Consider the following 123,315-nt stretch of genomic DNA (forward strand, 5'->3'; position numbering starts at 1 on the left):
TCTTTATTGGGTTTAAACCCAAGTTTAGTTTACAAAGGTCATCTGGTCATGTTAGGAAGGGTAGACAGCTTCAAAGGAGAGGACTTTAGATATCGCTGCTCTGTGTGTGCTAAGTCATGAAATTAGGACTGGAAATCTTATGTTTTGCTCAGCATTTTATCCCAGGGAAGTAGTAACATAACATTGAGCCGAAAATGTAATCACACCAAAGAAGAATTACAGACACATTTTGTTTTAGAGTTAGTATTTATTTGTATGGGTACAAATACAGTGTATTCGACAAAACCTAAACCAGGTTTCAGAACAGAGAACAAAGTATATTTAATTGTTATATCTGGGAGCACTTGATTTTTTTAACCCAAAGAAAAGCACATTAATATGCAAGGTTAATTTGTACGTTATGATATTGCTGGGCAGTATTGAATCTGAAGTTACACAATAAGCAGTTTAAACTTCTATAATTTAAGAATAGCGCTTCATTTTCCGTCGACAGATATCCAAAAAATGATCTTAGTCCATACATAGTCCAATCTTTTTCTTCTTTTTTTAGACGTCTGAGCTCAGAATGATTACTTCTCCCTGATTCAGTCATATAATACTCATTGCAGCATCAAACAGCTGATGTTCAAGACTGCTGAAATATTTTTCTAATGAATAGTGTGAGCTCTTAATTGGGTTTCGCACTACTTTGATTTATTTTTTCTGCTGGACAGTATTTTAGTGTTAAACAGTTAAAACATTAATTACCTGCTAGATTGCAGTTATATTCTATTAAGCAGAAAGTTGTTTATTTTGTCTTGTTTGTTTGTTTGTTGGTTGTTGTGTGATCACACATGGGCAATAATGATGAATGAAGTCGTTCATTTGTTGTGAATCAATGCATTTGAATTTTTTCTTGAATGCATTGGTTAAAAGATGCAGTGTACTTCATCACCATATAATTTATTTAACAACATTTTTGTTGTATTTATTATTTTAATAAAAAAAAAGATTTTTTTATTGTCATTTGACACATGTGACACTTGATAATCTTGGTAGTTCTGTAGTAATTGGCTAACTGCTATATTTTGAGCTTTTTTTCCTACCAAGATGATTTTTTGTTATGGACTTTATTACTCGTACTCTTAAAAAATGCGATTTTTTTTTTTAACTCATGGGACCATTTCCTCCATGTTTTTCCTCATTATTTATCAACCAAGCTGAAAGCTGCACCTTTAGCAACTATGGACACTTCCTTTCTCGTTATTGAGCCACATAATGCCAGATTATTTAAGCAAAAAATCATTTGTTTTTTTTATTTTAATATCTTACCACTTAAAAAAAAAAAAAAAAAAAAAACGACCTTACAAAAAATCTAAATGATAATCAATCAATCCTCCTAATTAAAAGCCAGCATAAAATGGGAATGATCAAATATCAACTGTCATATATTTTATAATTAAAAACAGCAGGGCTCTATAGTTATATAGTATATCTGGATCCCAAATTGTGACTGGACCAAATTTGATTTGAGTGTTTCTTTTAAATGTTATCTTAAAAATAAAACAGCAATAATGGAATTTGAAAGTTCTAATTCGGGGGATTTTTTTAATTTAACATGAAAATGAAGCCATTGCACTCGCAATTGCAACTCTCCTTTGACGATGGCATTATATAAATGTGTCGACTCACTACAGCGCAGCAGCTTGTGATGGATGTTGCTAAGCTCCATTAACACTATGCTTTTTCTTCATTTGCGCCTATAGAATTTACAAGGGAACCGTTAAGTGTCAAACTAGTTCTTATCTCATATTACTTGTGTATCTGCTAGCTTTGTTTCGTGTTCTTTATTTATTTAAATTTTCAATGCGTTTTTCAGGAGCAATGTTGTGTTTTGCTATTTTTTCTTCTTCTTTCTCCTGTTCACTTTTGACATTACTCAGATGGAATGAGGAAATGTGCAATACAAAAACAGGCATCTCATTAGTTAAGAACCATAGTATTTGGAAAAAAAAATTAGTTTTTACTTTTCATGACAATTTTATGTCACCTAATGCCTGGTTTTGTCCCATAGTGTTTAAAAAAAAAAAATCCTCCGAGTCAAAAAAGTGCCGGAGCGTGCCGCTCAATATGTGTTCAAATATCCCCTAATAGATTGACACCTTCAGTCAACCGGCCAACCATGACTTGATTTCTGCATTCACACTCTTTACCCACTGAACCATCTTGCTTTAAGGGGTTTAGTGACCTCTCAGACCCATGGTGAATCAGTATGGAAATAATAGGGAAGCATGGGCATATCTTATTCTCAGAGGCATTTGTCAGTTCAGCCTGTCGAATCACAAATCTGAGATGGTGGGGCAAAACCATCAGCAGCCATATGAGCGTCGCACCACACACTGCCAACTGCTCGACATGTCTCTTTGACATCCGCCCCTACATTGCACCATTACCATGGCAAACCCGACTTCTCTATCCTAAATCCCCCGACAGCAAGGACTAGCATTGTCTGTTTCCTTTTTAAATTTTGCTTAGCCTACTAACAAGTTCATTTTTATTGCTTATATTTGCTTCTCTTTCTGTCTGAATTCATGAATATCCAAACTTTTACGCATTGGAACGCATGTACTGAGAGTTGTAACAAATTTCGCTTTAGTTAAAAATGAGGAGAGTTATAGAAGACTGTCTTGGAGTTTCTGGTCAAGAGAAAAAGAGAATTTTATGAGAGTTGAAATGTCTTTACATTTTTCTATTGAAACAGGCCCTCTCAGAAAGAGGCTTGCTATGGGTTTTGCTTAATGTTGTGTTTTCTGTTTTCCTTTTGTACGATCACATTAAGATATTAACGTTTTTCCGTTTTCATGGTTAACAGTTTATACGGGAGGATATATGGCATATATTTACAGGAATGTTCCAGGTTCTGCGACATGCTGTCGAAAATAATTTCGTAAAAACAGACGAAACATCTCATGAAAAAAACGTAACTATTTTATGAGGTGGCGATTTGATATGAATTTGGACGATGTTGTTTGCGCAAAAATGTAAAGATCAAAGTATAGCTTCGCCTTCCACGTTCCGCGCGACGTAATTATCGTTATCAGGAGGGTCCGCGTGCCGCCCAATTTTTGTGACCGCGTGGACTTGAGCAAAGTCCAACAAAGTTCGTCCAACAAAGTCCACTAGATAGTGTGTACGTGCCGAATGTGTCTTTCCGCACTCGCACACAAAGGAGTACACTTTGAAAGGCTTGCGCGCTTTAACTGTGTCGAAGCAGAACATGGAAAATTAAGTACAGCCGGGCCATACATTTTTTTAGAAATGTATGAAGGTCCACCGTCATGAATTTGTACTTTTCGAAGGTCCATGAATTTGTACAATGTGATTCATATGGAAACTTACGATATTTAGAAAAAGCGTGATGGTCCACTTCTAAACCTAACCATCATTGGGGCGTAAGAACCAGTACGAATGAGATAGTTCAAATAGTTACGAATTGCAATGAGAGTGTGTTGGTTAGCACACAAATACCTATACAATACTTTGTATTGAACCTGGAACATCCCATATGCTCCTGAATCGGAAGAGACAATTGTTACTTTAAGATAAGATATAGTTGGTGTATTTTTGTGTGTTTGTGTGGTGTATTCTGTGATGGTTTGTGTAAAGAAGTTTTTAAATGGTGGAAAGAGAAGGTGAATAGAGAGAATGTTTGTTTATGATGTTTGGTTAAAAGGGAATCCAGTCAGGTAAGGTTAGGCGTGATTAAACAGCTCTAATGGATTTGAAGAAGTGTTCGCCGTGGAAAGAAAAGCAAGGCTTTTTACGATAATTAGCACTTCAGAGCGCTTGCAGCAGCTCATTATGGTGTCACAGTGGAACTGCGTTGTCATAATAGCTATAGTGAGGCACTGTGTTCTAGAAACACACTAGTTATTTCTGTTGGAAAACTGACTGCTGCTTAATTCAAGTGAGCAGCCTTGTCTTTGAGGCCATTGTTTTCTCAAAACATAACTTGGAGTACACATGCTGAGGTTCAGAAACTCGCGAATGTATATCCACACACCAGCTTGCTGCTGCTGCAAACCTCTTTATAACAATTAAAAAGTTGCTGACAGAATGTTGCTGTAAAAGAATAGGGCTCCTTGTCTCCAGGAGGAGCAGGCTTACATGCGCGCTGTGAAATCATATTACCCGAGTGCTCGGTTAATTACAGATGCTTGGGAAGAGCGCCGTGAATACAAATGTCACACTGATTGTGGATGTCGAGCTGCCAGGGGGGTTGGATCAGATGGCGAGATAGATTGATCGTGTCTCTAATGGTTCACAGCATGTCGAGATGTATTAACATCATCAAGAGGAATCATTTGAGCTTCCCGTGTCAGCGAATGACTGGATTTACTGAGGCGTCCACGTGTTATGTTGGTGTAAAACAAAAAGATGTAAGAATGTACATGATCGATTGTGTCAGGGTGTTATTTACAGGGTATTACAATTGTGAGAAAAAGTCATGGATGGGTTTCTATTTTTGTAGCTCAAAATTATTTAATTGGCAATAATTACAGCAAATGATTCATTGATTTGGTAATTGCGAATGGAAATTCATTGGTTAAAATGGGTGGGAAGTACCTGCAATTAGTTAAATATTTCAGTATTAACAATAATCCAACTAACATTACATGATGTGACCTTACTTGGATAATAAGGAAGTAGGCCTATATTAGGCACGGATTAGGATGGAGAGAGATGTATGTGTGCACACTGTGATGCATGAAGTTTTTAAAGAGAGTTTGGTAGGTTTTTTTCTGAGTTAATTTGCATTTATGATCAGATGCATCAGTGTTTGGTGCGAGGCGACGGCGTTTGTGTTCCTTTTGATGCGAACAAGTGAAGAGAGGGAACGTGCTGCGGCAGTCTAATCTCTTGCTGTTTTCTGTCCCTGTCTCTGCTTGGCTGTCTGCACTAATTATCATTCCTCTTCTCTTAATTAACAGCAAAAAAAAAGCAAAAAATACAGCACATGAGGCAGAAGAGTGTTTTGATGAGTGTCACTTTCTCTGAAAGTTAAATTGATTGATTGCCTTCATCATGCATCCACTTAACATACTGCTGCCTGTGTGCAAGGGTTTCCCTTTTTCTTTTCAATATTATCTTATACATGTACAGCAGATTCTTGGACAGTCTTTGTAATCAAAGTACTCCTCAAGCAATTCTTCAAGCAAAGTTGAATTCTCGGATAGGAAGTGAAGATGCCTACATGAGATGCCACATTGTTTTTCTGTTACAGACCATTGGATGTAACGGATGTTTGGATGGATATTTGCCCTCATAAGATATATTAAAAAGTGTTCCCTTGGACATAATGAGAGAAAGCCTTGCATTGATATTATTCAGCGCTCAGCCAAATCTACATTTTGTATGCATTTCTTTTAAAGATCTAAAGGTCTGCATAGCTTTTAATTTTCAGCATTTTTGTTTTGTGATTTTTACTTTACGTTTTGTTTTTGTACCTTTTTATGTTTACATTGTATCTTGCATTGTCCTAACGGAAAACACAATAAAATGTATCCTCCTTGTTCTTAAATTTCACTGTCATGCTTTGATCTCCATTTAGCAGAGCACATTCATTCATTCAGAAAGGAAAAGAAAATGCTGTCATTGGAATAGCCATATAGCACTACTTATTATAGTATTTAAGCATAGTATGCATACTTCACACAATTTGCACATTTTCTGGTTGCATGACATGGCTACCCAAATGATGGAAAAATGTAGGCCTATACAACTGACACTGTGAAGTAGCAATATCCCACAATGCAAATGCACAATGCTTTACCTTCCATTTCCAGTGTGAATAACAGAAAGTAGCCAATTTGTAGTCATTTTTAACATTGCCAAAGATGTTTGAATAAAATGTTATTAAAAACAAACCATATATAACATTTCTCAGATGATAACTAACTACACATACATGAAGGGTCACGTGATAACATTGTTAAATGCTACCGTGCTACCATATTATTATGGATGAACAAATGTAAGTAGGCCTACATAGGCTATAAATACTGCACAGTAACTCACCTCCATGAATACACAGTAGGCCAATCATTTGATTGCAAGTGGCAACACAGTTTACTGTGTGGAATATTGTATCCCGGACCGGTAGATAGAGGATGAATTTGCGCTAGCAGTAGTCTTCGGTTTCGATTGCCAGGGAAAGTAAGACCTGATGTTTACCTTATAAATGTTTACCTTGAATGCAATTTAATTCGCTTTGGATAAAAGCCTCTGCTAAATACGTATGCTAATTGTAAATAAATTTATTATAATAAGACTTAATTAAAGTCAATAATTTGTATTAACATTATCGCAGAAAAACGCGTTGAACCGCGTGTGATATGACGTAACAATTTGTTGACATTTTGTTGGGCGGGAAGAAAATTTAATAACGGCAACGGTATCAAGCCGAGGCCTGTCTATCAACAAACAAAACTATGGATGTAACTCTGATATTCTGCAGATATTGCCTCGAGGGTACAGTAAGTAGCCTAAATGATGAGAGAATGTTCATTTCAGGTGATATTTCAGCATAAGAATAAATGTTTGACCTATAGGCTATACGATTTTAACATGAAAACAAAGCCTTTGATGTGTGTGAGACTGATGCACATGTGCCACAACAGAAGGACTGGTTAGGCACATATTGTTCTGTGCAGCTTTTGAGAAGAATTGCCAGTTGTATGTTTAGGCATTGTACTGGACCATAGAGTAATATTTGAAGACATGTGAAAATGAAAAAATATTTCTAATTGTTTGTAAACGCTGTCATAACCGTCACAGGAAGGATAATAGGTTTGATTAGGGAAATAAAGCATGATACACGTATTTTTGTCCATTAGGGGGCAGCCTTAACCATCTTGTCAAATGACTAAATCCAGATGGAAAAGAGTGTGTTCACTGTGGGTCTCAGAAACATGTAGCTACCCTTAACCATGAAGGAAGATCTTCATCCCCCTCTCAACTTGAGAGAAAATCATCAAAGAAACCTTTCATCCTTCGTCGGCACACCTCTGATCTCAGGCATATCAAGTAGGCCTACTCCTGTTACAATCCACCTTTAACGTCTGATTCAGGGTCAGGTTACCATCATGGTTCATACTGTATGTTTTCAGACTTTGATTCCTGGTCAGATTCTGAGAGTTAGTGATCACTTTATAGGAAGTCCAGTTGAAGCACCTGACATTGTTTTATATTATAGAACAGTGTAAAATGATATGCACTTGAAGATCAATTGATCAAGAGTGTCATAAATAATTAACTATATTTGAACATATTTGAACAAAGAGGGCACAGAATAGACACCACTCGCTGAAATGCATCTGCAAAGTTTATTGACAGTCATCTTTGACTCAGATAAAACAAAGCTTCATAAACTGATCACAGACATTAGGGAGAAAAAAAAAATTCAGACATGGGGTTTGAGTCCAAAATCGAATGCCACAGTAAGCCGAGCCATTTCTTGTGACTAAATCACTACTGACCTCATGGACTCTATGAATTAATGATTCATTTAACACAGCCCTTGAATGAACCATGGGAAAGGGGAATCTAACATTTTTTGATTCATTATTAGTTTGGTCCCACTGTTCACCAATGGGTAATGAGTGAACGAAACACACTGGCCATAAATGCCGAACAGGAAACAAGAAAAGCAATTCCGATATTTTCTTTAAAACGTATATAAGATAAAAAAAATATTTTTTTGTCATCAATATTGAAAAAATACTTGATCAGCATTATTTAAGGTTGGGGTGATAATTTATGCAATCCCTGATCCCATTTCTGGTTACTTCACAAAACATCAAACTTTATTTTTCTGAAACAAACAGAAAAATTGGCCAATGTGCGAATATGGCTGTTTTCATTATTTCTAGCTTTGATTTAACAAATGATTCTAAAAGAGGAAGGCTAAATAAGGTACATTTACCACAGATTCTGCAACAGACATCAGATTCAACACATCATACTCTAAATAAAGTACATTACAGGGTCGACAACAATCAAAAGCAAATCCAACAGTGGCGCGTCGGTAAGGACTGGATGTCCCTCTGTAGGTCCTCGGAAAAAACAAGGTGGGAGTAGCACAAATGGAAAATAAACAATCCCATTCTATAGCGATTTCATACAAGCATTAAATGATAGAAATGTTGTGTAAGATTAGTACACTTATTCAAACAGGATTAGCTTCATTTTGTCCAAATATCAACATAAAGATGATGTCCAAAAAAAACAAACAATTACAATCAAATTTTATAAAGTGACAAACACAAATATTGCCCTTATATTAACACCCTAAACTGTGCAAAAGACATCATTAGATAAAACTAGGGTGAAAGAAAAAAAAAATTGTGGGGGAATATTGATGATCTTATAAAGTGACTGAAATTGACAGAAAAAGTGCCAGGTTTGTTAAATAAAAACTTTGCTCAAGGTTTCCAAAAATCTTAACAAAAGATCTAATCAGAAATATTAGGCCTTCAGGATATTTTCAAAATTGGATCATTAAATTTCACCTTAAATAGACACCTCAGAACAAAATACATAGCCAATGAAATCATAAAACCTGATATCAAAGGAAGTGTACATAATCTTTAGTTTATCCTGCTCCCAACATAAAGTTGGTTCTGATTGTTTACTGCTAAGCCCCTGATTTGTGTACTGTTCAGTATAGCTCGAATACAAGAAAGCCAGCACAAAATTCAAGAAATACATTGCTCTATAAACCACAGAGGATTGACAAGCAAACTGTACAATCATAAACTTCGGTCCAATAATTCAAAAAGAGAGAAATCAAATAATAAAAACAAAGCGCTATAGAAACACCTCAGATACAGCTATTCTAATAGGTTCCTCTAATTAACATAAATTAACATTCAAAAGTGAATCACCACTTCAAACAATAGAGTAAAACTCTAAAGAGAATATCCTGTCGAGAGCGACAGGGTATTTTCTCGACACGGTGTTAGCATTGCCTGTAGGAGAGCTGGCTAATACTAATAGCAGCATGGATTTAAGCGCCAGCGGCACGATCGCTTTACACAAGCTAACTGGCTAGTTATGAACAATATTAACCTGCAGTCAATTGTAGATCACTGATATTTCTCTTGAGCTGCTTTAACATCCATACGTACACACAAATGCACATCATTGAGTCCTCTTTTGCTTTTTTGCCATAAATTCCAAAATGTGATCTGGAGTTCTAAAAAAAGGCTGTTCCAGCATTTAATGTGGATCGTGGGATAAGTGATGTTCATAGGAGATCTAGAACCAAACATGTTCACTGATGGAATATGACATCTTTCCTTACCAATCTTATTAAAAATGGTCGTGCCACATTTCGAAATTGTTCATTAACTCTTTCCCCGCCATTGATGGAATTTTCCATCATTTATTATGAGACGACGCTTCCCCGTCACTCACTGACTTCTCCGTCATTTATGAGATGACGGACGCTTCCCCGCCAGTGACGGAATTTTCCGTCATTTATGAGACAGCGCTTCCCTTGGAAAACCCAGACAACTTCCGGCAAATTTAGATTTGCTCTGAAAGCTAGTCTGGAAAAGAGCTCATTCAAGCCCATTTCCAATCCGTCGAAATCGAGGCACCAATCAGAAACGTTGGGGCGGGCTTTACACGATGACGACAGCGCTGGGATTTTGAAGCAGATTTTGTAGCCTACATTACAAAGATGGATGCCGCCGTCGAACATCACTCGTTCGAATCAGCTATCGCGTCTGTTTTAAGCGATTTGAGCGTTTCCTTTTTGTTAAAAACCAAGCAAAGAACAACACTCCGCTCTGCATACGTCATCTCCTTCATCGCTCTGATTGGTTGTAGCCTAGGTCTATCCGCGACGTCCGTTGGTGACGCCCCTATGGAAATGATTTGTCTATGACGCTTTGCCAGACCATAACTCAGTTACAACTGAGAATGGTCTGGTTTTAACCAGGCTACCCTTGCCATTGAAAACAGTCAAAAAAGGAGCAGAAACAAGTGATAAAAGCATTGCTTATGCACGTTGTAGTCGTGATTTTCTCAGCGTTTTGTTCAAAATGTTGCTTTTTTTAATGAAACTTACCCACATTCAAATGTTGATAAAAAAAAGAATGCATGAAGCTAGAATAAAACGTTTTTTTTTTTGTTTAGTCTTTTTTAAGCAGAGGCTCTGTTCTTTCTTTTGATATATTGCATATTCAGATACTCATCCAACAAAATATTCTGGGGGCCATGATTTTTTTTTAAAAATGATCAAAAACGTTGGCGACGGCTGGCAACTTAAAAAAAAAAAAAAAAAAAAAAAAATATTGGCGGGGAAAGAGTTAAGTAGTTTTGCATAAAGAAAATAAGCATATTATAAGACAATTACCCTTTTTTGCACATTTCACCCCGACTTTCATGACAATTGGGGTGAAATATGACAAGGACATTTTCTTGACATTCATTTATGCGGCTCTTCAGATATCAGGAGACATCAGGTTCAAAGTGAGATAAAATTCACCTCTCAGTGACAACCTTAGATGTCCTCCTGATTCCAAGAACATACCCACTCAACTATATCCTACAGCAGCAGGACTTTCTATAAATGAATTATCATTCAGTAACCTCAATAAGATTTTCAGACAGTTTGTAAAGGTTCAAATGAGAAGTCTGATGTCAAATGTTACTTTTAACACGAATGTGGCCTTGGAGGGCAAATCTTGATAATATTTTTGATCCTCCTTTTTTTGTTTTCTCAGCACCAGCAGGGACACTGAGCCAGCCTTATGGCTTTTCACCTGTTTTCCTAACATATTCCATTTGAATCAGTTATTTCATCAGTGGCCAGGGCTCACTATTATCCCCATACACACCGTTTCTGGCCTACAGTGGGGGGCTGGGAGAAATATGGATTAACTGTGCAAATCAAATATCCTCTGACCACAAATGACTCTTTCATTGGTTAATGCCTCACGGCTGTTTTCCTCCTTTCTAGATTTTGCTCTCCATGGCAACATTGCAATTGCTTTAGCAGAAAACCCAAAGCTTGCGTGTTCGGATCGACAGTCAAGAACAAGTTCACAGTAAATGAAGGTTTGATTAGGCCAACATGTTTTAGGGTCGTGAAGTGAGGTGCTCTATTTAAACCGCACTTCTCTGTGGCAATCACATTTCCCAGAACCGTTAGATGAATTAAAATATCCAATATTAGCCTTCTTTTGTCCAGAAATGAGTTGTTATATAACAATCTGCCACATGACTCATTGGTTAATCATTCCTGTGTATTGTTATAACAAATTATTTCTCTTTAATTACACCACAACGTCCTGCTTGTTGAACACACGCATAAGCAAAATTATAGCAGACCGTTAGCTGATTTTACCTGCTACCTACCAAAGCATCAGATTACATTACAAAACACATGATCAAATACTCATCAATGCACAAAGACCTCCAGATCAACTCACTTCAGAGCACATAATAAGGACAAGCTGTCGGTTACACAACTAGCATGAAATGTGAGGTATGAAAAAAAAGCACTGTACCTTTATATCTGTATTCCTATCTCTGTCTCAGCCCAGCACAGACAAAAATTGTGAAACACTGAGACATTTTTGTATGAATTTCATCAGTGAAAGTGCCTTAGCTGGTCTGACTAGCTCTGAGGACAGCAGAAGAAAAAAATAAGAGACTGTAACACTCTATTGAATATGATTCCAGCTTTTAAGGATGCTATGAATAAGATTTCTGCAGTCTATTATGGCTCACCAAGAGGGTAAAAGAAATGCGAGATGTGCATCCTTGAATATCTCCTGTATCACCTGAAATGTTCTGAATTCGATGAGATACTGCCCATGATTCTATGTCTTACATCAGTTGAAAAGCCAGATGCTACTGAGGATCAGCAGCATCACTGGTTACCATAGCAACAGAGACTTGAGCAATGAAATACAAAAGACCTTTGCGAATGGATGCCTGAGCCTTGAAGATTTGAGGGTTCAAAAGTCATCGCCGTGGGAACGGAGACCCATGCAGTGCCAGAGAAAGTCCCTGAACTGTGACACCAAACCTTTCTTGAAACAGATCTATTAGAGATCCTTAATGGCCCTTATGTGACTTGGGTTTGGGGCCCCCCTAAGTGCTCCGGTAGGTCTTTATAATGTCTTTGATAGCTCTCCTACAGATAGGACAGCTAGCGTTGGCCATTTTTTTGAGGCGGAGGCCACAGGTGTAGCAGAGACACATGTGTCCGCAGGCGTAGATGACGGTGTCCACTGTGTTTTCATAGCAGATAGAACACTCGTCCGGCCATGAGCCTGAGGCAGATGGGAAAGTGGGTGATTTGGGGAGACTGACGGGTGAGTTGGGTGTCGTTCCTGTGACAGAGAAAGACAGGAAAAAATGGATTACCATTTATACATTTTTAATTGTAGTAGTTGCTCCAGGAAATTAGTTAACATGAGCCTTTCAAGCCAAAAAAGGATGCAACTGTGTCATAAAAGTGCTCATATGAATATATATGTATGAGTATAATCAATGTCTTCTGCAGCTATAAGAAAGTTTGTGTGAAAAACAGATCAAAATACAATGCAATTTTTCACATATGCCAAAAATCTTATCAGTAGATAATAAAAATGTACAAATGTATTTTTCCAGGAAATCCTGAAATATGATAAACATGCAGACCTTCAGTGGAGCTGCAGAAGGCAGCAGAACAGCCGTGTTCATTTAAGATGGGCTCTGGGCTTCCACCACACAGGCCTGAGGGTGAGAGGGGCGAGGCAGAGGGAGAGCCAGGGCTGGACGGGTCAAGAGCATCGCCCAAGAAAGTGGAGCCTGAATATGCACAAAGTAGATACAAACAGGTGACAGACTTTTTAATATGACCCCTTTCAGTTCTACAAATAATGGATTCTGCACACAAGAATTTTTTTTTTATGACTTTCATGACAAACATTCCACACTTCACTCATTAGATCTTTCCCTGAAGCCCTAATTGTCGCAATCCTGTACTATTAAATATGATTGCAGACCTGTGCTTTCTGACTCCCAGATATTGTGTAAAACCAATTGGATCGGATATTGAACAATGTTGTGTAATATACATCACATAGTCAGTGAACATAGTTACCGCCTCAGACTGAGACACTTTTTTTTGGGTGCAAACCGTAGGAGACATTGAGCTGTGAAAATTATCAAGGGAGCTGGTATTGTAACTCTGTCACCCTCTTCGCAGAACTACATAGTACATACTGTACAGGTACTGTATTTGTGGATGTTATGGGGGTGTTTGTTTCACTAATCTCAGTACATTGTCCTGGCTGTTAGAGCCTCAGGACGGAATCTAAATCTGACACCATTAAAGATCATGCTGGCCTGAGATTCGTTAACAGATCCCGACACCCAGGGGACCAAAAAGGAAAGCCACCTCTCTTTAGCAAGAATTGTATCTAGCAGACCTAATCTATACAGCTTGAATAGAATATAACAGCAATTCTCTCACTGACTGAATCATTTGGAGCAGTTATTGACTTATTCACTGAACCGCAAATAAATTCAGCCCATTTACTGATTGGTTGTTCATATAACAAACGATACATATTAAATGTTTGGTATTAAATGGTATTTTAATATGAAGAAACATTCAAATCTGTTGATAAGGATTGTTTTAGAATATATGATTACATATGGTGTATATGACCATGCATATTTGAAGGCTGGTGGTCTGTTCTCATAGAATTATTAAAAGAATTATTAAGGAAACCCTTAATTGGAATCTGAATCGGAACCAGACTCCATTTCCATCCTTAATAATGGCCACGGTAAGATTTCAGGGCCTTTTAAAGTAGAGCTGAGACTGAATTAAATTGAACTGACCTAATTTCTAGTATGCTGGATCTTCTGATATATATATGTGTGTGTGTGCGTGTGTGTATATGAGAGGGAGAATTGGCTGAACTAAAATGCTATGCTGACCTAAAACCCATGAATATACTCTCTCTGAGGTTAGTCTATATATGCGTGTAGTGTGCATTTACTCTGGATGAGATCTATGACAGTATTAGAGTTAATAACATTAGGAGTCGGTGGGATTCCCCAAGGTTCTGTCTTGGGTCCGTTAGTGGTGTAAATTATACATGTGTGTTTTCTTTGCTCACGTGTTTGCATACAGTATGCAAGTCCTACAGTGTGATCCTCGATTAAGACGGAGTCAGGGTGAGGGGTTATATATGAGATGGGGTCCACAGAGCGTGATCCTTTGTGAGCCTGACATACCATTCCACCTTCCTGTCATTCCACACATAGATGCATCATAAATCCCCTTCACCAGGCCTCAGCAACTGGCCCTGGATCACAAGGGCCAGGCCTCTTCAAGCGCATCTCTACTAGATTAACAGAGACACAAGAACAGCTGAGTCTCTCTAACCTCCACCCGTAGAGGGAGAGACTTCAATAAAAACCTATTAGAGAAAGTCGGCCCTCTCTAAAGCCCTTTGCCATGTGTAAAATGAGCACTATGTGTCAACATGGCAGAAAGTCTTTTCTATCTTTTGAATACCAAAGAGGTACTGACTAAACCAGCTTGCGTGGTATAAACAGTCACATCATTCATCTGTCAAAGCTGTGAGCTGCCTATGTCTTCACATATGTCCTACATCAGGGGTCTCGAACTGAAATTACTGGTGGTGGCAGTGCACTGCATTCAGTATAGAAGTGGTTTGGTTGAGAAAAATGAACAGACGTTAATTAAATGTCACTTTTAGTCAGGTTCACACATTCACACTGATTTTAGAACAAGTATATTTCATATGTGTATACACTAACATTCAAAATTTGGGGATATATATAAATGCGTTAAGTGATCAATTAGCTAGCAGACATACCTTTGAATAACAGATAAACTGCAGATGGAGAGAGTCAAAAAGGAAACGTTTTTTTTTTCCATGTGTCTATTATATGCATGTGTTTGTGCATTTCATTTATTAGCACTAGATTTAATTACTGTGCTTGCAGGGCAGTGAAATCTAACAGAAGTAACCTGTATGCATACTTACAGTCACTATTCTCATGCTGAACTGCGATTGGTTCCTTGGTCTTCCTTGGATTTATTTGCATTCTGAATTGTGTGTAAATATATCTTAAAAATATATAAATGTATCTTTACAACACGGCTCTCTGGTATACTTGATTCTTCTTGATCAATAATAACATTAAGCATAGTTTTATAATAACCATTGTACTACTTTCAAATCTCTAGTATCCTTCCACTGGCTTGTTTTATTTTCCAATTACAGTCACTAATTGATGGCATTTTGTGAATCAAAATGATAATCTACTTGCAGATTAGTAATGCTAAATAGATTAATATTTGAATTCTCTTCAATTACACAGAACCAAATTCTAAAACCTAAGCTTACAGTACATAAAAAATATTCTTTTATAGCATCGCAAACTCTGGTATTTCTTTCATATTTCACGTCTTTTTATTCTATATTCCTTCTGCCGTTACTTTTGAATAAGCACAATGAGAGCACAACTAAATTGTTATTACAATGATGTTTTGAACCTTGAATCTTGAAAGAACAAAAAGATGTAAACGAGAGAAATGTTCTCAAATGAATGCTCTCAAATGAAGTGTGAATCGCCCACTCTCCTCTTCACTTTCTCATTTCTTTTCCTTCGCTGCATGATAATGAGAGGGGGTGAGTGCGTGTGTGCAGTGTGAAGGAGGGAGGGGAATGTGCTTCCAGCGACACAGACATCTTGGAAAGTGCATACAAAGCTAACGGAGGTCAAACCCCTCCCACTCATTCTCCTGTAATACTTCCTGTCTTTAGCATATACAGTACTTTGTTTAGTGTGTCAGTCACAGGTGTGTGGGTGAGACCTGGAGCACTGTCTGGTGTTCTGAAAGGTTACTGGATTGCTTCTGAATTGTTTATTTATCAACACCTAGCAACAGCACAGTTTTGTATTTAAAATTTAATAAAATATATTGGAACCCTCCTTGGGTTTAATAAGCTGAGATGCATAAGCAAAATCCTTACATTTCAGTGTGAAACTGTCTCACAACGCTGTTTTATGAGAGGACACAATCTGTAATAAAAGGACAGGACTTGATGTCATATTACCCAGCAAGAATTGTTTTGTGAAAAGTGGCATTCCACACCCGAATGTGAGTCTGCAGTCGCATTTTAAAACACATTCTAAGCCCCAATTTCAGTTGGACTAAATGGGTAATTTTTTTGGAATCTTTATGTAAAAGCTTTAGTCCAACTGAAATCATACCAGTTTGTTTTGTGTAGGGATGCACGATATGAAAATTTTGGCTGATACAGATAGCCGATAATTCTTTATATTGGAACGCCGTTAACCGATATATTGTCCGATAAATCTAAATCCAAATTTGTAAATAATTTTTGAGAGCCTGATTGCAAAACCAAAAGTCTCACCATAAGAAAACATGTCCCAAGCACACGTTTTTATGTAGCCTATATGACAGACTTGCATTTCCTTTTTTTGAAGTGATCCCAATCATGTTTCAAGCAATTCAAAACCATTGTGGCGAACAGTGTGCATCTGAAGTGTCTCAGCTGAAGGAAATAATCCAGGGGCGGACTGGCCATCTGGAGCACCGGGACTTTTCCCGGTGGGCCGTTGGCCAATGTGGGCCGGCCCGGTACACATATAAAAAATATATAAATAAAAAAAATGACGGAAATCATAATATTACATTTCTTTTCTCCGCAAATGGATGAGGGAATCGATCGCACGGGCGCGGCCGACAAGGAGTGTGTTTTGTGTGCATGCACGTGAGTGTATTGCCCTCCCTCCCTGTTTGGTCTACTCCATTGCGTATCTTGAAACACGCCCTCTTTTAACGTCCTGGAATCACACCACCAAGCCAACGCCGTCGATGAACTAGCGCAGAATCAGATGAAAGCCGACTGTAGCTGTGTCCCAATGTGAAGGCTGCGTCCTCCGAAGGCCGCATTTGAAGGCCGATTGGCCCATTTGAAGGCCGATTGCGTCACAGCGGCGCGACGAAGGCTGTCCCAATTCAAAGGCTGCATCTTCGAAGGACGCATTTGAAGGCCGATTGCGTCACCGCGGCGCAATGAAGGCTGTCCCAATTCAATTCCGCATCCTTCGAAGGCAAGGGGGTAATCCATCAGCCGGAAGTTGAAGCTGCCTCCGGGGGCCGCCATTGTAGCTGGCTATCACCTGCTGTTAGCATCCCATTGACTCCCATTCATTTTGGCGTCACTTTGACAGCGAATAACTTTAAATCTGAGGCGTCCAAAGACTCCATTTGTCCATTATTTATTTCTAAAGAAACACGACAATGTACAAAAAGCTCCATTACTTTGTATCTTACGTTATGGCCCCGTAGAAGCCATTCTTGTAAAAATAGGCTAACGATTGCGTCATAACCTCGGGACGCTCTGTCGCACAGTAGAGAAATGACCGTATAGACAGAAGTAGAAGCTCGTAGGCAATCGTTTACTGTCTATGAGGCAATCGGGTGGACATGGAGGCATAAAGTCAAGGGAGAAGCCCATAGATAGAGAGTTCATAAAAGCAACGGGACAAAATATTTCAACAACAGATTTGTTTCAGATTTCAATTCAGATTTGTCCCGGCACAGCTACTAAAAGGTCAGAACGGTTGCTCACGTGACAACTACGTCGTCAAGCTCAGTTTGAGCATGCGCAGAACGCTTGGCTATCAGGAAGTGAGTGCCCATGTTGGGCTTCAACTCTCTCCGTTGAAATCAACGGGGTCGCTGTGTCCATTTCTTTTACTGTCTATGTTCGAAGGCCGTATTCGAAGGCCGGTTGCGTCATCGCGGCACGACGAAGGCTACCCTGATTCAAAAGCGACGCCAAATGCACCCTTCGTTTCCCCGTGAAAGGAAGGATACATAAATGGACACTTAGCGGCCTATCCTACCCTGATCCTACCCTATAATTCATTGCGCGCCGGTGACGACAGCATTTTTGGTGCAGCATTTGGTGTGTAGCCTACAGTTCAAATTCAAATGTTGGTGTTCAACTATACCTTTTAAAACCGTTCATTTTTCGTTTTTCAATTACGGTTAAAAAATTAAAAACGAATGGATGCAAATTTACACAGACTATTAAACTAAAAATAGTTTAGTGATAGTTTTTTAGATTAAAGTCTTTGATTTTACTAGTATTTTGATTGACTATCAAACCTTTCTACAAATACATTATTTGAAATATTTAATAATATAAGGTAGCCTACTTTTGCGTCCATTTGTTTTTCTTTTTTTTAACCCATAATTGAAAAACTAAAAATGAAAGGTTGTTGTATTTTTAAAAGCCAAAGTTGAACACCAAAATTTGAACTGTAGGCTACACAAATGCTGCAAAAAAACACACAAAAAAACACACAAAAAAGCCCCTTTATTAAACATTTAAAATATTCACAAATTACTATGGGACAAATGTCGATTTTACTGGTTTTCTAAGGCCAGATTAGAACCTGGAAATGATATTTTTCCCCCAATGCTGAATGAGAAGAGCCATGTCTCTGGAACCATGATTTATAGGCTAATGATAATAAATGTGTCTGAATAAATAACGAGGCATTTTAATTGTTCGTTTAAAAGTGAACATTTCAAGCTTTAGGCAAGGTATATTTTGTTTCAGTTCATTTATGAGACGCGCTCCAGTTCACGGAGATCAGGAAAGAGCGACTGATTGTTTTATTTTATTTTACAAAAGCACAACGTTTTCTTGTTATGTGAGTTTGGACAAATAAAAGTAGTTGCGAATGACGTATTATTCTTTTCTGTATGACCAGAAATTATAGATGGGAAACTGTTGATGGGAAAATGCCATAGACAGTATAAGAAGTGGACAGAGCCATCTCATTGGAACTCAGTTGAGACAGTTGAAGCCCATTTTTAGCAATTTTTGAGCACTTCCGTTCCTGACGCGCAGACTCAAACCGACTCAAACTAAGCTTGATGACGTGAGCAACCTGTCTGACAGACGTTACTCTTCTAGTAGCTGTGCGTGAAAATTGCCAACGTTAATCTTGCAGAGACGGGGAACTTGAGCAAAGAGTTCTTTGGCGTGAGTGAGCAGGAGTAAGTATTCCGTTGCTTTTATGGACTCATTATCTATGGGCTTCTCCCTTGACGGGACGTCCCCCCGATTGCCTGCGAGCTTCTTCTCCTGTCTGTACGGTAATTTCTGTACAGCGCGACAGAGAGTCGAGTGGTTATGACGCAATCGTTAGCCTATTTTTACTAAATCTGTTTCTACGGGGCCATAATGTAACATAGAAGGTAATGGCGCCCTTTATACATTGTTGTGTTTCTTTAGAAATAAATAATGGACAAATGGAGTCTTTAAACGCCTCAGATGTAAAGTTATTCGCTGTCAAAGTGACGCCAAAATGAATGGGAGTCAATGGAAATGCTAACGCAAGTGAAGTTCTGCTACAACATGGCGGCACCCGGCCGGCTTCAACTTCCGGTCGATGGATTACCCCCTTGGAAAATGCAAGTGTTCGCTGCCGCGCCTCCGTGCCATGCAGTGCGTGCTCCACACTCCCACACACATTTGCGTCAAAATCTTGTGTTTATTTGTGATAATCTTAGCCCTGTATTATGACTGACATTTGACGAATTTCTTTGTTCCTTTTTTGGATAAAAGCGCCTTCTAAATATAGCCTAAATGTAGGCTAATAATAATATTATTATTATCATTTGCGTTGAGTTCACTGAAGACAGTAATATGTTAATCATAAAATAATTTATGAATGTTTTATTTTTATATAACCTAACCTTGTGTTTGTGTTATATATATTTTTTTATATGTGAAGTCTTTTTTTGCTTATTCTATTATATACTGAGCTTTTTCCTCCTAAAAAATTGACTTTAAAGACAAGTGGCCTAAATGTCGTTTAGAAAATTCATGTATTTAACATCCTCAGTAAAATATAAAACATAAAAATGACAATAGCCAATTCTGGCTCCATAGCTGTTTACTCAATTATAACAAATTAATGATCAGGACGGCAGCTCCATCTCGCACTGTTGCTTGGCGCCATGGAGCGGTAATCGGGAACACCTGGATGCGCAATTAGGAAATCCTATGAAGGCTACAAGGTGCGTCCTTCGAAGGACGAATATGCTGCATCCTTCGAAGTCCGCGGCCTTCGGAGGATGCAGCCTTCACATTGGGACACAGCTAGTGTTGTCGCCTCGCATCGCCGTGTCGCGGGAAAAAAGCTGCACTTGAACACACCGAGAGAACTACAGCCGACTGTTAGCTAGAATGCGCGTTCTGCGCCTGCGTGTAAATGAGACAACTGTCTATTTCTGGAGATACATTCGTCTATATGCGTCATTCAAAAAGAGAAACCGTCGCTGCCGGCTGCAGATACACACCGTAAACAAAGCAGTGCGTGCTTACCGTTCTGAATATCAATCCTGCAAAACACTTTCTTTATTCCACTCCTCTCATGTTAATATGTTAATATTCGCCAAGGAACACTCAGGTAATATGACGTAACATTAGAACAGCCTTCTATCTGTGCTGTTTTGACTTCTTTGCTCGCTGTTTTGCTATTATTCTCGTGCAGTGCACTGACTCCTTCACTAAGCTGAACAGCCAATCAGAGTTCCCTCTTTCACCGACATGTCGAATCGGCCGAAAAAAAGCCTACGAGGACCAATTTCAGCCGACGGTTAAAAAAAGCATTAGAGGTAGATGCTGTGAAATGCTTCAAAATTAACAGATTATACATTTGGCGGGAAGAGTAGCAGTTCAACAGGCTCTGATGGCTCTAGCTCCCCCTGACTAGCTGATATGCTGTCTTGATAGTTTTATATGTTGTGTGTCTTAATGTTCTTCTGTTTGTTTCCCTTTGGTTTTACAAATATGACCTAATATATGTTGTATTACTTACAAAAAATGTTTAAATAGCATTTATTTTTGTATTGTGTTATATTTTTATGCTATAAGTGGTGTTAAAAAATATTCTGCACATTAATGGGCCAATGTGTTATGATTTGGGATCATGTTATGACAATGTGGTGGGCTGCTGTGGGCCAGAAAGTCCAGGGCCACTTTTTGGTCCCAGTCCGCCCCTGAAATAATCCATAATCTTAATTAATTAATAATTAATAATATTAATTTTCTTAATGGGCCAATAATGATGACATTAAATATGAACATATATCGGCCGATACCGATATGGTGGCCGATATATTGTGCATCCCTAATTTTGTGGAAGTCGAACTAACACATCTAGATAATGCTTACCTAGAATCCTCAGCTGTGTGACAGCACCATGCAGTCCAAAGAACATCCAGAGTGGTCGTGAGTTGTCCACACACACCTGCATGCCAACATTGGTGCCATTATGACTCAGAATTACTTCCCCTTCCTGTGTGACCAGGAAGCCCAGTATATCGCCACTCTGCAAAGCAGTAGGCACCCTGCACACCGCCCAGAACTCCTTGCGGTCTACCAGTGCTTCAGGATTGTAAGGAAGGTCACTCGGGCGAAGCACTGCGGGGTCACATGATGTCACGCCATACGAAAGAGACCCAAAACGAGCAGGGCTGGACTTAATGACTTTGATGAAGATGGTTTCGCCAATTCGCAGCGGGCGATCCGTGAAGACCAGCGTGCGTTCTTCACGGTTGTGTTCGGATCGTGCCACGGTCTGTTCGTTAAGGGTTCTGATGTGGGCACCTCGAAGCTGGTGGAAACGTAGATCACATTCCAAGGTGTGAGGAAGCAGTGTCGACTGCTGGGAGTTCATGGAGTTTTGAGGAATGGGACAGGCAACGGGAGCGGGAGGGAGTCGAAGCCTGGCATCATCTTGTTGCAGGTTAAGATCACATAGACTGACGGACAGGCGGGAGGTGTCTACTTCACGTCGTAAAGAGGTGGATCCACGTACTGTGGTGAAGGATCGTGGGCGGAGAAGGTCTGGAGGGACGACTTCACTGTCTGTGGGACAGAGTTGAGATGCACAGATTAGCTAATTGTTTGATATAGTATTGCCTTATTTAATGGTTGAACCTAGATAATTGACAAACATTAGGCAATTAATCAGCTTGGATGATATCACCGTCTATCACTAAGGCTACGTTCACACTGCGAGCCTTATTGCTCAATTCCGATTTATTGCTCAGATCAGATTTTTTTTGTATAGCTGTTCACATTGTTGTTTTAAATGTGGCCAATATCAGATTCCAGTGCGAACAGATCATGGTCCTGGACTGACCCACATGCGTAAAAGAACCATACAAATATGGAAGTAAATATGGGGGACATTAAAGTATGCGATTACGTGTTTATTAATATTTTGATCTGTCGCCAAAGCTAGCGAATTAAAGCGCAGGCAATATAAAAAACAAACAAAGAGGAGGATGCGAAAAAAGCAGAGTTTTTGGTAACACTTTACAATAAGGTTTCATAAGTAAACATTTGTTAACTATATTAGATAACATGAACTAATAATGAACTGCACTTCTACAGCATTTATTGATCTTTGTTAATGTTAACTTCAGCCCTTACCAATACATTATTAAAATCAAAAGTTGTATTTGTTAACATTAGTTAATGCACTGTGAACTAACATGAACAACTGTTTTTGTATTAACTAATGTTAACAAAGATGAACAAATACAGTAATAAATGTATTGCTCACGGTTAGTCCATGTTAGTTAATACATTAACTAATATTAACAAATGAAACCTTATTGTAAAGTTTTACCGAGTTTTTAAACCTTTATGATACGATTCCTCATGTTTTGCTTGTATATAGAGCTGTCACTGTAATACTTATGAGTTCAGACACATCACTGTCCTTCCACTGACTACCTTTTGCAACTGTCTTGATAACGTCGGGTATGTCAAATCTTTGAAGTGACTCCCATAAGCGCAGAATTGTGACGGATGTTGCTCTAGAGTGATGAAAAAGTGGCATGCATTCTGATATGACTGTTCATACTGAGGTCGCATTGCAAAACATTTGACCTGTAACTGCAAGTTTATTGTTGTTCATCTTTACGTTTTTTTTTTTCTTTTACATTTTAATTAAGATTGTTAACTAAATTTAAATCATTTTAAGACGTATTGGGGCCCCCCTGGCTGTTTGCTGAGGCCCCCCTAGTGGCCCACAACCCGTCAAAATTCTGACATCCAAGAGTTTTGGATGGTTTTCAGGCAATTGTCAACTGGGAGAACATCTGGACAACCAACACCAGCTTGCCAAAACTATTGCCAAAAAAATGCATGCTACAAAGACTAGTAATACAACAAGAATTCAAAAATCGAACTTGAGTCCTAGTTACTGTTCACATCTCTGGACAGTTAGTGTACAAAGAGCTACAGTTGTTTCCAAAATGGCTACCAAGGAGTGTCTCTTTACATTCTTTACCATTTATACCGGTTACTTAACCGGCTACCAGGAATAGAACTTTATAGTAATGTTATAGTAGGCTAGCATAGTACAGCGATCACAACATGCCCTCTGCTCCTCACCCAACTGCCTAAAATAGCAAGAAATATGAATGAAATGCTGCGCTATGCAACATGCAATGCGTACACCAGATTTAATTCCCCATTCCTAGTAGCCTAAAATAGCATATTACAGTAGTTTAGAAGTAGGCTAGCTTAGCTTATCATAGCTCAGCACTCAAACAAGCTGAAGACTGTCGTGCCTCCTTTTGTAACAGATAGCCCCGCTGGAGTGTGCTCTGTATTTAGACCTCATCTGTGCAATCGAAGACAGTCAGACCCCAGACAAAAATATTAGCACTAAAATTGGCTGCCGGTGCTAATTAGCTTGTTAAAATTAGCCCTTTCTCCATAACATTGAGAACTTTTTTAAGAGAGGGAGAACATTATTTAACCTACTCAGTGAAATGTATTTCAAATGTATCTATGCATCAGCAATATTTTTATGAGGGCATTTTTTTTCCCCATAGGCGTATAACAATATCTTACATCTTTTACAAACATAGAGATGGTTACACAGAGAAGGAAGCGACTTGAAGATGAAAAGAAGGTGGAGGTCAAGAAGTGTGATAGAGGAAGATAAAAGGAAAGTGAGAGACCTTTCCTCCAGAGGGCCTCTCTCTCCTTCTGCCTATATTTCTCTTCCTGTGTCAGACTTTATATATCCACATTGACCCGCAGAGACTGTTGATTAGCTCCCGTCTCCGATAAACCCTCTTAGACACATTTACAGAGAGTGAGTGAGTGAGTGTGTGTGTGTGTGTGTGTGTGTGTGTGTGTGTGTGTGTGTGTGTGTGTGTGTGTGTGTGTGTGTGTGTGTGTGTGTGTGTGTGTGTGTGTGTGTGTGTGTGTGCGTGTGTGTGTGTCTCAGCAAACAAAAGCGAAAAATTATTCTTCAACCCCCCTATATTTAGCTTTATAAGGACGTAACTCGTTTCCATCAGGATGAAAGACGGAGAGTGGTTGACTTAGAGATTAATCCCTAATATGCAAGGCTACTGTACAAACAGAATGAAGTAATATCTGTGACACAATTGCTTTTCTTTCTGTCCTTCAGAATAAAAGTCAACAAAGCCTTATTAACATGACTTGGGGGATAAAAACGGATTGCAATATCATAAAAGCATTGAAATGCTTGTGTAGTACAGATAGGGTAAGTAAAGAATTTGTGTTGGTTAGGGTTTTTTGTCCTTTCATGTTAGCTATAACAGGGGTTTTCAAACTTTTTGTGTGTGTGGACCACTATTTGTAATCAAGAATTTTCGCGGACCACCTCATAATACACATAATAAAGTATGTCTACACACAGTCCTACCTGAATTAATCCACACCTCTAAATAGGCTTACTAGCACTAAAACTATGGTCATCACATCAGTACAACAGCTTGTTAAAAGAACGTTTACTACACACAACGGCTGCCGCATATTTAATTTATTTATTTACTCAAGCGCCCGAGGGCATAATCGGGTTCATTTCAGGGATGCAAACATGTATGGTCAAAAAAGAGAGAGGTAATCGAAGCCCTCGCCCCGCGGCAAATATCCAGATACTTACATTGCCGCCAACCCCTGCCACCCCTACATATAGTAAAATGAAATTCAAATAAAGTTGTCAAAAAAGGTTTTATAAAAAGATAAACCTCACATATTTCAGCCTTTAAATAATTTTTCACAAAAAAGGTTTTATAAAAAGATAAACCTCACATATTTCAGCCTTTAAATCATTTTTATAAAAAGAATGAGTCAAAAAAAGATAAATTACTTGCCATTTACATTGATGCACATTAGCAATCTTTTATTATTAAAAATAAAATTCGGTCCGATTTCCCGTGCTGTCTGTCGTTGCTATGCAACCATGCACTGCGCTCTCCACAACGACAAAGAAGTTTTAGTAGCTAATAGATTTACACCATCGAAAAACGCTTGCTGTAGCTCTGCTACAAGATTTATTTACGGAGAAGAGAAAAACACCCGTAGTGTTTGGGTGCAGCCGGTGCACCCCCATTGTTCATGTTGACTGAGCTTTCAATGTTTACGGAAAGGATGAAGCTGATTGGTTTGTTCTTGTCACATGAACGGCGGTGCGTTTGCGGCATTATGAAAAGTTGAGGTGTTTTCATCTCGCTGCGCCTGGAAAAAATTAGCGGGTCGCTTCAATTATGAGCGCGCTTGCCGTGCGCCTACATGAAATAACAAACTTGAGAGCGCAAACGACACGATATGTAGCCCTTGACGAGCTACCTCCAGTCCAATGAGGCCACGAGCTACTGATAGCTCGCGAGCGACGTGTTGGAGACCCCAAGTAAAAGATACAGCAAGAAACACTATGGTTCACACTTGCGCGCATACTGCTGTTCTGGCGAGCAGTGTTCTGATTTGCTTATTTCTTATTTACTTGTTTGGTGGAGGCAATCCAGAATTATTGTTGGTGAAATTATAATCAGACAAATATTTAATATAATTTCAAAATATTTGCCTCTGCCTCTTTTCTCTTCAGAGAACCTGTTGCTATCCACCGAAATAGGCCACTAGCCTATTTTAGTAATCACACAATAACTTGACAATTTAATTTAAATTTTATATCAATATAGGCCTACATATTCTTTTTACTTTTTTTATGGGAATTTCCTGGTAAAATGAAGGTAAAAAAATATTATTTTGTATTTTATTTTGCCTTTCCACGGACCACCTGCAGTACCCTCACGGACCACTAGTGGTCAGCGGACCACAGTTTGGGAACCACTGAGCTATAACATTAATGTTAACACATAGGTATTTTTTGTTGTTGTAAAGTATTAGGCCTGCCTCCATTTTCTGATCTTCCTATTAACAATATCTGACTTGGATATTTATGGAAATGTGTATTCTGTTTAGCAGCCCTCTGAATCCCATAATCAGCTCTCAAATCAATGACTCTCAGATATTACATCACTCTACGATAAATGAATCTGAGTACGTAGTCTTTGATTTGCACTCAGAAAATCTGCCTAGATGTTTTCAAATTCATTGAACTGCTGCATGAGGAGTCCCAACATATGACTTAATTTTCCTTATTGGTCCTTTAAAGACATTTTTCTGGGAGCTTCAAAGTGTCTTGGAAAGAAACAAGTGTGGTAGTCTGAGCTAATTAGTGAAATATTAAACACTCCAAAGGAGAGCATGGGGACGGCCCAGGGGCACTAACTTTAACACAACCACAAATTTATTAAAGTCATTTATGGGAACGAAGGGGAAAAAAAATCTCTGGAGATAATAAAGACATCATTAAAATGAGAGCTTCCTTGCCTCCTTTGAGTAAAAGTACATTTTACCAAATAACTAAAATGAAAATGATTTACTCGCCTCTATGTTGATCCAATTTTATAAGTCCTTTCTCCAGTAGATAGATATGTGTTTTGAAAAATGTTCAAGCTGCTCTTTCCCATTTAGCAAAAGTATATGGTAATCAAAAAGGCCTCTGCCGTAGCTCTCAAATCTTATTCCCGATTGCACATGTTCAAACTTGCCACATAAAGGAATGGCATTAATGACTGATAAACCACTTTTATGGTGCCTTTTTATCCACCAGGAAGCCTCACAACCCCTGGTAACTGTGTGCTTTCATTTTATGAAATTCAGTTTTGTCTGAAAAAATAACAACTTTTTTCGGGGGGGGGGGGGGGGGGTGATTGGCATGAGGGTGATTAAATGATGGCAGAATTTAATTTCTGGATGAACTAACACCTAAATGCATGGTTAAAATCCACATGCATCTGAACCCACCCAGTTGGATTGGGCAGAGAACCGGATAATGACATCACCGCAGGGGGTCTGGCTGGAGTGTGTCTCAGATCAGGTTCATCAGAGTAAAGCCATGCTGTAAACAGGATTAATCCAGGCTTCAGTGGCCAACCTCCCTAGTACTAACACAAACCTAACATCTAGTTTGAATAGACAGGACGCTTCTCTCTGGACAAATCAAATAAGAGGAAAAAAGAAGTGGACAGGGATACAAGCAATGAGCAAAAAAATTTATTGAATGCTTTTTTTATTCTTATGTTGTTCATCCCTGTCTCTCTCTCGCCATCTCATCCCTGTCTCTTCATGTTCCTATCTTTTTTTTCCCACCATAGCTGTTCTCAATCTTAGTGGGATCATACAGTACTATAATCAGATCTGTCTCAGGATTCTGACTGTTAACAGATGTGCAAAATAGACTAACAGAAAGGCAGTGATATAATCAGTTTCACAGTGACAAAGGCTAGATTCACACAGTCAGTGTTTGGGATTAATAATCATATTTACTAACATGCCACTTGAATTGTCTTGCTCACAGCAGCGGTTTGAATACAACATGGATTAATGATTAACTAAAGTCAAGCCCCTGTTCTGTTCTTATAATAGCAGTGAAAAAACGCCTGCAAACATATGACTCAGGTAAATATCAAAAATGATGTTCATACAAGTTTTACTTAAATTTGCAATATGCCACTTTAGTGTCTTTTTTCATTATAGTTTTCACTATATCAGTGTTAGATTTAGGCTATGTTTACACGGAAACGATCTGAAGAGAAAACGCAAAAGTGGTGTTGCGTTATCACTTTTTATTCTCCATTTAGACGAGCGTTATGGTTGGGAAATCCGCGTGCATATGGTGACGCAAAAGTGTGTGAAATTCGATGTAGTATGCACTCCAGGCGGCTAGGTGGCAATGTGAAGCACCGCCACACAACAACACCAATATCTTAGAATATTTTGTACAAATGCTGAAAAGACTCTTGTATGTTTTTCAGAGCTGCTAGGGCAACTTGAAGGTCCGACGTATGGAAATAATCTGACATGTTAGGTTGTTATTTTCCTGTACTGTCGCATGCCTGTGACGTAAACGCGTACGCGACGAGAGCCACCGTGAGCAGATTTGCGTTTTTACCGTTTAGACGGGAACGGTGGAGCGTTTTTAAGATTTCCACTCTGGAGGGTGGTTTCACTTTTTTGCGTTTTTAAGCCCCCAAAACGCCGTTTCCGTGTAAACGAAAGGCACATCCGATAAAATATTTTTACGTTTTCACCCGGAATCGTTCTCGTGTAAACGGGGCCTTATTTTGCTTTTATAGTTTTTTTTTTCAACGTTTTGTAGTTTGTTTAATTAGCTTTAATATTTTAGGACTACCAACGTTTATATGCCGTGAAATTAGTGTAAATGCTATCTATTGGCATGTTTAATGCAGGAAAGTTGTAAGGGTTTCAAGTTTTTAATCTATTTAATTTTACATAAGCACATAACATGGTCTATAGGACGCCGAGTTCTTGACTCAAGCTGTCAATATGGGTTTTATATAGCTGAGACACAAATTGTCTTTGTCAGTCATGACAGGACATCTGACAAAATTGGCTTAAATCTGTCTGCTCTGAACATTCACCAACAGACTCTTCAAAAGGAGGCGTCAGATGCCTGAAGGTTTGCCTACAGTTTCCATGTGATATTCTCCATTTTAGCGAACAAGTGAGTGTTAATTACTGAATGAACTTGCTGAGCCACTCCAAGGAAGCACAGACATCAACTCCAGGGTTTGTGCATGCTCTGACTGGGAAGCTTGAAGGAAATTGGGAATGGAAAAAGCGAGGGAGGGGCAAAGACAAGAGAGCGTTCGTGCCAAGATGTCTATGACCGGTGGCAGCTGCTGCCCCTCTAATTACCCTGCACCTGCTTGGCTGCCAATTGCCACATTTCCTTTGTCTCATTGGCAGCTTTCACACAACCCTATTCTGCAATTGGACTGGCTGAGACCAGCTTGTAATCGTGATGGGACGCAGCTGCGCTGACCGAAAGCGAATACCCATTTTGATTGTCCTTTTTTTATCTAAGGTGTTTTTTTTTTGTTTTTTTTTGCACCAGGCTCCAGCACCTGTTGGGCTAAAAACAAAAAAGCAGTGGAACATTAGCAGATGAGGCTTTTGATAAACAAAAGCAGCTCTTGGTTCAGTCAGAAAGATCCTGGGCGGGAATGTAATAGCCGAAAATGGAAGTGCACGTTCATTTTTCATTCATTTGCTGATTTATCTATTTCTATAGAAGTAGCTGTATAATTTTTGAGAATGTCATTTTCTCATTTTAAGGAAAGGAAATTTTTCGTTCTGTCTCACAAAGTTCATGATTGTATCCTAGTTTGTTAGACGTTCAACATGAACAACAAACTGGACGTGGGAAGAGAGCGTGGCGCCCGCAGGGCAGTGTGATGCTGGTGCATATGGCACATGTAAGTGTGTGTGTGTGTTTAAGAGAAACAGTAGGGGGAGACAGGAGAGGTTTCAGTGCAGCGTGTTGGCTCTATGCCATGCTTGGCTGTTGGGTCTCTTTGTTTGGAATAATGGCCACACAGGCAACACGTGGACCCATTGACAAATGATCTCTGGGTCACATAATCTCCTTCCCTGAGGTCATTTCACATTTTCTCTCTCTGAAACACACGTATATAGCCAAAAACAATCAGAAAGCCACAAAAGACCCTCCATGTGGCTCGTATCCAATTTTTAGTCAGGCCAATCATGGTTTCCTTGCCTCACATCACGACTGAAGTTAACATGGAATCCAAATGGACCCATTTTACTTTTACAATACACGTTCCTGGTCTTACTGTACACGATTGAATGGTGCAGCTTATTCTAAAGAAATACTAATTTTATCTTTTATTAAAATGTCAGCTATATTACAAATCCCACTTATTTTCACCCCCTCGCCTGAGGCTGGAAAATCACACTAACCACTTCAAACCACAAAAAGTAAATAAGACTAGGCTGTGGATTATGAACTCATTATATTATTATTTTCCATGTTTTGTTCAATTATTTGTTTTCCCCCCATCCCCCTACAGTAACGATGTTAACAGTCCAAGGCTTTTCTCAGTTGTACCACCGTGATTAATTAAACCCAGCAAATTGAAGGCATACTGAGATTTTGCACCAAGACTCTGACCCAGGAAATGTGAGACGGTCTGCGTAGACCTAAATATGTGGATGTTTATCTAGCAGTCTATAAACTGATGTTTGCCCATAACTCCCTCAAAGAGGCCCTGAAGTGCTCTGCCTATATATAAGACAGCCACACCTTATCTCAGTAGCACTGCCCATGTTTGGATGTCCCAAGGCCTTGGCATGAGAAAAATGAAGGAAAAGGGGAGTTCTAAGTTTGGAGAAGGGATATAAGGACACTTAACGGCAGGAAAAGGAAGGTGTTCTGTTTTTGGGATGGGTCACGCTACACTTTCCCGCCACCTTGAGCACTCTTCCCAAAGCTTCCTGTGTTGGTGTGAGCTCTTAAAAACACAATCTGACCTCATGACAAGCACTTCTTCTTTCTTTTTCCTTTGTGTACTCAAAACATAAAATACTGTCAAATAGCCAAATGGTACAACATCTGTTGTTCTAATTTCTTTAATTTGTTCCTCCCAACTTTGCAGCTGGCCAGCCAAACAAATGCAATTACTACTGTTAATAACCCTGCACAGAACAACCCATCAGTCTCACTAATTCACTCTTTCTGGCAGAATAGTGTAAATAGTCCATATTTAAGAAATTGTTTTTGGAGGATTATGTTTTCGGCATGGGACTTTCAATTAGAGATATTTAGCCTGGAATGACTGACCGTAGCCAAGTCAAACTTGCTTTCCTAGAGGAGAATATTTTTGATGAAGGAAAATGAGGAATCTTATTCCACTTTAATTAGATTTTCTTATAATATAATATTTTCTTTCGATAGATTGCTTGTACACTGGGAACACAAAGCCTTTAAGTTAAAGTGAAAATTCTGTCATTTACTCACGGTGATACCATCGTACCATTCATCTTTGAAACAAAGATATTTTTGATGAAATCTTAGAGATTTCTGTACTCTCCATTGACAGTTCAAGTTCATAAAGAGATCGTAAAACTAATCCATATGAATTGAGTGGTATAGACCACTCTGAACACGAAATTTTCTGAACACGATCGTTTTATACGCTGAACAGACTGAATTTAGGCTTTTATTCACATATGAACATTCATCAATGTACACATCAGTTATTATGAATGGAAGCTCAAGCATGTTTGCTTGATGTGTGAGAACCAATGAGGTTCATTCTCGTGTTACGGAGCACGTTTGAGCTTCCGCAAGAACCAATGAGGTTCATTCTCGTGTTACGGAGCACGTTTGAGCTTCCGCAAGAACCAATGAGGTTCATTCTCGTGTGTTACGAAGCACCTTTGAGCTTCCGCAAGAACCAATGAGGTTAATTCTCGTGTTACACAGCACGTTTGAGCTTCAGCAAGAACCAATGAGGTTCATTCTCGTGTTACGCAGCACGCTTGAGCTTCAGCAAGAACCAATGAGGTTCATTCTCGTGTGTTATGCAGCACGTTTGAGCTTCCGCAAGAACCAATGAGGGTAATTCTCGTGTTACACAGCACGTTTGAGCTTCAGCAAGAACCAATGAGGTTCATTCTCGTGTTACGCAGCACGCTTGAGCTTCAGCAAGAACCAATGAGGTTCATTCTCGTGTTACACAGCACGTTTGAGCTTCCGCAAGAACCAATGAGGTTCATTCTCGTGTTACACAGCACGTTTGAGCTTCCGTAATAACCAATGAGGTTCATTCTCGTGTTATGCAGCACGTTTGAGCTTCTGTAAGAACCAATGAGGTTCATTCTCGTGTGTTACCGAGCACGTTTGAGCTTCCGCAAGAACCAATGAGGTTCATTCTCGTGTTACGCAGCACGTTTGAGCTTCCGCAAGAACCAATGAGGTTCATTCTCGTGTTATGCAGCACGTTTGAGCTTCCGCAAGAACCAATGAGGTTCATTCTCGTGTGTTACGGAGCACGTTTGAGCTTCTGCAAGAACCAATGAGGTTCATTCTTGTGTGTTACGGAGCACGTTTGAGCTTCTGCAAGAACCAATGAGGTTCATTCTCGTGTGTTACACAGCACGTTTGAGCTTCCGCAAGAACCAATGAGGTTCATTCTCGTGTTACGGAGCACGTTTGAGCTTCCGCAAGAACCAATGAGGTTCATTCTTGTGTGTTACGGAGCACGTTTGAGCTTCTGCAAGAACCAATGAGGTTCATTCTCGTGTGTTACACAGCACGTTTGAGCTTCCGCAAGAACCAATGAGGTTCATTCTCGTGTTACGCAGCACGTTTGAGCTTCCGCAAGAACCAATGAGGTTCATTCTCGTGTGTTACGGAGCACGTTTGAGCTTCTGCAAGAACCAATGAGGTTCATTCTTGTGTGTTACGGAGCACGTTTGAGCTTCTGCAAGAACCAATGAGGTTCATTCTCGTGTGTTACACAGCACGTTTGAGCTTCCGCAAGAACCAATGAGGTTCATTCTCGTGTTACGGAGCACGTTTGAGCTTCCGCAAGAACCAATGAGGTTCATTCTCGTGTGTTACGGAGCACGTTTGAGCTTCCACAAGAACCAATGAGGTTCATTCTCGTGTGTTACGGAGCACGTTTGAGCTTCCGCAAGAACCAATGAGGTTCAGTCTCGTGTGTTACGGAGCACGTTTGAGCTTCCGCAAGAACCAATGAGGTTCATTCTCGTGTGTTACGGAGCACGTTTGAGCTTCCACAAGAACCAATGAGGTTCATTCTCGTGTTACGGAGCACGTTTGAGCTTCCACAAGAACCAATGAGGTTCATTCTCGTGTGTTACGGAGCACGTTTGAGCTTCCACAAGAACCAATGAGGTTCATTCTCGTGTGTTACGGAGCACGTTTGAGCTTCCGCAAGAACCAATGAGGTTCAGTCTCGTGTGTTACGGAGCACGTTTGAGCTTCCGCAAGAACCAATGAGGTTCATTCTCGTGTGTTACGGAGCATGTTTGAGCTTCCGCAAGAACCAATGAGGTTCATTCTCGTGTGTTACGAAGCACGTTTGAGCTTCCGCAAGAACCATTGAGGTTCATTCTCGTGTTACGGAGCACGTTTGAGCTTCCGCAAGAACCAATGAGGTTCATTCTCGTGTGTTACGGAGCACGTTTGAGCTTCCGCAAGAACCAATGAGGTTCATTCTCGTGTGTTACGGAGCACGTTTGAGCTTCCGCAAGAACCAATGAGGTTCATTCTCGTGTGTTACGGAGCACGTTTGAGCTTCCGCAAGAACCAATGAGGTTCATTCTCGTGTGTTACGGAGCACGTTTGAGCTTCCGCAAGAACCAATGAGGTTCATTCTCGTGTGTTATGCAGCACGTTTGAGCTTCTGCAAGAGGTTTGTTCTCGTGTTTCAAGCAGATTCGGTTGAGCTTCTGTTTATGTGTGCTGATCAATGTTTATAAATGTGAAATGTGAATACAAGCCTACATTCAATCAGTTATATCAAATAAAGCAACCGAGTCTCTTCAGAAAATGTGGACTAAACCGCTTAATTCATATGAATTGGTTGTATGATCTCTTTATGAACTTTTTGAAACGTCAAAGTGTCAGTTGCGTAGCTGACAATGGAGGGACAGAAATCACACAGATTTCATTATAAATACCTTTATTTGTGTTCCGAAGATAAAAATAAGTCTTACAGGTTTGGAATGACATGAGGATGATTAATGATAGAATTAAAAATTTTGGGTGAACACTGTGGGCTCTTCTGATTTTAGTCTTGTTAGTCACGTCTGAAATGTTCATTAGTTTTCATCAGGGTTTCAAGTTTCCATCCAAATCCATCAGGGTTTCGAGCATTAAATTCACATTTTTATCAGTACAAAACCTTGACATTTGAAGGTTTATCAGCTTTTTATATAGATGTATTGAAAGACACTGAAATTTGTATTTAGTTTATATATTTAATCATATTTCATAAGTTAACTTTTGTGGACCAGAGTGGAAGAACACTTTCCCAGAATGCATTACCTGCGTTGTGTTTGTTTGAATTGCAATTTCGTAAATTACTCTTCCTGTCTTTCCAATTCAAATTCCAACTCATGAATGTAAAGGGTGCAAATTCTGGCCTGCAAATTGGGAAACTGTATTTAGTACAAAGGTTTGTGCCACTATATGATTTTTTGGGGGGTGAATTGGTGCTTTCCAATAAGATGGTTTACCAGCATTTAGCCTGGCCAGCATATTTCAGGAGAGGGTAGCTGAGGGCTGGGTTATTTATTAAACAACATTCCAGCCTCATTGCATTTCCAAATGCCTCAGGGGATGATTTAATTTCACCATTATATTCTGGAACCCTGAAAACTACACCACACTAGCAAGGTTCAAGGTCCTGCAAGATTTTAATCACATGCTAGAAAGAATCCCGCAGAACTGTCATGGTATCACCTCCTAGCTGCGGATGCGATAAAGAGTGTTGAGGAGCGGATATTACAGGAGAAAAGGGAAGTTCAACAGACAGGAGATCACAGTGAGTGAGTGGTTGCCTCTAGTCTAAGGAATGAATGAGTATTTACGTGCAGGAGGCTGGTTTACTGCTCATAGCTATATTTTTCCCTGTCAAGAGTTTTATTAGTGACAGGGAGAATTTTAACACCTTTCAGAAGCAAGGATACAGTATATCAGTGTCACTGCCTATTTTAAAGTGACTGCAAAAGCCTTCTCTTAGGGGTAAAGGGTGTAATTTCTGCACCAATAGTGTCACAAAATAGAACAGCAAAAAGAATGTTTTCAAACAGGTTTCCCAAACACCCTGTCATTGGTTGGTTACACAGCCACGCCCAGAAATGCACACAATTGGTTGAGCCAATGTCGCTGTGTCAAGCTAGAAAGTAATTTAACCATAGGAAAATAAAATCATAACAATGCTGGTCTTAATTTGTACAGGCAAGTAAAAAATAGTCTTTGCAAATTACAGGCGAATTAAATCAAAAAAAATTTTTTTAAATAGTCTTTCTCAAGACTCAAGATTATGATACGTCATAAAATAATCATAGTGCTTTATGAGTTATGCTGGATTTATTAAATGTCAACTGTCCTAAAATGCATGTGTGGCAACCGTAGCATCAACTTCAGGCCATGATCAATGTACGTTTCAGCCATGCATGCTCATATACACCAGTATAATAGGCATGTTATTCAGTTGGACAGGTACCTGAAAGGATCTCAAGCCTTAGTGAAAGCTATGTCGTAAGAGTGTGTACAATCATCTGTATGTGTGTGTGTGTATGTTTCAAAGTCACAGGTGCATGAGAAAATTTCATCACGTACTTAGGCCTAAGGCACTTAAAACAGAAGAACGGCTGAAATTACAAGAAAGAATGTATGGCATCTGTTCCAAATGGGGCATAGAATGTTTTCAATTAATCTCGAAACCTCATTCTATAAATTATTCGCAAATGGTCATTCCATTCCCAATCAAAGCTGTATTTATCAAGCACAAGAACTGAGGGACAAATGAAAAAAAACAACAACATTTATTTAATGTTAACATGAAACTGCATTCAGAATAGTTTTTCTTCTGTAATGCGACATTTCTGAGTAAGTGAAGTGACGTGAAGGCCTGAATTTGTCCTCTGCTCTAAGAACAGCCATTCCCTGCAGCGCCAAGGGAGCGATTGGGGGTTAGGGGCCTTGCTCGACCATCAGGTTACAGGTCTGACTCTCTAACCGTTACATCTCCAACCATGTAGGACAGAATATTAAAGAAGAAAAATGTAAGTTGGAACTTTTATCCATTGGGATCTTCATTGAGAAAAGTGGGCGTTCTAGACCAAAATGAAGCTAGACCCCATTTTGAGTTTGCATATGATTGTGGAGGACTACCCCCTTCTGAAACAGCTGCCGTCAGCCACTTTTAGCCTTTTAACTGGGACGTGGAAGCTAAAGGTCAAGTTCACCCTCAAGAGCATTACAATAGTAATGCATTATTTGGTGATTGGCAACTAATTTATTGTTATTTGTTATTATTATTGACCTAACCTTCATTGCATTAATGTCATCCGGGATAAAATGATTATTTAGAAAGCCACCATTACAAACAAAAGTAACCTAATACAAAGGCTAAATCTTTATTGATTGATTGTGCACCAGTGGCTCGCAATAAGACCAAGCAAGTGTATTAAGAAAGTAAATGCTAAATAGGGTCAATTTGTGATTCTTCAGGCTTTGTGTACTGTCACAAGTTCTTCCTTCCTGCGTCCTGTAAATAAGGGCATTACATGTCAGCCCACAGGAAATTGAGACTCAAATGTGATTGTTTCAGTTCTGGCATCAGCACTCCAGGAGCAACGTTTGATGGAAATACAGGAAGAGCTCTTTTGATCTTGCTCTGCAGGCTCTACACACACTTACAAACCCTTCTGGGAAGAGAAAATGTGACGTACTGCTGTGAGGTAAAAAAGCGTGCTCCTTACATGGACAGTGCTGTTATCTGCTAATATAGCCGGCTAATAAATCAGTCAAACAGTCAAACCAAAATGTATTCAGACACTTTCAACATTTCTCACATTATCACAGTTTATTCGCTATAGTTTATAAAATGGTAATAAAATATGACAAGAACTCAAGAGTTATCAAATCACTGGTTTTGGCCATCCTTTTGTTACAAAATCAGCCTAAAAATGAATTAGGCTGAATAGCTGTCAGCTGTTAAATTTAAGTACACAATTAGATAATACTAATTTAGGTTAACCAATAACCAGGCAATGCTTAATTTTGTTCAGTCTGTGGTGTAAAAAGGTCACATTAGCAATTAAAGAAAAAACACTTAAGCCAAACATGGTCAGGTCAAAGTGTCCGAATCATTTTTGGTCCCATATTTTAATACATTTTACTAGTAGTCCACTGTATGAAGCATTTTTGGTCACAGTTTACTTTATTTTGCTATCCTCACTTACATAAATGAACTATATCGTCTGTAGTGTAGAACTATACTGTATGTCCTGCACTATATATACCCACTAGTAAAAAAAAAAATCAAAAATGAAATCTGGTGTCTGAATAATTTTTGGTTTGACTGTACATGCTTCTTTTGCATGCAGTGTGGAACAGGCTTACATGTACAGCATACACGCACACATTCTTTTGTTTCAGCGTGGCAGTAGACCGTCGAAGAACACAGGTTCAGCAGTGCATGTCAACACTGTCTTTGTGAGGCAAAGGTACAGATAATGTTACTCGCACACGTAACGAAACACATCCCACAACCGTGGACAGATAGCAGACAGAGAGGCTGCCGTCAATTGCCACAGTGCTCAATTAGGATAAATGGAGCTATCTCTGGTGTATGTGACCTGGTTCTATAATTAACCCTGGGGGATGACAGCATTAAAGCCTGCTGTATGTATGCGTGTGAGATGTGAATGTCTCGCCTCTTACCGCCAAACCTCCACTTCAAGCACAGACACCCATACACACAGCGGTACATCAAAGCATGGCGTATGGTATGTTCTGCTCATGACAATGTTGACTGTGATTATATACAGCAATACATCCAGACCGCTGGCTTCAAGTTTAAGCTCTCTGATTTACTGTGTGTTTGGAGCAAGAGCTATTCTTGATCACACACTTGCATAAACAGTAAAAAAAAAAATCATTTCTAAACTTTTCAAGACAACTTTATAGTTATTAGCACGTATTGTAAGTTCTAATTTACAATAACTCAATGCTTTACATAAGGGGAAAAAATGCTAATTTGAGGAAAATTTGAGGAAATTTGCACCCTAGTTCAGAGATGTAATGAACAATTAATTAATCCAGTTCACAAAACTGGTCTGAATGATTCGTTCAAAACTTTTTTTTCATGTTGGAGTTTCAGAGCAGCCAGTTTATTATCCCAAAATGTATCTTTTGTGTTTAACTAAAGTAAAAAAAGCACTTTTAAACTGATAAATTTAAGCTTAAATCTTTCCCCTCCATTGGTGAGATTTTTCCGTTTTTATGACCAACGTTTCCCCCCGCCATTGATGAGTTTTTCTGGCAATCCATTTTTTCACTGTTTTACGGTAGGGGGCGCTATAACGCATCATTGCTTACGCATATGAAAGCTATGTGATCATCAAACATTCAACAGAATATAAATCAAAACTGTTTAATGTTACTGAATGAAATGTCGATCCCACAAAGAGGAATACAGGACTGTACAAGCTTTGAGGGTGTAGATTAGTGGTGTAAAGTCCGATTCATTTCCGAGAACCGGCTCTTTCGGACAGTTCGTTTCAATGAACCGGTTAAAAAAACTATCCATCGATTCCTTACGTCATCACGCAATGATGTCACTAATCATTGCTTTTCTAACTACTCAGTGTCATGTCATATCAATGACATACAAATAAAGTCATACAATATGTGTCAACGTATATTGAAACATTCAAATGAAGTTATGCATATTAGTGATTATTGTTTTTCATTTCACTTAAGTTGATGGTGTTTGTGGTCAGTTTCATTCGCTGATCCTTCATGTCGAATATGACTGACCAATCATGGATATAAGTTTCCTAAACGTTTCGCACCTACAGAACACATTACAGACATTGATGCACAAACGCAGATATGCTCTACATGTCTATAGAAACAAATAAACTCCTTGCTTTAGCTTAACATTTAATCTTAAAATATAATCAGCATGCAAACCATAGAAAAATTCTGTTTTTTCACTTGTTTTAATAAAAAAAATGTAGGCCTATTTAATAAAATTTCATAAGAAAATTACATTTTGTTTGTTATTAAAGAAACTTACATTGCACATCAGGCGCATTCAAGTCCTCGGTAATACACACGCATGTGCGTAGTGTCAGCAACTCACTCGTTATCCACGGCAAACTTCGACAGTTGGTTGAACCGGCTCATTCGGTTCTTTTTGAGTCGGACGCACTACTTCGGCTGTGCGTCTAGCGTCATCAACCCAGAACTAATGTTCTATTCAGTTTTTTTCTATCAAGATCTTTAAAGGTGAACTAAGTAACTTTTTTACCCTAACCGAACAGCTTTAGAGTCATGTTTAGAGTAATGTTTATATTACTGATTTCGTGTTGAATGGTGGTCGTCTCGCACCCCCCTGGTGCCTGTGAGCCGCAAAACCACCCTTGCAACTTTGGGCCGGCCTCAGTGTTAGGAAGTATCGTGTGATATCAGGACTCGCGAGGTAACGAATTGCTTTACAGCAAAAAACAGATCTGATAAAATTCTGATAAAATGAGCATCAAACAGAAATAACGCGGCGCCTTATACCTCTGGTGTTCGAGGCGCACATACAATACAGACTGCCGACAGTTAAACAGGGCGCGCGCAGCTCTTAAAGGGGCCATACCTTATTTCCACTCGTTACAGCGTCCATCCTACTGAACAGGTACCGGTGTACAGGGGGAGGGGATCCGGCCGTGAGTGCGAGCCATCTCTGCGTGAGTGCTATTCGCGACAGTAAAAGTACTCCACAGCGACTCTAGGGGTCACTGTTTGACAAAAACGGAATTCCTACTTAGTGCTGCTTTAAGCGAGTTAACTCAAGCAGAATGGTTTGCATTGGAAGGAGACAGGCAACAGCCTTACACATGCGTGCACAGAATTGCTTGATTGGCACGTTTTCATAGACAAAGAGCCTTAAATGACAAGAATTTGGGAGGAAACTGGAGGAAATGGTTTCAAATTGTCAGTTCAAGTTTCTGGTTACAGTTCAATGTCTAATTTTTTAACGATGCACGTTGAGTTTTTCTCATTTAAAGATCAACCTAAAAACAAACTTTTAAAAACAGATGGTTGATGTACAGCATTTCGTTTCACACTCTTGTTAGAGCAGAACATTTAGACCTGTCCTTAAACTATGCGGACAGTTATTTTTCTCACCCAGCAGTTGCACTCCTCTGGTCAGACCGTAGACATCTATAAGGGCCCACAGTGGTTCTGTGGTCCGAACGCCGCTGAAGAACAGCATGGGGCTGGAATCGTTGATGCGATAAAATACTCTCCCTTTTTTATCCACCCAGAAGGAAATGAGGTTTCCTTCGTTTGCAAACTCTTCTGGAAGGGCCTTGGCCCAGAAGCCGCTCTGGGATACCAGGTCAGGGCAGGCATATTTGGGTAGACTGTCGGGGTTGATTCGAGACGGGTCTTTAGAAGTGAAGCCCAGGCGGAGAGCGCCACTCCAGCAGCACTGCTTTTTAGTTATCTAAAGACAGGAGAAAAAGGATCTGTTATCATTACGACATAAGACGGTGTTCTTTATGAGTAGAGTAGAGTAGAGTATGCATAGCATAGAAATGTTGATGAAAAATGTGCAAAGATTGTATCTTTAGGCATGCAGCAGCTTGTCACTGGGCCAGTACCTTTAAAGGGGAATCTTTGTAACCTAAAATGTTCGTAGTAGTACTTTAAGGGCCCATATTACTACACTAAGGTACTAATATGTACCTAATTTGTGTAGATATTAAGATACAGAGTTGTCCTTTTAATTTTTGAAGCTACTTTTAAAAAGGTGCAGTGTGCCACTAGCAGCACCAAAATTAATTTAGTTTCCCAAACACAAAATTCTTAATTCACTCTCTATTTAATCAAATTTTTGTTACATTTCGTTTGTGTTTTTTTCTTTTCTGTTGGCTAAAAAGGTTCCAGTTCTTTCTTTTAAAACCTTGTTAAACATGTGATTATTTTCAATTTAATTCCATCAAAGTTGGCTCTAGTATTTCCTTCTGTAGCAGTGCTGAAGGCCAAACAGGGGGCATGTTTTGTGATGGTCATAAATGGTTGAGCGTAGCGGACAATTCAGGGGATGTATGAGGCAGTCATGTGGTGTGTTTAGACTAGAGACGCTCTGTTTTATTTGATTTACAGTAACTCCAGGAATGAGCCCTACAAACAATTCAAGAACACAATGACTTATGTCACAGCGGCCCTACGTTGCTGAGAATACCAGTATTGAGAACTTGACTAATGAGTGAGTTTACACACAAAACCCTCTGTGTATGTTGGTAGAATAACTGGTTGGTCTAGATTGAGAGCGATAGTGTGGGATTGGAGTGTTTATTTTAGTTTTTACTGCATTGACATAGAAAGAGGGAACGTGCGCAACTTCTCTAGAGTGGTGCTTTTAAAAGTACAGTAAAGATAGAAAGACAAACAAAGAAAGACAGAAAAAGAAAACACTTGCAAGCAAAAAAAAAATCATGTGAAAGGTGAAGTGCATCTTTGCACCTCTAGTGGAAACAAACGGAATTGCACAAATGTTTTCAAACATATTTCCCTAAAGTATACTTTGTTTTTTACACATACGCTAGAGCAGTGTTCCTCAAATCCAGCCCTGGAGGGCCACTGTCCTGCAGTTTAAACCATGATCGAACTTGCCAACCTGCAATTTTCTAGTAACTCTGAAGACCTTGACCAGCTTGTTCAGGTGTGTTTGATTAGGGTTGGAACTAAATTCTGCAGGACAGTGGCCCACCGGACCGAATTTGAAGAACCGTGCACTAGGGTGCACTCGAATTTTGGCATCAGGATAATGCCTACAAATAATTGCTTTTCTTTCGGCTGATAATCTGTATTATAATTATATCCACTATAAATTGGTGCATCTCTATTTACGGGTTATTTAGGGCTGGGCAACGATTAATCACATCCAAAATAAAGTTTGTGTTTACATAATATAATAATAAATATATATAATAATAAATTATGTATAAATATATATACAGTATATACATTTCTTAAATATATACATTAGGGGTGTCACGATTCTCCAAATCCTCGATTCGATTAAATTTTCGATTCTACGGTCACGGTTCGATTCGATTCTCGATGATTTTTACATTTATTTTTTTAAAGCCGAAACCGGCCAATCAGGATGCTCTCTGTCTTACATGCGCTTCATGAGGCACACACGCAAGATCTCTCGCTCTCTCCCGTGCGCGCGCTATACGGTTTGGAGCACAGTTTTTTCTGTCTCGCATGCGCGATTGCGCGCTCTTGCTCGCTCGCTCACTCTAGATTCCGGGAGATTTTAACTAATTTGCGGGCATCAGGGAGCCGCTAACGCTATCAATATGCGGGAGACTCCAGGAACTTCCGCGAGACTTGGGATGTCTGCAAAGTAAACTGTGGCTTTTTTGAAGCGCGAACGTTGTCAACATAACTCACTGGAAATCCAAAAAACTTACACACCTGCGACTTCAATGAAAGAGGAGGGGGTTCAAGTTCTGTCGATGGGTCTCCTGCATCTGCAGTTGCCATGCTGTCTTTTGAATAGCTAAGTTAGAGAAGGTTGACCATAGACTCACAGCTTTTCAACACGCGTGTTTTTTTCCCGCTTGGCACGCCGACCGGACGTGACATGGGGGCGTGACAGCATCGACGATTCCATTTTTTTATTCGATCGATTCAACAAAAAAAAAAATTTCGATCGATTTCGATTTAAGATCGAAATCGTGACACCCTTAATATACATGCATACAGGGGCGTAGAATTTAGTAGGGACGCTAGGGACGTGTCCCTACCAATATCCAGTGACACTGATATATCCCGAGCAATATTTTCGATCAAAACTTTAAATATATTAAATATTTATGTCCCCGTCCCCACCAATTTCAAAATCAAACCTATGCCACTGCATGCATATGTGTGTATTTAAATATACAAAATAATTATACGCAGCACACACACACACACATGTATTATGTAAACACAAACTTTTATTTTGGATGCGATTAATCGTTGCCCAGCCCTAATTTTAACATAAAAAAATGATACCCTTTAAAAAAAGACAGATGAGATTTCTTTTTCTTTGCTGCAGCAGACACTTGGAAATGTTCACATACACCTTGTGTGTCGTCCACTTGAGTAATCCGGATCCACCATCCCCCTCAGACTATCCCACAGTTCCCAAATATTCAACTTGCCCTAGATTCATCTATCCTTGTTCTTACCTTTAAGCGGACCTGCTCATAAAGAGCAATGGGTCGGTTGCTGAACGTGATTGCGTTGCAGAAGCTGGCCTGGCGTTTGACGCTCCTCTGTGATAGATCCATGACTATCTGAGACCCTTTAGCATTGGGGTGGAAGAGAAGGGGGCTCATGGGGACACCTCCGCACGGATGCAAGGGTAAACAGCGCTTCGGTTTGTGGTGGCATCGGTGAGCTGTTGAGGGGAACGGACCACCTAGAGAGTCTAGAAGAGAGAAAGAAAGACGATTTATAAACCATGGTCTGTCAATACTGCAAAAAATACTGCAAATGATAAAAATACATAATGGTGTGAAAATAAGTCTTCTCTGTTTAGACCCCCAGCTCAAAATGACTAAAGCCTGGCCTTTACTTTCAAATCAATGAACCGCGTAAAATAGCATCAGCCCTTGCATGGTGAGATTTGTCTGACCCCATTTATGTACAGCATTTTTAGTTTTGTAGATAAATCTGATACATCTTCTTCCCAACAGGCTGCACTGAACTGCAAAATTTCAGTACTGAAGCATAAAGTGCTACAGTGTTTCCTACAGCATTTAATTATTGCAATTCGTTTACGAATTGGATATTATGTTGCACTGCAGATTTGTCTTTGCTTGTAGTCACGTAATGGAAAATTTAGTTATTATTATTGTCACCGTATTAATTCATAACATTTTTCTCACTCACAACTCAAATGTGTGTGCATGCATGCGAGTGTGTGCGTGTGTGTAAAGCTCCACTCCTGAATAGAGTTGCAGGAAACACAGGCATGCTCATTTGAGTCTTAAGTGCACATATACAACATGAATGATGAACAACGCACAAGCAAGGTCTGAACGCTATTTAATTATGCATCCATGTGGCGAAACAATAGAGGTTTTCTAGTCATTTTAAACTAGGCCTTCTATCTAAACTAGTAGAGCTATATCTCATTCTATCAATCTATCGTATTATCATTATAGCGTTCTATCTATCCATCTATCTATCTATCGTATAACCTTCAACACACTTCTTTCTTCTAGGCAAGGCAACTTTTTCTGACAAAATGTTAATATATATATATATATATATATATATATATATATATATATATATTTAAATTTTTAATTATGAAAAAATCGGTTTGAATAAATTATTAATTGACTCGCTCATAACTTCACTTAATGAATCAGCGTTTTTTAAAGGTGACCTATAATTCAAAATTGAATTTACCTTGGTATAGTCAAATAACAAGAGTTCAGTGCATGGACATGACATAGAGTGAATCTCAAACTGGACTGTTTTCGCGTTCTCATTTAATTCACGTTTATGAAAAACACCCCTGAAAAACGGCCGGTTCTCCACACAATACCGACTGTGACGCAATAGTCGGGATCATTAATATGTACGCCTCCAAATATTTGCATAATGCCAGCCCTCAATGCCAGGCGGAACTGCGCAGCCGAAGCATGGCAGTTGCTCAGTGTGGATGTACACATGAACACAAAAGTATTTTTTAGTTGCTTCATCTGAGCCTCTGAAGAAACAATGGGTTAATTTTATTTTCTCTGGAAATTTCCAAACATTTCACAGACTGTTTCCTCAACTTGGGCCAATACAGAGCTGGCCTCGGATCGAGCTACCAAGCAACACTTTCTGATGTGTAATTGTTCAAGTTCAGACAGGTAATCTTTCTCTCAAAATCGTTCAATACTGTTTATGCATCAGTAAGTCAAGCCAGTGACTAAAATATCAGCTTCACATCGTTTCTTTTAGTAGGATGAAAATAATCGTATTTAAATTGTGAACAAATTATATACAGAAAGCGATCAAAGAACAATCTTTCCACACAGCGCGAGTTTATCTGGACACTTGCCAAACTCGTTATGAAATCAATGACGCACGTTACTGCACAACGAAGCTCTTACTGTATTTACATCATCGTGTTTGCATTGGTGAAAGCATTAGAGAGTGCAGAAACTGCTTTGCAATGATAAGATCTTCATTCTCGCGATCAACACTGTCATCTGCTCAATGCTCATCACGGTAACATTTTATGTGATGGGAATAGATCTAAATACTTTAAAAACATCTCACGATTCGTTCATCTCCATAGCTGTTATAGTAAAAACGTATAATAGCAGTAGTAAAAGTATTCGGGAGAGAGTTTCACATGTAATGCGTAGCTATTTCATATGCAAGCATGTCAGCCAATCACAGCAGTGGCCGCGGTTACACTGAATCCCACAGCAGACACGCCCCTTCAAACAGAGTGTTCAAATCAGAGGCTAAAAGCAGGCTAGGAAAAATGCCATTTATTTCTAAATTATGATTATTTTTTATCTAAAAAACATACTAACATTATAAGGGTAACCCAGGAAACATTATAGAAAAATAAAAAAAAACATTCTAGGGCACCTTTAACAAATCTCTTGAAAGAATTATTCAATGACAAATAAATTTGTCGCCACCTACTGGTGTAATGATGTAATTAAGACAATCTTTATTTAAACCATCAAGTTATTTTCAAAAGATGATTTACTCTATTTTGATCGCTGCCATAGATATCAGTGTTTATATCTGAAGCATGAACTTTTATCCCAGTACTTCTGTGATAATTTGAATTATTGTAACACAGAAATAATGCACAGTTGGCACAATGTCGCATTTAGAGACATCCATGAGAGGTTCCAGCTTTATGGCTTTCCTATCTACATTCATTCATGTCCAACATTCACAGAGTTGGCAAGGGGTTCCTTTAACAAGATAACACACCCTCACAGGTCCGTAATGGCACGGTTGGAGGAGCGTCCAGTGATGACACCAGTCCTCTCAGCTATTGTGGCTCCCATGTAGAAACTGATAGTGGGCAATGACATGTTTCCTGAGCAATGCAGATAAGGCTACACTGGTCACCAGAGAAGAGAATATAGACTAGAAATGTTTGTCTATATCTGGCCATGTAAATAGCCTATGTAAACCATCATATGAGAAAACGTTAATTTGCTTTTCAGACTTTGTACGTTGCATACATGTGTCTGTAGTGTGTGTGTGTGTGTGGGCAGGTCTGTTTGCGGACGGACACTGTGTATAACACTCATAGTCTGAGCACACTGAAATGAATACATTAGCAAACACAAGAGCTGCAGCTGTCAGACAGAAAATGGAGGTTAAGTAGCAGCTCATGTTCCTTAGCAACGCTGCCATGGCGAGAGTTTCCGTTTTCTGCTGAGCTGAGTTCAGTGTGTGTGCTTTCGCTTCATCTGTACGGACACGGGAAGTTGGTCCCAGATCAGTGCAAAATCTCTCAAGGTTTAATCTGCAAAAAAAGTCCCCACTTTGGGTCTAGGTGGAAGACACGTTGCAGAACTAGTTAAGGTGCCGCGCCGTTAAATGTTCAGTCAACAACTGAGGTCCATTATTCCAAATAATTCAATTAAAAATGTATTTAAATGAACTTGAAATCAAAATGGGCCCCATTGTCGTTCTTAATGATGTTCCTGGTCTTATTGTGAATTATTCATTGCTGCACATTATTCCAAAGAAAAAAGATATAGGTATTGATTTAGCAAACTTATATCAAGTCTGGCTCCATTCTATAATGCAACACTGACTTTTTATGATTCATCAAATCCCAACCCACAATTTTCTCTGTTAAAAATGTGTTGTGAACAGCAATTCACATAGCCTTTAATACATTTCTGTTGTCATCCTAAATTTTATTACATAAGATGCACTTAAGTCATAAAAAGTAACCGGACATGCAGAAACACAAACACTCTTTGTAAGTAATAGAAGCCACCAGTGACATAGCCAACAACACACAAGCAGATTCCACCCTGGGCTACGGAACACATCATAATGCTGCTATTTCTATGGTAACCACATTCTTTTTTAAGGTAACCAATGGACAGAAGATGTTTCTTACATAAGTTTATTCCATAAAGAACAGCTTGGAGGGCCTGAATCAACACACTCGAGCATTTGAATAATCTAGGGCTTTCAAAAATAATGTTATTTTGTGTTTAACGCATCACAAATATATAACGCAATTAACAGCATTTTCTCCCTTCCAGAAGTAGCAATGCTATAATGTCTGCCCACATCCTTTGGTTAGTAGGGATGTAACGATTCACTCATCTCACGATGCGATACGATTCACGATACTGGATTCACGATACGATTTTCTCACGATTTTTTTTAACAAATGAGATTTAAGACAAAAGTGTCCCTTTCATTATTTCTCAGACAAAATGCTGCACATTTTTTTTTTCATTTAAAATATATTTGTCAAATAATAAAACTACATTAAAAAAATTCCCTTCAAGGTTATTTCAACTCAGTCTTTCTGTCTGTTTGGTCAAGAGGCTGGACACTTCTTCGCACACTATGTAAAAGACTGTGTAAAATTAGTACCAGATTGACAGGGGTTTTACATTGTAATAAAGGCAAGATTCTAATTTTGTTATAATTTGTATCATTACACAGTAAGAGTTAAAAAAAAACTCATTTAGAGAAAGAGATAGTAAAATAAATACAACACCTGCTTGCCACGGAAACACTGATGCACCTTGTGATCTCCGTGGCTCTCTCGCAATTGTCGTATTAATGACTTTTACATGAAAACGGAGGTGACTGGTGCTTCTCACGGTGGTGATTATTATTAGTCTACGGAAAGTCAAAATGCCGCCACACCTCCGATTTGAATGAGTCAACGTCAACATCTACGCTTGCCGTCGCCATGTCTACTGTTTGACGGCGTGTGCACACCGGTCTATGGCACACACTGGTGCGGCGCGAGCGGAGCAAACCGAGCGTTTTCAGTTCATTCCTATGGAAGTTGAGCTTGGCTCACACCATAGATATAAACACTAGATGTCGCCTTGGGGTTCTAAACATGCGTCAAAACCGCCGCCATCTTGGAACAGGGGTCTTATCATAGGAAGTAGCTAGATAACGCTGAATTCATGAATGATGCCGGACTTTTGTGCTGCGTATGGATGTTTACACGAACGAAATCTAAAAACCAGACATCAAGGGATTACATTTCACAAGATTGTGAAATTTTGTAAATTTTTTTAAATTTCTCTGGACTCTATAATAAATACATGTCTGACCGTTGGAACGAACCAAAACAACTAGAAAATCGCATTCATGACGATTTATGGTGATTTTATTTCCGTTAGACCTTTTCCTACATTGACGCTGATGAGGGGTTCCCCTGTTTCAAGATGGCGGCTCTATTGACGCATTCGTTCCAATGAACTGCCGTAGCCAAGGCGACATCTAGTGTTTATATCTATGGGCTCACACAATCAAGTTCCATGAATGAAGTGAAAACACTCGCTAGCTTCACGCCAGTGTGTGCTCGCTGCTATTGTGCCTGTAAAGCGAGGTTCACAACTTCACAGTAAGCTATACAGTAAACGTGTATCGCGATTCGTTTAACATTTCAACCCACTTGAATCGTCACACATTTTTATCGATTTTCAACCGGTTGCGAGTGAATCGTTACATCCCTATAGCTTGTTTTGCGTTGTCACTGCGTTGCCATGGCGCGAAATGCAAATGGAGGGCAGGAAGTGATTTGCTGTTTTTAGAAAGCACTATAACAAACTCAAAATGCCTATTTTTGCGTCGCTTATGGTTACTTAAATTGATCAAACCACGAGGAGTTTTTATCGTGTACCAAAAGTTGTTGTTCATAAGGGGGGGAAATGCAAGAAATTGACCGAAAAACTCCGGAAAAACGGCTTGCAAACCTACGTCTGCGGTCGGGAGGAGCCGATGGGAAAATGTCCGTGTGTGCAGTGATCACTTCGTCAAAGGTGAGTTAATACAACTTAAGTGGCTATGTTTGTGTAACGTGTAACGTTTACGAACTTTGTAAAGTCAAAGTATGTCTGTAAGACGAGGTAGTTGCTGATATCTACCGCCTCGATGGCAGGAAAATCTTTCAATTCAGTTGAAAATCGCTCCTCTTCATAACGTAAGGATCACGTCCAACATATGTTTGATTTTTTGTTTATATCTTTCTCTTGTAATAGCGTGTAAAGTAGTACAGTACGGACTTTCCTCCATCTCGTCCATTGCGCTCTTCACTCCCTGCCCTCCATCTGAATTTCGCGCGTCATCATAATCACGTGACTGAAACCCAGCTATTGGTTAGCGCTACATTTTAGCTTGGGGGGGGGGGATATTGTCTATCGGCCCAACCCTAATAGCTGTGTCCCAATTCAGAGGCTGCGTCCTTCGAAGGCTGATTGCATCACCGGTGCGCGACGAAAGCTGTCCCAAAACGAAGGCTCCTTCAAATATGGCCTCCAAATGCGTTTTTTGTTTCCCGTGCAATGATGGATACAACAGATGGATCCTTCACGGCCTTGCCTACCCCAGAATTCATTGCGTGCCAGTGACGACAGGATTTTTTTGAGAGAGAGAGAGAGAGAGAGAGAGAAATGTCCAAATTACACCTTTAAACGTAAGTATTGGGTTCAACTTACTCAAAAATCTAATGATACAAATGTAAAAATCGTTAAAGCAGTTCAAACATTGACATATCTTACTAACATCGGTGATACTGGCCTCCATTCATGATTAAACAAACAAACTGTAATATTGTTAAATATTTTTACAATTGAAAGGTTTTCTGTTTTAATATAAATATTTAAATGTAATTTATTCCTGTGATGCCAAAGCTGAATTTTCAGCAATCAATACTGATCCTTCAGAAATCATTCAAATTTGCTGATTTGGTGCTCAAGAAACATTTCATATTATTATCAGGGTTGAAAATAGTTATATTGCTTAATATTTTGGTGGAAAATGCTTCTTTTAAATTGTAATAATATTTCACATACTGCATTTTTTGATCAAATAAAAGTAACCTTGTTGAGCACAAGTGCGTAATGTTCCCTTCAAAAACATTTAAAAAAAATCGTGATTATTCCAAACTTTTGACCAATAGTGTATATATTATTAATACTGCAATTTTATGTGAAGCCAGTAAATGGATGGATCTTTAAAATGTTTTTAGATCATTTCTAAATTGGGAAAGAGGTTTAGTAAAGCACACTTGTGTAAATAGTAAATCATTTGTGTTTCTTTATTTTTTTTTTTACTTGCATTGAAGAGGATCTCCAAGTGCTACGGTCAGGTTTAAATTCGCTGTGTAAGGTTGTCAGGTAGCTGCTATCTTTATCCCCATTACATCCTCATTACCATGCAGACGTGCTCAGGGCAGGTTCAGATGTCTGACTGTAGGTAAGAGAATGTCATGTTATGTGTAACACCTCACATCACAGACACTCTCATACACTCAATGTTAAAATAAAACTGCTTGGCCTGCAGCCCTCAAAAGGCCGTTTTCACAACAGAACATCCCGAGGCTCACTTTCCACAGTTTCGTTTGCTGAATATACAGAAAGTTTGTTCCAAAGTGACTTGCAAAGGAGAGAAAGTATTTGATTATATGCATCACGAGGTGGCAAAGTCTCCAGCCAAATATACTCTGCAAACAGACAGTACAATATCTGTTCTGTTTCATCTGTGCAACAACGACAGTAGGTGCGTCCCAATTTGTGTACTTGTGCACTATTCTATGACGTTTTGTAGTATAAATAGTGCGAGTAGTGTGTTTACACTGAACATTCCAAATAGAAAAAGTGCACTTTAAATACCCGGATGATGCACTAATTAACCGAAAAAAAACAAAGTGTGGAATGTTGGACACTTCATGCGCTCAACTGTCGCAGATTTAAATACAAAGGGGGAAGGGCTATCAGACTCCGATGTTAAATGTTAATATAACCTTATAAAATGAATACATAGTGCGTCATTTGGGACACAACTAGTAAAGTCATTTTAGATGTGCCTTGAGCTGATGTGCAAGCGTTTTCAATGTTTTTTCTTGTCCTAGCGTAATATGGATTTGTAGTGTGTTTGGTCTTGGAAAGCTGCAGGCTCAACAAGTCACGTCAGCTCATTGAGGAAATAATGTTATTGTTTGCATAAGTGAATATATTTTTAGTATTGTAAAAGAAGTTCACAACATGGAAACAGCAGGTTGTAATATAGTTTGGATTTTAGAAATACTTTCAATTGTATTCCAGTGGAAATGTTTCTTAAATCATTTCAGAATTAAAATCCTTTTAATGAAATAATTGTCATTAGAAATGTGTTTTGTTTGATTATGTCACGCATTGTCCTCGTTTCTGAGTCTATTCTCTAGGAATTAGCTTTTAATTTGCTCTGTCTGTAATCACATTAATTGTGCTACTGTAAGTACATGTGTTCTGATACTCAATATAACTTCATTATTAAAGCTGTTTTTAGGTACCAGACACCAGAAAGTAAATAATCTACTTGAAAATCTGTTTTTCCTGAATCATTAAACAGTTCAATTTCACTAACTCGCGTAAAAGATGATCTGAAAAACATGGCTGTATGGCAAATAGGCTACTGTAAAAAATAACAATTTGCTTACATGTTTAAATAAAAGTGTACAAGTATATAAAACAGCATGCAGCGTGAGTGTGAGATCCGCTGAAATTGGCATCTTAAGAAGAGATGTACTTGGCAACTACAGTGCTAATCCATCTGAGGTGAGAGGCATGTCATGTGACCACAACACATCAGTCACCATGGCTGCAGGCTTGGCTAAAGATTCATATGCTAATAGTTATTCTGGTCCAAAAAAAAAAATCCCCTGAATAACAGGGAGTTTCACCTGGCTGAGCACACACCCTCTGGCCTCTGGTTATACAAAGCCCTCGCTCAAGTGTCGTCACACACATCAATCAGAACACACACGCTGTCACTTAGTATCAAGCATCAACACTAGAAGAATGCATCACTGTCTGTTTATTTATTTCACATTCAAACAACAGCTCAGAACATTACCAAAAATGTTTTAGCCTAACATTGAACAAGTAGAGAGAACGTTTTGTTCGCTTTACTTGGTCATATATACTGAACAATGTATACAGTGTGTGTGTGTGTATTATTTGCTATGCTATGATGTTTTATATTTGTATTTTTTCTGACTGTATAGTCCTTTGTGATGTGTGTGTGTGTGTGTGTGTGTGTGTGTGTGTGTGTGTGTGGAGGGGTGGGGGGGGGGGGGGATGGGGGTTCTTGAGTTAAAGGATTAGTTCACTTTTTAAAAAACTTTTGCTGATAATTTACTCACCCCCATGTCATCCAAGATGTCCATGTCTTTCTTTCTTCAGTCGAAAAGAAATTAATGTTTTTGATGAAAACATTCCAGGATTTTTATCCATATAATGGACTTCAATAGTAGCCAAACGGTTCAAGGTCTAAATGACCGTTTCAGTGCAGCTTCAAAGGGCTTTAAACGATACCAGACGATGAATAAGGGTCTTATCTAGCGAAACGATCGGTCATTTCAAAAATAAATAAAAAAGTTTAAGTTTTATAGGCACAAATGCTCGCCTTGCGAACTCTCCTGTTCGAACTCGTTCATCAAAATGAACGAATCTTTTTTCGAGTCATTGACTCGTTCATCAAAATGAACGAATCTTTTTTCGAGTCATTGACTCGAAAAAAGATTTGTTCATTTTGATGAACGAGTTCGAACAGGAGAGTTCGCAAGGCGAGCATTTGAGCTTATAAAACTTAAACTTTTTTATTTATTTTTGAAATGACCGATCGTTTCGCTAGATAAGACCCTTATTCATCGTCTGGTATCGTTTAAAGCCCTTTGAAGCTGCACTGAAACGGTCATTTAGACCTTGAACCGTTTGGTGCCCAGCAAAGTGCATTATATGGAGAAAAATCCTGGAATGTAATCATCAAAAACATTAATTTCTTTTCGACTGAAGAAAGAAAGACATGGACATCTTGGATGACATGGGGGTGAGTAAATTATCAGCAAAAGTTTTTTTAAAAGTGAACTAATCCTTTATTACCAATGTCTCGTCAAAATTTCATGTGAATTGCTGCATTGAAAGTGTGTTTAATAAAAAAAAGTGTTGACTACTTTCCCCCACTGTACATATATATATACTGTATATATATATATATTATAGAGCCCTTTTCAACTACACTGTAGTACAAATATATATAGTATGGGGATTTTATTTTAGGGAGGCAACAATATTCTAGTACCGATAACCGATAAATTGCCGATATTATAATTCTATAATATTTTGTTTAAAACAAATTCAAAATAAAACGCTAAAATAAAAGTGTTTAAAGTTAATTTAGTTATCACACCATTTTAAATAATTATGTATTGTATGAAAAATGATTATTCATTTTGAGATATTCTAAATACTACATTTGGCATTGTTATTGAATTGTAAAGATTGTCTTTACATGTCCTTGCTGTCTGTAAAGATTAACATTAAATGAGTCTTAGATGGCAATCTAGAAGTGAATCAAAATGTAAAAATAGAAGAAATGAACATGCAAAAAAAAATTATATATATACACTGTATTAATACATTATTTATATATATATATATATATAAATAATGTATTTATTGATTTATAATAAAAGTAATAATATAATTTTAGCAATTTTTTAGTGACATTATTTGTATTATTTAGCACAATTATTGACCGTTTTGGTTACATAAGTGTCCTTTGTTTTAGTTTTGTTCCTGGGGTGTGGATGTCCGTGTTTGTAATTGTGTCCTGAAGCCAGCTAGCAACTATCTTGCCCTGTAATAAAGTAAAGTATCATGAATGAGTGAACATATTAAGCGCTGTCCGGCTGGCTCTTAGGTGATCTGATCCGTATACACAAACACCAGTGTGTGGGGGTGTCATTTGATTTCTGCGGTGAGAGCGAGGATTAAGTGACTCATCAAGGATGTTGTGCTCAGCAGAGGTGCAGCAGACGGTTACTTAGCAGCATCAGCACCTGACCTGCAAACATATGTTTCTGACACAACACACTAACTGAGCCGTGGAACCACAGCAGGGATTACAGATAAGAGACCTTCCTCTGTTTGCCTTGACTCCTTGTCTGTATGTCAACCAATCACTGATAATCAATCCCAATATGCCCCATTAAAAATCCCAGTCCAAACAAACTCCAGTGCTAACGGTTTCCTCATGTTATTTGTGTGCATGGCTGTCTTACTGTGGATTCAAAAAGAACACTTTGGTAATTGATTCAGTAATTACAATACTTTCCGTGCTGTTATAAACAAATTAGCAGCGAATAATTGATTCGGCAATGATGAGTAAGAATTGGGAATGCACGGAATATCAGTGCCATACTGGCGTGTGTTTCCCAAAATCAGTTCCGTCGTTAGCAATAGAGTTCAATGGAACTTGCGACCATAGTTGGCTAATGATGCTTTTGGGAAATACACCCCTGGTCTATTCTGATTTGTGCCACCATCTGATTTGCATAAGTTTACATAATAATGGTTTTCAGCTGGATTTTGGCTAGTGTTGGATGTTTAAATTGTCCATGCTCATTTCTCCTATTTTTACATTTAGAAAGTGAATCTTTACAGACACTGCAAAGTTAGTAACAAAGTAAACAAATTATTTAGAAAATCTAGAAATGAAAACGCTTATCCATTTTTCATATTGTACATTATAATGATGTGATGCCTAAATTCACTTTAAACGACAAAATAGTATAGAATTATTAATATGAGTATTATGTATTTTAATATCATTAAGGAATGTATCTGTAAAACATTATTTTCATGATTTATCACAACTTTTTTTTCTTTTGTCAAATCAACTAATGTGGTTCAGATAATAGGCTAATATTTTGAGTTTCTGTTGATTAAACCAATCTCCTTCATTGTTTCAATGAACTTAAAATGTTAAGTCAGCCAGGTTACTTTTTAAGTTAAAACAACAATATATTTTTTTTCCAGTTTTATATTGTTGCATCCTTACTAAGAATGAATTGCACAATTGCCATTTATTGCACAACATGAATTATGTAACCATATGCAAATCAAATACTTGTACAAAAAAAGAATAGACCAGAGAATTTGTATATGCAAAAAACACTGACAAGTACACTGACAATTTGCATTTAACTTTCCATATTTGTAACGGTTTAAGGTGGAGAAGGAAATATCCAACAACTGTCCTAATGTTCCATTTTTAACAGACTTTATAAAAAAACCCCGAATTATTCATATCTTTCCTGCCTCAGAGGCCAGGATGTGTTCCAGAGTTGCATGAGAAACACCCACCAGTCTTAAACACACACACACAACACAAACATACAGTACATTAAGTGTCTCTATCCAGCTCAAACACTACAAACCAGACAATCGTGCACAGTTCTGGATGGTCTCTGGTTTCATACAAAGATCAGATAAAGCACTGTTATCTACCATATCTGAGGTGAAAGATGTGAGCGTACCCGGATAAGCAATTTATATCCACTCTCAGCCTGCTACAAGAACTGAAAAACAAGCCCTGACTCAGATGGAACTGGAAAGAGAAACCAGAAAGTTATGACCAATTTTTTTTTAAAAAGACAAACTAAAAACATTGTTGAGGCAGAAGAGCAGCAGCCTAGTCAAAGACATAACTTTGAATGGGAGAAAGTGCAACACGCAATATGACGGAATAAGTCGCACCTTCTAAATAAAACAATCGCCAATTGGTGAAGTCATTGTGAGAGACGTGTGATTATGGCTTCACAAGCGCATTGGCTGGTCCAATGGTTGGTTAGAAAATTTGGCTGGTTAGAAACAAAATTTATAAGGGAGTTGTTGTCAGATTTCATTGGTGATTTCAAATAGGGAATTGAATGGTAAGCTTGGTCAACACCTTTGGAGAATTTGATGTTTCTCCATTCAAAGAGATGTTGTACTTGCATGACTGAAATATCTGCCTGAAAGGCGTTTCAAAGATGGCCGCCGAGTGAAATGACTTGCCTTAAAGGGACTGAGTGCTTGTGCTGTAATACGTTAAGCAAGAGAATGATGCTCAAATCTGGCTTGCGTCATTTCCCAATCCTGTTTCCACCTCTTCCCATCATTTCCTTTTGTCTTCTTAATACTCTCCAAAAATAAAATTCAAGTTCAAGGCATCCATCAACCAAATGACTGCTTTTTTGTGTGTCTTTATGGTTTTTAAATATTTGTTTATGCTTCTAATCAAATGTAATGTTTTCATTTGAGAGCTGACTGTTTTTTTTTATGTACGCTGTTGCACTCACGTTGCTCATTGTGGTTTTGCGATGCGATTTATTTAATTATTTATTTATTTTGATTCATACATTTCCTCAGGGGTTTACTCAGTACATTTCGAACCAGTGCACTAACACCAGGTGCTACTACACATACTGGACTGTCATATCTCTAGTCCCTGTTTACCTAATTGGATGGGATATAGTGCTTTAATTAGAATTAATGATCAAGTGAGTCTGATCCACCAAGGGTTCAGATTAACTCATCCAGGCCAGTAAGACAGAGAGATTTACATAAACCAACTGCTCACAGTCTGTTTCAGTTACAGCCACACATCCAACAAGGAAGCTTATTCACCCATTCACCCTGCAGGCCAACGGAAATCATCCTGTACCAGCTCTATCTATCTATCTATCTATCTATCTATCTATCTATCTATCTATCTATCTATCTATCTATCTATCTATCTATCTATCTATCTATCAAGCAATGACATAAAAACAGATACTAGTTGGAAATTGCAAAGCAAGAAATACATGTTAGAATAGCTTGCCAAAACATATAGAGCAGCACAACAGCCTGAACATGAATTTCAGGGAATATCTGTAGGCTTTCTACTCTTGAGTAACCGACAACCGTGCATTTTTATGCAAAACCAAACAATTCATTTATTGATTTATTTGATTCTCTTTTGAGCCAGCTGCTTCACGGGCATGTAAATCACCTAGTAAAATGAAACGTTGTGGGAAAACCCGCAGTGAATCCTTCTTATTCCCAACAACAGAGGGAATCCCCACAAAATCCCTTCCCTTTCTCACGCTTTCAAGCTGCTGTGGGGGAAACACGTCTGATGTCGAAAGCGCGTTCACTGACACGAGCGCAAAATCTCCAGAAACCTAAATACAGTCTACATTAAGTCTGTGACTTGTGCTCGAATGTGTTTTATTCTATTCCTTGCAAGTAGTCTAATATGTAGGCTATAATAAAGGCAGACGTTTTCATTCCAAATTCTCTTGAATTAATCTATCATGTACAATACAGCTGAAGCAGAGCGTACAAACAGAAGGAACATCATTCAGCGGTTGCATGTAGATCCTTAACGCAGTTCCTCACCGTACAATGCGTTTCGGGTTATCTGGCCTCCCATGACTCAACGCCGGGTCACTGTTTTTTTTGCGCTGGCCGCGTTTATTTCTCAAAGGTGGAGAGTGCGATAATTCCACACCGACATCATGCTGGAGGAAAATATCTCTCGGCCCCCCGAAACGAGATGTAAACAGTCGGACACTCCTCCAGTCTCGGTGCTCATTGACTGAGCGCGCGGACACCAGCGCCACACTGACTCATTTACATAGAAGGCGGAGTCTAAAAGCCCTTCACTGGGTGTCACTCCCATCCACTACAGACCCACGCAGACATATCAAATACTCAAGAAAAACACTGTAAAAATGTACATAACACCCATTCTATAACCTAATATTTTCTTAAACACATGCAATGGCAGTATATTGTTGCACATTAACAATTATTTAAAATGGCTAGATACCCATTATACATTAATTTACAGTGTTGTATATAATGCATTACTAAGTTATTAATTAGCCTACCGTAATTTAATCACTTTTCCCTAGAAAAAGTCAAGTTAGGGATTACTCTTAATTTTTCTGTAATTTACTTCTGATGTAATTGCATAAAAAAACTGTATAGAACAGTCCTATATTAAACAATAGATTTAACATCACAATTTAACGTCTAATGTTTAAAATGTAATTTTAATGTAACCCTCTCCCTTCTAAATATTTTGGTCAGTTCAAGAATAATTTATGCAATTTTATATTATTTATTTGAAAGAATTAAAAGAAGTTTCATGTCTATCCTTATATTGTTCAACTGGTCGAGACTGAAATGGGATTTAGAAAGTAATAAGTAATGCATTACTTTTTAGAGAGTAATTAATACAGTTATATATTAGTAGCTAGTAATTAATTACTTTTCTTGTGTTACTTACCCAACGCTGTTCATTTATAGGCCTATATTTATTATATTTAGGTGTTCAAGCACGAAGTGCTGAAAACCTATTGTAATTGTAAGGATTTTTATTATTATTATTAGGTGTTCAAGCACGAAGTGCTGAAAACCTATTGTATTTGTAAGGATTTTTATTAGGTGTTCAAGCACGAAGTGCTGAAAACCTATTGTATTTGTACTGATTTTTATTATTATTAGGTGTTCAAGCACGAAGTGCTGAAAACCTATTGTAATTGCTATTTGAAAAAAAAAAAAAACCTAAAACGCATCGTGCAGCCCAAACCGTAAGGCCTAGAGACTTGAAACCTGGCCAGGTGCTAGGGCCTCAGTTTGGGGAGAACCTATCAGAGTATGACCCTGATTGGCCCATAGGTGGCGCTACAGCAACCAAAAGTACTAAATTGCCCATAACTCATCGACCGTTTGACCTAGAATCTAGATTTGTACACCACTGTGTTCCTTGGCTCAAGACGGACAAGATGTATATCTCGGATTCTCGATTTGAGCAAAAAAAAATTTGTTATGGCCAATTTTGTCCAAAACCTACTTTTGCGAACTAGTCCCTGGTTTTTTCCCTGATCGGAACCAGACCAGTCTAGGACAATTCTATGGACTCTCTAGATCAATAATTATCAAAAAAAAGTTGAACTTTGCCCTTTGGTTCACTGTAACAGGGTCATTTAGAAAAGGGGGCGTGTCAAAATGCACTCAAAAGCCTATAAATCATAAATGAAAACTCAGAACTTCACAAAAATTGATGAGCATATGTGTCCTAACATGGTGAAGAAGCATGCAGAGTTTCATGGAGATCGGACCATAGGTGGCGCTATAACTGTCAAAAAGGTCCCCTATTATTAGGTGTTCAAGCACGAAGTGCTGATTAGGTGTTCAAGCACGAAGTGCTGAAAACCTATTGTAATCGTCCTGATTTTTAGGTGTTCAAGCACGAAGTGCTGAAAACCTATTGTATCTGTACTGATTTTTATTATTTTTAGGTGTTCAAGCACGAAGTGCTGAAAACCTATTGTATTTGTACTGATTTTTATTATTATTATTATTATTATTAGGTGTTCAAGCACGAAGTGCTGAAAACCTATTGTATTTGTACTGATTTTTATTATTATTATTATTATTATTATTATTATTATTTTTCTTCCGCCGTAAAACGCATCGTGCAGCCCAAACCGTAAGTGCTAGAGACTTGAAACTTGGCCAGTAGGTAGTACAAAAATCGAGGAGAGGTTATCAAATTATGAGCCCGATTGGCCCATAGGTGGCGCTATAGCAATCAATTGCACAAAACTGCTCATAACTCCTAGACCGTAAGTCGTAGACTCAAGTGTCTTATATCACTGGAAAGCTGGTCACCTGACGAAAAAAACGTATATCTCCGATTTAATTTCCGCCAATATAGATTTTCCGCCATTTTGAATTTTGTCAAAAAACTACTTTTGCGAACTAGTCCCTGGTTTTTTGTCCGATCGGAACCAAACCAGTGCAGAAATGTTCTTTGGAGTCTGATTGTTAATAATTATTGAAAAAAAGTTGAAATTTCGATTTTCGGTCGCTAGGGGGCGCAAAATGAACATTGTGGGAGGAGCCTATTTTACTAAAATGGCTATAACTCGATAAGGAAATGAGATAGCTTCACCAAACTTGGTACACATGTGAATGAGTTCAATCTGAGGTCACAGTAAAAAAATCGCAACGATCAAACACTAGGTGGCGCTATAACATGAAAAAAACATATAAAGGGCTGACCGTTAGTCCGATTGACCTGAAAATTGGTATGCAGTGTCTTGGTCCAAGGCCCCATGTATGTGTAAGAGGACATTGGCGTATCTCAAAAAACATGGCCGCCATCGACCAATGAAGTTGAGATGAGGTTAACGGAGGCCAATCGTAACGAAACTCGATGGGCATGTTCGACTCATGGCCCAAGAGGTCTGTAAGAGTTTTGAAAGATATCGGCCACTAGTTGGCGCTAACAAGTTTTACGGCTCTGTAATCACGTGGTGTTGCACACAACCCCACAAAATGCATATCATTTGATAGATCTCCTCATGCTGAACAACTTTGCCTCTGGAACCATTGCTGTCAATCGAATTGTTCATTAAATATTCATGAATATGTTAAAAACCTACTTTTGCGAACTAGTCCCTGGTTTTTCGCCCGATCGGAACCAGACCAGTCTAGGACAATTCTCTGGACTCTCTAGATCAATAATTATTGAAAAAAAGTTGAACTTTGCCCTTCGCTTCGCTATAACAGGGTCATTTATAAAAGGGGTGTGTCAAAACACACTCAAAAGCCTATAAATCATAAATAAAAACTCAGAACTTCACAAAAATTGATGAGCATATGTGTCTTACCATGCTGAAGAAGCATGCAAAGTTTCATGGAGATCGGACAATAGGTGGCGCTATAACTGTTGAAAAGCTTTAAAACCATACATTTCCTATGGTAAATTGCCTGTATTGGCTGTAAATGGTCTTTTCCATCTATGATCTTATATTTTTCATATATTAATGTTTAAAACCAGTGCAGTACAATTATCTGGACTCTCTAGATCAATAATTATCAGAAAAGGTATAATTACTTCATTTGGATGGCTATAATAGAGTGTAAATCGGATGGCTATAACAGCTATAACAGCTTGGATGGCTATAACAGCCAATAAGTGGTATTTTACTGCCCCTGCTGTCATTTCATCATACTACTCTCTAATATTTTTATATATAATTGATATTTAGACTTTATTAAATCATTATTTTAACATTTACAATCACATTTTGTCAAAATTCATCTATTGCTCTGTACTCTCTAGAACAATAATTATAGGAAAATGTATAACTTCTTCATTTGGATGACTATAATAGGGTCACATCAATATGTAGCCTTGACCGAAAGCCAATATCTTTTCAATAAATGCTCATAGCTTCTTAAAATAAGGTCAAGAACAGCTATAACAGCTTGAAAAAGGCTAACAGCCAATAAGTGGTATTTTACTGCCCCCTGCTGTTTAAAAAAAGTCATTTTGTCACACTACTCAACTATAATTAATATTTAGACTTTATAAATTCACTATTTTAACATTTACAATAACATTTAGTCAAAAATCGTCTATTGAAGTGACAATTGAGTCACATTGGCTCCTGAAGTTCCAAATGTCTCTATCTACATCAGAATGAGCGTGTGTAGATTAAATTATATGAAAAACATGGCCTATTGTATAAGTAGGCTGTAATAGCACTGTTGTCCACTAGATGGAGCAGCAGCATTAGACATTTTTAATCTTTTTTATCAGCTTTCAGCATTGGCTAACAAACAAATGCTTAAAGCATTTTCTTTAATTACTTTTATATTATTACATTGCAAAGAAATATGTGAAATGCTCATATACCATTAAAACAGATTTTCACAATAACATATCCCAAAAATGTGTGTGTGTGTGTGTGTAAGCATGCATTATGGAGTTAACATGAAAAAAATGGTTTGCTTCAGTGGAGAATACTGGAGAAACAAAGTAGCTGAAAATGAAAGTGAGCCAATAAGTGGTCTTCTACTGCCCTCTGCTGGCCACTCTTCTTATTAATAGTCTTTTCACATGTGCTTTTGCATTTATATGTATATAGACACTATAAAATCACTTATATAACAATTACTATTATAACACATTCATATTTTGTCAGAGTTTATCACTTCAATTGTTCTTATGCTTCATATAATTGCTATCAACGTGGTAAATCATAATAAATAACGCCAGAAACATGGTAAATCATAGTAAAAAAGGTAAATCATGCTAGAATCCTGGTAAATTATTCTAGAATGTGCTATATCATGGTAAATCATCCTATAACATGGTATATCAAGGTAAACTATGGAAAATCATGTTAGATTCATGGTAAATCATACTGGAACATGGTAAATCATGAAAAATCACACTGAAATGTAGTATATCATGGTAAATAATGCTTGCTACATAAAACTTAATGTCTTTTGATGATTTTGTGCTTAACGGCCTTAAAGGCCTTAACTGCTTGAACACCGCTAAATGCTGCTTGCAGCTTTAATTATTATTATTATTATTATTATTATTATTCTGCCGTAAAACGCATCGTGCAGAACAAACCGTAAGTGCTGGAGCTCTGAAACTTTGTCAGAGGGTAGTACAAAAATCGAGGAGAGCCTCAGAAAGTATGACCCCGATTGGCCTATAGGTGGCGCTACAGCAATCAATTGCGCGAAACTGCTCATAACTCCTAAACCGTATGTCGTAGACTCAAGTGTCTTATATCATTGGAAAGCTGGAGGCCTGAAGAACAAAACGTATATCTCCGATTTCATTTCCGGTATGAAAATTTTTCCGCCATTTTGAATTTTGTCAAAAACCTACTTTTGCGAACTAGTCCCTGGTTTTTCGCCCGATCAAAACCAGACAAATGCATACATGTTCTCTGGAGTCTGAATATCAATAATCATTGAAAAAAAGTTGAATTTTCGATTCACGGTCGCTAGGGGGAGTAAAATGATCGTTGTGGGAGGAGCCTATTTTACTAATATGGCTATAACTCGAGAAGTAAATGAGATATCTTCACCAATCTTGGAACACATGTGTATGAGTTCAATCTGAGGTCACAGTAAAAAAATCGCATCGACCTAACACTAGGTGGCGCTATAACACACAAAAAACCTAAATCGGGCTATGACCACCTGACCGTTAGTCCGATTGACTTAAAAATTGGTATGCAGTGTCTTGGTCCAAGGTGCCATGTATGTGTATGAGGAAATTGGCGTAACTCAAAAAACATGGCCGCCATCGGCCAATGAATTTGAGCACCTATTACACGAGGTTAACGGAGGCCAATCGGAACGAAACTCGACGGACATGTTTGACTCATGGCCCAAGAGGTCTGTAAGAGTTTTGAAAGAAATTGGCCACTAGTTGGCGCTAACGAGTTTTACGGCTCTGTAATCACGTGGTGTTGCACACATCCCGAAAATATGCATATCATTTGATAGATCTCCTCAGGATGAACAACTTTCCCTCTAGAACCATTGCTGTCAATCAAATCGTTCATTAAATATTCACGAATATGTTAAAAACCTACTTTTGCGAACTAGTCCCTGGATTTTTGCCCGATTGGAACCAGACCAGTCTAGGACAATTCTCTGGACTCTCTAGATCAATAATCATTGAAAAAAAGTTGAACTTTTGCATTTTTCGTATGGCTATAACAGGGTCATTTAGAAAAGGGGCGTGTCAAATACACACAAAAGCCTATAAATCATAAATAAAAACTCAGAACTAAACAAAAATTGGTGAGCATATGTGTCATAACATGGTGAAGAAGCATGCAAAGTTTCATGGAGATCGGACCATAGTTGGCGCTATAACTGTCAAAAAGCTTTAAAACCATACATTTCCTATGGCAAATTGCCTGTATTGGCTGTAAATGCTGATCTCTTAAATGAATGCTCAGATCTTCTTTAAAAAAGGTCAAGAACATGTGTAATATCACTCTGTACGGCATTGAAAAATTTCAGACAAATCAGACAAAATTTGCCTCTATAATTAATTGTCACAGGAAGCCTCAAAACGAAAGTAAAACATTGGGCCACGCCCCCCCAAGCACGAATTCACTCATAACTCGAAAACGGAAAGTCTCTGCCCGCTGAAATTTTGATGGTAAGGTCCTCTCGGGGATCTTGATCCAAATCTTTCGTCGCGGGGCTCGGGAGCGCCCCCCCGCGGATCGCTAATCTGTGAGAACCCCAACTTGAAACGGCTGTAACTCTTGATCCAGACCATCTAGATCCTTGTGGAAGAGCTTGTTGGAAAGGGCTCGTCCTCATCTAGCTTCGATTCGAGTTTGGTGCGATTTGGCCTGGGCATTCCCGAGATATAAGCCCACAAAGATATGCATTTAAACGGACATTACTCCCGACAGCAATCACTCAGCAACACGGGAATGGTCTTGTTCAAGAGGGCTCCTCTAACCCTATCTAAGTTCTGAGTTTCAGATTTTTTCACTTTCTCGTTCCCGAGATATAAGTAAAAAAAAAAACGAATTTCCTGTCATTCATTTCAACCGTTTATGTAGGCTGTAAAACCGCTGTTGTCCACTAGAGGGAGCAACAGCATTAGATATTTTTAATCTTTTTTAACCAGTTTTCAGCAATGGCTAACAAACAAATGCTTATAATATAATATTAAATAATGATTTATTAGAAAGTTTAATATTTTTACATCACAAATAAATATCTGAAATGCTTAAGGACCACAAAAAGAGATTTTCACAATATCATAACCCACAATTGTGTGTTTGTGTGTGTGTGTAAGCATGCATAATGGTATTCACATTGAAAGACTGGTTTGCTTTAGTGCACAATACTCAGGGTTTCTGCAGGGTTTAGTCAGTCAAATTTAAGACCTTTTAAGACCTTTTTATGACCAATATTATTTAAATTTATGACCTACTCGAATTACGAAAAATAACTTCCTTTCAAAAGTCTTTTTTTATTGACTTTCATTAAAAGTAATAAGTTTAATTATTTAAAGGTTCCATTTTCTTAAGAGTAACAAACTGAAGGCTCCCTTTTCCTAAGTATCAATAACACAGGAACAACACAACACTTATCACGATAATATCAGTCAATATCGATAATTATGACGATAAATGTCAATTCTTTATTTCTTTGAACTTTGAAGGCAGATTTTTGTTCCTAACTGAAAGTTGTAGAAACCAGAGCGTTAATTGTGGTTTTAAACTACTCTTTATTGTCAAAACATATCATGACAAACACTTGCCAAACAGGTGAACATTTCACAAATCTGAGGTAGAACATTCAAACATTTGTATTTTTTCCTTAACAAAAATAATATCTTTATTTCAAAATTAATTTCTTAGTTTCTGCATGTGCTAATGGGGGATATTGTTTCAAGTCTTGAAACAGGTTTGTGTTGCCTGGCTTTGATGGCACGTATCTTTATGAAATGTATGAAAAACAGTAGGCTATAGCCTAAATACATAAATACTGTAATTATATTCCATTAGTCCTTTAATACATTGTCTACATTAATAATATAATACAATTCAATATGTATCCCACATTTCATGGTGCAGTTAATATTACTAGGCTAACGTTACAGTAAAACCATGGTAAAGGATGTAAATGTGTAGATGGAAAAGCTTTCTGACTGTATAGTTGCGCACAGTGTTTCTCCTGTTCGTCAGCGCTGTTTCATCTGCCTTTAAACTGGTTTAAATCACTGAGACATTTGTGTTCTTCGCTGAATTCAAGTGCTTCTCACTGGATCTCGTGATCGAGACTGATCAAAGTTAACCATAGACAGTAAAAGAACGTGTCTGCTCTAGTGAGCTTGATCGCGCTACGCTGCCGTTTGGACTTTGAGCCGAGCGGATAAACGCTCCGTGAGGCGCGCGCGGTTCAAATGAGTTTCGTTCCGCTTTTGGCGCATAAACATGATCTAACATTTATCGAACTCTTGATATCGTTTTATAGAGAAAACATTATATCGCGATAATGAATGAATGAGCATATCAATTTAAGATGTGGCTAAATGTAATTTATGACCTTGTATGGAAAAGCCGGACGTTTTTATGACTTTTTATGACCCCGCGGAAACCCTGATACTGATTAAACCAAGTAGTTCAAAATAAAAGTGGTACTATAGCAATAAGTGGTCTTCTACTACCCTCTGCTGGACATTATACTTATTAATAGTCTTTTCACATGTGCTTTTGCATTCATATATTCAGACACTAAAAAATAACCTTATGTGACAATTACTATAATAACACAATCATATTTTGTCTTTCAATTCACTTTACTGTTCTGAAGCTTCACATAATTGCTAACAACGTGGTAAATCATAGTAAATCATGCTACAATCCTGCTGAATCATTCTAGAATGTGGTATATCATGATAAATTATTGTGTAACATTCGGTCACAACAAGGTAACATCAAGGTAAACTAAGACAAACCATGGTAAACTGACTATTGTAGTACATTGAGAAATATGAATCCTGAAGGACAATTGCAGTAAACATTTCTTTTTTCCATCACATAGTTCAAATATCTGTATCTACAACAGAATGTGTGTGTGTAGTCCTAGGTTTCTGAATAAATGCTGAATAATCTGATTAATAGCTTGCAAAGACATTAAATGCTTATAGACCATTAAAATATATTTATATAATGACTTTGTGTGTATGTGTGTGTGTGTGTGTGTGATCAAATGTCTACATATGAGTGTAAAAGCACCTGTGAAAACACTTTATTAATAAGTAGAATGGCCAGCAGAGGGCAGTAGAAGACCACTTATTGTCTCACTCTCATTTTGACACACTTGATTTTCAACAGTAAATCAAAGCACTAAAGCAAACCAGTTTTTCCATGTTAACTATTATAACACAATCATTTTTTGTCAGAGTTTATCACTTCATTTTTATTGGCCCTTCACATCAATGCAGCAATGTGGTAAATCATGGTAAATCACGATAGAAACATGGTAAATCATAGTAAAAAATACTATTACATGGTGGATCATGGCAAATCATGCTAGCAATGTGATGAATCATGGTAAATCATGCTACAATCCTGGTAAATCATTCTAGAATGTGGTATATCATGGTAAATCATCCTATAACATGGGAAATCATGGTAAACTGTGGTAAATCATGCTAGATTCATGGTAAATCATACTGGAACATGGTAGATCATGAAAAATCACACTAAATTTGGTATATCATGGTAAATCATGCTAAAACATGGTCTATTCCATCTATGATGTCAATGTTTAAATGCTTGCTACATAAAACTTAATGTCTTTTGATGCTTTTGTGCTTAACGGCCTTAAAGGCCTTAACTGCTTGAACACCGCTAAATGCTGCTAGCAGCTTTAATTATTATTATTATTATTATTCTGCCGTAAAACGCGTCGTGCAGCCCAAACCGTAAGTGCTGGAGCTCTGAAACTTTGTCAGATGGTAGTACAAAAATCGAGGAGAGGTTATCAAATTATGAGCCCGATTGGCCCATAGGTGGCGCTATAGCAACCAATTGCGCAAAACGGATCATAACTCTTAGACCGTAAGTCGTAGACTCAAGTGTCTTATATCATTGGAAAGCTGGTCACCTGACGAAAAAAACGTATATCTCCGATTTCATTTCCGCCATGATGGATTTTCCGCCATTTTGAATTTTGTCAAAAAACTACTTTTGCGAACTAGTCCCTGGTTTTTTGCCCGATCGGAACCAAACCAGTGCAGAAATATTCTCTGGAGTCTGAATAATAATAATTATTGAAAAAAAGTAGAATTTTCGATTCAGGGTCGCTAGTAGGCGCAAAATGAAGGTTGTGGGAGGAGCCTATTTTACTAAAACGGCTATAACTCCAGAAGTAAATTAGATAGGTTGACCAAACTTGACACACATGTGTATAAGGACAGTCTGGGGTCACAGTAAAAAAATCGCGACGATCGAACACTAGGTGGTGCTATAACATTAAAAAAACATAAAAAGGGGTGTGGCCACCTGACCGTTAGTCCGATTGACTTGAAAATTGGTATGCAGTGGCTTGGTCCAAGGCCCCATGTATGTGTATGAGGAAATTGGCGTAACTCAAAAAACATGGCCACCATTGGCCAATGAATTTGAGCACCTATTAGACGAGGTTAACGAAGGCCAATCGGAACGAAACTCGATGGGCATGTTCAACTCATGGCCCAAGAGGTCTGTAAGAGTTTTGAAAGAAATCGGCCACTAGTTGGCGCTAACGAGTTTTACGGCTCTGTAATCACGTGGTGTTGCACACATCCCCACAAAATGCATATCATTTGATAGATCTCCTCATGATGAACAACTTTGCCTCTAGAACCATTGCTGTCAATCAAACCGTTCATTAAATATTCACGAATATGTTAAAAACCTACTTTTGCGAACTAGTCCCTGGTTTTTCGCCCGATTGGAACCAGACCAGTCTAGGACAATTCTCTGGACTCTCTAGATCAATAATTATTGAAAAAAAGTTGAAATTTGCCATTTGGTTCATTATAACAGGATCATTTATAAAAAGGGGCGTGTCAAAACACACTCAAAAGCCTATAAATCATAAATAAAAACTCAGAACTTCACAAAAATTGATGAGCATATGTGTCATACCATGGTGAAGAAGCATGCAAAGTTTCATGGAGATCGGACAATAGGTGGCGCTATAACTGTTGAAAAGCTTTAAAACCATACATTTCCTATGGTAAATTGCCTGTATTGGCTGTAAATGGTCTTTTCCATCTATGATCGTATAATTTTCATATCTTAATGTTTAAAACCAGTGCAGTACAATTATCTGGACTCTCTAGATCAATAATTATCAGAAAAGGTATAATTACTTCATTTGGATGGCTATAATAGAGTGTAAATCGGATGGCTAAAACAGCTATAACAGCTTGGATGGCTATAACAGCCAAAAAGTGGTATTTTACTGCCCCCTGCTGTCATTTCATCATACTACTCTCTAATATTTTTATATATAATTGATATTTAGACTTTATTAAATCATTATTTTAACATTTACAATCACATTTTGTCAAAATTCATCTATTGCTCTGTACTCTCTAGAACAATAATTATAGGAAAATGTATAACTTCTTCATTTGGATGACTATAATAGGGTCACTTCAATATGTAGCCTTGAGCGAAAGCCAATATCTTTTCAATAAATGCTCATAGCTTCTTAAAAAAAGGTCAAGAACAGCTATAACAGCTTGAAAAAGGCTAACAGCCAATAAGTGGTATTTTACTGCCCCCTGCTGTTTAAAAAGTCATTTTGTCACACTACTCAACTATAATTAATATTTAGACTTTATAAATTCACTATTTTAACATTTACAATAACATTTACTCAAAAATCATCTATTGAAGTGACAATTGAGTCACATTGGCTCCTGAAGTTCCAAATGTCTCTATCTACATCAGAATGAGCGTGTGTAGATTAAATTATATGAAAAACATGGCCTATTGTATAAGTAGGCTGTAATAGCACTGTTGTCCACTAGATGGAGCAGCAGCATTAGACATTTTTAATCTTTTTTTATCAGCTTTCAGCATTGGCTAACAAACAAATGCTTAAAGCATTTTCTTTAATTAGTTGTATATTATTACATTGCAAAGAAATATGTGAAATGCTCATATACCATTAAAACTGATTTTCACAATAACATATCCCAAAAATGTTTGTGTGTGTGTGTGTGTGTAAGCATGCATTATGGAGTTAACATTAAAAAAATGGTTTGCTTCAGTGGAGAATACTGGAGAAACAAAGTAGTTGAAAATGAAAGTGAGCCAATAAGTGGTCTTCTACTGCCCTCTGCTGGCCACTCTTCTTATTAATAGTCTTTTTTTGTATATAGACACTATAAAATCACTTATATAACAATTACTCTTATAACACATTCATATTTTGTCAGAGTTTATCACTTCAATTGTTCTTATGCTTCATATAATTGCTATCAACGTGGTAAATCATGGTAAATAATGCCAGAAACATGGTAAATCATAGTAAAAAGGTAAATCATGCTAGAATCCTGGTAAATTATTCTAGAATGTGCTATATCATGGTAAATCATCATATAACATGGTATATCAAGGTAAACTATGGAAAATCATGTTAGATTCATGGTAAATCATACTGGAACATGGTAAATCATGAAAAATCACACTGAAATGTAGTATATCATGGTAAATCATGCTTGCTACATAACACTTAATGTCTTTTGATGCTTTTGTGCTTAACGGCCTTAAAGGCCTTAACTGCTTGAACACCGCTAAATGCTGCTAGCAGCTTTAATTATTATTATTATTATTATTCTTCTGCCGTAAAACGCATCGTGCAGACCAAACCGTAAGTGCTAGAGACTTGAAACTTTGTCAGATGGTAGTACAAAAATCGAGGAGAGCTTATCAAATTATGAGCCCGATTGGCCCATAGGTGGCGCTATAGCAACCAATTGCGCAAAACTGCTCATAACTCCTAGACCGTAAGTCGTAGACTCAAGTGTCTTATATCATTGGAAAGCTGGACTCCTGACTTAAAAAACGTATATCTCCGATTTCATTTCCGTCATAATAGATTTTCCGCCATTTTGAATTTTGTCAAAAAACGACTTTTGCGAACTAGTCCCTGGTTTTTCGCCCGATCGGAACCAAACCAGTGCACAAATGTTCTGTGGTGTCTGAATATAAATTATAATCGAAAAAAAGTTGAAATTTCGATTTTCGGTCGCTAGGGGGCGCAAAAAGAACGTTGTGGGAGGAGCCTATTTTACTAAAATGGCTATAACTCCAGAAGTAAATTAGGTAGGTTCACCAAACTTGGTACAGGTGTGCATGACTTCAATCTGAGGTCACAGTAAAAAAATCGCGACGATCTAACACTAGGTGGCGCTATAACATGAAAAAAACATATAAAGGACTGACCGTTAGTCCGATTGACTTGAAAATTGGTATGCAGTGTCTTGGTCCAAGGCCCCATGTATGTCTATGAGGACATTGGCGTATCTCAAAAAACATGGCCGCCATTGACCAATGAATTTGAGACGAGGTTAACAGAGGCCAATCGGAACGAAACTCGATGGGCATGTTCGACTCATGGCCTAAGAGGTCTGTAAGAGTTTTGAAAGAAATCGGCCACTAGTTGGCGCTAACGAGTTTTACGGCTCTGTAATCACGTGGTGTTGCACACATCCCCCCAAAATGCATATCAGTCGATAGATCTCCTCATGGTGAACAACTTTGCCTCTAGAACCATTGCTGTCAATCAAATCGTTCATTAAATATTCACGAATATGTTAAAAACCTACTTTTGCGAACTAGTCCCTGGTTTTTCGCCCGATCAAAACCAGACCAGTCTAGGACAATTCTCTGGAGTCTCTAGATCAATAATTATCAAAAAAAAGTTGAACTTTGCCATTTGGTTCATTATAACAGGATCATTTATAAAAAGGGGCTTGTCAAAACACACTCAAAAGCCTATAAATCATAAATAAAAACTCAGAACTTCACAAAAATTGGTGAGCATATGTGACATAACATCATTAACAAGCATGCAAAGTTTAATGGAGATTGGACAATTGGTGGCGCTATAACTGTTGAAAAGCTTTAAAACCATGTATTTCCTATGGTAAATTGCCTGTATTGGCTGTAAATGGTGTTTCCCATCTATTATCATATAATCTTTATATCATAATGTTCAAAATCAGTGCAGTACAATTCTCTGGACTCTCTAGATCAATAATTATCAGAAAATGTATAATTTTTTCATTTGAATGGCTATAATAGTGTAAATTGGATGGCTAAAAGATTTTGGATGGCTATAACAGCCAATAAGTGGTATTTTACTGCCCCCTGCTGTCATTTCATCATACTACTCCCTAATATTGTTATATATAATTGAAATGTAGACTTTATTAAATCATTATTTTCACATTTACAATCACATTTTGTCCAAATTCATCTATTGGAGTATTATGGACTGCATTTATTTATTTTATTTATTACTATTTACAATTGTGTCACAGGAAGGCTGAAAACGAAAGTATAACGTTGGGCCACGCCCCCCAAGTACAAATTCACTCATAACTCGAAAACAGAAAGTCTCTGCACGCTCAAATTTTGATGGTAAGGTTCTCTCGGGGTTCTTGATCCAAATCTATCGTCGCGGGGCTCGGGAACGCCCCCCGCGACGAATTCTTAGTTAATGTTAACTAATGTAGTTAACATTAACTAAGAATGAACAATACTCCTTCAGCATTTGTTAATCTTTGTTAATGTTAATTTCAACATTTACAAATACTTTATTAAAATCTTGTTAACATTAGTTAATGCACTGTGAACTAACATAAACTAACAATGAACAGCTGGATTTGTATTAACTAATGTTAACAAAGATGAACAAAAACAGTAACAAATGTATTGCTCATGGTTCATGTTAATTAATACATTAACTACTGTTTAATAAATGAACCTTATTGTAAAGTGTTACCGACATTTTTAATCTTTTTTATCTGCTTTCAGCATTGGCTAACAAACAAACGCTTAAAGCTATTTTTTTATTAGTTTTAATATAGTTTTATATTATTACATCACAAAGAAATATGTTAAATGCATGCTTATACACCATTAAAAGAGATTTTCACAATAACATATCCCGTGTGTGTGTGTGTAAGCATATGTCTACATATGAAGCACTTGTGTGACCAGCAGAGGGCAGTAGAAGACCACTTATTGGCTCACTTTCATTTTGACACACTTGATTAGGGATGGGAATTGATAAGAATTTAACGATTCCGATTCCATTATCGATATTGCTTATCGATTCGATTCCTTATCGATTCTCATTGGGTGAGGGAATAAGTACAAATTTGTTTGTTTGTATTAACTTATTGAACTTATAACTTATTTTGTTTGTTAATTATTATTAACTCGCTGACACAGCACAGAGTATTAGGGGTGTGAACCTACAATGGTCTCACGGTTCGGTTTGATTCCGATTATCATGTCATCGATTCAGTTCAATTTGCGCGTGTTCACCCGTTCGTGAAGTCGTAGTGACAGAAACAGTGACATTCCAGTTTAAGTTTCATGGGACTAAAGTCTGTTCATGATGTGTGGCCAAATGTTTCTGCATATTTAATGCCACCTTGAATGAAATTTAATACCAAACCTGTGATGGAAATACACATTATTTTACATACGTATATGTAATATTTAATGTTTAACCTAAGCAATTGAAGTAATTTAATATTAACTACTTGTTTATTGAACTAAAATTAATGTAATATTTGCAATCGTGAGAATATTCAGCAAAATAGCTCCTGTCACTTAACTATATCTTATAATAAAAAATAAAATAAAAAACTATATCATATGTTATAAATAAAAAACTCAACATTTTTTATTTTTACCTCAGTATGTTTCTTCTTTGAGTTTTTTTATGTGCTGTTATGCACATTAGTTTTGATTTCTCACTTTAAAATCTCTCACACAGACAGGCAGCGTGAGTCTCAACAGCGCTGCAGAAATACATTACAGGGCTCGACAAAGGGCTGATCAAATTAAATCATTTACACTGAAAAATTACAATTGCATAAAATAATGTTATGAAATTGATTTAAATATACAAATAAGAAACGTTGGAAAGAATGATACTTCCTTTCAACATAACACTAAACCGCCAGTAGGTGGCGGCAGGCGACCGTCTTAATGAGTGAGTCATTGAGTCATTGATTCATTCATACAAACGATTCGTTTTAACGGTTGATTCATTCAAGAATGAGACAGATGTTAACGTATGGGTCATTGAATCTTTGACTCAACCGATTCGATCAAAATGCTGAATCATTCAGTAATGAAAACAGGTCGAGTGTTCCTGTGAGATGCGCCGTGGTTCTGCTGTGATTTTTGTTTGGAACTATTTTCGCTGCTGAAACAGAACAAAAACAGCCAATATTGCATCTAAAATGTAAGTGACTTAATTTTAACTGTTTATTGAACTGTTGTAGGAAATCAATGTCACATTTTCAATCGTGATGGTATTCAGGAAAAATAATTCAGTTTGCTTAAAATATGTTAAACATATAAAACTCCACATTTAGATTTATTATTGGCAGTATGTTGTTAAATGAGTGTGTGTGTTGCGCTCATTTGTGTAGATTTCTCCTCGAGAGGCTGCGCGAGCGTCAACAGCGCAACCTTACCGTCAGTAATACATTTATTATCCACAATCGATCGCAACTTACAATAAAAGTAATAAAATCAGAATCATTCTCTCGGTTTAGTCATTCCCTAGTTATTTTTGTTTTTGTTGATGTTCTCATCAGGCGGACAAGCGTTAATGTCGAGTCCTGCATTATCATTATCAATCACTGTTTATGTAATAAAATCAGAATCATTCTCACGATTCGATGCTTCACTGGTTATTAGACGGACATTGGGTCCGTCAGACTGGAGAAATTTTAGCGGTAATGTGACCAGAAATATTTAAGACCCATAGAATCTGAATTTAAGACATTTTAATACATTTTAAGGCCTTTTATTAGGAAAACTTTATTTAAGACATTTTAAGACTTTTTAAGGACCCGCGGCCACCCTGGAAAAGCAACAATAGAATGCACTAATGGTAGTTGTGTGGGGAATAAGATACATTTATGCAGTTAGCCTTTTTTTGGCTTTTTGAAAAAAACTGTGTCCCTCACTGACATTGTACAAGCTGTGCCACTGACAGACTGAGCTCATTACAGCCACTTTGTAACACGGTGCTTTTGAATTAAGTTTTTTTTAATGAATAATAAATCGATTACATAGTTAATGTAATCAATGCTTGATGGGTATTTAAACATGACAGCAAGTGTAGGACACGTGGTATGTACACATGGTGTTCATACCAGGGGATTTGATGAGGTAATTATATATGTCTGGATACTCGAGCCTGGGTCATGCTGATGGGTTGTTCTCCCAGGACTCAGCAGGATGCCGATAGGGACAAGATTGTAAACCTACAAGCGACAGCTTTCTGTGGTACCTGGTCAATGCAGGCGCTAGGAGACTGTCTATATATTGATAAGACATTCTGTAAAGAAGATCTGTATTCATATAGCTGCTAGCGCCTTTCACAGACATGTAACGTTAGCTAGTCACAAAGCGCTTTACATGAGTGTTTTATTAACGTTACATTCAGTTCTCACCACCGACATACATTCGCATACACAAATATCATTCATCATTAATACAAAGTAGTCCGTTAGTATCCATAACTGACATAATCCACAGCAAAACTTCTGTGAATAGATACCTTTTTGATTTGCCTCGGGCTTTGCCTTCGGTTTGTTTTACCCTTCGCGGCTGGTTGCTATGCAGGTCACATGATTTGTGACGTAACGCCGACCAAGAAAATACTCTCATTGAGTATGTGCGCGAGTTTGAGTGTGTGTGTGCTCGCGTCTCATATGAGTATGTGCGTGGAGAGTTTGTGTGTGCGCGCGCGTCTCATATGAGTATGTGCGTGCAGAGTTTGTGTGTGCGCGCGTCTCATATGAGTATGTGCCTGGAGAGTTTCGCGCATCTCGTGTGTGTAGAGTTTGCATGTATGCGTGAGCGACTTCAGGTGTGTCGTTGTGCATTTCATATGTATTTGTTTGAGCATTCAGCAGTATGTTTGACTACTTAGTATATGTGTATATGCAAGTGTTTCATACAGGGATGGAAATTAGCACCCGCAACCAGCCAAATGCGGGTGATTTTGTGTTGTGGCGGGTAAACTCGCTTCACCTACCGGCCACCGTGGCGGGTAAATAAAAATAGCATACTGTTTCACCCGGACGGCGGACACTTTTAGAGGAGGCACACCTTCAAACAAAATGTGGCGTTACATCCTCTTTTACTGTCTATGGTTACATCGCAGGTGTAGAGGTCTGCAGAGAAAACATCATGGTGCGTTCACACCAGACGAGAATAGAGCGTCTGGCGCGAGTGATTTCAATGCAAAGACGCGTTATGCGCATAAGAAATTCCTGCGGCGCGAATGAGGTTTAGAGCGCGCCGTGGTAGATGCGAATACGCCTCATTCGCGCGGCAAGTTCGAGCGTCTGACGCGTTCCGCGCGCATGATTTTATTGAGTGCTTTTGTGCATTCACGTGTTTGACGCGAATTCGCGTCTGCCGCCCGAGTTGAAAAATCTGAACTTTAGCGTCAATTCGCGTCGCGTTAACCAATCAGGAGCCTAGCTGCTGTCACGTGGTGAAGTATCTGGATGCTTCAATAAATTATTTTGTACTAAATGCCTGATGTGGTTCTAATGCACAACAAAGCAAATATTTTATCACATAAAACTTGATTTCAATATATGAGACATTCATTTTGTATTGAATGCTATTTATTCCATTTCATATCTAGATTATATTAAATATTATTCTAATGTAAAGGCAAACAACATACTATAGCTCATAAATCCGTGTCTGGAGAGTGTTGTGTGAGAGAAAAAAAAATCACAGGACAGGTTAATTACTTTTGGAGGCTGGCTCAATTTATCATCAAAACAAAAATAAATGACAGATTAGGTGGATGAGGCCGAGGGTGAGAGAAAGAGAAAATGTCAGTATTTCATTGAGACTTGAGATTAAATGAACTGCTTAAGTATTCTTGTAGTATTAATTTTCACATGCAGTTACACATTGTCGGTTAAAAACAAGAAAGTGGCTGGTAAAAACATTGAGTGGCTGGTAGATTTTGAAATCCACCAGCCACAGTGGCCGGTGGACAAAAAAGTTAATTTCCATCCCTGGTTTCATATATGTGTGCGTGAATGAAGTTTGATTTAAGCCCTAGACGGCACCTCATATATTGTCGTCTTTTCGCGTGAAATATAACCAAACGAGCGCTTCTGCCTCGATGTTATGTTTGATGCGTTCTGAATCAAAATAACGCAGCGCGTGTGTGACGTCATGACACATTTGCAACGAGCGGAACCGATAAGCGGAATCGTTAAGCAGGCATACTAACGGTTCCAGGGAATTGGTTAACTGGGCACCGGTTCTGAAGAAGAAACATGGTAAATCATTGTAAACAATACTATTACATGGTGTATCATGGCAAATCATGCTATAATCCTGCGGTAAATCATTCTAGAATGTGGTATATCATGGTAAATCATCCTATAACATGGTAAATCATGCTAGAATCATATTAAATCATACTAGAATATGTTCAATTGTGGTAAATCATGCTAGAACAGGGTAAATAATGGTGAATCATACTAGAACTTGGTATATCATGGTAAACAATTTTAAATCATGCTAGATTCATGGTAAATCATACTGGAACATTGTAAATAATGAAAAATAACACTGAAATGTAATATATCATGGTAAATCATGCTAAAACATGGTATATTCCATCTATGATCTCAGTGGTTAGATGCTTGCTATATAAAACTTAATGTATTTTGATGCTTTTGTGCTTAACGGCCTTAAAGGCCTTAACTGCTTGAACACCGCTAAATGCTGCTTGCAGCTTTAATTTTTATTATTATTCTTCCGCCGTAAAACGCATCGTGCAGCCCAAACCGTAAATGCTAGAGACTTGAAACTTTGTCAGATGGTAGTACAAAAATCGAGGAGAGCTTATCAAATTATGAGCCCGATTGGCCCATAGGTGGCGCTATAGCAACCAATTGCGCAAAACTGCTCATAACTCCTAGACCGTAAGTCGTAGACTCAAGTGTCTTATATCATTGGAAAGCTGGACTCCTGACTTAAAAAACGTATATCTCCGATTTCATTTGCGTCATGATAGATTTTCCGCCATTCTGAATTTTGTCAAAAAACGACTTTTGCAAACTAGTCCCTGATTTTTCGCCCGATCGGAACCAAACCAGTGCACAAATGTTCTGTGGAGTCTGAACATAAATTATAATCGAAAAAAAGTTGAAATTTCGATTTCCGGTCGCTAGGGGGCGCAAAAAGAACGTTGTAGGAGGAGCCTATTTTACTAAAATGGCTATAACTCCAGAAGTAAATTAGGTAGGTTCATTAAACTTGGTACAGGTGTGCATGACTTCAATCTGAGGTCACAGTAAAAAAATCGCGACGATCAAACACTAGGTGGCGCTATAACATGAAAATAACATATAAAGGACTGACCGTTAGTCCGATTGACTTGAAAATTGGTATGCAGTGTCTTGGTCCAAGGCCCCATGTATGTCTATGAGGACATTGGCGTATCTCAAAAAACATGGCCGCCATCGACCAATGAAGTTTGAGCCCCTATGAGACGAGGTTAACGGAGGCCAATCGGAACGAAACTCGATGGGCATGTTCGACTCATGGCCTAAGAGGTCTGTAAGAGTTTTGAAAGAAATCGGCCACTAGTTGGCGCTAACGAGTTCTACGGCTCTGTAATCACGTGGTGTTGCACACATCCCCCCAAAATGCATATCATTTGATAGATCTCCTCATGGTGAACAACTTTGCCTCTAGAACCATTGCTGTGAATCAAATCGTTCATTAAATATTCACGAATATGTTAAAAACCTACTTTTGCGAACTAGTCCCTGGTTTTTCGCCCGATCAAAACCAGACCAGGCTAGGACAATTCTCTGGACTCTCTAGATCAATAATTATCAAAAAAAAGTTGAACTTTGCCCTTTGGTTCACTGTAACAGGGTCATTTAGAAAAGGGGCGTGTCAAAATACACTCAAAAGCCTATAAATCATAAATGAAAACTCAGAACTTGACAAAAATTGATGAGCATATGTGTCACACCATGGTGAGGAAGCATGCAAAGTTTCATGGAGATCGGACCATAGGTGGCGCTATAACTGTTAAAAAGCTTTAAAACCATACATTTCCTATGGTAAATTGCCTGTATTGGCTGTAAATTGTCTTTTCCATCTATGATCGTATACTTTTCATATCATAATGTTTAAAACCAGTGCAGTACAATTCTCTGGACTCTCTAGACCAATAATTATCAGAAAAGGTTGAACTTCTGCATTTTGATGGCTATAAAAGGGTCACTTCAATGTGTAGCCTTGACCGAGTGTGCCCGAAAGCCTATATCTCTTCAATGAATGCTCAGATCTTCTTAAAAAAAGGTCAGGACATATCACTCTAAACAAGCTTGACAAATTTTAGACAGATCGGACAAAATTTGCCTCTATAACAGTTAAAAAGGTGAAAATGATATGAATATAGTGGCATATTAAGCCAATAAGTGGTGTTTTACTGCCCCCTGCTGTTTAAAATAGTAATTTTGTCATAATGCTGACTATCATTGTTCTATAATTCATTTTTAGAATTAACATAATCACTATTTTAACATTTACAATCACATTTAGTCAAAATTCATTGTCACATTGACAAATGTGAACCCTGAATGAGACAGTTTAATCTACAATAGAGTGTGTGTGTGTGTGTGTGTAGTCCCATGTTTCTGAATAAATTCTGAATAATCTGATTAATAGCTTGCAAAGACATTAAATGCTTATAGACCATTAAAATATATTTTCATAATGACTTTGTGTGTGTGTGTGTGTGTGTGTGTGAGCAAATGTCTACATATGAGTGCAAAAGCACCTGTGAAACACTTTATTAATAAGTAGAATGACCAGCAGAGGGCAGTAGAAGACCACTTATTGGCTCACTCTCATTTTGACACACTTGATTTTCAACAGTAAATCATAGCACTAAAGCAAACCAGTTTTTCCATGTTAACTATTATAACACAATCATTTTTTGTCAGAGTTTATCACTTCATTTTTATTGGCACTTCACATCAATGCAGCAATGTGGTAAATCATGGTAAATCACGATAGAAACATGGTAAATCATAGTAAAAAATACTATTACATGGTGTATCATGGCAAATCATGCTAGCAATGTGATGAATCATGGTAAATCATGCTACAATCCTGGTAAATCATTCTAGAATGTGGTATATCATGGTAAATCATCCTATAACATGGTAAATCATGGTAAACTATGTTAAATCATGCTAGATTCATGGTAAATCATACTGGAACATGGTAGATCATGAAAAATCACACTAAATTTGGTATATCATGGTAAATCATGCTAAAACATGGTCTATTCCATCTATGATGTCAATGGTTAAATGCTTGCTACATAAAACTTAATGTCTTTTGATGCTTTTGTGCTTAACGGCCTTAAAGGCCTTAACTGCTTGAACACCGCTAAATGCTGCTTGCAGCTTTAATTATACTTATATCCATGTATACATTTCGGTATTAGAATTAAAGGAATATTTATTTATTTTTATGAATTTTATTTTAGTGTAGGGATTCAGGGACAACATTATTTTTATGTCATATTTTAATTTCCAAGTTCAAAGGGAGAAGAGGCTGTCAAATGTGCAATGGTGAGTATATATAAAGTTATTAATCTACCTTTACAGTTTCACTCACCGGCGTTGTTTAATATTTTGTTTGCAAGAAAAAGGTCTTAGATATTTAACAAAAATATTTGTCCACTATTGTAAACAAAAATGCACTGTTGGGTGTACATAATGCACACTTCTCTAATGTGGTTAACCTAAAACAATATCTCAAGAGGAAATACAGCTTTCAATTTGAAGTAAAAAGGAAGTGACAAAAGAGGCGTGGTTTTTAGCAAACAGCCACAAAATAATGTCGAAACGAAATATGCCTAATGGGAAAATGATGTTTACAATCCCTTTTTTTGTCATGTCTTTGAGATACAGTATAACGCCAAACAAAGTCCATATGGCCAACGCTCTCTACATCTCAGCAGAATGACTGCATTAGTCTATATTAAAAAAAGCAGAACTTCCTTTCCTCCCTGGCTTTCTGTGAATGCTGTCCTCTCTCTTCTGTGAGAATTATGCCCTGATATTATTTCTGATACAGTTCAGAGGACGGTTAATTCGTAACACTTTAGAAATGACATGGCAGAATTGTCATTTGGTTATATAAATCAGTTAATAAACAAATAGCCTGAGAGTTTCACTGTATCAAGTTAATAAATAAATGTGATCAACAAAGGGCCCGGGAGGATATAAACTCATTTAAACTCATTCTCACTATTGCCTCTCTGATTACGTGGACAACATTATCCACTAAAATCACGTTAGCAATAATATTTACTTTTTTTGCCGTCCCCCTTTTTAACAATTGGAATTTTGAAGGGAACCATAACAAACCACAGGCCTTCGCTCCAGAACACCACCACTTTGATCAAAATGAAATCATCGCTTACTCCGCAACGATGGGCTGATTGGTGCACTCTCGCTCACACATGGTGCACACATTTTTGGGAGCTCATGCCAGAAACGCACAAGCGCTTGTGCTACTTTTGTGCTCAGGAATAGGGGATTGTCATACGGCTTTCATTATGGATGATGAATCGATATCCTCTACAATACATGACAAACAGAAATTAATGGTGCTCTTACGAAAACCTCCTTCTGAGAATTATGACAGTGCATGTTTGCCATTTAGTTGTTTTCGGGTTGAGGTAACTGTTGGAGTCATTTTATTTTCTGCAGGCAAGTCACACTAATATATTCAGAGTTCAGTCATGAAACTCTTCCGAGCAGCTGATATTGTCTTTTAAAGCTGACTGCTTTGGCCAATCGATCTGGGGTGCGTTTCCCGTACAACGACACAACTCCCATACAACGACACAACTCGCCGCTTAGCTACCATAGTACGATACATCGTTGAAGAAATCAACTAGCTAGTTGTAAAGTAGATGTAGGCTGAGTGGAATCCATAAGTGGGTCTTTATTAAAGGATCTAAGCATAAAATCCAAACAATAGTCACAATTCGTAGTCAGGTCACAGGCATTGGTCAAAGCACAGGTAAAGCAATCCAAAGGCAGACAAATCCAAAAAACAGCAATCCAAAAGCGTGAGGAAAAAAGCAAAACAATGGTCATAACAGTAAATCAAAAGAGAATGGTAGAACGCTTAATAAGGCAGAGAACTGGCAATACTTAGCACATGGCTTAAATAGAGTGCCGAAGTGATGACGTCACTTTGTAGGACAACTCGGAAGCTAGCGGCGCATGGGTTCCCTCGATCGAAAAGCTATGCATTTTCCCCATAGACTTTAGGAAAATCGCAAAAAATAAGATTTGTGTTTAACAAAGAGTTGTGACCCTTACACGTTTTGTCTATCAAGATAATCTTTACAAGTTAATCCAAAATGTATACATTTTGAAGCCTATATAAAGTTTTTAAAAAACACAAGCAGACACAATAAAGTTTAAAAAACCACAAGCAAGTTATAACTGTGTGTTCTATGTCATAGATCGAAACGTGAAAATATTTAGAGGCTTTGTTGACCACAGACCTTATTTCAGGCGATTTAGCAAAAACCCATTCAAAAATCCCATAGAGTTTAGAGCGAGGGAACCGGGAGTGCTAAAATGCTAACTCACTTCCGCGTTTTGGCCTACAGAGTGACGTCGTAACTTCGGCACTCTATACAGAGTGACAGGAAATGACAAGACAGGAAATGACGTGGCAGGAACAGGAAGTAACAGAGTTCAATATTCAGGTGATGGCTCCCTCTGGTGGACTGGTGCCTGATCAAACGTTACACTAGTCACGACTGTTTCCCGTAAACATTGTCGCAAAATTGTCATTCAACCACATTGGTTAATGATGTCACGAACTTGGTGGAGTAATAACTTCTTTTAATGAATCTGTTTGAGATCGAATTAATGCTAGATGTTTCGCTATAAATTACAGACATGGCATCTGAGGACTATTTATCATTTTTCTCAGTTATTTTGCTTTACGGATTCAATCATAGGCTCGTTCTTGCGTGCTAGCACGTACGCACATGTGCACTATTAAAAAAAGGTGCTTTAAATCTCTTGGCAAACTAAAAGACGTAAATTACATTTGTACATATTCTAAATAAAAGATACAGATTGCACTATTTTGTTCAAGATAAGGATTTATTAAGCCCACATGTCATGCAATCTAGAAACAATGCTTCTAACCACAGGCTCGAGAGCTGTCGTTCCGAACACACAACTTTGCGATGCTTCTTGCGAATGTTCGTTGGAACTATAGTTTCGGGAAACACAGACTCGTTGAACTATGCTGATAACGACGGAACTTGCGACCATAGTTGGCTAACGATGCTTTCGGGAAACGCACCCCTGTTTCTTAGGTTTTTTTGTCCTGAAACGGCTCATCTCAGTGCAGCCGTCCATGTGAATTTTCACAGCTCCCCTACTTCCCCATGCAGCACCACCTGCCTAGATCTGCTAGGGGGTTCTCCCCACTTTCCTTGCAGCAGGTCATGTCCAATTTACTGTATTTATGTGCATGTTTCGGCAATAGACTTCACTCATGCCATCAGCCGCAGCGTAGCAGATCTAGTCCGCCAAGACAAAGCATGTACATTCCATTCTTAAAAATAAAATGCTGTTTAATACCATTCCAAGAGTTGTCATGATTGAAATGTGTGTGTGTGTGTGTGTGTGTGTGTGTGTAGTGTACAAAGCAAAGAGCAAATGTCTTTCGACCATTCTCACTATACTCTGGGTAAACAAATTTATGGTAAGTGCTTTATAAAAATGGCTAAACTCTGAAACCTGAAATGATTGGAAGCACATTGCAATTGGAGATTGTCTGACAAAGTGTCCATGAAATACTATCCTCATTAGAACCAAGAGACAGCCGATGCTGGAACAGCCCTTATGGATGACTTGACAGGCACTGCGGCTGAACCCCAGCCTGCATTTGAGAGCTGGGGAGACAGCCGAGGCCTATTATGCTGACCTTTAGGATTCAGATCCCAAAGTGGGAATGTTCCTTTGCGGATACAACATCAATCCTGCAGTCACATGGGAGTTTGCTGAGGCTGTATATCTGTGTGTATTGTGTTTGGGCAAGCTGCATATTAGGTTCTCACGAGGTTGCCCCCTCTCTCCTTTAATTCTAAACACAAATTCTCTTACATAATACACTCAGATAGATAAAATGCTTTGGAGAGGCTCTGCTAATAGAGCAATCCATTATATTTCTCATCCTATGTCAAAATACTTCAATTTACATTTTATAATTAGACCTCATAATTTCATTAATCCTGCACACAGTCTCAACCTCGAAGTCACAGGTTTTATAATGCATTGCCAGTCAGTTAATTAATTGTTCAACTTAAGAGAAATGATGCAACAAAAACCTATATTCACAGGCTTATTGCACGGTTCTCTGGAAAAGGTTTTTTTGGATGCCAAGTAACTTAAAACATATAAGCAACTAATATATTTTTTACTCGTCTATAATGTGTGAGGCGGGAAAAAATAAGTGCATTGTTAAAAAGACAACATGTTATTTTACCTCAATGGTTTAGATTTTATTGCACACTGTACATCACATGGTTAGCATGGTTACTTACAAACTCTATATGACTTATGTATAGGCCTATGTGTTTCATTGGAACTCAGCCATGGATACAATTGTGTCTCCCTCATGCCATATTTCTTCATAATATATCTGATTACATAAGCCCAATCGTTTCCCTATATTCACTGTTGGAACTTCATTTTGCATCTGTCAGCAACTGCTGGTGTTTACGTTGACCATACGGAGGACTTTTCCTGACATATGGATAAACACTAATCAGTCTCACTATTGCTTGGCAGAGTCTGACACTGAGTGTTCTTTAGTTGCTGATGTTTAATAAAATAAATGTCCAGTTTGGGTGATGTGCTGGACTTTGAAACTGCATATGCTTCCATTATGTGGATTCAAAATGCTTATTTTGATATTGTATAAAGTCAAGTGAATCATACACTCTTGAATGATACTTGTATTCACATTGAGTCCAGCGGAGTTTCTCCTTGTTGTTTGGTGGTGGATGTGAAAACTGCAGGCCAGAGCCAAATTTAGCTTGTAATTATTGATCAAGGACAGACATTGCTGCTAGTGTCATGGTGCCGTGTAAGCTGGTGTGTATCCAGTAAACACTCCCTGTCCCCCAGAGGTGTGTGTCTCAATGTGTAATGTCGGTGAGTATGAGAGTGTGTGTGAACGCTCTTGTTTTTACTGCCATCATCTGCCGTTCTACAGCAGCTGCAGAGCAGTGGAGGTTTCCACGACAACAAGAGATTATTTCACTGTGATAAAGAAATACTGTAAGCGTACACAATTTCAGCTACATAAAATATGAACGTCTGTAGTCTGTGTGCAATTACGTGCATTTTGATGCATGTATGCTGAACATTTACAATTGATGTAAATCGATTTTTAGACATTATGATGGCAGTATACACTATGTATACACTATGTTTTGGGAAAAAAAAAATATTACAGACTAAGATGATTTGCTGGTCTCCCAAATTTAGAGGCCACTTGATAGCTGGCTAGAGAGATGAAATACAACCTGACCAGACCAGCTCCACTATCAAACCAGTTAATGGACCTGGTAAACTCACGGCAAAGTTATTTTCCGTTGTTCGCTTAGCGGTAAAATTAATTTTGAAACCCCTTTCCACCGGTATACTGTTATCGAACATCCCAATGCTGCCCTGCTGAGGGTGGCGTTTAGATAAATATGCTAAATATGTGGTGCCTGCTTTCCTCTCAATAACAAAATAAACATAAAACAAAAATGTAAGCGGCGAGAAAACAGCAGTTAAGAAAGCATCTGATCATTCACTGATGGTTATATTTGCGCCAGCTCTCCAATTCGGCACTCCAATCACAATATATTTTAAAACAATCAGCTTTACAGTATTAAACATAAAAAAAGCAGTGTCAGAGTTGCGTTCAATTCGAATTTTAAATTCAATTTCTATAAAGCAGATCTCAAGTGTGTTTGCATCTGACTTCACCGAATTGAACAAAACAAATGAACCAGAGAAGATTTTGCTGTTAAAGAAGGCGGAGCCTAAGAGCCACACCTACTTATTACATAATTGCTATGGACCAATGGTAGTTCGAAGGTGTTTACCAACCACAGCAAGCTGTTTCGAACTCCCAAAACGAACTCCAAACAAACCTTGATTTGGCCTGATATTGTTTGAAATGACGTCAAAACAGTTTGTTTCGATTTCACTCGAAGTAAATCTGTGTGTGCAAACTGTTATGTCTGTTTGTTTGCTTGCATGTTTTCGGTAGGGAAGCCATCATGGTAAAACTGCTCTGTAGCAGTATCCAGCTGTGGCAGTAATGCCCATCTAGAACCAGGTAAAGCCATCTTGGATTTTACACTGTTGTCATCTTATCATAGTGTACAAAAACCATAATAATTGGTTTAAGTGAAGTACATCCAATATGGCAAGATGATTCTCTCTTTTCTACTGAGTCACTGCAGTAACTAAATATGGAGGCAGCTGCAGAGAGAGTCGAGGAGGGTCTATAGACACACACACACACACACACACACACACACACACACACACACACACACACACACACACACACACACACACACACACACACACACACACACACACACACACACACACACACACACACACACACACACACACACAAGTCTCTAAACAAGAGACCATTCAAATACAGATCTCTTGTAGCATACCATGTGCAAAATATTACAAAGGAACATTAGATGCTCTCATTATTACAGACATGTGCAGCGAGAGAGAGAGAAGTAAACAGCTCAATATTGGTGCTATTGGAGCCTGTTGCAAAAATGACTGTGGTAAACCATGGTATTTGAGGCAATAAAAATATGAATGATTGCAGTATTAATATGGTTTTTACATACCATGGAGGTAGTACCATCCCATGATATGTACATGTCATGCCTACATGTTTTATTTTAAATAAAAATTGTTCTATTCTAATCCCTTTTGAATACCCCTGCTTTAGACTCTCTTTAGGGTGTTCATTCATTTCATACATAACATCGACTTATATCAGAGTACATCTTGGGTGGAAAATTTGGGCTCATTGTATTTAATAAAAGAGTTGTGAGCTCATACTTAGTGAACCAATGAGAGGAGATGAAAGTCAAGTGTTAAAAGGATCTGTCATTGAGGTTTAATAATACACACAAGCACACACACACACACACACACACCTTATAAGAGCCTTATAGTTTGACTTAAAAGTAAGATATTAGAGAAGGAGGATTCAATATTATTAAATGTGAAGCATAGATCATAATAAATACTTGTAATAAATACTTGCTGAATTGATGGATGGATTTTTTTTGTTGGTCTAGTAGCCATTATCTCAGGCCCTACATCCCGTGGTCCATATGGTATTACTCGAAGATGTCATGTATATCGTCAAAATGACTGATCTGAACATTACAAGCTGTTTATTATTCATTATATTAGTGTTAATCCACTCCAGCTGTTCCATATTTTCATACATTGTGTTGAGTTAAATTTGATTCTTGATCAGTCATGGGCCGTGTTGATAATTCTACCTATCCACACGGATGTTGTATCGGCTTACTGGGTTGCACGTTTCAGATTTTTAGTTTATGGTTTTTGGCTTGAACGCAGTGCTCAGGTCCAACCTGAGATCAGTAGTGAAATAGCTCTTTAAGGTATAATAATCACAGGTTGCCACTTTTTACAGTGTACTTTGATCAATTTCATGCATTCTAGGTGAATAAATGTATTCATTTCTTTCAACTTTTCAAATTTGGACCTCACTGTAAATGCATTAGTCTAAAATAGATTGCTAAACATTGAACAACCATCAACAAAGCATTCATAGGCATTTAACACAAATATAGGCTTTAGTTTAGTGCATATATTTGTGTGCTATAGTGACTGAAGCATAGCAAAGTCTGCTTCTCTTTAAAACTCTCTGGCGTCAAGATCTGAGCGTTTGACTTATATCTGACTGTGAGTCTGTGCTAAAGCATGTCCAATGAGGTGAAGCCACAAGTATTAGCTCTAATACACTGTGGTTTGAGGATTACATTTGGGCCAATCCGTCATTTAACTCTGGCTGTAAACCACGGTGGAAGAAGCTCAACAGTCAAACTTACACACCACAACTGATTTGATCACAAACCCCAGAATCCCTCAAGACCATGTGCATACAAGAAAAAACTGTTACATATTTAAAAATATGGTCAGGGCTATATTAAACATGTGCCAAATGCTGCTCTCATAACTCAAATTCGATTGAGTCTGACGTTCCACTCTAAGGTGAGTGTTCTTACTCTCAGAGTTGTTGAAAGGACACAGAGTCAAAACATTTAAATTCTGAAACTTTTTAAATCAAGCCATGTAGGTTTTCTGAGGACAGAGATGTACTGAAATGGACACAGAACATTTTAAGTGGACCATAAAAGCTACAAAACTGATTTGGTTGATTTTTTTCGGTCCCACTTTATATTAAGTGGCTTTAAGTACTTATTGTGTTGATGTTGTATTGTCAAACACTTTTGCTGCTATTGAGGAGTGATACGGGTAAGGTTAGGGACAGGTGTTGTGGTGTGGGTCGGTTTAAGGGTGAGTTAAGGTGTAAGGGAAGGGTCAACTGTGTAATTACAAATGTAATTACATAAATTAATTACAGCTGTAATTACATGTAGGTATTTTCAAAATGTAAGTACAATGTAAAAACATGTACTGTATGTACACATTAAGTCCATTATATCAAATTATTAGTTTCAATGTAAGTACATAGTACTTAAAACCACTTAATATAAAGTGGGACCATTTTTTGTGTTTTGGTTAGTTCGCTGTGAAGTGTTTGTATGTGTATGTGTTTGATGGTTAGAGTGTTTGGTTGTAGTTTCGAGAGCCAAATGTGTCCTCAAAGAGATAGAGATAGAGATAGATAGAGATAGAAGTTGGTTGTCTTAATGCAAAAAGGTATGGGATTTGGCTTACAAGTGACAAGCTCTTCCATGTAATTTTTTTTTTTTTTGTTCGGTGGCCCCGCCCACAGTAACATCTCATTGCGAAACTGGGTGTGAAACTGATGGCAGATTAATTTTTTTTTTTTTTTTTTTTGGTGAAGTGTTCCTTTAAGAACAATTAAAGTGCATAGAAGATCTTTACAAGAATTAGTGTACAAGTTTGTGTGACCGTATATATAGGCTATAAACAGTCACACAAACACATAAACATATATATATATATATATATGTTTGTGTTGGCACCTGCCCATGCCTTTCTACATGCCATGAGTCAGGTATCATATTCTTTTCCACTCTGAGAAAATTCTTTACTTTTCTCTAGGTCTTCAGTTCACACCTAAGGGGTTAGTTCTCATTGCAATAAACACAAGGACCTGTTGCAACCACAGACATGACGTACATCAGTAGACTTAATTATCTAGGGATAAATCTCTCTTACTGGGATCTAATGGCTTTTGCCTGGGAGACACTTGGAGCGCTGTAGGAACTGAAGCAGACGAGGCAGGGGAGGTGATAAGCTGACAGTAGGAGTCGCCTGTAGGGCTCCAGGATCAGATTGCAGGGAGTGCTCCTGTTAATTGGAGGCGATGAAGGACAAGACGGATCCTGAAGGGTGAAGTGTTGACCTCTAGCTGAGCTCTAAAGGGGGACGCATCATGGAAAGACAGGTTTTATTTGCTCTTTTGAGTTTGAAAAATGTAGTCCGTGTAGACATACTCTAACGTTCGCGATACTCAGTCCCTCCAGGAAATGTATTGAAATAAAATCTTCATAGTTGTGATGTCAGACAAGATATTTAATAGTAGTTAAATATATAGGTGTACTGTATAATAAACGACCTTACTGTATATTGTATGGGTACGGTAGGTTATTATAAGGTAATTATGGTAATGGAAGTTTAAATATAGATGTTGGTGTATTGAGATAAAGGCCGCTATGAATAGTGCAAATTTTTTAAGCTTTATTTTTATGACTGTGCACACATGAGGGCAAAATATTTAATGATAATTTGTGAAGCAGAGTGGTAAGAAATGGATCCTGAAAGTCGAAACAGCTTTCTGTTTCTCTCGTGTGTAACTCTGACAGATGGCAAGCGGGATAAAAACTCTGCAAATAAAAGTGTAATCCCGTCCTCACATGGGTTGACACTCACTCACCAGATTATCCATAGAGAGAGAGAGGGGGGGGGGGGGGGGGGGAGAGGGTGTGAATAGCGAAAGGAGAGTGTAAATGGTAAAGGTGAAGAAGGAATGGATAAGGGTGGTGTGTTTTCCTCTTGGCTTCTAAGAGAAACTGAGAAAAGGGGACTGAGAGTGGAAAAAAATAACAACAGAGGTTTAAAATAATGAATAGACAAATGGCTAAATACCTCTTCACAGTAAAAAAAATTATATGATCAATAAGTCATGACAACATGTTTTTACTAATGCTGTCAAATCGATTAATTGCGAAGTTTGCAAAAGTTTGCAAAAGTTTGTAAACACACACACACACACACACATATATATATATATATATATATATATAGTGTATATACTGTATATATATATAGGCCTATATTTACGAACTTTAATGTTACATGCGATTAATCGTGATTTGACAGCACTAGTATTTAGTACTTTAACTCATAAAAAAGTTGAACATTTCTTAACTAATTTTGATAAGTTATACAAGTTAAAGTAGCCAAGTAGATTGTACTTAAAATTGTAAGGCAGCAACTTTTTTTTTTTTACAGTGTTTAAGCTGTCACATGGAAACAGTGACAGCTTAAGAGATCACAGACTAATTAAAATTCTCATAATAATAATCATAATATATATTTTTTTATTATTATTATACCTTAAAAATGCTGTTTCCATTGGCAGGTCATAGGTTTTAGAACAGCATCAGTGTGGTTGTGTAAGGTACTGTGAAGGCAAGGCTAAAGCTTACATACACCACTGGCTTATGGGAATTGGTTGTGTAACGCTAGCTACTCTTTTATATAGTTTTACCTTTAAAACACCATTCAAAATGCCTCTGGTGATAAAATCTCCTATTTTATAATATCACAATACACGGGCCAGTGCTCTGATTGTGTAATACCACAGGACCTGAGTTCCGCAGCCCAAACGCTTGTATTTTTATCAGCTTAAGCATCTACAGCATCCAGTACTGAGCACTGTGTCAACAAGGCATCTATAGGTCAAAACACAAAGCACACATGCCGGGGCCCACGCAGTGCAGTCTAGGCCCGAGGGCCGGGATGTGGAGGTGGATAAAGACAGAGATGAGGCGGAAAAGAGAGAATATACTGGTCCTTTGGATAATGCCACACAATATGGGAGTAATAGTTGTAATCGAAATATTTAACCCCCATTGCATATCAGGTTTACTGTCAAATTTTACATACTTTCAGCGGTTTGCAAATCAACAAATCAAACCAAAGTAATTGAAATGGCTCAACAACAAATGTTTCAAGTGGTTTCACCAAATTCAACTGAAAATGCGACTTTTAATGACTTCCGCAATCGCAAAATTATTCCTCCTGAATAATTTCGATTACAACTGTATATCACTAAAGGCTTAAAATCTGCAGCAGGTTTTTCAACATATAGACACAACGAATAGTGTCACTGTGGCCAAACACCACCTACACAACAAACTACAGCACTGTTTTACACAAGGTAACAAGGGGGCGTGGGAAAACAGGGGTAACAATCAGGAAGTAATCGGCAAGAAAAACTACAAAGGACTACAAAACATGATGCAAAACAGGAAATAACATAAAAGTCCATATATAACCAGGGCAACAAGACAGGAATCATAACAGCTGTACATTTAGCACATGCTTTTATCCAAAGCGACTTATCAAAGAGGATGTTGGATAGAGCAAAAGCCCCAATTTGAAAGGACGGGACACAAGCTTGGTTTATTTTATATTTGTGTACCATATTCAAGTGCTGCATTACTCTGGAAAAAAGAAATGTAATAGCCTACTGACAGGCACAACCAAGCAGAACATATTATTACTTTTATACAGTATAGTTATATAAAAGTTATATTTCAATTGCTTGTTGTTATATCTCATTGGGTCTGTGGACACAGTGTACTTTAACTCTAAACTCTGAAACAGTGATTTATTGTGCCCTGCTAGTTGCAACGAACAGTGTTTGCTGTGCGGCCTTTTTTTTTTTTTTTTACATTCTTTGTGTAAATATGCATGAAAAGAACAGTTCCAAATCTGACACAGTGATTTTTCATTGCTGGAAAGCCAGAATGGTCTTGGAGAGGGGGGATCATTTGTTTCTGCATCTGGTTCTTGGTTGGTTTGGACTCCACCTGTGACGTGGTGGGGGAAACCCCAACAGAGAGTTACAGCAGGGGGCCGAAAGCCTGACTGATCATGCATGGCTTAAAAAGCTCTGAAATGCATTAAAACGTGGACAAATCCCCCAACTAAACTTACAGAGAATCCCTTTCAACTCTAACGAGAAACTTGGCAAAAACCCCTCAACATCAGGCAAGCTCCAATTCTGGTCTTACTTAACTATGAAAATACACATACAGTACAGTGAAATGATTTAAAGGGATAGTTCATCCAAAAAGGAAAATTCTGCAATCATTTACTCAACCTCATGCTGATTCAAACCATTTGCGTTTCTTTTTCTGTAAACCACAAAACATTTTTTTTATACCAAATAATATTGTTTTGGACCCCATTGACTTTCATTTTATTGACAAAATATCTGGCAACACTTTAAAATAAGGTTCTATTTGTTAACATTATTTAACTACATTAGTTAACTACAAAATACTTCTAACTACAAAACAGTTCATCGGCTTTCCTGTAGCTCGAACAGTAGAGCGTTGGCGATGGGTTCAATTCCCAGGGAAAGCAAGAACTGATAAGAATGTCAATGTGTACCTTGAAATGCAATGTAAGTCGCTTTGGATAAAAGCGTCAGCCAAATGCATAAATGTAAATGTAAAGCATTTATTAATCTTAATTCATGTTAACCTCAGCATTTACAAAGACATTATTAAAATGAAAAGTTGCATCTGTTATTTAAATTTTTGGGTGAACTATCCCTTTAAGGCTTTGTTTAGAATCGCATATTTCCATACTACTCATACTACGTCTGCCCTATATAAGCATAGCATATTTCTGCCATGGAAATGTAGTATACTACTGTTTGAAACATTTATTGTAGCAATTTAAAAGAAATATTATAAGAAACAGTCAGTTTTCAGAGCTATGTTAGTTCTCTAGTATCTAATTGGATCATAACTTACAACATAGAGAAACGTTTCAGACTGATTTTTTTTCCCAGCTGATGAACAATAAAAACATTGACAGCCAATCAGAATCTAACAGACTTTAAAGAGCTTGAGCATTTAAAACTGCAGTGTACGCTTATAATAAACAAAACATTATTGTGGATTGGTGTGAACTGTAAAATCGTTATAGTTATCTTTATAGTTATGATAATTCTTGGTGTGAACGGGCATTTAGACCTGAAGTCCAGCTCCGTTTGTGAAAAAAGAAAAAATCTACTACAAAAATAATTATAAGTATCTACATTTTTTATTAAACCTATGCACTGCAGTTTGGTTGTGAGCGATTTACAAACTGACAAAGCTATTTTTTTGGCTTCTGAAAGAGCTTGTTCCAGCCAGGGGGTCAGATCAGTGCTGTTTTTAAGGGCTCTTTAATCATATTGTCAGGTTCCTCAGTTGAGTCAGTTCCCACTGTTACTCATAGCCATGGCTTCACAAATATAAACTCATGTATCATCTGTCTGGCTCAAAGGAATGAACAATGATCGTTCTGTCTCTGTATAGCTAATTATAGGTTTCAAAACTCAAAAGTTTAGTCCAGCAAAACTGGGGATCAAGATGTTTCACCTTTCTAACTTACTGTTTGTTGTATCGCTTTTTGTGTACAGCCATTTTCTACTTCTATTGCGCTAATGCCTAGAATATAAAAAAGTGTGTACATTAGCTGGTTACACTTAGCTGTCCAGCCGTTTTGAATTTGTAAGGCTTATTTTCATGGCCCTCTTTCACATGCTTGTGTTGGACAAAGAAACAAGGTTCCCTTTCGTAGTCACTCCGAGTTACGTCGGATGACGGAGAATGGGGGTTTCGCCAGAAAGCCTATCATCTTCGAGTATTAAAAAACGAGCCTATGGCAATGAAATGCCATGGGTCTGCGGAATTTGCATAATGTATCTCCGCCCCACCGCGTGGGTATTTAAGGAGAGACACCTGCAACAGCAGATCATGTTTTCGCTTCGGAGCCAAGAGCATCTCTTCACTCCACAAGCCAAATACTGAGTTTTCTCAGTGACTACATCTCTTCGAGACGAGCGAACTCTCCGGTGTTGGTGTGACGGCGGTATCCAGCGAGTTTCACATTGCCTGCGAGCTGAGCAGTGGTCTGCCAGTCTGTGTGTTCTCCCTGGTCGCTTCAACATCCGCGGAGTTTTTCCTCTCACTAAAGAGCTGCACGCGGCACGTCTTTTTAAAGAGGCGTCTTTCTAAAGACGATCTGCCCGTGTTTTTCTGAGTGTGGTATTCTGATAGAGTCAGCTGATGGGCGCGAGCGCTGTTTTGAGTGTTTGGGCTTTGATCGCGCTCAGACAGCGCTCGTGGGTGTGTCACGTTCTCTCACTGGGAACGTGACCATCGCAATGTAACGGTCGAGACTCGATGAGCTCAATGAGTGAGAGTCCCCTCATCCACACCCCGATCTATTTTTCTCCACGTGAGATAATACTTCGGCTGGTGGCCAGGGTGACCTAAGACGGAGGTTTGGAACTAAACCGACGAAAAATTCCTCGGTCCACACCCCGTCTTTCACATTGCAACCTGTGTGGTCCCAGGTGAGTTCGCCGGCCCGCCCGCGGGCCCGCGGTCTCATTCGGTCCCCCGGCTGATGAAATCATGTATCACCGCATCACAAGGTGAGCTGGAGTCCTCTAGAGATGATGGCTCGTCTGTGCTGCCGTCCTCGGATGTGCTAGCATAACAAATTTGATCCAGAGTGCACAGCTATGCTTCCCGGGCTGCCGCGAGTATCGGGCTTGTGTGGAACCTTCTGCCATGTCCCGAGCACTTAAGGCTGTTGATTGGTTTTTGGGGGTGGCGAACCCAAATCCATTCTACCCGGACGTGCATGAAGAGATCATGAGATCGTGGAAGTCTCCTTGACTTTTCGCGACTGCTCAGTGGCCTCTTCCGCCTTCTCTGCCCTTGCAGAGGCCGCGGCCTAGGGTGCACTGGGGTTCCCCCTGTGGAGTGTTCTGTGGCAACACTTATGTGTCCCCACAGCGCCTCCACCTGGCGTGGCGACTCTTAAGCACCCCTCCAATGCCTGTAGGTTCTTGTCTACTCCGGTGGCGGGGACCTATAGAGCTGCGGGGCAGGCTGCCACCTCACTGCGTGTTATTGCCATCCTCCTGGGTGTTCAATGACATGCACGAGGGTAGGGCTGATTCAGGGCTCATCCTTGAGCTGCCTGCCGTCACCGACCTTGCTCTCCGAGCGACGTAGGTGACCGCACGCTAGTCAGGTGATGTCCACATAGGTGGTCAGACACCTCTGGCTAACCTGGTTGATGTGCGCGAGGCTGAGTGATTTCGTTTCCTCAACTCCCCCATATCCCAGGCTGGCCTCTTCGGCGGCGCGGTCGAGGACTCTGCCCAACAGTTCTCGGCCGCCCAGAAGTGGACTGTGGCTATTTTGTCTGACCCTGCGGCTTTGCTGCCTCCAGCTGCCGGCTCAGACGCCTCAGTCCGCTTGCTGCCGAATGCGCCCTCTTGCGACTTCCGCCCCCTCCCGCCCGGCCCCCAGCAGCACCGGGCCGCGCCGTGGAGGTGGTCGCAGGAAGGCGCCCCTGCCCGTACCGGTCCCGCAGCCCCGCCAAGGCCAGGCTTGCGGCGCTCCCGTTACGGGCAGCTCAGATGTGGGTTGCAGTTCTTCAGGGAGTGGTTGCAGGGCCACTCCTTCCCCCGGTGGAGGGCTGGGGGAGAATATTTTCTAAACCAAAGAGCTGCATCCCATCTCTGAGCCCTCAGAGGGCCGGACGACAGTGCGCGACGCTCCCGGGCCTTGCCGCTCTCGTCCCCCTCTGTCTCTGAGGGCGCGGATGACAGTGTGTGCCGTCTCCGGACCACACCACTCTTGTCCCCCTCTGTCGCCAGACCCCTGGCAGAGCAGACCCCCGTGGAACGCTGGTCCTTCCCTGGTCTCCTCTGTCAGGACGCGGAGCATGACCGTGCCCCCGCACCGGGCCGCTATGCCACCCACGCCTGGGCCGGTCACTCCGCTTCGCTGCCCCTCCGGGGGGACGTCTGTCGTTCGGATGTTTCCGCTGGTTCAGTTCTTGGGAGCTTGGTTAGAGCTTCCCTACCTGTCCCGCTGGGTCGCCCGAACTATCAGGCTCGGCTATGCGATCCAATTCGCACGGTCTCCTCCCCGCTTCAGGGGAGTCCGTTTACTTTGGTCGGTGGCAATGCCCCGATCATGAGAGCGGAGGCTGCCACCCTGCTGGCGAAGGGTGCAATCGAGACTGTCCCTCCAGCCGAAATGAGGTCAGGGTTTTACAGCCCGTACTTCATTGTCCCCAAGAAGACCGGTGGGTTACGGCCAATCCTGGATCTGCGCGTCTTGAGCCGCTGCCTTCACAGGCTGCCGTTCAGGATGCTCACGACCAAACGCATTTTGGAATGCGTGCGGCCACAGGATTGGTTTGCAGCGATAGACCTGAAGGACGCCTACTTTCATGTCTCCATTTTACCTCGACACAGACCGTTTCTTCGGTTTGCTTTCGAGAGGCAGGCATACCAGTACGCAGTTCTCCCATTCGGGTTGGCTCTGTCTCCTCGCATCTTTACGAAGGTCGTCGAGGCAGCCCTTGTTCCCCTGCGCGAACACGGGGTTCGCATCCTGAATTACTTCGACGACTGGCTAATATTAGCTCACTCTCGAGTCCAGGTTTGCGAACACAGAGACCTAGTGCTCCGGCACCTAGCCCGTCTGGGCCTTCGGGTCAACTGGGAGAAGAGCAAACTTTGCCCCGTGCAGAGGATCTCTTTTCTCGGTATGGAGATAGACTCGGTCGCCATGTCCGCGCAGCTTACGAGCGAGCGCGCACACTCACTGCTGACTTGTCTTCGACAGTTCGAGGGCAAGAGTACGGTCCGACTGAAACTTTTTCAGAGGCTCCTGGGGCATATGGCATCCGCAGCCGTGGCAACGCCACTCGGATTGCTTCATATGAGACCGCTTCAGCTGTGGCTTCGCGATCGGGTCCCGATGGCATCGCGGCATGGCATCGCGGTACGCTCAGAGTTCCAATAACTCCGACCTGCCGTCAGTCCTTCACCCCGTGGCGGAACCTCAGCTTTCTACGGGCCGGAGTTCCCCTAGAACGAGTTTCCAGGCATGTTGTTGTCTCCACAGATGCCTCTGCCACGGGCTGGGGCGCCATGTGCAATGGACATGCAGCCGCGGGCTCCTGGACAGGACCCCAGCGCCTCATGCATGTCAATTGCCTCGAGTTGCTGGCAGTACGCCTTGCCCTGCACCGCTTCCACGCGCTGCTCCAGGGTCAACACGTACTTGTCCGTCCGGACAATACCGCGACAGTAGCGTACATCAACCATCAGGGTGGTCTACGCTCTCGCCGTATGTCGCAACTCGCACGCCACCTCCTCTTATGGAGTCAGAAGCACCTGAGGTCCCTTCGTGCTATTTACATTCCAGGAGAGCGGAACCTTGCAGCCGACGAGCTGTCACGGCTCCGGCCAACCTCTGGCGAATGGCGACTCCATCCCCAGTCGGTCCAGCTGATATGGGACCAGTTGGGGGACGCACAGATATATCTGTTTGCCTCCCACGACTCGGCACGGATGCACTGGCGCACAGCTGGCCGCAGCCTACGCGTTTCCACCAGTGAGCCTTCTCGCACGGACTCTGTGCAAGATCAAGGAGGACGAGGAGCAGGTCATATTGGTCGCCCCATACTGGCCCACCAAGACCTGGTTCTCCGAACTGATACTCCTCGCGACAGCACCTCCTTGGCCAATTCCTCTGAGGAAGGACCTCCTTTCTCAGAGACGGGGCACGGGGACCCCCATTCTCCGTCATCCGACGTAACTCGGAGTGACTACGAAAGGGAACGTCTCGGTTACGGATGTAACCCTCGTTCCCTGAGTAGGGAACGGAGACGTTACGTCTCCCTGCCACTTCCGCTGTACCGCTGGGTAGACGCCTGAGTTCAGTCTCGGCTCCTCAGCGAAGACATGATCTGCTGTTGCAGGTGTCTCTCCTTAAATACCCACGCGGTGGGGCGGAGATACATTATGCAAATTCCGCAGACCCATGGCATTTCATTGCCATAGGCTCGTTTTTTAATACTCGAAGATGATAGGCTTTCTGGCGAAACCCCCATTCTCCGTCATCCGACGTAACGTCTCCGTTCCCTACTCAGGGAACGAGGGTTACATCCGTAACCGAGACGTTTTGTTTGGTGTATCTTTGATTTTAAAGGGAACTGATCCTTAGCGACCTTTCCTATGTTCCACCCATTTCACTTGAAACGGAAAAAGAGCCTCCACTTGCGCTCGAAAAAAGAGCCCAGCCCCCCGCCATCACACCGCGCACACACCAGGGTCGGAAATTACCAGGGGCTTGGGGCAAAAATGCCATCAAAATTTATAAAAATGCCCCCAAAATCCAAGATATGATGCAAAAAAGATGTCTCTGTACAAGTTCTTGTTTTTAATATTTATAAGCAATACCACGCGAGCAAGAGTTCGGTTTTAACGAATATCAGCCCGTTTGCAAATGTGATATTGATTTTATACAACAGTTCATTAAACAATAAGTTAATATTAGGTGACTTACATTTATTGTCAATACTGTCTGGTTTTGCTCTATTTTGCCAATGAAAATAGTTCCAAACAAACCCACAGTAGAGCCATTGCGCGTCTCTGAGCAACACAGTGAGTTCGCACTTTGGAACGAATCGGTCTAATGAATGACTCGATGTGTTACTCATAAAGACTGTTGCTGCATTCGAATAAGCCTACTGTACTTCCATACTATATACAGTACATATATAAAGTCTGTGAGCCGAGTATGTCCAAATTCATAGTATTCATGAAACAGTAGGCGAAATGTACCTGGATGACCATGACTATTCTAGGCGAGATTCTGAAGTGCACGTTTGATGGACACTTTATTATCCCATGAGACCACGGGAGAAGATTTGTGAATGGAGTGAAGCAATGAGAACTGACGCTGTATGTCACATGACACTGACAACATGGCGGATGTAGTACATCTGAAATTCATTCATATTACACACATTCATAGAACATTTAGTTCCTACTCTTTAGTTTGTGATTTCAGACGCAGCCTCTTACTTGATTTGTCCCTGAATGAATCAGCCATTTTTGAATGAATCGTTTGACTGAATGATTCAATGACTCACGCGTTAGAATTTGCTGCCACCTACTGGCGGTTTTAGTATTATTTCATTTTAGCTGAGGGGCTGAGGGAGTGATTAAAGCAGCACTAAGTAGGAATTCCGTTTTTGTCAAACAGCGACCCCTAGAGTCGCTGTGGAGTACTTGTACTGTCGTGAATAGCACTCACGCAGAGATGGCTCGCACTCACGGCCGGATCCCCTCCCCCTGTACACCGGTACCTGTTCAGTAGGATGGACGCTGTAACGAGTGGAAATAAGGTATGGCCCCTTTAAGAGCTGCGCGCGCCCTGTTTAACTGTCGGCAGTCTGTATTGTATGTGCGCCTCGAACACCACATGTATACGGCGCCGCGTTATTTCTGTTTGATGCTCATTTTATCCGAATTTTATCAGATCTGTTTTTTGCCGTAAAGCAATTCGTTACCTCGCGAGACCTGATATCACACGATACTTACTAACACTGAGGCCGGCGGCCCGCCGCCCCAAAGTTGCAAGGGTGGTTTTGCGGCTCACAGGCACCAGGGGGGTGCGAGACGACCACCATTCAACACGAAATCAGTAATATAAACATTACAATGACTCCAAAGCTGTTCGGTTAGGGTAAAAAAGTTACTTAGTTCACCTTTAAGATTGAATGCTGTTTTTGGTTGTGATTGTAAAAATAGTTCTGGTTGAAGAGATAGAATGCGTTTATAAATAGACTATTAAGAGTGAAATATGAGATAACATTGTTCAATATAACAGAGATAATAATGGAATAGCAGTCGCATTGAATACAGTGTCTTTGTCATATTTTCACATTTTATTTCCTTTGAAACGGGGCTCTGAATTGCAAAGGATAATGTATCATCATTAGTATCACAATATAAATTTGGGAAGGTTTGGGAAGGTACAAAAGCTCCAACTAGGGTGGTACCTTTTCAAAATGTACACTTTTGTTCCTTTTAAGTACTAATATGTACACTTTAGGTACTATGTATGTATCTTCAAGGTAGCAATATGTACTCTTTAGGCACAAAAGTGTACCTTTTGAAAAGGTACCGTCCTAGTGACAGTTTTTGTACCTTTTTTTTAAGAGTTTGTATAAATATGGTACAATTTTCAAATCATAACTGTGGCCTTTAGCTTAGTCACTGGAGATTGTGAAAGGTGTTATGCAAACAAGATGGACTTGACTGTTGATAAAACGAAAGTAAATACAGGACTATTGTACTGTTTCTATGAGCAGCAGATGTTATAGTTCCTGTTTATTATGGGAAAGTCGGATCATCTCTAACCGACGTGGCCACATCACCAGATGTCTTTAGAGGGTGTTTTACTTTTATACACAACCTAAGATAAGTTTAACTGACAAATTAATATACCCCTGATAATGCCACACCCATAACAATCACAATGCGTACCCAGAGAGACACGTCCAACATGTTGTGTGTCCTGCAAGTATGTGCATGTATGTTTCTGCATGTGCAGTTATGTGGTGTACATTATATACACTTCTTATCTGGGATCACAAAGTATCAATCAATCATCTGTCAGAGAACAAATTGCATGTTTGTATGCCTCGTATGATTTACACTCCATACATACAGTAAGCTAGACGAATATAGTCTTGAGTAGCCACACCTTCTGCTTATGACACATACTGTACATGTGTTATGTACAAGGTCCAATTCAGAAACGAGCCATTCAGAGAAGAAAATTTATTTTTTGACTGACATTTAAGTGACCAAACACAATTCATTTTGTTTTATGTACCGTTTATATATGCTATGCTCTTGTTTCATGAATGTGGCCCGATGTATCAATACGCAACTTGTAAACACAAAAATGGACTGTGGTCATGTCATCTGAGACAAACATGATACACTTCAGGACTGAATATAATAATTGTCTCAAGATATATGTCCTGACTTACTGCTGCAACTCTGTTTATGTAATATTGGATGAAAAGGCTTATTCAGATGACTGATCCCGTTCTAAGGCCCTTTTTAAACATGCGTTTATGTGTCTTTAAGAGTCCTGCAATGACCTCAGAGCTTTTATATCTCTAGCTGTGAAACAGAGGCCTATCTTCAGTCTCATTCTGGGTTTCTATGAGGTAATGGCAAGAGAAATGGAGAGTGAATGGTGTTTGCGTATAGCTTTAAAGACAGAAATATACAATAAAAACCTAGCGTCCGACTACTGCACATTGTGCACATTTAACCTCTACGTCTTTAAGGCTAACTTTAATTGATGTTGTGTAATATTAAACTTGACCATGATTCTTTTTTTTTTTACAATATTTTTCCCCCCACAATTTATAAATACTTTTTTTTTGTAAATCTTTAAAATTATGTAAAATGATTGCACCACACTAAATATTTTTAATAATTGATGTCTGCTCATAATAATTGAGATACAATAACAGGATTATTATTGTTGACAGAAAAAAAAACATTGCTTGAAATAAAATAAACTAATAATATATATGTATAGCCTATAGATTAACTGATATAAAAAGTTTGTGTGTGTGTGTGTGTGTGTTTTATCGTTGGCTGCACAGACGAGCACAGAACACCATTTTGACCAAAACATGTCACTGCTGTCTTATAAAGACCTCAGGGAACTGTCAACTTGTGTAAAATTTAAACATGATGGTACATGCAAGTCAATGAGATGAATCAATGTAACTCCACAACAAATACATAAATGTATCCACTAACCATTCAGAAGCTTCCAGGTGCGTCTAAAAGTTGCAACCTCTTCCCGAGTCTCTCTGTAAGGCTGCACTCCGCTACTGGTTATTTCTGAGATTTTGGATAAAGTGATATTATTCGTGTGTTTTGTTATTGCTGAGTATCTGTAACTTGTTAACTCGTCTTCTGAACGGAGGCGGGAGCAGCAGCTCATTTGCATTTAAAGGGAAACACACAAAAACTGCACGTTTTTGCTCACACCCAAAAAAGCAGCCAATTTGACAAGCTATAATAAATTAACTGAAATTTCACAGACACATTCTGGGGACGCTATGGATTTATATTACATCTTGTGAAAATGGGTATAATATGCCACCTTTAACATTCTCAAAACTGTAAGTTCAATTGTCAAAACTCCTTGCTGGAACATCAGAACTCTGTGTGCAAAATAGTTACTCCCAACTCCCCCAAAACATTTAATTCATGCATCAAAAGTTAATTGTTACATATGAGCAGGCTTGAGATGGAGCGAGAATCCAAACGCAAAAGTTTATTAAAAAACATAAACACTGATAACCCAAGAACAAGAGTATAATCCACAGAGCGCAGACAAGAGAACAACGTCAGGAACAGACATACAGGAGCAACGGCTGACAAACAACAGCTGAAGCACAGAGGTTTAAATAGACAGGTTAACAAGGGGCTGATGAGGGACAGGTGTTGGTGATTTGTTGTCATGGGAACTAATAAGGGTTACTATAGTGACAAACAAGGTACAAGGCAACACAGGAACCAAATACAGGAAGACAGAAACAATGGGAACCAAGAATACACTTCAACATAAAAATCCTTACAGAACACGTCACAGCACAGGGGTCGTGGCATTAATGTGCCAGTAAATTGACCAATGCCACAAAAATAAAAATAGTTTTTGTCATCGTGTAAGCCACACTGGTCAAAATGTTAAATGTTTTTTTGCCATGACAGTCAACCATGGAAATTGTTATATAAAAATGTCATGTTTGTTGGGAAGAGTCAATAATGTAATACACAGAAAAAGAATATGAACATTTGTATTTATACAGTACATTTATTTTTGTACAAATGTGTTACATGTAAACTGATAACTATGGAAGCTTGTTTCCGTCACAGAATAAAAAAATAAAAAAGGTAAGTGGGACTTTTTATCTCACAATTCATACTTTTTTTGTTGCAATTGTGAGTTTATATCTCACAATTCAGACTTTTTTCTTAGAGTTGCAAGTTTATAGTCAAAAAAAAGTTTTTTTTTCCCCTCAGATTTGGACTAAAACTCAATTGCGAGTTTATATCTCACAAGAATTGCGAGGAAAAAAAAGTCAGAATTGCGAGTTTATATCTTGCCATTCTGACTTTATAACTCTCAAATACAAGTTTATATCTTGCAATTCTAAGAAAAATGTCAGAATTGTGAGATAAAAAGTCACAATAATAATTTTTTTTTATTCAGTGGCGGAAACAAGCTTCCATTGAAAATGCAGTTGCTTGTCCAATTTTATTTTTCATTTTAAATCTCACATTTCTTTACGTTACCGTAAATACCGAACAGAAAATTGCCACAAAAATGACATCCATGAAGAAAAAATTATTCTTGGTGGACATCCTGTCGCTCTTGTTGGTCTTCAAGAGCGATTTTCATCAACATCACATCTGATCTTTTCCCTTGCGATGCCCCGGGAAAAAAAAAATCTCTTTCGATTTAGGAATGGGGATATGGTGGCAGGAACTCCATTGTTATCCTTTCATGTGCAGCAGACCATTCCCTAACAATATTGGTTTGGTGGAAACTGACATTATCACAGACAACAACATAAATTGGCAAATCTGGTCTAACTAAATCTTTCTTGTTCTGGTTTAGGAAGGCCAGGAGAAGTTGGGTGTTATAGGGCCCAATGTGTGGAATATGTTCTCTGAAATGGCAGCACATTATAATATTGCCCCACGTTGGCCTGATGTGATAATTATGGCTCGGTGTCCAATGAGACTGCAGCCACGTCCATATATATATATATACTGTATATATGCTTCCAAACTTGATTGGCTGATTGGTCATTTGCCAATATAGCAGACATTACAAACATTCCATGTCAGATACTTATGGAATATATAGGCTATGTCTGACTGATTTTGATAATTGAATGGATAATTTTGCATGTGATGGCTTACACGATGAAAAAAATATTTAGAAGTTGTGAAGAGTTTCACTGAGAATCAATCAACTCATGCATTTAGTTTATTTAGCAAATTGTAGAATATACTTACTCTTTTGCTCACATGCCAAAACAACTTTTGGCATCACAATTGGCTTAAATCAATAAGAAATTCAAATCCAATGTGAACAAGAAACGAATCGTTCAGAGATCTGAACTTATTGTTTTGAAAAAAAAAACATCAAAAAAACATCTCATTCGAGAACTGAGCCAAAGCAATTGAGAAAAACTGTAAAATTTCAGCTAGTGGAAACTTTTTTTTTTAGTTCAGTATCAACAATAGGTATTATCTCGAGCCTAGAGATAACAGTATTATCTCTAGGCTTGATTACTGCAATGCTCTTCTGGCTGGACTTTCATCTTGTACAAATTATCCAGAATGCTACAGCTCGTCTTGTCTTCAACGAACCCAAAAGGGCCAGTAGCACTCATTGCAGTACACGAGATCCAGGGGGCGGAGTTGGATCCGGATCTAAGGGGTGGAGATGGGTAGGATTAGGGGTGGGGTTAGGGATCAGGGGGTGGAGATGGGTAGGATTAGTGGTGGGGTTAGGGATCTAAGGAGTGGAGATGGGTAGGATTAGGGGTGGGGTTAGGGATCAGGGGGTGGAGATGGGTAGGATTAGGGGTGGGGTTAGGGATCTAAGGGGTGGAGATGGGTAGGATTAGGGGTGGGGTTAGGGATCTAAGGGGTGGAGATGGGTAGGATTAGGGGTGGGGTTAGGGATCAGGGGGTGGAGATGGGTAGGATTAGTGGTGGGGTTAGGGATCTAAGGAGTGGAGATGGGTAGGATTAGGGGTGGGGTTAGGGATCAGGGGGTGGAGATGGGTAGGATTAGGGGTGGGGTTAGGGATCTAAGGGGTGGAGATGGGTAGGATTAGGGGTGGGGTTAGGGATCTAAGGGGTGGAGATGGGTAGGATTAGGGGTGGGGTTAGGGATCAGGGGGTGGAGATGGGTAGGATTAGTGGTGGGGTTAGGGATCTAAGGAGTGGAGATGGGTAGGATTAGGGGTGGGGTTAGGGATCAGGGGGTGGAGATGGGTAGGATTAGGGGTGGGGTTAGGGATCTAAGGGGTGGAGATGGGTAGGATTAGGGGTGGGGTTAGGGATCTAAGGGGTGGAGATGGGTAGGATTAGGGCTGGGGTTAGGGATCAGGGGGTGGAGATGGGTAGGATTAGTGGTGGGGTTAGGGATCAGGGGGTGGAGATGGGTGGGATTAGGGTTGGGGTTAGGGATCAGGGGGCGGAGATGGGTAGGTTTAGGTATATGTAAGGTGGGAGGAGTTGGATCTGGATTTCGTGTTCTGCAGTGAGGACCATCTCAACAGGTCCCACGTCACTCCTTTGACGCTTGCTTACAGATGTACCACAGACTCTGCTCCGTCCTACTTTCACTCGCTCCTACGAGTCTACATCCCTACCAGAAGCCGATGGGTCAATGAGCGACGGCTTGTGGTACCATCACAGAGAGCCACAAAACCACTCTCCAGAACATTCTCATTCACGGTACCATGCTGGTGGAAGGATTGCAGAATCCCTGACAGCATTCAAAAGACAGCTGAAAACTCATCTCTTCCGTGAGCACTTAACCTCATAAAAAATTAAATAAAAAATTATTTCTTTTTCCTTTAAATCCTCCCTTGTCTGGCTTATGCTACTCTGAGCAGTGCCTGAACTTTGTATTTTGAGCACTTCTTGCGTTGTTTTTGCCTCTTCACGATGATTCGCTTACTTTAGTCCTCAGTTGTAAGTCACTTTGGATAAAAGCGTCTGCTAAATGACTAAATGTAAATGTAAACAAAATTACTTAAACTTTAACTACAAAATATTAATTATAATTCAAATCTAATTCAAAGTATTAACAAAACCTGTCATAGTATATCAATGATACTAAAATAACTGTGCAGCTGTAACTAATGTAAATATTTTTTTAGTATTCATTTTTATATTATTTATTTATTTTTGATTGGCTGATTGATTGGTTGATTGATTGATTGATTGATTGATTGGTTGATTGGTTGATTGGTTGATTGATTGGTTGATTGATTGATTGATTGATTGATTGATTGATTGAATCATTCGTTCATTTCTTATTTCATTCACGTTTTAAAATTTCTACTTGTTGTGAGTAGGGGGAGGCTGCAGACCTGGAGCCGGTTATATACGCCCCAGGCAGTTTTACGCCCCTGTTGTTCCTGATGCGTCCAGTAGGGGGTCGGTAGATATCAATTCATTTCTATATATCAATGGATGGGTCTATAATTTTTTTCGAGAGACAAAAAGTTCTTGACGGTCAGGTTGATGTTCTGTCTGGCTCAAATTTAGCCAACCACGTGTAGGTTTATCTGCCCCTAGTCTTCTCTACTCTTTTTAATTTTCTTTTGTTGCCTGTCTTTAGCTTGCGTGAGATGGCCTCTTCTGGTAAGACCCTGTTTACTCCTTGCATTATTTAAAACATACTCCACATCATTTCTGGGGCAACATTATTGTAGATATTGGAAACCTTTTTTTACAGTCTATGGTGTTATCACACAAAAGACACATTTATAATAGGCATATGTGTATGTACATCTCTTTCTCTCTAAGTAAAGGGTTGAACTGCACACTCACTCAAATATTTTGATTATTTCCAACGTCATGATAAAACCCACATTAAAAACTTTTCCCATATGGTTTGAATGTAGATTCTGATTTGAGTTGTTTCTTATAAATGAGATGATCTAATTATCTAATTTATATCTTAACAACATACATTTTTCTTAAAATAGCTTACTGATCTGGACTAAAATGTAGGGTATGTGCACTTAATGTGGGTTTTATCATACTCTGTCTTTAACATGTTATCTTTAACTGTTTTCTTTAGCTACAATCTCTCTCTAAACTTGTATAAACTATAAACACCCATCTTTGTTTCAACTGCATTCCAAACCAATAGCTTGTCTAGTAAATAAACGACTTACAGAGACATAGATAGATGAACATGTTTTTAATGTCATTTTCAATTTTCTCTGCACAGTCCATCATCAGTGGCAAAAAGAAATCAAAGTGGCTTGACACTTTTTCCAAAAGTGTTCCACCAAAAAGTGCCTGTGCCGTTGTACTTTGAAGATCAGGAGCAAATTGATGCAATCTACACTCACCTTTTTAAAAAATTTTATCAGTGAGCAGGAGCACCTCGACAGGAGGATAGAAAAACAGTTAAAGAAGAGTGGCAAGCCATAGGAGTCATCTTAATTCATGGTGTTAATAAATATATATATATGTTTTATATTGTCACAATATTGTTTCTTTCTTCTAAATGGCCCTTGGAATTTTAGAAAATGTATAAATAGTGTTTGTCTTCATAAAATGCTATGTAGGACACTGTTTTGTAGCTGTTTAACGACCAATAGAGAGTAGTACAGCCGATATTTAATCGAGGATCCATTTGATTACACGGTACTGTATGTCTAATGGGCTAAATATGGTTAATATCTAAATGTAACTTTATATAAATTCACAACAAGATATTTCACTCAGTCTCCTGTATAACCTACGGTGAATATACTATTCTACAGTAGGTCATATATCATTACTTGTCATCTGATCCAATTATGTGTATTATGAATTTTTTAATTCACAAAAACAAATAGTCTTCTAAGCTAAGTGAAGAGAGTGAAGCCCAACTTAATATCTACAGATATTTTAATCCGTAGTGCAGATCTACAATGTAACATTTATATTTAAATGAACAAAAACCACAAAATTGGTAAAAGTCTATAGACGGGACTGTTATTAATATGTTAATAAGTTTTCAGCATCGATTTAATGATGTTATTTCGCAGTATATTCCCCTACTGGACGCATCAGGAACAACAGGGCCGTATTTACCGGCTCCAGGTCTGCAGCCTCCCCATATAGCTTTTTTTTGGGCAAATTATAATACTAGTACTTAATATAATATTAAATACTTCTTGTATTAAATACAAAATTATGATCTAGTCTTTCTCATTCTTAGTCAGTACTTTCTACCTTTAGTACATAGCTCCTATTTCTTCTACCAAAAGATAGCAGATTTGTTGCCGTCCATGAATTATGAAGAAAAATGTAAGAAAAACTGAAAGATGCAGCATCCACGCCAATAGCATATCTCCAAAATTACTTGGTGCACCTTTAAGTGCCATTCATCAAATACGGCCTTGAAAGAGAAATCACTGCGGGTCAGGCAGATCACAGCATTCCAGTCTCAGTTTCAAAACACTAATGCTAAACAACTGCTATGCAATCACTAAACAAACATCATTTCCTTAATGAGGAAATCTCGGAGAAGGTCAAACTAGGAGTGAGTTGAAATGTTTCTGCTTACAGTTGAGCAACCTGGATGAGGGCATTTTGGACGAAGTCAAATTCAGGTTAGCCATGTGTGTTGCAAGATTTCAGCTCATGAGCTTAGTGGAAATGTTAAATGTTCCCATCAACGGCCTTGGTCCGCACAATCAGGTCCGCTGATTAATAGTCCTGAGCTGCCAATAGATCTGGGGGCTGTTTTCTTTTGGATAAAAAACACCTTGTTCTTAGATGAGAACTTTATTCAAAAATACCTGCGGAGTTATTCTGTAACCAAACAACTCGGACCATGTACACAAAGAGAGAGCAATGGAACACTTAATATAGGTTCATCCATCAATAATGGTGCTTGCTAATGAAATGCTTTATGATCAGCATACTTAGCAAGAGTTGCACAGGTAAGTATCACTCACATTTTAGTTCTTTATGTATAATAAAATCTAAACTCTTATAATTTCTGTATAAAATGGGTTCTGTCAGGCACTTATAAAACCTTTGGGTTCTCATCCTGGTAATTTTATGAATTTAGATAATAAATTAGTTTTGTTTTATTCATTTTTAATTTAAATCTAACAGTTTGTATCACCAGAAAAAAGCTAATTCATTAAACATGAAAGTATTATGCAATCATTTAAGACATTTCTCCTTATCTAGAACCTTTTTGGCATTTAAAATTGATTCAAGAACCCTATTCTACATAGAACCCCCTTTTTTTCTTTTTCTCTTTCTTTCTTTCTTTCTTTCTTTCTTTCTTTCTTTCTTTCTTTCTTTCTTTCTTTCTTTCTTTCTTTCTTTCTTTCTGTCTTTCTTTCTTTCTTTCTTTCTTTCTTTCTTTCTTTCTTTCTTTCTTTCTTTCTTTCTTTCTTTCTTTCTTTCTTTCTTTCTTTCTTTCTTTCTTTAAGTCCATGCAATGAAAGTCAATGGGGTCCAATGTTGTTTGGAAAGTAATGCAGGTTTGAAACGATACAAGGGTGAGTAAACGAAGACAGAATAAAATTGTTTACACCGCAAACCCTAGCACTCAAAATATTGAATTGGTTTGAGTAAGGCAAACTTAAATTGTTTAATCAAATGAACTTTTAGGAGTATTCAGAACTTTCTTGTTCTTATGAGTTAAAAAAACAGGCACATTTTAAGTAATCTGAATTGTTTCATTGTTTTGAGTTTTATGAACTTGTTTCTTTTAATTTAAACAAACTTAAATTTAACTGAAACTGCGGGCTCGGATTTCTATTTCTAATTAAAAAGTATGAGTACAAAATAAAAGTCTGCAAGTTCTTCTTACACTGAATTGTGAATTACGCTGAACATACTGAATTTAGTAACTTAAAAATGTTGATGTAACTGATTACCTGAGTGTCCTAAGTCAGTGTTTCCCAACTTATTCGGGTTTACAGTGTTTCCATTTTGAGATACTCTGTATTAAACTATGCTTTCAGAGTTCAGATCAGTTAAATTGCCTTGCATGGGAGTTCATTTCACATAACAGGCAATTCTGTGCACCTTTTCAATGCTTAATAAACCACAAAAAGCCTTTGAGCTATTAACAACTCTCTGTGAGTCTGACCTTTTTAATTTGTCTGAGGCATATCAGGCAGCTGTCAGAAATGAGCCGTGAGACATTATTCATTCAGTTCACAGCAGACTAACTGTGATTCTCTCTCTCTCTCTCTCTCTCTCTCTCTCTCTCTCTCTCTCTCTCTCTCTCTCTCTCTCTCTCTCTCTCTCTCTCTCTCTCTCTCTCTCTCTCTCTCTCTCTCTCTCTCTCTCTCTCTCTCTCTCTCTCTCTCTCTCTCTCCATGTTAAATGGTGACTTCCAATGTACCGTAACTAAACTGTTGATCCCAAAGGGAAACCTCTGGCTTTGAATATCTTTACATTTTATAGTGTTGGTTTGTGTCTGAATGTGTATGCCCTCTATGCAAATGTGTGTGTGGGCTTGTACAGCATGTTGAAAATGCAATCTGTAAAATAATCTCCCTGATGGCCTCCTTCTGCCTTTCAAGCTTTGATTTGAATCACATGATGCATGAATGCAACATACAATGAGTGAGTTTTGCCAGCATGAGTGGAATTTGAGGTCAGATATAGAAACCAAGTCAACAAAATGTCATGTTGCCTGTCGCTGTTCACAGTAGCGGCTGACTAAAGACAGCTTTTTATCGTTTGACACTTTATCGCATTGTGCCTGGTTGAGAAGACTTTCTCATTTACAAATTGTATGGAATTAAAGAATTGTTATTGTAAAGAATTGTAAAGAATGTTATTTGCATTGCATTTTATGTTTTGCCCTCCACAATAAAACCAGAGCTTTGATCATAAAACGAAGCATTTAAATATCGTCTGACTAAGAGATTATTGGGAGATATTAAGTGACTACTGATATATAGTGCAAAATAGTTTATGCAAGTCTGCTATACTGTAATAAAGATTTCATTGATTTACAGTACAAGCAGAATTTCATCTTACTTTATGGCCATCAGCAACTGTACCAAATTGCACATTTTTGCTTAATCTGGGCCTTTGAATAAAATGAAGGAGTATGAGCTCCATATTCTCCTATATCATATATGAGCCAACAGCCTGATGTATCAAATATGATACTCTATAAAAGCACATATGCAAATTTATTGGATTATTATTATTATTTTTTTTGTCTAAAGGCTCAATAAATTATTCCATTTTCAAAGATTGGGTTTTTCAGACTATTATTTCATACTTCAGGCTTTACATGGTTAATCGTCTTTTTCTCTCTGGTTTACCCCTTACAACTTATATTTGTAACCTAATGTCATGTCTTACCGTTGTTTTTGTGTTAAGACTCTTATTTTGAAGTTTATTTCATTCCATTGTTCCTGGCTTTTCTTTTCCTAGTTCCTGTTTTCTTGGTTTCCTATGTCTAAGCGGGGCCGTTTACGCGACACAGTTTTAAACTTAAAACCGAAAACTTTTTATGTGTTTTGGCACGAAAACTAAAAACGAAAACTTTTGAAAACGAGTTTCAAAACGCAAGTTTTTGAAAACAATACCATTAACTTCTCTTTGCAAACTACAAAGAACTTGAATTTGTGAAAACGGTGATGTAATGTCCATGCATATAGAGTGGTGCAGGTATGACACCACTTTAAAGGCCAAAACGTGCGCGAGTTAGCATTTTAGCACTTCCGGTTCCATCGTCTCGAAGTCAATGGTTTTTTGAATGGGGTTTCAGTTAAATGGCTGAAATAAGGTCCGTGGTGAACACAAGCTTAAGGACACTTTCACGTTTTATTCTACGACATAAAATACATCAATATTACCCCACTCGTGATTTTTTGAAGCTGTTACGTGTCTTGAAAAAGGCGGTTGCTAACAAGAGGCTAAATGGGACTACAGAGGCTGTCGTGGAGATTAAACGTCATCACGCTGAACAGGGAAACTCAGTCCGGTTTTACAGCATTGTTATGGTTATAATTGTGCTCTTATAAACTATCTAACTCAAACGTTCTGGAAAAATGTTTTAGATAAAAACTGAAAGAGTTGTGGGAAGCTTAGTGATGGTGACGTTGAAGTCGTGGGACCGTGGTGTAGTTCATTTATAGCCTACCTTTAGCTTTTTACTTCTGGCATCTGCATTTAGGCTTCAAAATGTATAAAAAGTGCGTTTATGTGTGATGATTATCTTGATGGACAAAACATGTAAGTATTATAAACTTTTGTTGATCATAGAGCTTGTTTTTAGCGATAATCCAAAAGCCTATGGGAAAATCCTATTGGGTTTTTGTCGAGGGAACCAGTGTGACGCTAACTGCCGGTTGGCTTATACCTGCATCACTCTATTACTTGTTCAGGCGTGTAGTGTTTCTTTACAAAGTAACATCACCAACTACTGGCCTGGCATGAATAATACAGCATAATATTTTTGCGTATTACCGTTTCAAGTCGACTTTAATCACATTTTGGGTAACCTAAAAAATACTAAGAGTGGTATGTTAGTATAGGCTATGCCCTCCCTCCCACATCTGAGTCTAAATAAGCATGTAATCATGAATTGACAAAAACATATACACTCACCTAAAGGATTATTAGGAACACCATACTAATACTGTGTTTGACCCCCTTTCGCTTCAGAACTGCCTTAATTCTACGTGGCATTGATTCAACAAGGTGCTGAAAGCATTCTTTAGAAATGTTGGCCCATATTGATAGGATAGCATCTTGCAGTTGATTTGTGGGATGCACATCCAGGGCACGAAGCTCCCGTTCCACCACATCCCAAAGATGCTCTGTTGGGTTGAGATCTGGTGACGGTGGGGGCCATTTTAGTACAGTGAACTCATTGTCATGTTCAAGAAACCAATTTGAAATGATTCGAGCTTTGTGACATGGTGGAAGTAGCCATCAGAGGATGGGTACATGGTGGCCATAAAGGGATGGACATGGTCAGAAACAATGCTCAGGTAGGCCGTGGCATTTAAACGATACCCAATTGGCACTAAGGGGCCTAAAGTGTGCCAAGAAAACATCCCCCACACCATTACACCACCACCACCAGCCTGCACAGTGGTAACAAGGCATGATGGATCCATGTTCTCGTTCTGTTTACGCCAAATTCTGACTCTGAATGTCTCAACAGAAATCGAAACTCATCAGACCAGGCAATTTTTTTTTTGTCAAGGGATTTCAAGGGATTTTTTTTTGCGTGAAAATCCCAGTAAACTGAGCAGATTGTGAAATACTCAGACCAGACCGTCTGGCACCAACAACCATGCCACGCTCAAAATTGCTTAAATCACCTTTCTTTCCCATTCTGACATTCAGTTTGGAGTTCAGGAGATTGTCTTGACCAGGACCACACCCCTAAATGCATTGAAGCAACTGCCATGTGATTGGTTGATTAGATAATTGCATTAATGAGAAATTGAACAGGTGTTCATAATAATCCTTTAGGTGAGTGTACATCCATGTATGACATGAGCATAGATGCAGACATTGACACACACACACACACACGCACACACACACACACACACACACACACACACACACACACACACACACACACACACACACACACACACACACACACACACACACACACACACACACACACACACACACACACACACACACACACACACAAACCTCCCCTTCTCCTTCAACGCTCCTCTTCTCTGGACTGTGCTCCTGTTTTCACATCCCCTCCCTTCATAAAATCATGAATCATCTCACATCTCGCTCTTATATACTTCATTTTCAGAAACACATTTAGACCAAATTACATAAAAATCATACTAAGCGCAACATGTTGTGGTGAGTCATTTGGCCAGGAATATAGTTTCTCAGTCTTGATGCCACTGATGTCAGTGGAGCCAATTGGTATAGAAATGAAACATTTGCTCCTTATCATTTGGACACAAACTGGCTTGAAGTGTTACATTTCTCCTTTAGAGAAAAAGAAATTGGTTATTTAAGTTGAACCGGTGACAGCATGAGTGGAATAAGAAGGAGGCGGGGATGTTTCCGTGCCATTACAGGACAAAATTAAACATCGCAGGTTTCATCTCACTGTTCAAAGTAACAATTAGTTCCAGCCTATAATCTTGTATGCTACATTTCTGGTGCAAAACAAGTGGCACAAAGACACAAATACGGTATATGAACCTAACCTTCCTCCTGTTATCTTATAACACTGAGGGATAATCGCCATGGTAACGGTTTACATGCTATGCCCAGTTGTCAAGGAGATCTCGTCTGACAGGATAATGGGTTCCACTGTCCCTTCTGCCTCATCACAAGATGAATGCATCACACGCATGCAGACACTAAATCAGGAAATCTGTCGGCAAATGACCTCGCTATTTACTTTTGCAGTTTAATAATGCGTGTTTCCTGATAAACACCTATGGATGGTTTCCTGGAGGAAAAAGCGTTTTGATTCACCTATGGTGTAATCTCTGCACTAATAATATCTCTGGAAAAAAATCATTTTCTTTATGCTTTGCTGTTATGATTGAGAGAGAGAGAGAGAGAGAGAGAGAGAGAGAGAGAGAGAGAAAACGGCTTGTGCTCTCATGCTCGTTTTATATCAATTACAAATCATTAAATTTACAATTCGTTTGTATCACCCTTTGATTGTTGTTGCTGGCCCTTCGGTGCAATCTGTAAATGCACCGGAGTGCCTTGTCAATGCCGCAGATAATTAAAGCCCCCTTCAGCATGTCTTTATTTGAATATAATGACTTTTTTTGCTAATGAGGGGCGCAATTATATCCGCACTGGCATAATCTTCATAATTATCTGTTATGCATGAATCAGAAGACCTTTGAAACAGAACAGAATCTCCAAAATTACCTCCATCGCTGCAAACGTCCTACGCAGTTGGAGAGGAGTTCAAGGGCTGGCAAAGTGTTGGCTTACATAAAATAATGTTTCTGAAGGACATTCAGTCAGAGAAAGTGAGAGCATTAAACTTTTCAGCTGGTGAACTGGGCCTGGTTGAACTTTCGGCACAGACAGAGAAAATGGGCCGTCCTAATAACTCGGACTCTTGAATTGGTCGCATAATTTATACCTTGGATCACACACTGTACTGTACAGTGATGATCATACACACAGTACAGCAGTACAGTATGTATTTACATAAGTAAAAGCTGAGTAATGTTAATGAACATGATGTCCTTAGTGTTTAATTATTTTGCAGAGCTGCTCATAATTGTGCATCGTTATTATTATGACTGTAATAATTAATCATAGTATTGTGTACCACGATGAGTGAACCCTGTACAGTTTCGCCCATTAGAATTGCTGATGAATGCAGCACAAGTGCAGTGTAAAAATAATTGTTTCAACTTTAGAAAGTAAGTATTCGCTGCCGCCTTACAATTTTAAGTTTAGTCAACTCAAATATCCAAGTTGTCACTTTTTCAATTTCACATTTCAATTTGACTAAACTTAAAATTTTCTTAGACAAGGTTCTTACACACTGTGTTTTTTGTTGTTGTTTTAACTTAAAAAAGTAAGTTTTTGTTCTGCCTTAAAATTTCAAGTTTAGTCAACTTGAAATATGAAAGTGAAAAAGTGACAACTTGGATATATGAGTTGACTAAACTTAAAATTTTGAGGCAAAGCAAACACTTTTTTAGGTAAAAACATTTTTTTTTTTTTACCGTGAACCTTTGGGCTATCCGAGCGCTGTCTTTCAGCACCTACATGAATTCATTTAGAATTCATGAACAGTTGCATGAGAAACATCATAATCAACACAATTCACAGACAAATAAATAAATAAATAAATAAATAAATAAATGGTTTATGGTGCAGAATGTTTAACTTTTAGAAAAAGAAAAGAAGATGTCTTCTCTCCTGAAATTCAGGTTGTTTGTCTAAATCTCTTTAACCTGGAATACACAACACTTTATCTCATTTCTATAATTCACATGCGTTAAAGGATTGTTAGGCTGTCTAAATTTGGAACAGTTGCTACCCAGCTAACAAATTCATGTTCTAAAAACATTTTGGGAATAGTGATTTGCAATGTTTCTAAAACATTAATATCCAGGTTTCTTGTCGTGATTAGAAAGCTGTTTAAAAGGTTTTGATAAATTACGTTCGGGAGGAACACACTCAAATGATGAGAGGAGGGCTACATACACACTATGTTCCTCGACAATTTTTCTGCACCCCTCCTTTCCTTTCCTGTCCCAGACAGGGATACAGGGGGAGAACTCTGGTTTCTGAACAAATTCCGGGCTCGGACAGCATGCCAAATACGCATACTCTTTTACGCTATCTCATTATTTGGTAACACTTCAGTTTGGGCTCCAATTCTCATTAACTAGTTACTCATTAGCATGCATATTACTAAGATATTGACTGTTTATTATAATGCACATATTAATATTCTACATCCCTTGATCCTACCCAAACTTAACAACTAACTATTGATAAGCAGGAGTTTATTGAGGCAAAATCATTGTAATAGTTAGTTATTAGTGAGAATTGGACCCTAAGCTAAAGTGTGACCCATTCGGTAAACGTTTATTTATAATATTCCAAGAAGGTTAACATTAACATTCATCATGTACAAATAACATCACAAGGATGTTCTAAAAAATGATGTCCTCAGAACGTATCAAATATTAATAATGTTATAAGAACATTCTATAAATGTTATTTAAAATACATACCTACAAAACATTAGTAAAAAGTTTGGGAACGTTCCCTGCATGTAATCTGACTGGCTATCTTGGACAACCTAAGGTGGTCAAGATGTTTTTTGGAACATGGTAACTGGTCAACTTTAGCTAATAACTGACTTGGAGCAGCTATAGCTACTAGTTTAAGTTATTTTCCAGCAAGGGACAATATAGAATAGAATAGAATAGAATAGAATAGAATAGAATAGAATAGAATAGAATAGAATAGAATAGAATAGAATAGAAATGCTAACCTTTGTGTGAGTTTGGAAGTCTTTGAAACCTGTTCGACTGTCCCCTGTGCAGTGCTCTGATTCCGGACACGCTGTTGCCCATGACTGCTGATCTCCAGATGTTGCACTTCGAGCGTCAGGCTCTAATAACTCACCCTTATCGTCCTTCTCTTTGGCTTGTTGTTGCTATTATGTCCGTGACAAGTCGGGTGTGATTCGAATCACACCCGTACAGATCCACAAGTACAGATCCACAAGTTTTTCTCTGCTCGATGAACTGTCATTGAAAAGCACATCAGCTGCCCAAACGCGTCCAAGCTGCAGGTGGAAAGACGCGCGTTTGCGCTTCGGGAAAACGCACGACAAGTCACACAGGAAGGTTTGCAATGAACGAAACGGGAATAAATTGGATATTTTATGTAGGTCAGCTCAAAACCGATTTGATTTGCTAACTTTTCTTCCCTCAGATATTTGTTTTGTCATCCTGCTTTGGTGAGTTATTCTCCATCGGGGATTTAACGCGCATCTGTCGCCTCTGCTTCTACTTTAGATTAGATCAAATACACAGCCTCCACCATCAGGATAATGCGTCCTAATTATATAGCCTAATCCACTCACCTATAGGCTACAATTTGGCTACTATACTGGATGTTTGCTTATAAAAGAAGCCAGCCAATCAAAACTTCTGTAGGCTATATGAACAGTATTTGCTGCAAGATCAGACTTTAATAGCTCAGGTGTTGACGCATGGAGTCATGACAATGTGTCACTTATTGTTATTGGCGTCAGTGACTCAACATTATACCTCAAGAATATTCGAACAAAACAAGGGAGATCCAGAATAGGGAACAGCCAAAACATATCGTAACAGTTACATATTTCATAGTGTTCTTATATTTTAATCTATTGTTTTCAAGTATTGCTGGATTTCAACATGGAATAAAAAAAAGAAAGAAAGAAAAGAAACAAATTATTTATTATTCAGTACATTTGGACTTTATCTATTATTCATAAAATATACTTTTTTTTTTGCATGAATTATAGTTTGGAAATATTGGAATATATGCAAAAATGTTTTTTTTATTAATAATAATTAATACAAAATAAAAATACAAATAATAATTCTATTTTATTTGGTAATATTTCGAATTTATATAATATAATTGACTATTTTAAATGACAAATTGTCTTCAATATAAGGACATAAACTGGACTAGACACAAGTGACTCAACTGATCTCTAGGAACTTACACACCTTTCATTGTGTCATCTGACGTAATTCAGCAGGGCTATGGACATGTGAAGAGCAATCGTAAAATGATTAACATAACTTTGCCATCTTATGTAATCGGCATGTTCTTTACATGTGCAGATTTGTGATGATTCATACAGAAATGATTTGTTTCAGGTAGGATTGATAGGATCTGGCCCTGCATGTGTACATAGTTGTATACACTGTATAAACACTGTTATAGGCTATTTAGGGTGAAGTCGGATAGTTTTTGTTTGTGATGCAGCACTGATAAAGTTTTTTCTCTCAGTCTCAACCTTTTTTGTAAACCCTCCTAAATATAAATATAACAGAAATAAACGTAAATAAACAGCATTGAATATATAAAAGATACATACAGAATATAAAAAGTATAAAACATTTTTACTTCAATTTAAAGGTAGACATAGGTCTATGATCCTTTTAAAGAAATAATAATAATAATATTAATTTTGGGATGCATTTGAGTACACTTACACAGGTTTAACTTAAAAAGTAAGTTACCTGGTTGCCTTATATTTGTTCATTGAAATCATTTTTTTTCAGTTAATACAATGAAGGAGATTCAGAAACTCAAAACATTATGTTATCTGAACCACATTAATTATCAAAGTTGATTTGACAAAAAAAAATGTTGTGATAACAAATATTTTTACAGCGTATAGCTATGGTTTGTTACTGGTCTACGTACCAGTCCTAACCAGCTTTGTCAATATAACCACAAATGTCTAGAAAAGTGCAGCTTGAAAACATGTAAAAGCAACTCAGATAAGTTAACACACCATATCCTCATGTCTGTAATCAGTAAATGTCAATGCTTTAACTGTTAAATGACATGGTTCATGTTAGCTCATAAAAGTTTGATAGTTAATAACCATAATTTTTTTAAGTGTCCAGCTTTACCATACAGCTACAGCATATCCTTACATAACATTATCAACAATCCTTTAAAAACCACTATAAAAGTTTTAAGTTGGTCATTTCTATTCTGTTAGATCATGCTGAAGTTTGATGATCCACTAGCCTACTATGATGTCCTATTATTATTATTTATTTTTAATAATGACAATTGCCATCTTCATTTATACAGGGTAATTGGTCATAGAACTCATTATTTGTCCCAATTTATGAACTCACCATATGCTATATACATTTATTTGAACGAAATCGATGATTCTGACAGTTTAAAAAACACTAATTTTCACTGCTTCTTATTATTAGACTTTAGCACTGTGTAAAGCTGCCACCTAGTGTAAAGAACAACACATAAACAAAGCAGGATTCATCCACTAAAAAAGCTTTGATGAACATTACAAGATTTACTCATTATTGTTCATTTCAGGTGTCTTATCGCTGTAAAATATTTTGCAGTGCTGAGAGCGCTATGTCCCGTTACAATCCCTTCGTGAGGTACAATAGTTGAACCGCGAAGTGCTCAGTCAGTGCAGTGGGTCGCGGTTGTCAGGCAACAAGGACGCGTATCCCCGGTGACCAAAAAACAGTGTCGTGCGTGTTGTTGAAGCAAAACACCCACTGTATGTGTGTTACAGTTATTAAATACAAAACAACAACATTTTAAAGGTTTTATAGAGGACTGTCAATCGACCGCAATGGAGGAGGTATGTTAAACTGAAACTTTTGCCTTACTGTGGAGTGAAATAGCAAATACTAGGCTACTAACGTTCGATCTTTATTAGCATCTCAAACACTGAATTCTAGTTGTGGGTCCAGTGACATATCTTTCATATTTAATGCATTAAGTTACACTAACGTTATATCCTGAGGCATGTCCGTGTTTCGAGTTGTTACAATGAAGTGAGCATTAGGCCACAGTCTTTGACTCTTTGCTAAGGTTAGATAAAATAGCTGTAATTTACGCTAAATAATATGATTATATTATTATTTGATACAAGATAAATAAATACAAAAAAGTTTACTTTGTCAATTTTATGAAACTTATTTTTTTAATGAGCCTTTTCCAGGTTGATAATACGTTTTTAAGTAACAATGTCAACATCGTTATGACCGATTTGGTTTATGCTATGTGAACACAGATAAAGTGTGACACTTAAAGGGATATGAGTTAGTTCTTCCACCAAAAAAGACAATTAATTACGACAGTCATTTACTCACCCTTCTGTTGTTCCAAACCAGTATAAATTTCATTTTTGTGTTGAACACAAAAGAAGATATTTTGAAGAATGTTGGTAACCAGACTGTTGGTGGTAGCCATTGACTTCCATAGTAGAAAAAAAAAAATACTATGGAAGTCAATGGCTACAGTCAACTGTTTGAACACCTTTTGTGTTCCGCAGAAGAAAGAAACTCATACAGGTTTAGAACAACTTGAGGGTGAGTAAATAATGACGTAACTATCCCTTTAAGATTTTATAAATTTCAAATGCTATTTAAAATAACACAAATGGCAAATTATCAGAAAATGTCCCACTTTAGCCTAACTCTTTATCCTTTTAATAACATAAGTGTAAAACTATTAATTTTTTTTTTACAGCATGAATTGCAAATTAACCACTAATTACAAGTCTTGGTAATTCCAGTTCCAGTAACAGTTCTTTTTTTTTTCACCAATTATTTCTTTTTCTGCTGCAAACTGCCTCAAGCTTTTTCAACCCATCAATCTTTTGTAAACATTTGAAGTGCGAGATCTAAAATGATCAGTTGAAAAAATGATTTACCAAAATTGATGTATATTTAGATGGATTAGAGAAAGCTCCAGTGTATGATTTTTTTCTTTGTGTGTGTGTGTGTGATGGTTTCTCCATGAAGCCTGTGAACACTCCAACATCTGTTTTAAAACCAGCACCTGTTGCCAGCTCTTTGTTCTTTGTGTTTGATCATTTCAGTACAACATTAGCAGTGCTAGAGTAGACTTGCAAACTGTTACAAATCTGTATCCACAGACTCACTTCAACTTATTTACAGTACGCTGTCTGCATAAGTTATCAGATAGCATCTTATGATGTCACACTTATGCTTTCGAAATACATTTTCAGACCGAGGACAGCACGTTCGAAACCATGGACATAGACACCCAGGAGGTTTTAAATGAGTTATCAGGAGATGAAAAATTCGAGAGGTTTCGTGTGGAATATGAGAAGGTCGCCAAAGCTCTGCAGAAGTCCCACAAGAACGAAAAGAGACTGATGGCCAAATGCAGGGAGCTGAACGCAGAGATGGTGTCCAACTCTGTCAAACTATCCACAGCCATGAAACTATCTGATGAAGATCAAACCACAATCAGCACCCTTAAAATGGTACATTAGCCTGAAATTACGGCGCTCTAAAATGGATGTTGTGTTTATTGTGTCTTCAAACTTTAACAAGATGACCCCTGAATGATTTCCTCATAACATTAGACTTCTGTTGCCACATCCTTTGCCCTAGCAAATTATAATCTGTGTATTTTACCGTTGATTAGGAAATTGACAAGGCCTGGAAAATGGTTGAAGCTTCACACGAAAAGGAGTTGCAGGCAAAAGAAACAATCCTGAAACTAAAGGAGGAAATAACCAATCTCACAAATCTTGATGGAAAAGGAACTGGAGTCTTCGAGGGCCAAGAATACAGGTAAACAATATTATACAACTGTACATTCAGTCTATTCTCAGTTTTCATTTTGTTTCTGGTAGAATGGAGGCAGTTACAGTGAGTATCGTACACCCAGATAGCATTTTTGTATGCCTAACACAATTCTTCTACTAATAATAAGCGTAGCTCCGGTTCTGGCAGGTCACGTTAGTCAAGCTCGCATCAGCTGACTCTCAGCTGATACACGTCTACCTATAGGAATACGACGCCTATCACTGTATACATATATAAGCTCCTTCAGTATTATCAGCAGCTATCGCGTTTCTCAGGAGCGAATTACCCTCCTCCATCCCTAGCTCCTCCTCTCGTCCAGTCAGGATTTGGCATTCTGATTGCCCTTTGAATCAGAATAAATTCTCGAATTATGTTGTACATTAAAATCTTTATTAATTAATGATATCTGCATACATTCATGTTGGTTCTGTCCTGTTTACCCTAAGGGGGGTTATTGTGCTCTCCCTGCTCTTGTCCATGCTAGGGTACATGGATGCGAAGGGAGTTCTTGCCCAGAACAGAACTATACCACCAATCCTAGCTATATGCTAATTGTCAATCGTATTGGACGATAGTGGTCCTGACGTTTTTTATTCTTAACTATGTGCTTGTATATTCTGTGTGATGGCGTTCAGAGAAACTATAACCTTGTTGTGGTGTTCTGGTGGGGATGGAGAGCAATGCTTGTTCATAAACCTTTTTTGAATGTGTATAGCATGGGCGATCTGTTAAAGAACAAAGAGGAGCTGACCAATCAGAGAGACAAGCTGCTGTCAGAGGTGGTGACACTCCGGGAGAACCTCGCTAAAGCCACTGATGCTCAGCTGGAGATAGAGGCGGAGAAGAACAAAGCCATGGACTTGATTGCTCAGGTTTTACATAAAAAGCTTTGTATATGACACCACTGGGTCTTTTGATAATATTGTGTGAGTGTGCAGAGTAACTATAATGGCATTTTATTTCGAATTATATTAAAAATCACACAGATGCATAGAAAAACAGTTATTCAAAGATATAATTGGCTCTTTTCATCACTGGCATCAGTATCGGCAGTGCTTTACTGCTGTTATTCTCATTTTAAGGCCATGAGAATGTTTTAGGAATAAATGAAAGCATTTTGTCTCCAATGTCTCGTTTTGTCAGCAAATCAATATTTGAAAAATGGTGCCTGGTGATTGTTACTCTTCAAAATTTTACGGATTTATTGCAGTTCTAGTCTTGAATCTTCATATGTTGTGTGAAATGGAACATAAACCATGTGAATGTGGCACTTAAACTTGTAAAATTGGACGTATTTGATTCTTCTGTCACCTCCCTGGTAAAATAAACTAGCTTATATTGTTTACAGTGTATAACAAAGTAAGAAAA

General features: G+C 38.6%; 2 protein-coding genes across 3 annotated transcripts in view; one reads left to right on the forward strand and one right to left on the reverse strand.

Moving 5' to 3' along the window:
* Positions 1 to 10,369: 10,369 nt before the first annotated feature.
* neurl1aa (neuralized E3 ubiquitin protein ligase 1Aa) lies at positions 10,370 to 117,275 on the reverse strand. 2 transcript variants are annotated; one of them, XM_056237128.1, is made up of 6 exons: positions 117,096 to 117,275; positions 43,326 to 43,567; positions 40,258 to 40,579; positions 21,318 to 22,013; positions 12,700 to 12,849; positions 10,370 to 12,389 (listed from the first exon to the last, which is right to left on the reverse strand). In XM_056237128.1, exons 1-6 carry the CDS (start codon positions 117,175 to 117,177, stop codon positions 12,148 to 12,150), a joined length of 1,734 nt encoding a protein of 577 aa, XP_056093103.1. In that variant the 5' UTR covers positions 117,178 to 117,275; the 3' UTR covers positions 10,370 to 12,147. The 2 variants fall into 2 exon arrangements, with proteins under 2 accessions (XP_056093103.1, XP_056093104.1); XM_056237129.1 differs by lacking the exon at positions 117,096 to 117,275 and adding an exon at positions 57,579 to 57,805.
* A 2,600-nt stretch (positions 117,276 to 119,875) lies between these two features.
* The window catches only part of cfap58 (cilia and flagella associated protein 58), a 133,299-nt gene continuing 129,859 nt past the window's right edge, over positions 119,876 to 123,315 (forward strand). The window contains exons 1-4 of the mRNA XM_056237130.1: positions 119,876 to 119,963; positions 121,359 to 121,619; positions 121,784 to 121,932; positions 122,663 to 122,819. Of these exons, the coding sequence (XP_056093105.1) occupies positions 119,955 to 119,963; positions 121,359 to 121,619; positions 121,784 to 121,932; positions 122,663 to 122,819 (576 nt within the window). The 5' untranslated portion in view covers positions 119,876 to 119,954. The remainder of the gene's footprint in view (positions 119,964 to 121,358; positions 121,620 to 121,783; positions 121,933 to 122,662; positions 122,820 to 123,315) is intronic.

Source organism: Rhinichthys klamathensis, unplaced genomic scaffold (genome assembly GCF_029890125.1).
Source record: "Rhinichthys klamathensis goyatoka isolate OS25496 unplaced genomic scaffold, OSU_Roscu_1.1 h1tg000478l_1, whole genome shotgun sequence".
Lineage (NCBI taxonomy): Eukaryota > Metazoa > Chordata > Actinopteri > Cypriniformes > Leuciscidae > Rhinichthys > Rhinichthys klamathensis.

Bases quoted from the DNA above. Each gene is read 5' to 3' on its own strand.
- neurl1aa (XM_056237128.1), bottom strand. From the start codon at position 117,177: ATGGGCAACAGCGTGTCCGGAATCAGAGCACTGCACAGGGGACAGTCG. The intron at 43,568-117,095 runs GTTAGCATTTCT...TCTCTCTTCTAG, and splicing joins ACTTCCAAACTCACACAAAG to ACTCTCTAGGTGGTCCGTTC. The intron at 12,390-12,699 runs GTCTGCATGTTT...TCTCTGTCACAG, and splicing joins CTTCTGCAGCTCCACTGAAG to GAACGACACCCAACTCACCC.